The sequence below is a fragment of the Mytilus galloprovincialis genome, chromosome 4 (assembly GCF_965363235.1).
Source record: "Mytilus galloprovincialis chromosome 4, xbMytGall1.hap1.1, whole genome shotgun sequence".
NCBI lineage: Eukaryota > Metazoa > Mollusca > Bivalvia > Mytilida > Mytilidae > Mytilus > Mytilus galloprovincialis.
In genome coordinates this window covers 103,602,232-103,728,022 of record NC_134841.1, presented here as the reverse complement: position 1 = coordinate 103,728,022, position 125,791 = coordinate 103,602,232, and the positions used below count along the sequence as shown (strand labels likewise).

The 125,791-nt window shown below is 31.3% G+C and overlaps 8 protein-coding genes and 2 long non-coding RNA genes across 10 annotated transcripts; 6 read left to right on the top strand and 4 right to left on the bottom strand.

Moving 5' to 3' along the window:
• Window positions 1–919: 919 nt before the first annotated feature.
• LOC143070899 (uncharacterized) lies at window positions 920–2,648 on the top strand. The gene is made up of 3 exons (XR_012976759.1): window positions 920–1,120; window positions 1,920–2,078; window positions 2,542–2,648. It is a non-coding gene; the product is annotated as an uncharacterized LOC143070899 (long non-coding RNA).
• Window positions 2,649–11,599: 8,951 nt separating this feature from the next.
• LOC143070898 (uncharacterized) lies at window positions 11,600–13,578 on the top strand. Its single transcript, XM_076245004.1, has 4 exons — window positions 11,600–11,768; window positions 12,184–12,387; window positions 12,764–12,922; window positions 13,477–13,578. The coding sequence occupies exons 2-4, from the start codon at window positions 12,189–12,191 to the stop codon at window positions 13,482–13,484; spliced, it is 366 nt and encodes a 121-aa protein (XP_076101119.1). The 5' UTR covers window positions 11,600–11,768; window positions 12,184–12,188; the 3' UTR covers window positions 13,485–13,578.
• A 6,930-nt stretch (window positions 13,579–20,508) lies between these two features.
• Window positions 20,509–22,993, top strand: LOC143070897 (uncharacterized). The gene is made up of 4 exons (XM_076245003.1): window positions 20,509–20,676; window positions 21,245–21,448; window positions 22,264–22,422; window positions 22,902–22,993. The coding sequence occupies exons 2-4, from the start codon at window positions 21,250–21,252 to the stop codon at window positions 22,907–22,909; spliced, it is 366 nt and encodes a 121-aa protein (XP_076101118.1). The 5' UTR covers window positions 20,509–20,676; window positions 21,245–21,249; the 3' UTR covers window positions 22,910–22,993.
• Window positions 22,994–33,197: 10,204 nt separating this feature from the next.
• Window positions 33,198–36,779, bottom strand: LOC143073703 (uncharacterized). Its single transcript, XM_076249465.1, has 4 exons — window positions 36,624–36,779; window positions 35,833–36,036; window positions 34,053–34,211; window positions 33,198–33,300 (listed from the first exon to the last, which is right to left on the bottom strand). The coding sequence occupies exons 2-4, from the start codon at window positions 36,029–36,031 to the stop codon at window positions 33,293–33,295; spliced, it is 366 nt and encodes a 121-aa protein (XP_076105580.1). The 5' UTR covers window positions 36,032–36,036; window positions 36,624–36,779; the 3' UTR covers window positions 33,198–33,292.
• Window positions 36,780–44,913: 8,134 nt separating this feature from the next.
• LOC143073702 (uncharacterized) lies at window positions 44,914–48,727 on the bottom strand. Its single transcript, XM_076249464.1, has 4 exons — window positions 48,617–48,727; window positions 46,664–46,867; window positions 45,746–45,904; window positions 44,914–45,015 (listed from the first exon to the last, which is right to left on the bottom strand). Exons 2-4 carry the CDS (start codon window positions 46,860–46,862, stop codon window positions 45,008–45,010), a joined length of 366 nt encoding a protein of 121 aa, XP_076105579.1. The 5' UTR covers window positions 46,863–46,867; window positions 48,617–48,727; the 3' UTR covers window positions 44,914–45,007.
• Window positions 48,728–55,147: 6,420 nt separating this feature from the next.
• Window positions 55,148–58,960, bottom strand: LOC143070896 (uncharacterized). Its single transcript, XM_076245002.1, has 4 exons — window positions 58,850–58,960; window positions 56,897–57,100; window positions 55,979–56,137; window positions 55,148–55,249 (listed from the first exon to the last, which is right to left on the bottom strand). The coding sequence occupies exons 2-4, from the start codon at window positions 57,093–57,095 to the stop codon at window positions 55,242–55,244; spliced, it is 366 nt and encodes a 121-aa protein (XP_076101117.1). The 5' UTR covers window positions 57,096–57,100; window positions 58,850–58,960; the 3' UTR covers window positions 55,148–55,241.
• A 7,425-nt stretch (window positions 58,961–66,385) lies between these two features.
• Window positions 66,386–69,524, top strand: LOC143070895 (uncharacterized). The gene is made up of 4 exons (XM_076245000.1): window positions 66,386–66,426; window positions 67,375–67,575; window positions 67,840–67,968; window positions 69,418–69,524. The coding sequence occupies exons 2-4, from the start codon at window positions 67,383–67,385 to the stop codon at window positions 69,423–69,425; spliced, it is 330 nt and encodes a 109-aa protein (XP_076101115.1). The 5' UTR covers window positions 66,386–66,426; window positions 67,375–67,382; the 3' UTR covers window positions 69,426–69,524.
• Window positions 69,525–86,357: 16,833 nt separating this feature from the next.
• Window positions 86,358–94,880, top strand: LOC143070894 (alpha-N-acetylgalactosamine-specific lectin-like). Its single transcript, XM_076244999.1, has 5 exons — window positions 86,358–86,488; window positions 88,977–89,065; window positions 89,767–89,872; window positions 91,178–91,391; window positions 94,782–94,880. Exons 1-5 carry the CDS (start codon window positions 86,386–86,388, stop codon window positions 94,816–94,818), a joined length of 549 nt encoding a protein of 182 aa, XP_076101114.1. The 5' UTR covers window positions 86,358–86,385; the 3' UTR covers window positions 94,819–94,880.
• Window positions 94,881–95,321: 441 nt separating this feature from the next.
• LOC143070893 (uncharacterized) lies at window positions 95,322–96,484 on the bottom strand. The gene is made up of 2 exons (XM_076244998.1): window positions 95,953–96,484; window positions 95,322–95,445 (listed from the first exon to the last, which is right to left on the bottom strand). Exons 1-2 carry the CDS (start codon window positions 96,482–96,484, stop codon window positions 95,438–95,440), a joined length of 540 nt encoding a protein of 179 aa, XP_076101113.1. The 3' UTR covers window positions 95,322–95,437.
• Window positions 96,485–98,620: 2,136 nt separating this feature from the next.
• LOC143070891 (uncharacterized) lies at window positions 98,621–100,836 on the top strand. The gene is made up of 2 exons (XR_012976758.1): window positions 98,621–98,831; window positions 100,738–100,836. It is a non-coding gene; the product is annotated as an uncharacterized LOC143070891 (long non-coding RNA).
• The last annotated feature ends 24,955 nt before the right edge of the window (window positions 100,837–125,791 follow it).

Genomic DNA, 125,791 nt, shown 5'->3' with positions numbered 1-125,791 from the left:
ACTTTTTAATGCATAATGATTGATATGTAAATTATATATGATAAATGTCCCCATAAACTCATAATTACAGTCTTAAACATCAACGCAATGACATTGACATGTTGGTCAAAGTGTTAACCTTTACAACATTTAACTGTTTGTAAACATACGTAGTTTACTTGTGTGGTTTGGGTTTAAAAAATTCCCCATTTATCAGTGTTTCCTTTTAAAAAAAATAGTAGAAAAGTGAATTGCTATCTCAGTGTTCTCTATCATATCTCATTTGGCAAATAATTCCAAGAAAAGAAAAAAAAAAAAAAAACAGGTGAGTTATTTACCTTAGTTGTTTATATCAATTTTGAAAATGTTCATCATTTCCGATTTTTCAATCATATTATTATTTTTATATAGACAAAAAAATATCCTGGCTTACTATTTTTTTCTTAACTTTTTTTTTCTTTCTAACTTACTATCTTTTAAAATAAACAATATCATAACTTTGCAGATATTATTTAAAGTATTAAATGAATTATTAAAATCCTTCGAAAAAGCATTGTTTTGCTATATTGTTAATGTGATTACCTCAATTTTAGTTTGTTACCCTGATTTTTTTTCTCTTAAAAAAAACCTCGACTTTCATGTATCATTATAACTTGCGATCAATTTTAATCGTAAGATGGTTTGTAAAGAGTCGCATGAAGATAAAGGAAAATATAAATGTGAATACTAAATTGTATGTTCCTTTTCTAATAATCAATGAATTAGACAAACGTTTTTGTTGCATCATATCATTAAAAAAACAACTTTTTCATTTGTATTTGTATCTTTTTTCAAGTTTTCCATTTTCCCTGTTGTATTGTAAATACATATGTTGTAGTTTTAATCACAAATACATTTGATATAATAATTTTGATAAAATTTATTCTTTTTTTTTCAGAAACCATGAATACCTTAGCTTTTGTTGTCGTGCTTGCTGTGCTAGTTACTTTAGCCACTGCTAACAGTTATAATCAACGATCATGGGGCTCACAGGGATCAAGAGTTTTTGGAAGTAGATGGAATAGTAGACAGCTTAATAATGGATGGAATAGTGGTTGGAATGATGGACGTCTGTCAGGGGGATTAAATGGCGGATATCGAAGTAAGTTATATAAACTTGATAAATTGTTATAGATACAGATTCACATATATCCATTGTTATTCTTTATACACTGCCATTAGGGTTGCATATTAACAATATAATCTACGTTATTATTTTTCAAATGACGTATTTTCACCAACAAAAGCATTTATATGAGATTGTATTATATCAAGTATTTCTTTCAAAAAGTATTAATTTTTATAGAATATTAGGTTACCCAAATTGCACCTTTTGACAGATTTTTGCCTACGTGTATTGGGATTGAGTTAACAAAAATATCTATTCTGTGTTTATTTTAAAGATTCGTTTTAACAATAAACGTCTTTCATCTTGAACCATATTGAATCACAGAATACCCGATTTGAACCGACCACCAAACGATTAATGTTTCTATAGGACTACACAAATTGCATCCAAGCTTTAATTCTGCAGAACAGTAAACATCAAATAACTAATGTTTCGTTTTATTTACTTAACATTTTGCATGTTTAGAACAAATTTGACTTATTTACTATCATTGTGTTTTTAATCAATAGATGCATGCAACATATCTAAATTACTCATTTTTGAAAGTTGACTGTTTGTGGACGTCACGTTACTATCGTTGTTTCTTTATTCCAAATTTACTTTTATTTAAATGCAAAACAATTCTGATACATATTATTATAGGATGAGTTGCAATGATAGGTCTACATACTATATATTTACATGTATTCTTAAAGCATCAAGATATCGTGTCATCTGAACTATTAATTGTCCTAATGCTGAATAGATATAAAAATAGTAATAACTTCTTCAGGACACAAAAGAGCAGCTACATATGATCCATACAGAAGCAGTCATTTAGACAGTGGATTAGGACGTTTTGACAGATAGGGAATTAATTCAGGAAGGAGATCTAATTTAGGATGGAGATCTAATTCAGGGTGGAGATCTAATTCAGGATTGAGTCTTAGAGGTAGGTTTCCATTATACATCAGATTAAATATTACCAGTAGCTCTCGTATATCTCATAATGGGAATAATACAAAACTATTCACTAAATATGTTAATTAAGAATAGGATCTAACTCTTAGTATATCTGTACAGCATATTTAACATTCGAGCTTTCAAACTAACTGGTTTTTATTATTATGTGTTTGAGATATACATCTTTTTACTATAAAAATAATGAGGATCTTTGTAATTCAGATCAACGATAACAGTAGGTAAATATTTAGGTACAGCAATATTTATATTTTCAACAAAATGTATGTTTCAGAAAACATATAATTAACGTATTCGTTTATAGTTTATACCGAAAGAATGAAGATATGAAGTTACAAACTAGAAAACGAAGTAGTGGGTAAAATTTATAACATTTGTATATTACAAAACTTCCTTTTCTCCTGACATTTACTGGAATTTCTTTTATTTTACAGGATATTAAGAAAATAGAAGGACACAAGGAGTGTGTATCAACATAACGTGATATCAACCATCCGTAGAATTTATTTTTACTTTTTTAAATAAAAATTTATGTACTTATTATTCCTTTTTTTATTTCTCATAGTACCACAAATTCCTTTGTAACTAAATACACGAGGTTTGAGTTTGGAGTTAATCATTTAACTAAGTTATATATATATATTCCTCTGAACATGGCACGCATGGCCAGTCTAGAAACTTATGATAACAACACTTATTTCTAATTTAAATTGTTGTATGCAAATGACGAAATAAAAAGTTCAAACACATAAAAAGAATGTAAAACAATTATAATATTCCAAACATATATAGTACAGGCATTTCCTTATGTAGATAATTGGATTAAACTGGATATACAGCTTGCAAATGCATTAAAATACCATTATATTGACAAAGATGTGTGCACAAATCAAACAAATATTAAAGAAAAAAATCCAAAATTGGGGTTAAGCAGTCTATATAGCACATATCGAAATAGAAAACAAAACTTGACCATAGCAAAATAACACAAGGGTTGTAGAAATACCATACCACACCAAAAAGATATTTCCAGAAATAGACTAAACTGTAAAGGTTGAAAATATACAGACAAATAAAAGAAAGACTTTAGGAAGGTACCAAGATCTGTTGATAAATATTCCGTATCAACTTCACAAATAATACATGATGGTCTTGATGTATAGATTGCGTACTGATGCTGTTTGTCACCTTAACTAAACATCCAGCCAATGTGTTTGTATTATCTTTCATTTTTTGCTGGTGTGTTTTGTATATACGATTCTTTGTTTTTCTTTTGATTCTTATAACGTGACTTTGTACTTAAAAGGATCCCGTCAATATGATATTTGTCTATTATATGTCATTATGATATATTTATATTATGAATTAGAAAATACGTTGAACCACAAAGGTCAAAATTAATCTATCGCATAGTTTAAGAAACTATTTGTGGATTCTTACGCCAGACACGCGAATCAATGAATGTGTTTGCAGATAGATGTTTTTTTGTGTTCTGTTAAATTGTTCCTTTTAAAATTGCTACACGATGATGACTGCTGTGCCCATATTTTGACTATTTCATTTATTATGTCTGTTTAGTTCACGCATCATTGTAAATATAACGGAATTTGATGATACTGTCATCAAAGTGAGAGGTTTAGCGCTTTGAAACCAGGTTTTATCCACCATTTTCTACATTTGAAAATGACTGTACCAAGTCAGGAATATGAGTTCTTGTCCATTCGTTTTTGATGTGTTTTGTCATTTGATTTTGCCATGTGATTATGAACTTTCCGATTGGATTTTCCTCTGAGTTAAGAATTTTTGTTATTTTACTTTTTAACACGCAATTAAGAAGGTAAACAACGTCTGTGAAGTTGATATTGAACACTTATCAACAAGATTTTGTTTCTAAACAGACATCGAGTTTTGATAAGTACATGTAACGTGTTGCTCAGTCTTTAGTTTTTCTACCTTTTTATCTGAACACTGCTGTTTGTCGTTTTTGGTTTACCATGGCATTTTCGATTCGCTTTCTGAAAGTTTGACAATTTCTTCTCCCGTCTACAACTACATCATCTGCACAGAGTTAATACATTGACATAAATGTTTAAAAGGATTCTAAATTCGGGCTGATGCTTAAAGCGTTAAACAAACAAACATACTATTACTAAGTTTATGGTCATGTGACCCAGTAAGGAGTTATTACCCTTTATAGTCAATTTTTAACCATTTTCATTAATTTGGTAAATTTTTGTAAATTTGTTACAAAATAATTTCCTCTGTTACTAATGGGCAAAGTTCATTATAGATAGAGATAATTGTAAGTAGCAAGAACGTTCAGTAAAGTAAGAACTTCAAACACATCACCATCACCAAAACACAATTTTGCCATGAATTCATCTGTGTCCTTTGTTTAATATGCACTTAGACCAAGGTGATCGACACAGGCTCTTAAGAGCCTATAGTTTCAGTAGTAAAGGTGATCGACACAGGCTCTTAAGAGCCTATAGTTTCAGTAGTAAAGGTGATCGACACAGGCTCTTAAGAGCCTATAGTTTCAGTAGTAAAGGTGATTGACACAGGCTCTTAAGAGCCTATAGTTTCAGTAGTAAAGGTGATCGACACAGGCTCTTAAGAGCCTATAGTTTCAGTAGTAAAGGTGATCGACACAGGCTCTTAAGAGCCTATAGTTTCAGTAGTAAAGGCTTATTGTTTTCTATTCTGTAAACACCATCTTTTTTTTTATCAATTATTTCAAATAATGCTAAGAAAGTAAAAGAAAAAAGATTAAACACAATCGACTAGCAAATAATTTTACATAATGAATTTTGTAAACACAATATACACATAAATCTTTTGGCTACGTGTATATTGAACATACTTTTGAGTAGAATAGAACAATCGACGTTATATTGAAAATGTCGACTTTTCAATGACATATTTTCTTATCATCACAGACCAAAATAGTCGTTATGGGTGACTTGGAACCTATTTCTGCTATTATAAAATTTTTATAGTCGAACCAAAAAAAAAAAAAAATGAAAAAGAAAAGAATCATTCAATCTTTCCACCCCTTCCTTCCAAACCAAATAAGATTAAAAATAAAAACAAAAAAAAAAATGAATCAATCCGCGTTTATTGACTGAGTTGGTAAACCTAATAATTATCAGTAACTGTCCATTCGTTAGCTCTTTTAATAATTACGGTAAAAATGACCTCAGCATAGATACCAGTAATAATAAAGCGTAATTCGTCTACAAAAAAAGATAGTGTCTGCAATCGCCAGTTTATATTGTTAATTATTGAGCATTAATTGTGTCTCTGTTTTTATCGAAAGATTTATCTTGCGGTGCAGACAAATACGACGGTACATTGTCGAATTACGAACATGATTTTTTTTAATGTTTGTTCTGTTTATACCTCTATACAATTATACACTCTTTAAAAACTATAGAAGTGTCTAGTTTATAAACATGTCAATGTCTATATTTCTAATCATTTATCTTTTTTTGTAATTTAATTACTACTGATTATTAATTCTGTGAAACAAATAGATCTATTTATTTTATAATATACACGTTCAATGTCGGTACACCTCATAAAACCTTTGACTATATTTATATATAAAATGACATTTAATCAAGAACTTAATTAAATTAATCATGATTGTAAGAAAGATATTTGTGACATTTACATTTCATATGTGGTTGTTTTGTTATTGTATAGCGCGTACCTGAGTTGAAAGCCTTAATTACAAATAAATAAATTAACAATTATTTTCAATTTAATATGTTTCAATTTTTGGTAAACTCTATACAGTATTATGTATATAAAAATGTATATTTCTTTTTCTATTAGTACCAAATCGTATTGCTAATTTATAGTTTGATTTAAAGTACATCTTACACTTCGTACGTACTAGTTACGCCCATATCAACCAATCGATGAGTATAGTTTTTGTTTATAACGTAACATGTAGTGACATTGAATTCTTTACATGAATCCTTTAGTTCTTTGGGGATTTTTTTTCGGGAATCTTTTCTTATTGACCTATCATATTAGGGACCATACCGGATTGAAACAAACATAAAAAAAAAATTTTACAATTGTGTCCAAGTACCGTATAGCGGGTTAGTTTTGCGGGTGTAAAATTTCGCGATATTCATTAAATAAGGTATACGAGATATTTTGGCGGTTATTATTTTGGCGGATTCAAAACTAATCAAAATTCCTTTGAATGTACACTTTTAAATTGTCGGAATATATTATGGCGATTTTATTCTTTCCGCGAAAATAAGCGAACATTTACACCCTTATATACGGTATTTGTAACATTATTGTAATCTGATGTATTCCAATCAATTATTCCTCTCTCTCTCTCTCTCTCTCTCTCTCTCTCTCTCTCTCTCTCTCTCTCAGCAAAGTCTTTTTCATTATTTGCTACTTAAAAATTGAAATTTAGAATTCATTTAAAATGAATGACTGTGAACCAGATTCTACCATTTGAAATAACCTCAAAACTGTGGTGCACACTTTTAAAGTACAAGCTACGCGGTTATTCATTGCATTACATTGTTTATGTTTTTTCTCCATATACAGAAAAAATATGACAGTCACTCTAGAAACCTTGCATTATCTCAAATGTCAAGAAAATTCCTCAATATAAAACCTTTTGTGTAGGTTATTTTCAAATATTCAAAATACCAAACTGGGAGGAAAATTCAAAACAGAAAGTCCTTTAGCAAATGGAAAAATAAAAAGCTCGAACACATAAAACGAATCGAATTCAAACAGCTGTTGTATTCTTGACTTGGTACAGGCATTTTCTTATGTAAATGAGAAACCTGGATTTAAAGATAGTTAATCTTTTAATTCGCATTGCAATCGCATAAAATTATATTTTTCTTGATAAGAGCCTTTGAGAAAATAACAGATAAAAAAGGACCTGTATGGGCACTATACTCACAATAAAGCAACTGGAAAATGCCTTTAGCCTTTTGTTATCTCTATGTCAGGACAAACGGATTGAGCCAAATTCTATGGTAAGAATTGATGTAATTTATAATTAGCACTGATATTCATAACACAGTATAGTCAGTAAATACTTAAAATTAAAGTATTAGGTATTTATATGTTCATTAAGACAGTACAAATAAAGTTTAACAACTCTGCGATGTTCACCTAACCATTTTCTACATAAGAAAATGCCTGTACCAAGTCAGGAATATGACAGTTGTTATCCATTCGTTTGAAGTGTTTGAACTTTAGAATTTGCCATTTGATTTGGGACTTTCCTTTTTGAATTTTCCTCGGAGTTCAGTATTTTTGTGTTTTTACTTTTTATGCATAAGGATACTTAAGGTAAGATTGTCTTTAGTAAACAATCAAATTAAATGACATAAAGGAACTCAACTCGTTTTAACCAAAGTGTTTTCCACAAAACTTATACAAATAAGCGTTCTGTAATAATTTGCTGAGCAAATTTAAGTCATGTTCACAAAATGTAATGCAGAAAACCCCTTAACAAAGATAACACCCCAAATTACACAGAGTATAAGCTACATATAGAGCTGCCACAATTTTTATCAAAAAATATACTTACATATAACATTATTCAAATGGATTATTTACTACACGATGGTATAGATTATGAATTTAGCGACGCCCTCCTGTGATCGAAGTCTTGTTTGCTATGAAAAAATATTGCTTGTAAATAATGTGCAATTATTTTTGTATTTTACATTTATTTATAAGTTTTCCCCTTTCTTTTAGAACTCAATATATTAAAAATCTTTTATATACTTTTTCTACTGCATTATAATTTCGTTCTTCATAAAAGCAGAAGAAAAAATAAGATATAAGGGTTAATACAAGAAATGAATAATGATCATACTTTGACTTACTCTGTGACGTAAAGTAAGAAATGTCATCAGATTTTTATTTTGACGTCCCTTGATCTATTCTACTCAAAAGTCTGTTAAATATGTTAAATAGAGCCCACGGATATATATATATATATATATATATATATATATAGCTAATGCTTACAAAGTGCATTGCATTAAATAATTATGTCAACTTTGTGTATATAACATTTACTTACAGAAATAACAGATTCATTTTAAGGTATTACCATATTTATAAAGTTAAACAAAACAAAGTTAATTTCCAGCCAATGCATCCTATTATAGATACACAGATTTAGTTAGGAAGTGCAAATGTTATCGTAGAAATTTACAAACAAGATATCACATCCTATTTATAACAATGTAATTGTGTATAGAGCCCAAATTTGAATACGCTCTGTATATACATTATATAAATTTGTTTTAATACGCGATCTATTAAATACACTATCACAAAGTTTGAATATTATTGTCATCGGTTGAACACTCGATTTTGATAATAATGAATTAAAACATAACTCTGCAGCAATGAAGATTTATGGTCCTATATTATGTTGATAACTATATCGTTGTACAGTAGTTGGCTCTTTGTGAAGTATTTTCATTAAAAAACCGAATAAAATCTCAAAAAGGAAAGTTCCTAATCAATTTTCAAAAAACACATGTAAAAGGTAAACATTACAAAATTTTACAGTAATCAACAGTATGCTATAAAACTTGATCACTATAAAACAAACGAACAACTATGTCAACAAAGAACAACATAATGCCATATAATCACTCTATTAATATAGCACACAGTATAACGTAAAAATAAATAAAAAAAAAAAAAAAAAGCAGAAGACAAAAGATATTTCTAATGCAACATTGTTTAACATGTAACGTTCATTTTGATTGAATAACGTCACCACATTTCACGGCGTCAATTTACAAGTGAAATTAATTTTCGATCATCAAATCATATGATGCCGTTGGAGCTTACAACACAATACCTTTTTTTCCTTACAATAAACCATTAACACAATGGCTCGATGCATGGATACCTAGCCAAGCCAAAATAATGAATCAATCAGAAAAGGTTAATACTATACATAAAAAATAAAAGAACACTATAACACATTATTAAGATGATAAACAACATCAGTATCTATAATTCGTACGACCATCATGCATGTATTACTTGTGAAGTGGATACAGAATATCTATCAAAAGTGTCTTGGTGTCTTCCGATAAAATATTTTAGAAAAAAGATATGACTTTTTTTTAGATAACATTGATTCACCACATTTCTGCTAAAATATTTGTGATGTTTTATTAGGTCTAATTATATCAGTAGCAACTACATGCTCTTGACTACTGAATGAGCTAAGAAACACAATAAAGTCATCATAGATACCAGGGCTAAATTTTGTATATACGCCAGACGCGCGTTTCGTTTACAAAAGACTCATCAGTAACGCTCGAATCCAAAAAAGTTAAAAAGACCAAATAGAATACGAAGTTGAAGAGCACTGAGGACCAACATTTCTAAAAATCACATTAGGAGAGGATGTTTGGTTACTGTTGCTAAAGTGGGGGGAGTTGGGTTGATCCTGCTTAGGTGGGTGTAATTGATAATTTCCAAATTGAAATCGAAGTATAAGTCTTAAAATGAATCCGGGGAAGCCACGTCTGTTTACTATTAACAAAATATGCCATATGTTATCCCATAGTAATGCACGCCGTATCGCATGCTACCATTTTTATGTGAAAAACATGTTAAACAATTTATCGTAGCGAATTAAGTATGCGAACTAGCATTATTGATATAAATATGTAATCATGTGATATGATTGCCAATGAGACAACTGTCCATGATAAACCAAATAACGTATCCTATACAACTATAGCTCCCAATTTGGCCTTCAACAATGGGCAAATTCCATCCCAAGAAGGAAGCTATAATAAGATTCGTCAGCATGACAATTGAATCAATACAAATGAGAAAAATTAACTGCCTGCTTAATTTGGAAAACAGTAAACACAAACCAAATATGATATACAGCATTAAAATACAATAACTTAAGTACCGGCTTATATCTTGAGTTACTCACATATACTATATGGCTTAGCTCATTAAGTTTGAGAGGATGACCTGGTACCATGGTATTACAGCACAAAATAAGAAAAAACAATAAAATAAAATCTCTTTAAAAATGCTCGACTCATCAGATCGAAAGGAAGGAATCACAAAACAACTAACAAATGAACTGAAGACGCAAATAACAGATATAACAGAACTAAAATCTAGTCAAAGATAAATCAAAACACGTAGCAACTGATAAACATAATGTTTCCAAGACTTTGATAGCTAGTATAAATCTGAAAAAAATTCTACGTATTTACTCTAGTATTTACCGTATGGTGATTCGGAAAAACTGAAAAATGACTTTTTAGCTCCTGTATCAAGTCATCCATTCTTTTGATATGTTTGAGCTTTTGATTGTGTCATTTGATTAGGGACTTTCTGTTTTGAATTGTCCTCGGAGTTGGGTTTTTTTTTTGTTATTTTCTTTTTTCCGTAGATTAACAATCTAAGCGTTTCTGATTCGGTTTCATTAATGATCGATCCTACAGAATTAAAGTAACAACAAACAATGCTTCTTTTTAGACTTGTACCTCGAACTTGACATAAGCGGTCATCTGAATACAATTGACAAACGAGACGAGTTTAATTCTGAATTTATCAATTTCTCCCTTCGAAGTAGCAATAAACATGATAAACCAATTTCACCTGCATATGGGATATACATTTCCAAACGTATCCAAGAGCTCACAGCTTTTTGTTTTAACTCGATTGAGAATTTGATAATAGAAAACTTCCCAAATTTGAATATTTATCCAATGACGGCACTATGCCAGTAACGAGATCTATCATCGAATAGTTCCATAACTCTTCCTTAAAAAAATTGTTTGATATTTTTAGAATTCTCTAATTTTTAACTCAGAAGAGAAGATTATAAATGATGACTCTTCAAATTATTCTGTCTATTCTTCGATCTATCATCTAAATTTTTGTCCATATATATACAGATTAGACTTAAGTATTTCTTGTTGTTTGGTAAGGGTCATTAGCAAATTAAATACACACATATAAAGACACTTTTTAATTGCAAGGTATAATAAAAAAAAAACACAGGATTTTCCATTCTCGTTACAATTTTGGCAAATCATTCATAAAAATGCATATATTTTTTTCAAGCCTATCTCATTGTCAAATAGTGTTTCACGGGGCTAACAAAATGAGTGTTCAGTTAAGTTCAAATAAAAAACAAAACAAAGTACAGATATTAACGTATTCCCTCGATTTTTTTTCATAAATTATAAAAGTGTAAGACAGGGATATTTTTAGGCATAAAAGAATATATCTATATTTTTAATACGATTTCCAACTCTAAATGTTTAAACTGTTTATACTTTACTATTATTGTAAAACTGAATGAATAATGATAGATATGTAATTTGTATATGACAGATGTACTCATAAACTTAACACAAAAGACATAAGATCTACTACCCAATGACATTGACATCTTAGTCAAAGTGGTAACCTTTACAACATATAACTGTTTATAAACATACGTAGTTTACGTGTGTGGTTTGGGTTTTAAAAAATTCCCCATTTAGAAGTATTTCCTTATAAAAAATAGTATAAAAGCGGATTGCTATCTCAGTGTTCTCTATCACATCTGGTCTCAGTCGGAAAACACTTTCAAGAACAAAAAACCAAACAGGTGAGTTATTTACTTTATTTGTTTATATCAATTTTAAAAATTTTCATCATTTCAGCTTTTTTAATCATTATTACAAAATAGTCCTGGCTTACTAGTGTTTCAAATAGATAAATGTTATAACTTTGCAGATACATATTTAAAATTTTAAATGCATTATTGATGTTTTGTTAAAAGAGTCTCAGGAAGGTAAAGAAAGAAAATGTTAAATGTGTATATTAATTTGTATGCATTCTTTCGAATAATAAGACAAACGTGTTTTGCTGTAGCATATTATTAAGGAAAGCAACTTTTTTTCTCGTTTTTTGATTCTTTCAATGATTTCAATTGTCCCTGTTGTAGCATAAATACATATGTAGTAGCTTTAATCAAAATACCTTTGATATAATAATTTTGATACAATTTATCTTTTTTTCAGAAACCATGAATACCTTAGCTTTTGTTGTCATGCTTGCTCTGCTGGTTACTTTAGCCACTGCTAACAGTTATAATCAACGATCATGGGGTTCACGGGGATCCAGAGTTTTGGGAAGTAGATGGAATAGTAGACAGCTGAATAATGGATGGAATAGTGGTTGGAATGGTGGACATCTGTCAAGGGGATTAAATGGCGGATATCGAAGTAAGTTATATAAACCTAATAAATTGTTATAGATACAGATTCACATATATCCATTGTTATTCTTTATAAACTGTCATTAGAGTTTCATATTTAAATATAATCTACGTTCTTATTTTTCAAATGACGTATTATCACCTACAAAAGCATCATTATGAGATTGTATTATATTAAGTATTTCTTTCATTTTTATAGAATATTAGGCTACCCATATTGCACCTTTTTGCAATCTGCTACATATTATCATAGGATGAGATGATATGATAGGTCTACATACTATATATGTGCATACATTCTTAAAGCACCAACATATCGTATCATCTGAACTAATACTTGTACTAATGCTGAATAGATATAACAATATTAATAAATTCTTTAGGACACAAAAGAGCAGCTACATATGATCCATATAGAAGCAGTCATTTTGACAGTGGATTAGGACGTTTTGACAGATGGGGAATTAATTCAGGAAGGAGATCTAATTTAGGATTGAGATCTAATTTAGGATGGAGATCTAATTCAGGATTGAGTCTTAGAGGTAGGTTTCCATTATACCTCAAATTAAATATTATCAGCAGCTCTCGTATATCTCAGAATGGGAAATATACAAAACTATGCACTTAATATTTTAATCAAGAGAAGAATCTAGCTCTGAGTCTGTCTGTACGATAAGTCATTTGTATCATTTGAGCTGTCAAGCTCATTGAGATTTATTATTATGTTGTTTGAGATATAAATCTTATTTACTATAAAAATGATGAGAATCTATGTAATTCAGCTCAACGATAACAGTAGGTAAGTTTTTAGGTACAGCAATATTTATATTTGCGACAAATCAATACGTTTAGCCGTACGGTGACCTATAGTTGGTAATTTCAGTGTCATTTTGTGGAGAGTTGTCTCATTTGCGATAATACCACATCTATTTATATTTTATTGACGTATTCTATATATTATAGTTGATACCGAAATAATGAAGATATTAAGTAACAAAATAGAAAACGAAGTAGTGGGTAAAATTGATAACATTTTATGTATTACAAAAGTTTCTTTTCTTTACAAATTTACACAATAATTTATTCTATTTTACAGGATATTAAGAAAATAGGAAGACACAGGCAGTGTTCAACAACATAAAGTGACATCAACCATCCGTAGATTTTTTACTTTTTCAAATAAAATTAATGTACCTATTATGCACCTTTTTTTATTTTTCATAGTACCACATATTCATTTGTAACTAAATACACGAGTTTTGATTAACTAATTTAACTAAATTATATATATATTCTTCTGAACATGACACGCATGGCCAGTCTAAACCTAACTAATGAAAAAAAAAACACCAATTACTTGTTATCTAAATTGTTTTGTGCTTATGACGACATGGAAAGCTCAAACACATAAAACGAATGAAAAGACAGCTTTAAAACAGGGACGAAAGATACCAGCGCGACAGTCAAACTCGTAAATCGAAAAATTAACTGACGACGCCATTGCTAAAAATGAAAAAGACAAACAGACAAACAATAGAACACATGAAAAAACATATATCTAAAGAATAAGCAACACGAACCCCACCAAAAACTGGTAAAATTCCCGACATATATGGAACTATAGATTAAACCTGGTTGTAAAGAAAGCTAAACCTTTTTTTTGTATGACAGTTGCATTAAAATACCAATATATTTACAAAAGTATGTGAACTTAAACAAATATCAAAATTGTTTACATTAAATAAACATTTTCTGATGAGCTTAATAATTAATGCGTTTAGTGGACCTTTGTCATTGATTCTTTTTAACTGTTCCTCGAATTGGATGTGTGTTAAGTATCAGTCATGTTAAATATCAATACTTTCAACTTCTTATACCATCCTTTGATATTTATAAGAGGTTTGAAGGTAGACAACTCCTTCAAAAATCACTTTACATGAAATATAGTTGTCACCTAACCTGATATTATCACTTGCCCAAAATATACTTAAAGAAATCAATGATAATATAGTTTGGATGTAACACAGCTTCTTGGTGGCTGAAGGTTTTTCTCCCTATCAGCTTATAAACATAATTTTTCACGTGACCGTGACTTCATCAAAAGTCTTTTATATTATTTATTCCTTTAAGGTAGATCATAAGTATAGACTTTTGAGACAGAATTTTCTTACAATTTGCTAAAATGAAGATTTTACTATGCTTTTTTCAAAAATATAATAAAAAAGTATGGATCACCGTGCTATTTCTCAAGCTATGAGTCGTTGAAAATTGTCTAAATTTGGTTATATTATTCATTAAAAAACACATTTGTGTGCATAAAAAAAATAAATGAAATAGAATTTTAAAATAAATTGTGAGAAGATAGGTTTTATTATATGTTTTAAGAAAATAAAAAGAAAACATGGTGTCACCGAACTTGTTTTCTTGCTACAAGTGAATATAAAAAAACTTCCCTATTAGTCTAGTATATTTTTTTTACTGAAAGAGTTATCTTTATAACTGGCTCATTTGAAAAAAATGTTCCTAAAAACAAACAAAAATTGTATTTGTTTAAATATTTTGAATAATACAATAAATCACCAAGTTTTCTTTATATAAAAAACAGTCTAATCATTAAATTGCAAATCTGTCTCCAAAGCAGATTTGGGCAAATACCTAGACCGATTTGTTTCTGTGATTGTAAAATCCAAGATGGCGGTATACCATGAATCTACCTTAAAATAGAAGTTAGAATTAGTTTATTAGGAAGTACTGTGTAAAATTTTCTGCCTATTTGAATTAACCTAAAATATGTGTAGCACACTTTTGAATTACAAGCTACACTGTTATTCAGTGCATCACATTCGTTATGCTGTTTCTCCATATACAGAAAAATATGACAGCCATTCTGGAAACCTTGCATTAGCTCAAATGGTAAGAAAATCCCTCAATACATAATCTTTTGTCTTGGTGAATAACAAAAATACCAAACTGGAAGGAAAATTCAAAACAGAAAGTCCCTTAACAAATTGAAAAATCAATAGCTCAAACACATCAACAAGTGGAATTTAATCAAATATCATATTTTTAACTTGGAACAGGTATTTTCTTATGCAGACGGGAAACCTGGATTTAAAGATATTGTTTTACTATCGCATAAAATTACATTTTTGTTGATTAGAGCATTTTGAGAAAGTAACAGAAATAAAAAGAACTGTATGGGCATTATATTCACAAAAAAGCAACAAGAAAATACATTAGCCATCTGTTTATATCTATGTCAACACAAAACAAGAACGTGCCCTAACCTAATTGAATAAAATACGACTATAAGAACGGATTGGACAAAATTCCATGGTATTAATGTTGTAATTTATAGTTAAAACTTATGTTTATAACACTGTTTAGTCAAGAAATACTTAGAAAATGAAAAACATCAGTACTTTCACATGTATAAATAAAGACAATACAAATAAAGTTAAACAACTCGGCGATTTTCATCTGCGCCCGTATGCATAAGGATATTTAAGGTAAAATTTTCTTTAGTAAACAATACAATTAACGGAACTCAACTCGTTTTAACCAAAGTGTTTCTCATCAAACTTATACAAATAAGTGCTCTTGAATAAACTGCTAAGAGGTTTGAGTCATGTTAAAATAACGTAATGCAGAAAAACCCTTAACAAAGAAAACACCCCAAATAACACTTAAGTATAAGGTATATATAGAGCTAACATGATTTGTTTAGGGGCAAGCTGAAGGACGCCTCCGATTACGATAGTTTGTGCTGTACTGAAGACCCATTGGTAGCCTTCGACTGTTGTCTACTCTGTGGTCGGGTTGTTGTCTCTTTGAGATATTTCCCATTTCCATTCTCAATTTTACATAAATAAACTCATCATAGATACGCCAGACGCGCGTTTCATCTACAAAAGACTCATCAGTGACGCTCGAATCCAAAAAAATTAAAAAAGGCCAAATGAAGTACGAAGTTGAAGAGCATTGAGGACCAAAATTCCTAAAAGTTTAGCCAAATACAGCTAATGTTATCTATGCCTGAGGTAGAAAAGCCTTAGTATTTCAAAAATTAAAACTTTTATAAACAGTTAATTAATAAATATAACCATTTCAATGATAATTCATGTCAGCACAATAGTGCTGACTACTGGGCTGGTGATACCCTCGGGGAAATAAATCTCCACCAGCAGTGGCATAAACCATTGTTCAAATAGATTATTTACTACACGATGGCATTGAGTAGTAATTAAGTGACGCACTCCTGTGATCGAAGTCTTGTTTGTTATGAACCATTATTGCTTGTAGATAATGTCGAAATTGTTTTGTTATTCCCTTTCTTTTAGAACTCAATATAATGAAACCAATGTATTCATTTCTTTAATACTTGTTCTACTGCATCATAATTTCGTACGTTATAAAAGCAGAATTAGAGAAAAGATCTGAGGGTTCATACAAGAAATGAATAATGATCATAATGTGACTTACTCAGTGACGTAAGGTAAGAAAGATTTTCATTTTGACGTCACTTAATCTATTATAGTCAGAAGTGTGTTAAATATGCAAAATATAGCCCACGGATATATATATCTAATGTTTACGAAGTGTATTGTATAAAATAATCATGTCAACTTTTTGTATATGACATTTACTTACAGAAATGTTGGATTCATTTTAAGGCATCACCATATTCATAAAGTTCCAATAACAAAATTAATTTTTAGTTAAATCCTATTAACAATAAAAAGATTTGGTTAACGTTCAACTGTTTAAGTCATCGTAGAAATTAACATACGAGATTTTACATCCCAGTTATAACAATATTATTATGTATGGAGGCCAAATTTAAATACGCTCCATGTTTACATTTAATAAACGTTTTCTACTTCTAGATATCTACTGTATCACACAATTTGAATATTGTTGTCAACGGTTGAACAATCGAGTTTAATAAATTAAATCATAACTATGCAGCAATGAACATTTATGGTCCTATATTCTGTTGACAACAAGATATTTCCACAATATTTGGCTGGAAATGAAGTATTTACATTAAAAAAAGAATAGAAAAAAAATAACAAGATCCAAGGAAAATCTCAAAAAGGAAGGTGCCTAATCAGTTGGCAAATGTAATAGGTAAACATTTCAATATTTTATTACAGTAATCAACAGTGTGCTATAAAACGTAATCACTATAAAACAAACAAATAATAACTATGTCAACAAACAACAACACAATACCAAATAATAACTCTATAGGCATAGCATATACGCGACATGAAAGAAAAGAATACAAAAGATATTTCTAATGCAAAATTGTTTAATATGTAACGTTCATTTTAATTGGATAACGTCATCATTATTCATGGACTCAATTCACAATTGGTGCTATGAAAACGTATTAAAAAACGCATCAACGTATGACTGATTTTAGATGACTGATTTTATGAAGTTTTCAGACAGTTTCATGAGAATAGATATATTAAAATTGAGAATGGAATTAGGAATTTGTCAAAAAGACAACAACCCGACCAAAGAGCAAGGTGGCGTTCAATATCGTAGTGGCTACGTAGTGCTACGTCGATTTTGACTATTGAACGTGTACCTATAGTCTAGTTGCTACATAGATATTGATAGCCGCTACGTAGCCGCTACGTAGCCGCTACGATATTGAACTCAACCCAGATAACAGCGAAGATGCATGGCCAGTAAACTAAATTTATGATCATCATATCAATAATTAATGCCGTCGGAGCTTAAGGTAGTTTCATGGTATACCGCCTTCTTGGATTGAACAATCACGGTAAAAAATCGGTCTAGTTATTTGCCTAAATCTGCAAATTTGATGACAGATTTGCAATTTAATGGTTAGACTGTTTAATAATATAAAGAAAACTTGGCAATTTTTTGTTTAATCCAAAATATTTAAATATATTTTTTCTTGCTTTTAGAAACATATTTTTCAAACGAGCCATTTAAGGGAAGATAACTCTTTTAGTAAAAAAAAAATATACTGGACAGATAGGGATTTTTTTTCTTTTTACTTGTAGCAAGAAAACAAGTACGGTGACACCATTTTTTCTTTTTATTTTCTTAAAACATATTACAAAACCTATCTTTTCACAATTTATTGCAAAATTCTATCTCATAGATTTCTTTTTATGCACATAAATGTGTTTTTCCATGAACAATCTAACCAAATTTAGGCAATTTTCAACGACTCATAGCTTGAAAAATAGCACGGTGACCCCTCCTTTTTATTATATTTTTGAAAAGAGCATATTAAAATCTTCATTCTGGCTAAGTATAAGAAAATTCTGGCTCAAAAAATATTTACTTATGATCTACCTTAAAATACAATACTGTATTTTTCTAACCATAGACCATAAACACAATGGCTCGATGCATGGATAGCGAGCCAGGCCAACAGAAAATTACCAAAATGATGAATCAATCAGAAAAGGTTAATACTATACATAGACAAATAAAAAAAAAAAGAACACTATAAAATTGAGAATGGAAATGGGGAATGTGCTAAAGAGACAACAACCCGACCATAGAAAAAACAACAGCAGAAGGTCACCAACAGGTCTTCAATGTAGCGAGAAATTCCCGCACCCGGAGGCGTCCTTCAGCTGGCCCCTAAACAAATATATACTAGTTCAGTGATAATGAACGCCATACTAATTTCCAAATTGTACACAAGAAACTAAAATTAAAATAATACAAGACTAACAAAGGCCAGAGGCTCCTGACTTGGGACAGGCGCAAAAATGCGGCTATAGCATATTATTAAGATGATAAACACAATCAGTATCTATAATCTTTTCTTCAAAACCATCATGTACTATTTATTAAGTGGATAAATAATAACAGTGTATTGGTGCCTTCCGATGAACGTACTTAGAAAAAAAATATTTTTGAGGTTTTATTAGGTCTAGATAGCAGCTGCATGCTCTTGAATAGTGAGTTAAGAAACGTAAATCAGATTAGCAGAGGAAGTTGTGAAGGTACGGAAAGTTAGATGAGTGCTGCTAAGGTGGCGGTAAATGTTAATTTCTAAATTGAAATAGAGGTTTTAAAATAAATATGAGTCAGGGGAAGCCAGGTCTGTTGGTACTTTTATTTGTTTTGTTTGCTATTTAAAAACAATGCCGAATGGTATCATATAATAATGAACTTAACAGCGTATGCTACAATTTTTATGTTGAAAAACATGTTGAACAATTTACCGTTGCGAATTTTAAAAGTATGCAAACTACCATTTTTGATATAAAGATATAATTATGTGGTATTATTGCAAATGATACAACTTATAAGAAACTAAATAACGTAACTTATAATAAAGAAGATGTGGTATGATTGCCAATGAGACAACTGTCCACAAGAGACCAATATGACTCAGACATTAACAACTATAGGTCACCGTACGATCTTCAACAATGAGCAAAGCCCATACCGCATAGTCAGCTATTAAAGGTCCCGATATGACAATATAAAACAATTCAAACGAGAAAACGAACATGACCTTCAACAATGGGAAAATTCCATCCCGCGAAGGAAGCTTTCGTAAAATTTGTCAACATAACAATTGTATCAATATAAATGAGAAAAATTAATGGCATGCTTAATTTGCAAAACAATTAACACAACCTAAATATGATATATATTAACTAAAGTACCAGCTCATATCTTGATTTAGTCACATATAGAATGTGTGATAAAACATTTGATTTTCCAATCTCGTTAGAATTTAATTGAATTTATAAAAAAATGCCAAACTTAAAGCCATCTTATTGGCAAAAAGTGTTACAAGGCCTTAAAAAACGCATTTCTTCGATTCTTTTGTTCATGAATTATAAAAATGTGAGATAGTAAAAAAAAAAAAAAAAATAGGCATACAAGAACATATCTATATTTCAAAAATTGTTCTTTAATATTCTAATACGATTTCTAACTCTAACTGTTTGAACTGTTTATACTTTACTATAATTATAAAACTGAATGCATAATGATTGATATGTAATACGTATATGACAGATGTGCCCATAAACTTATCATTACAGACTTAACATCTAGCCAATGACATTGACATGTTGGTCATTATGGTAACCTTTACAACATCTAATTGTTTGTAAACCTACGTAGTTTACTTGTGTAGTTTGGATTTAAAAAAAATCCCAATTTAGAAGTATTTCCTTAAAATAAATAGTATAAAAGCGGAATGCTATCTCAGTGTTCATTATCATATCAGGTCTCAATCGACAAACACTTTCAAGGAAAAAAAAATAGAATAAAACAGGTAAGTAATTTGCTTTAGTTGTTTATATCAATTTTTGAAATTTTCATCATTTCAGCTTTTTAAATCATATCATCATTTTTATATAGACAACATAATCATCGCTTACTGGTGTTTCAAATAAATAAATGGCATAACTTTGCAGATACATATTTCAAATTTTAAATGCATTACAAAGGCATTGTTCTGTTGTATCGTTTTTTATAGTGTTTTCTCTCTCATAGTCTCATAACGATACAACGACTCTTTTCACACAAAAAAAAAAACCTAATAGTAAACATACTCGTAAGTCATACATGTATCATTATAACTTATGATCAATTTTAATCGTGAAGAGTCGCAAGAAGAGAGAAAATGATAAATGTGTAAACTAATTTGTATGTTCCTTTTCGAATAATTAGACAAACGTGTTTTGTTGTATCATATTAATAGAAAAACAACTTTTTCATTTGTATTTTGATTTTTAAAAGTTCACAATTTTCCCTGTTGTAGCGTAAATACATATGTTGTAGTTGTAATCAAAAACATCTGATATAATAATTTTGATACAATTTATTCTTTTTTTTTTCAGAAACCATGAATACCTTAGCGTCTGTTGTTATGCTTGCTGTACTGGTTACTTTAGCCACTGCTAACAGTTATACTCAACGATCATGGGGTGCACAGGGATCCAGAGTATTGGGAAGTAGATGGAATAGTAGACAGCTTAGTAATGGATGGAATAGTGGTTGGAATGGTGGACGTCTGTCAGGGGGATTAAATGGCGGATATCGAAGTAAGTTATATAAACTTTATAAATTGTTATAGATACAGATTAACATATATCCATTGTTATTCTTTATAAACTGCCATAATGGTTTCATATTTACAATATAATCTATGACGCATTTTCCCCAACAAAAGCATTATTATGAGATTGTATTATATTAAGTATTTCTTTCAAAAAAGTGTTCATTTTTATTGAACATTAGGTTACCCAAATTGCACCTTTTGGACAGATTTTTGCCTACGTTTATTTCTGATCTAGTTAAAAAAAGAATTCCATTGTGTGTTTTTGTTAAAGATATATTCTTTTTAACAATAAATGTCTACAAATTTAATTTTGAACTATATTGAATCATAGAAAACCCGATTTGACCCGTCCTCCAAACGATTAATATTTCTATGAATAGGACTACACAAATTGCACCCAAGCTTTAATTCTGCAGAACAGTGTAACAATCAAATAACTGATGTTTTGTTTTATTCACACTTATTTTTTTTTTTTTTGCATGTTTAGAACAAAATTTATAATAGTCCATATATACTATTATTGTGTTTTTTATTAATAAAACATATTTAACATATGTAACTCATTTCGAAAAGTTGACTTTTGTGGACGTCACGTTACTATCGTTGTTTCTTTATTCCAAATTTACTTTGATTGAAATGCAAAACAATTTTGGTACATATTATTATAGGATGAGGTGCAATGATTGGTCTACATACTATATATTTACATGTATTGTTAAATCACCAACATATCGTATCATATGAACTAATACTTGTACTAATGCTGGATATATATAACAATAGTAATAACTTCTTTAGGACACAAAAGAGCAGCTACATATGATCCATACAGAAGCAGTCATTTGGACAGTGGATTAGGACGTTTTGACAGATGGGGTATTAATTCAGGAAGGAGATCTAATTTAGGGTGGAGATCTAACTCAGGATGGAGATCTAACTCAGGATTGAGTCAGAGAGGTAGGTTTCCATTATACATCAGATTAAATATTATCAGCAGCTCCCGTATATCTCAGAATTGGGAAAAAAAATACAAAACTATTCACAAAATATTTTAATTAAGAATAGGATCTAACTCTGAGTATATCTGTATGATACGGCATATTTACCATTCGAGCTTTCATACTAATTGGTTTTTATTATTATGTTTTTGAGATATACATCTTATTTACTATAAAAAAAAAAATGATGAGGATCTATGTAATTCATATCAACGATAACAGTGGGTAAATTTTAAGGTACAGCAATGTTTATATTTTCAACAAAATGTGGATATTAAGCAAACATTTTATAAACGTATTCATTTGTAGTTTATACCAAAATAATGAAGATATAAAGTAACACAGTAGAAAACGAAGAAGTGCGTAAAATCTATAACATTTGTATATTACAAACGTTCCTTTTCTCTTTAAATTAACGAGAATTCTTTTATTTTACAGGATATTAAGGCACAAGGTGTGTGTAACAACATAACGTGATATCAACCATCCGTAGATTTTTTTACTTTTTCAAATAAAATGTATGTATTTATTATGCATCTTTTGTCATTTCTCATAGTACCACAAATTCCTTTGTAACTAAATACACGCGGTAAGAGTTTAGGGTTAATCATTTAACTAAGTTATATATATGTATATTCTTCTGAACATAGCACGCATGGCCAGTCTCAAAGAGGGACGAAAGATACCAAAGGGACTGTCAAACTGATAAATCTAAAACAAAATGACAACGCCATGACTAAAAATGAAAAAGACAAACAGTCTCAAACTTATGATAGAAACATTTATTTGTAATTTAAATTAAAAGTGCAAATGACGAAATCAAAAGCTCAAACACATAAAACGAATGGAAAAAAACTATAATATTCCCAACATGTGTCGCACAGGAATATCCTTATGTACAAAATTGGATTAAACGGGTTATACAGCTTGCAAATTCTTTGATTTGAATGAATTATGAATTAAAATACCATTATATTGACAAAAATGTGTGCACAAACCAAACAAACATTAAAGGTAAAATATTCCCATATTGAGTTTAAGCAATCTATGTAGCACATATCGAAATAGAAAGACAAGAAAACAAAACTTGACCATAGCACAATAACACAAGGGATATACTAATACCATACCACACCAATGTGATATTACAAAAAATGGACTGAACTGTAAAGGTTATAAATATACAAACAAATAAAATGCAAACTTTAACATGCAATTAAGAAGGTAACCCACGCTTGTCCCTAAACATTTACTACAAGACCATCGTGTATTATTTGTGAGGTTTATACTGAATAATTATTAACAAGATCTTGATTCTACTCATACACCGATTTTTGACAAGTGTCGTGTTGTTCAGTCTTAAGTTTTCTATTTTTTTTTGTTTTGACTCTGCTGTTTGTCGTTTTTCCTTTTTGTTTTCTATGACATTGTCAACTGCATCATCTGCACAGAGTTGATACAAGGACATAAATGTTTAGTATGATTCTTAATTCGGGCTGATGTTTAAAGCGTTTAACAAACAAAATATTAGTGCTTAATTGTAAAACGATTTCAACATTATATAAATATTCATTAATATGCAAAAACCTAATCTTAAAAAGTAGTATTTAGTAAAAAAACAAAAATATAATTTCATTATTTGACAACCCCAAATAACCAGTTGTAAAAGGTAAAAATGTCAATATTTGGTTACAGAAGTCAACATCTAATTACTGTAGTCAACATTTGGTTACACTAGTCAACATTTGGTTACAGTAGTCAATATTTGGTTACAGTAGTCAATATTTGGTTACAGTAGTCAACATTTGGTTACAATTTGGTTACAGTAGTCAATATTTGGTTACAATTTGGTTACAGTAGTCAAAATTAGGTTACAATAGTCAACATTTGGTTACAGTAGTTAACATTTGGTTACAGTAGTCAAAATTTGGTTACAGTAGTCAACATTTGGTTAAACTAGTCAATATTTGGTTACACTAGTAAACATTTTGTTACACTACTGAACTTGGTTACAGTAGTTCACATCTGGTTACACTAGTCAACATTTGGTTGCTGCAGTCAATTTTTGGTTACACTAGTCAACATTTGGTTACAGTAGTCAACATTTGGTTACAGCAGTCAATATTTGGTTACAGTAGTAAACATTTGGTTACAGTAGTAAACATTTGGTTACAGCAGTCAACATTTGGTTACAGTAGTCAACATTTGGTAACTATACATAACATTTGGTTGCACTAGTCAACATTTGGTTACAGTAGTCAACATTTGGTAACTATACATAACATTTGGTTGCACTAGTCAACATTTGGTTACAGTAGTTAATATTTGGTTACAGTAGTCAACATTTGGTTACAGTAGTCAACATTTGGTTACAGTAGTCAACATGTGGTTATAATAGTCAACATATGGTTACAGTAGTCAACATTTGGTTTATAGTCAAATGTTTACTTTTCTGCATTGGCTAGAGGTATAGGGGGAGGGTTGAGATTTCACAAACATGTTTAACTCCGCCGCATTTTTGCGCCTGTCCCAAGTCAGGAGCCTCTGGCCTTTGTTAGTCTTGTATTATTTTAAATTGTGTTTCTTGTGTACAATTTGGAGGTTAGTATGACGTTCATTATCACTGAACTAGTATATATTGTTTAAGCGGCCAGCTGAAGGACGCTTCCGGGTGCGGGAATTTTTCGTTGCATTGAAGGCCTGTTGGTGTCCTTCTTCTGTTGTCTGCTCTATGGTCGGGTTGTTGTCTCTTTGGCACAATCCCTATTTCCATTCTCAATTTTAACATTTGGTTACTATAGTCAACATTTGGTTACTATAGTCAACATTTGGTTACTATAGTCAAGATTTGGTTACTATAGTCAAAATTTGGTTACAGTAGTCAACGTTTGGTTACAGTAATTAACATTTGGTTACACATGTCAACATTTGGTTACTGCGGTCAATATTTGGTTACACTAGTCAACATTTGGTTACACTAGTCAACATTTAGTTACAATAGTCAACCTAAGGTTACAGTAGTCAACATTTGGTTACAGTAGTCAACATTTGGTTACAGTAGTCAACATTTCGTTACAATAGTCAAGATTTGGTTACACTGGTCAAAATTTGGTCACAGTAGTCAACCTTTGGTTACAGTTGTCAACATTTGATCACAGTAGTCAACATTTTGTTACACTAGTCAACATTTGGTTACAGTAGTCAACATTTGGTTACACTGGTCAAAATTTGGTCACAGTAGTCAACCTTTGGTTACAGTTGTCAACATTTGATTACAGTAGTCAACATTTTGTTACACTAGTCAACATTTGGTTACAGTAGTCAACATTTGGTTATAGTAGTCAACATTTGGTTACAGTAGTTAATATTTGGTTACAGTAGTCAACATTTGGTTAGAGAAGTCAACATTTGGTTACAGTAGTCAACATTTGGTTACACTAGTCAACATTAGATACAGTAGTCAACATATGGCTACAGTAGTCAACATTTGGTTATAGTAGTCAACATTTGGTTACAATAGTCAACATTTGGTTACAGTAGTCAACATTTGGTTACACTAGTCAACATTAGGTTACAGTAGTCAACATCAGGTTACAGTAGTCGACATTTGGTTACACTTGTCAACATTTGGTTACAGTTGGCAATATTTGGTTATTATAGTCAACATTTGGTTAAAATAGTCAACATTTGGTTACAGTAGTCTACATTTGGTTATAATAGTCAACATAAGGTTACAGCAGTCAACATTTGGTAATAGTAGTCATCATTTGATTACAGTAGTCAACATTTGGTTACAGTAGTCAACATTTGGTTACAGTAGTCAACATAAGGTTACAGTAGTCAACTGTATGTTGTGACGATGTTTTCTGTCAATTTCCTATATTACAACGGAGATAAAAATCTATTGAGAATGGAAATGGGGAATACATTGTATGTCATAGAGACAACAACCCGACCAAACAGCAGATAACTGTGGAGACCCGAGGCCAGTAAACTTAATTTGCTAGCATTAAATCCCCATTTGATGCCGTCGGAGCATACAATACTACACTGTTTTCTCCTAACAACAGACCAATAACACAATGGCTCGATGAATAAATACGGAGGCGAGCTAAAAGAAAATGACCAAAAAATAGACCAATATGTAAAGGTTAATACTATACATAGACAAATAATAAGAGAACACTACAACACGTTATTAAGATGATAAATAACGTCAGTACCTATAAACTTTACTTCAAGACCATCATGTAGTGTTTGTGAACTTGATACAGAATATTAATTAACAGGTTCTTGGTATCTTCCGATTAACTATTTCCAAAATAAGATGAGACTCTTTTTTTCTAAATAATCATGAAGCATGTTCAATAATTTATCGTATCGAATTGTGTTTGGGAACTAGGATTCTTGACATAGAAAATGAAGATGTGGAATGATTGCCAAAAAGACAACTTTACATATGAACCAAAATAACGTAAACTTAGCACTTATAGCTCCCAATATAGCCTTCTACAAGAACAAATTTCATCATGGGGAGGAAGCTATAATAAATTTGTCAACATGACAATTGGATCAATTGAAATGAAAACAATGCACAACCTTCTTAATGTTCAAAACAATAGACACAAACTAAATATACAATGACTTTAGTACAGGCTCCTATCTTGACTTCGTCACAAATTGGTTTAGTTTTAAAAGTTTGCTAGGGCCCAACCCTCCAATTACATCAAACTGTGGTCTAACGGCACACTATACGACCAAACAGTAAAATCTGTTGAAATATGCTCGATTTATCAGACCGATTAAAAGGTAACACATAACAACTAACAAAAGCCCTGAAGACACAAAGTATAGATATAAGAGAACTAAAATCTAATAAAATCTAAATCAAAACAAATGGCAACTAGTCAAAATATTGTCTCTAAGACTATAATATCTATTTGTATAAATCAAACATTTTCACTCATATTTACTCACGTAATAATCATATGTGGATTTGGAAAAGGTTTAAAGAACGTTTTAGCACCATGTACCAAGTCAGAAATATGACAGTTGTTATCCATTCGTTTGATATGTTTGATTTTGCAATTATAAGGAACTTTCTGTTTTGAATTGTCCTCTGAATTTGGCATTTTTTGTTTTCTTACTTTAAAAAACTTAAAAACCTAAGTCTTTTTCTGCAATTCATTTTCTCAAAACCTTTTCTAACCCTTTATACCACCGTTCCCGATGTCTTATTAAGAAATTGTCGGATAGAAAAAAATCTAAAAATGACTTCAATGTCCAAATGCATCCGCATATATTGCTCTGAGATACCATACATTATATAGAGAATAATACATGGCAAAATCCGTATCATATGTCGTATCATCCCGAGACACCAATATCAGCCCAAGGACCTTTAGGCCCGAGGGATGATATTGGTCGAGGGTGATACGGCATGTGATACGGATTTTGCCATGTTTTATACGCTTTATCATATATTTCAACAGGAGAGTTAAATTATATGAACTGTTCACTGGGTTACCTTCAGTTCTACTTTTGTCTTGTTTAAAAAGCCTTAAAAGAACTGCTCAATTACTTAATATCCAAAGCACCTGGGTTACCTTACAATTTGCGTGCTGTTGTTTTAAAAACATTTTGTTTATTATTGTATTTTTTCGTGTGTTTTGTATTTTTTTTTTAGTGTGCCAAAAAATATGAAAACTTGACGTTCTTGACGTCACATGTACATACCAAACAATGACGTCATTCAATAAATTGCGTCACGCCCGAATGACCGTACCTATTTTGAGGAAAAATATTTCTTAAGCAAAAAATAAAATAAAAAAAATAAATAAAAACTGACTGAAAAAAAAAAAAAAAAGTAGGGGTGTGATAAGGTGTAAAGGTGTGATAAAGGGTATGCGATAAAGGGTAAGGATGTAATAAAGGGTATGCGAGAAAGGGTGCGCATCAAAGTTGCGAGATATGGATTAAACAGCAGGCTATTTATCAAATATTCAAAACTACTGTATTTACTACTAAACATATGCTAAATTTGGTTAACAGTGAACGGAAAAGGTAAAACATGCTACACCGAAGAACAAAGGATCAATATGCTAAAGTTCTTATCGACAATACTTTTGTTGAATTCGAAGATTGATTTTTTTCAAAACATTGTCAGAATTCCTATCGAACTTCTGCCTCTTCTTTTAACATCTTCTTAGTTTTACATGAGCCAGGGTTCCTTCAAGCACTTTTAAAAACACAAGAATATCACAAAAGCCAGATTATTTGCTTTTTAACATTCAGATATATCTATGATGTTTGATACGTTTACTGTGTTTTAGCTGTTGATTTTAATAGTTGATTCGGAACTTTCCGTTTTTGAATAGTCATCAGAGTTCGGTAGTTTTTACTTTTTACTTTAATTAACTTTCCAATTTTTCTGATAAGGTTTCATTGATATATTCTCTTGAACTAGAAATCAAAGAAACAACAGACCCGGTTTCCAATGCCTTTATTTTAGATTTATACCTCGAATTTGACATAAGCGGTCAGCTCAGTATTAGAATATATGACAAACAAGACGATTTTCATTTTGAAATTATCAATTTTCCTAATCTTTAGAGAATAAACTTGATAAACCAACATTACCTGCATATGGGATATACATTTCGAAACTTATCCGGTATTCAAGAACTTGCAACTTTTCTTCTTTTTTTTGTTCTTTTGTTGAGAATTTGATGCAGTTGCAAGTTTTTTGGGGTACACCTAAACGATTTGTCTCCATTTGTCAAAACATATGATAAACTTAATATGGGATCTTCAAAAATTACAGACTTATTCCTCTGTTATTGTCTGAATTGACAATGTCCATCTTGACACCTCCAACATGTGAGCACTATATAATAATAAATCTTAAAGACTCTCAGTTTTGTATTCAAAATGAGTATGCAAAGGGGGAAAACTGTATTGTATAGAACAATGTATATTCAAAGTTTTCGGTTATATATTACCTGTATTACATTTTTACCTAAAAAATGGCGCTAATGAAGTTTTTTTTTCGGTGGAAATGAAATATAACCTTGTGGCGCTAATGAAAGATTGGATTATTAAAAGATAGCTCAAATGCAATCTTCCCATTATAATAGGTCAACCAGAAAAGTTACTCGAATAAAATTACCTAACAGACGTCGGGTTTTATTTTAAGATTTTAATGTCATTACATGATTGTAGCGATATAAAAAAAAACCTACTCAGCGATTGGTTGATTTTTCAGGGCGTCACTCGGACGTTCTAATTGTAAAATGTACAATAAATCAAACTATAAATTGGCAATAAAACTTTGTACATATGAACAAGTAATATACATTTTTATCTTCATATTCACGACCTTTTATTATTCAAACAGAAGTACAGACTAACAAAAGAAACAAGACGTGAATGGTAAACTAAATTAGACAATTAAACAATTTCTCCAAATAAAACTTTAAGTTTGATAACTTAATAATAACAACAACCAAAAAAAAAAAAGATTTTCAATGAATAAATAAATAAAAATTTAACCAAACTGTCATGTATTTGATAAACAATAAAAAAAAAGTATACAATTCAACAAAAATTGAATCATATACATTGTATATACAAAAAAAAAATTTTAAAAATAAATTGAAAAATATTGTTATTTCATTTATTTGTAATAAAGCCTATCAACTCATACACACTATACAAAAACCACAAAACTATGGGATATCCATTTTCTTAAATTGTTTTCTATCATATATTAACATGATGAATAATTAAATTATGTTTTTGATGAAATCTCAATTTTATATTACATAAATTTTAAGACGTGTACAGACAGATTGAAATCGTAAATTGTAAAATATAGAATAAATAAATCTATTGGATTACAAAATAATAATGAGTAATTATTAAATTACAAAATAAGTATGTACAAACGAGTGTTTTATAAACTAGACACTTCTATAAAAAGTGTATATTTGTGATATTAAACTTTCGATAAAAACAGAAACAAACTTTATGCTCAATATTAGACAATCAAAACTGATGATCGCAGACACTTCTTTTTTTTTCTAGACGGATTGCGTGCGATAGCAATTTTCATCCTGTTATCTATGCTTAGGTTATTTTTACCGTAAATATTAAAAGAGCTAACGGATAAACAGTTACTGACTATTATTCACCAATTCAGTCAATTAAAAGCGTATTGCTTCATTTTTTGTATGTTTTTATTTTGATTTTTTATTGGTTAGGAAGGGATTTAATGTTTCTTTTCTATTCCATATCATAGGATCGAGCATTATTTTTTAACTAATTGATAAAAAAAAAAAAGATTGCGTTTACAGAATAGAAAGTGATAGGCCTTTACAACTGAAAAAGGGGTAAAAGAATAGAGAATGATAAGTCCTAAACTGCAAAAATATAGATAAAAACCCTGAACAATTAAAGATTAAAGCAACGAAACAGATAATAAAATTGGGAATAGAAATGGGAATGTGTCAAAGAGACAACAACCCGAATAATTGTAAACAAACCCAATCAAAACTCAACACAAATTTATAATTTCGTCTCCTTAAACAAAATCATGCATCTGGGTCCATAGAAACAACTTCCACGAAAATGTTATTGCAAAGATCATTTAAATGCTATGTCTTTACAATTCACAATGGTATAACCTTGTTGTTTACCAAATATCAAGTTGATTTGACCACAAGGGGAAAGTAAATTATATTAAACCTGGTTGTGGCGGACGACGGGAGATCTTACTGAAAAAAATTGAACCGTTCTTTTGAAAATGATAACAAATAACATTGTGACATGTTCGACTATAATTCTTAATTATCTTTCTTTACAATGTTTGATTGAAATTTTCTGAGTTTCCTCTTATTCATTTTCAACATTTGACTACACTTTTGGTCTTTTTATGTGTTTTCAATTCAGCAATTCAATTGTTTTTTTTTTTAATCAATTTTTATTTAGGAATTGACCATCACTGAAGTTATATTAATTTTCGAGTTGCACATCTGTTGCAGTAAGATATTATACGACAATGTTATTACAAACACTCAAATAAGAAGGATAATGTATATTTTTAGGTGATTGCGACTCCTGTCTTATAAAAGTCTCATGTCCAATATTTAAATATAAGAGTGTCGTGTCGTGGTACTGAAAATTGTCCAAGCAGATTTAAGATTCAGTTTTATCATATTAATGAATATTTATAAAATGTTGAAATCATTTTACAGCTAAGTACTAATATTTTATTTGCTAAACGCTTAAAGCATCAGCCCGAATTTAAACTCATTTTAAGCATATCTGATTGTATTAACTCTGCGCAGATGATTAAGTTGTAGACGAGGGGAAGAATTATCCAACTAGTCGAAAGCGAACTGACAATGCCATGGGAAACAAAAAGGTAAACAGTACTAACGGAAAGAATTGTGCCTGATGTTCATATGATGCAATCATAATCTTTCAGTCAGTTTAATTGAAGTCTGGAGCTGGCATGTCAGTTAACTGCTAGTAGTCTTTTGTTATTTATGTATTATTGTCATTTTGTTTATTTTCTTTGGTTACATCTTCTGACATCAGACTCGGACTTCTCTTGGACTGAATTTTAATGTGCGTATTGTTATGCGTTTACTTTTCTACATTGGCTAGAGGTATAGGGGGAGGGTTGAGATCTCACAAACATGTTTAACCCCGCCGCATTTTTGCGCCTGTCCCAAATCAGGAGCCTCTGGCCTTTGTTAGTCTTGTATTATTTTAATTTTAGTTTCTTGTGTACAATTTGGAAATTAGTATGGCGTTCATTATCACTGAACTAGTATATATTTGTTTAGGGGCCAGCTGAAGGACGCCTCCGGGTGCGGGAATTTCTCGCTACATTGAAGACCTGTTGGTGACCTTCTGCTGTTGTTTTTTTCAATGGTCGGGTTGTTGTCTCTTTGGCACATTCCCCATTTCCATTCTCAATTTTAGTGTCCAACAAAAAAAAAAAAAACGGTAGAAAACTGAAAACAAAGCAATACGAAACTAATTAAAAATCGGTGTCTCTGTAGATACAATATCTTGTTGATAAGTATTGACAAATAATACAGGATGGTCTTGAAGTAAATTTTTAGGGATAGACGTTGTTTACCATCCTAATTGCGTGTTGAAGTCTTCCTTTTTTTGTCTGTATAATTTTAATCTTTACAGTTTAGTTTATTTTTGGTAATATCGTTTTGGTGTGGTATGGTATTTATACATCCCTTGTGTTATTGTGCTATGGTCAAGTTTTGTTTTATTGTCTTTCTATTTCGATATGTGCTATATAGATTGCTTAAACTCAATATGGGAATATTTTACCTTTAACATTTGTTTGGTTTGTGCACACATTTTTGTCAATATAATGATATTTTAATGCATAATTCATCCAAATGAAAGATTTAGCAAGTAACCAGTTTAATCCAATATTCTACATAAAGATATTCCTGAGCGACATATATTGGGAATATTATAGTTGTTTTCCATTTGTTTTATGTGTTTGAGCGTTTGATTATGTCATTTGCACTTCCAAACAAAAATTTAAATTACAAGTAAGTGTTTTTATCATAAGTTTTAGACTGGCCATGCATTCCATGTTCGATGAATATATATTACTTAGTTAAATGATAAACTCAAAACTCGTATATTTAGTTACACAGGAGTTTGTGGTACTATGAGAAATAAAAAAGATGCATACTAAGAACATACATTTTATTTGAAAAAGTAAAAAAAATCTACGGATGTTTGATATCACTTTATGTTGTTACACACTCCTTCTGCCTTCTTTTTTCTTAATATCCTGTAAAATAAAAGAAATACTTGTAACTTTGAAGAGAAAAGGAACTTTTGTAATATACAAATGTTATGTATTCTAAACACTACTTCGTTTTCTATTGTGCTATTTTACATCTTACTTATTTCGGTACAAACTATAAATGAAGACGTTAATGAAATGTTTTCTAAAAATATACATTTTGTTGAAAATATAAATATTTCAGTACCTGAAGATTTACCCACTTTTATCGTTGAGAATTATATATCCTCATCATTTTTATAGTAAATAAGATGCATATCTCAAAAACATAGTCATAAAACTCATTTAGTATGAAAGTGCGAATGGTAAATATGCCGTATTATACAGATATACCCAGAGTTAGATCATATTCTTAATTAAAAGATTAAGTGAATAGTTTTGTATTTTTCCCATTATAACTCCACCAAAAACTAGGAGTGAAATCACGTGTTCTGGAAGGGTAAGCATTTCCTGCACCGTATACGACACCCGTCGTGTTATTTCTTTGTTCGGTAAAGTTGGAAAGTTCTTATGACTGAGGAAGAATACCAGATATGATTTCTGACACACTTTTGTCATAATGGCCAATCAGCTCATGACGGCGACTGCAAAATTTCTTGAGTGATGACCTTAACTTGATTGATTCATAGATCCTACTCTTAATTAAAAGATTCAGCGAATAGTTTTGTATGTTTTCCGATTAAAAGATATACGAGAGCTGTTGATAATATTTAATCTGATATATAATAGAAACCTACCTCTCAGACTCAGTCCTGAGTTAGATCTCCATCCTGAATTAGATCTCCATCCTAAATTAGATCTCCTTCCTGAATTAATTCCCCATCTGTCAAAACGTCCTAATCCACTGTCCAAATGACTGCTTCTGTATGGATCATATGTAGCTGCTCTTTTGTGTCCTAAAGAAGTTAATATTATTGTTATATCTATCCAGCATTAGTACAAGTATTAGTTCATATGATACGATATGTTGGTGATTTAACAATACTATAGTATTAATGAATGGGTGTTTTTATAATGGCCCTGTTATATGTCCAAGGTCTGTAATAATGGTCGAGGAAGTCTGTAATGGCCCGAGGCAACGCCGAGGGCCATTACAGACATCCGAAGCCATTATTACTGACCGAGGCAAATAACAGGGCCATTATAAAAACACCCATTTCTTAATACATTTATTTACCAACTGAACAAAAGTGTATGTGTTGCTGCGATTACAGACATCCGAGGCCATTATTACTGACCGAGGACATATAACAGGGCCATTATAAAAACACCCATTTCTTATTTACATTCATTAACGAACTGAACAAAAGTGTATGTGTTGCTGTCAACTTGATGTACCCTCTTACTCTTTTAATGACAGTTTAGGTTGAAAAAAAATATTTGTACTTCACCATGATAAAGTTTTTAAATATACCAAATATCCAAGATATTAAGTTGAAAGAAGTTATGTGTTGAAAAACAGGATAAACAGTGAACGCTTTATATGGTTCTTTAATGTTGGTTGCTGGTTACTAAATAAAATAAAATACAATAAGGTATTATACTCTTTACAACTTAATTTTATTAACTTTATTAAAAAACCTAACTGGGCTTAATACAGACAAACTGGGCATTAATACAGGGCCATTACAGAAAAACAGGGCCATTACAGAAAAACAGGGCCATTACAGAAAAAAACAGGGCCATTACAGAAAAACAGGGCCATTACAGAAAATATGTAATTTTTAATAAACAGTCATTTTTGGCTATAATGTACTTAGTTGGTTAATAAATGTAAATATATAGTATGTAGACCAATCATTGCACCTCATCCTATAATAATATGTACCAAAATTGTTTTGCATTTCAATCAAAGTAAATTTGGAATAAAGAAACAACGATAGTAACGTGACGTCCACAAAAAGTCAACTTTTAAAAATGAGTTATTTAGATATGTTGCATTCATATATTGATTAAAAACACATTAATAGTAAATATGAACTATTGTCAAATTAGTTCTAAACATGCAAAACATTAGGTAAATAAATTATTAATAAAACAAAACATTAGTTATTTTATTTTTACGGTTCCGCAGAGTAAAAGTTTGGATGCAATTTGTGTAGTCCTATCTATAGAAACATTTATCGTTTGGAGTTCGGTTCAAATCGGGTTTTCTATGATTCAATTTGGTTCAAGATGAAATTTGTAGACATTTATTGTTAAAAGAATATATCTTTAAAATTAACACAAAATGGATATGTTTTTTAACTAGATCACAAATAAAAGTAGGCAACAATATGTCAAAAAGGTGCAATTTGGGTAGCTTAATGTTCTATAAAAATGAACACTTTTTGAAAGAAATACTTTATATTATACAATCTCATATTGATGCTTTTGTCGGTGAAAATACGTCATTTGAAAAATAAGAACGCATATTATATTGTAAATATGAAACCCTTATGGCAGGTTTAAAGAATAACAATGGATATATCTATGTGAATCTGTATCTATAACAATGTATAAATTTATATAACTTACTTCGATATCCACCATTTAATCCCCCTGACAGACGTCCACCATTCCAACCACTATTCCATCCATTATTAAGCTGTCTACTATTCCATCTACTTCCCAAAACTCTGGATCCCTGTGAACCCCATGATCGTTGATTATAACTGTTAGCAGTAGCTAAAGTAACCAGTACAGCAAGCACGACAACAAAAGCTAAGGTATTCATGGTTTCTGAAAAAAAAAGATAAATTGTATCAAAATTATTATATCAAATGTATTTTGATTAAAACTACAACATATGTATTTACGCTACAACAGGGAAAATTGAAATCCTTAAAAAAATCAAACTACGAATGAAAAGTGTCCATTGCTAATAATATGATACAGCAAAACGCGTTTGTCTGATTCATTAATTATTCGAAAATTTAAATTAAATTTAGTATACACATTTATCGTTTTCTCTCCTTTTTGTTCCTTTGACTCTTAAATCATTTAAATCACCGTAAGTTATATACTGATAAATGTATGACTTACATATATTTTTACGATTAATGTTTTTGTTTTTAAGTGAGCTGTTATATCGTTATAAGACTATGAGAGAGAGCGAAAAAAGAGAAAACACTATACAACAAAGTAATGCTTTTTCGAGGGATGATTTAAAATTTAAAATATGCATCTGGAAAGATATGATATTTATTTGTTTGAAACACTAATAATTCCAGGATTACTTTGTCTATAGAAAAATAATGATATAATTGAAAAGCTGGAATGATAAACATTTTCCAAATTGATATGAAAAAATAAAGTAAAAAACTCACCTGTGTTTTCTTTTCTTGAGAGTATTTGACGAGTGAGACAAGATGTGATAGAGAACACTGAGATAGCATTCCGCTTTTATACTATTTTTTATAAGGAAATACTTCTAAATAGGGAATTGTTTTTAAAAACCCAAACCACACAAGTAAACTACGTAGGTTTTAAACAGTTATATGTTGTAAAGGTTACCACTTTGATCAAGATGTCAATGTCATTGGCTGGATGTAAAGTCTCTAATGTTAAGTTAATGAGCACATCTGTCATATACAAATTACATATCAATCATTATGCATTTAGTTTTACTATAATGATAAGGTATAAACAGTTAGAACATTTAGAGTTCGAAATCGTAGAAAAATTTTAAAGGTCATTATTAAAAATATAGACATGTTACGTTATGCCTGTAACTATTTTCCTGGCTAATATTTCCATAATTTATTAACAAAAAAATCGAAAGAATACGTTCATATTTATACTTTGGATTTTGTAAAACTGTGACAAAACTTAACACACATTTGTCACGCCACTTGTACTATTTCTTGCTAATGCGAATGCTCTAAATTTGGCTATTTGAAACTGATATGCATTTTTGTGAAAAGAATTCAAAAATTCTAAAGAGGTTGGAAAATATTATTTTATATGATACCTGGTAATTTATGATTTTCTCTAAACGTGTGTCTTTAATTCGTTTACGAGTCAAAGCATCAACAGAATAATTGAAAGAGTCATCTTTAATGATCAAATCTTCTCCTCTGAGTTTAAAAAGCAGAGGACTCTAAAAATAGGATTTTTTTATTGAAAAAATCGGATCAATAGTATTTTAATATTTGGGAAGATTCCTGTCACTGAAACACAACCATGGCGTACACCAGAAGAAAGTAGAATCATAGTATCTTATTTTTTTTAACTTAAGTATGGTTTATAGTGCTTATAACTATCTAATAATTTTACTTCAGTTTTAGTGCTTTCTTTCATGTCTCATTATTAGGCTTTATGAGAACGTTGATTTTTTAAAAGAACTGTGTTCTATCAAGGTGTTTATATTACCTAATAAAAGTGAGAATGGAAATTGGAAATGTGTCAAAGGGACAACAACCCGACCATAGAGCAGACAACAGCCGAAGGCCACCAATGGGTCTTCAATGTAGCGAGAAACTCCCGCACCCGGATGCGTCCTTCAACTGGCCCCTTGTGTGGTTTTATGATGACCTATTCCTTGGGAACATGTTCAACTATTCAAACTAAAACTGTCTTTATTACAAAAAATCTTTTTTTTTTTTTTTTAATCTATGTTTTATTCTTTTTAATTATTTCAGTGATAATTATAATGGACGTCATACTCATCTCTCATTGACAGATTACACATATAAATTACTTTTGATAACTATTTACACCACTGGGTCGATGCCACTGCTGTTGGACGTTTCGTCCCCGAGGGTATCACCAGCCCAGTAGTCAACACTTCGGTGTTGACATGAATATCAATAATGTGGTCATTTTTATAAATTTCCTGTTTACAAAACATTGAATTTTTCGAAAAACTAAGGATTTTCTTATCCCAGGCATAGATTACCTTAGACGCATTTTGCACAACTTTTTGGAAATTTGGATCTTCAATGCTCGTCAATTTGTCCTTGTTGGCTTTATAAATAGTTTGATATGAGCGTCACTGGTGAGTCTTATGTAGACGAAACGCGCGTCTGGCGTACTAAAGTATAATCCTTTGTACTTTTGTAAATAACATACATACATAATATAATAAAAAAAAAACTAAAACAAAAGCAGACAATAAACACTGAGGGCTAGAAAATTTAGAGAATTTATTATCTACATGAGCTACAGGAACAGTTTTTTTTAGGAACACCATGTGGAAATAAACTGTTTGAACTGTTCCAAAGTTAAGACGCTCCGTGCATGGTTAGACAGGGAGTTCTACAACTTTGCTGTCTCAAAGCTTAATCTCATTCTTCCACCATCCTTACCAATTTTTGAAATAACCTCAAAATGTGGTGCACACTTTTAAATTAAAAGCTGATGGTTATTCAGTGTATCACATTTCTAATGTTTTTTCTTCACAGACAAAATATGACAGTCATTCTTAGGATCAATAACAAAGAATAAGTAGTCGTCTTTCCCGCAAAATAGTACAACAAACAAACAAACAAAGGACAAAATAAAATTAAACCGAAAACAAATACAGTCTGTCGATTGTTGTCTGGATAATTTTTATGCAAATAAAATATTAAAACGAATTCTTCATTTTATTTATGAAAATATACCGCATATCAATTAGTATGATTATTAAGGTTTGTCGAAGGTTTAATTTGTAACTAGCACTGGACTTCTTTTGTTTAAAATTCTCATTGACTTATTTTGATATAAGCGTCACCGATGGGTCTTATGTAGACAAAACGCACATCTGGTGTATTAAATTATAATCCTGTTACCTTTGATAACTATTTACTAGTGGCAAATTGATGCTATCGTTAGCTAGCGATATAAAAAATCTTCTAACTTTCTCTTCAGTCTCGTTTCTTCATTCACATAATTCATATTGATCTCTGCGCACGTAGCTTTGACCCATGAGGGTATTATGGTACTTGTTTTATTTGTAAAATTAGTTGGGATGCTCAATAGAAATAAGAAAAACACAAAAAAGTCAGTACACGCTTATACACTTCAAGGGACTTATCTGGTATCTAGTATTTTTTATCTGGGAGGGTGGGCTTGTCAAAATACAGGTCAAAATACAGGGGGGTCAGTTTGTGGAAAAGGGGGGTTCAAATTTTTTTATAAACTCAAAGTGGGGGATCAATATTTTTTGCACATGGAAATGAGTAGTTTAAATACTTCAAGAGACAAAATATCAAGAAGAACATTACAACAGTCAAATGGAAATATATTTTACCACCATACATACACAATGTATCTATAAGTAAGATATATCCCATAACTTTGGTGATGTAGTACGCTGTCATTTTGTGTCATTTTATCCCATTCAGAATTCATAGATGCTTCATGACCCGAATAATATCGCTGCATTCACTACATTAATAACAAGCATTAATGCCAATTTATGTAATAATCAGCCTAAATGTTTGAAGGAAATTATTATACGTATAAAAATTCATATCACACTGCATCATGAAAGAATATAATGTAGAGCAATACATTCTCCAATAAATGGTCAAATATTCTGTATACAAACAGTTGATTATTGATACAATAGATGATTCTGAGATGCCGAACACACTAATGTACCCTTTTGTATCATTTATATCAGATTCCTTTGGGCATCTATACCTAGCTCTCATTCCCTCAAAGTTTGTTTTTTAGGCTAATAAATCAAACTTTGGGGTTACTATCACACATTTATAAATGAAATGAAATATGACAAGAAATAAATCCCTCTTAGTAAATAATGTGCTTTTACTGTTTTAAAAAGTTATCTTTAATAGCCCAATAGACAAGGGAAATTAGAAAACAAATCAGAAAATTTAGACTCCCAAAGCACTGGCTTGCCCTACCCACATATATTCGTGAAAGAGTCCTACATGTATGTCAAGGCAATTTTTCCTCAAATATGGTTTTGGACTGAATCCACTGAGAATATTTCATGTTTACAATATTTCTGTGAAATAACATGATACAAGTGTTTTGCATGTTAAAATTTTGGCATGTTTATTAGACAATGTTAGAGGGGGGTCACATCTTTTAAATGTTTTTACAGGGGGGATCCCATAAAAATAGATAAATTTTATGGGGGGATCAAGAAAATTTTATTTGATTCCAAAATGACCAGCCCCCCTCCCAGGTAAATAATGATAAGTCCCATAAACTGTTACTTTTTGTGTTTGGTATATAAAAGCCGTACACTAACCCGTACAATGGCCAATTTATTCATGTGTAGTGTTTGTCTTAATGTTGAAAACAAATAGAATTTTTGCTTGTTTTAAATATTCTGTTTGAGGTAACTGAGTAGTAACTTATAGTAAGTTCAGCAATTTATTTCGATATGATGTTGTTATCGCCTGATATCATTAATCAAAGACAGAATAGTGGCTTCATAATTTCCCCTTATTATCATAGTATTGCGACACATACACAAACAATTATTTTTAACAAAAATCGCACATAGGTAAACAATTTTAAAAACTGTTCTAAATTCAAAATATTATTTTATTGTTTATGCTAACCGCAACAATTGTGTTATTGCCCCTGTGTTATTAATGTTATAAAGAATGACAAAATACTTGAATGGATATAACTTATTAATAGAATACACTAAATAAAGGTAATGTGGGAAAATACGTCATCGCAAACTTTCTTAATAGCTATGACAAAAGTGTGTGACGCTTGACACATTTTTGTTTTATGTAACCTTGTTTTGATTATAAATTCTTTTAAACATATAGATATATCTATTTCATAATATACACTTTTGATATGGCTGTTAACGTCACAAAAGATTTTTCTTTATCACATGAACAAGCTATTCCATCAATTACCTAATTGAATTATTGATACATGTTAGAAAGCCAGTTGTAAATTTTCATCTAAGAGACATTTATTTTTAAATTGTATTATAATAGCGTGTATATGTGTTGACGGGCTTTATTACACAATGATAAAATGACAATAAGTTCATTTTTAGTTCATTGTTTTTTATCAATATGACTCAATTTTTGTTGAATTTTATACTATTTTATTGTTTATTGAATTAGTGACAGTTTTGTTTATTTTTATTTTATTTATCCATTAACTTTGTTTCATTATTATTATTTTTTTCAAATTTTATATTTTATGATCGGTACGTATTTCGAAGTTTTTAAATTGTTATATTAAGTTGAGCATTATTGTTGTTTTTTTTTATATGTTATAAATAAACCCTTTAACTTTGTTTAATTGCTAATGAGAATATAAATATGTAAATCAAAATTTATATTACTTATGGCTTATTCATAGTTTGATTTATTAGACATTTTCTAATACTGGCGTCCTATTTACGCCCATGAAATATTAACCAATCGCTGAGTAGGTTTTTGTCATAACTTTATATACAAAAAGTCGTTACATAAACACTGACGACCTTAAGGTGGATCATCGGCATATATTTCTTCAGATATTTTGTTAAATACTTTGCCAAAATAAAGAATTGTCAAAGTCTTTTTCAAAGATATGATAAAAATTATGGGTCACCGTGCTATTTTTGACGCTACAAATCGTACAAAAGTACCCAAATTGGTATGTACTGATCATGAAAAAAGCACGTTTTTGTGAATACAATGAAATCTATGAGATAAACCTTTGTAATATACTTTAAGAAAATAAAGATAAAAAATATGGGGTTACCGAACTCATTTTCTTGCTACAAGTTAAAAATGAATATCAGTTATTTAATAAGATCTATTTTGTATATGATTATATTTTTGATGAACTCCAATACTGTGTAAATTTTTTCCTATGTCTTATTAGATCAATAAAAATTAAAAAATTAAAATAACATATTATACCCCTATCATTCTAGTATACAATTTTTACTTTAATAGTTATCTCCTCTTAAGGTAGATTCATGGTACAACGTCATCTTGGATTGTACTATCGCAGTACACAATCAGTCTATTTATAACCCCAAATCTGCAAATTTGTATACAGAGGTGCACTTTTATTGGTTAGACTGTTTATATGAAGAAAACTTGCTGATCTTATACCTGGTTGTGGCGGACGACTGGAGATCTTACTGACTGTAAACATAATATACCTTTGTATTGTAGTCTGGCATTATAAAATACTTTACCAATTTACAGACATATGTAACAACAACAAAAAACAAAAAAAACCATAAAACTTTGTAAGATTATAAATTTATCAACTATTTCACCTGTGTTTTTGTATTTTTGATCGTCGAATAAAAATAGAACGGTTCTTTTGAAAATGATACCAAATAACATGCAAAGATCACATGTTTGACTGTAATTCTGAATTATCTTTTTTTACAATGTTTGATTGAAATTTTCTGAGTTTCATTTTCCACATTTGATTATACTCTTAGTCCTTTTATGTATTATTAGAAACTCAACTGGTTTTTTATTGGATTTTTATATAGGAATTGACCATCAACGGAGATATATCGATTTTCGAGTTGCACATCTGTTGCAGTAAGGTAGTATCCGACAATGTCATTACAAACAATCAAATAAGAAGGATAACGTATATTTTTAGAAGATTGCGTCTCCTGTCTTATAAATGCATCATGTCCAATATTTATGTAAAAGTGTGTCGTGTCGTTGTACTAAAAATTGTCCAAGAAGATTTAAGATTAAGTTTTAGCATATTTATAAATATTTTAAAAATCATTTTACAATTAAGTACTAGTATTTTGTTTGTTTAACGCGTTAAAAATCAGCCGTAATTAAGAATCATTTAAGCATAAATATGATTGTAATAACTCTGCGCAGAAGATGTAGTTGTAGACGAGAGGAAGAATGATCAAACTAGTCGAAAGCGAATTGACAATGCCATGGAAAAACAAAAAGGAAAAACAAAAACGAAGTGTTCAAAACAAAAAGGTAGAAACTGAAGACTGAGCAACACGACACTCGGGGTCTGTGTAGAAACAAGATCTTGTTGATAACTATTCTGTATCAACTTCACAAATAATTCACCACGGTCTTGGAGTAAATGTTTAGAGACAGGCCTTGGTTGCCATCTTAACTGCGTGTTAAAGTCTTGCTTTTATTTGTCTGTATATTTTTAAATTTAAAATTAATCTTTAGATGATTGTTCACATCATGGTTGATCGTTATACGCCAAAGATTTAGTACTTTGTGCGCAGCCTTCATTCAAACGGATAACCGCATTTTAACGTCTTCTGATCTCTACCATAAGTCGACTTATTTGTTGCTAAGGTAGCAGTGAAGAGTATTGTTTATTTCATGACATGTTTGAATTGGGGTGTCCTTTCGTGCACTTTACGCTCAATAGTGTCCCATATATGCTCGATATGGTTCAAATTCGGGCTACGATCGGGCCAAGGAAGATAAACTGAATTCCATTAGAACAATGGATCTTCTTTAACGATGCTAATTTCCAATTTTAGCGAGCTCTGCACTATATTGGATTCGGGCAAATGTGTGTCTGTTCGTAGGCAAAGGTCCCCGAAATGGTCTTGTCGCACGATAACCAGTAGCGACGAGCCGATCTTGAACAGTTCGTGTTTAAAGGCTTCTGTATGGCCAACACTCTCTTTTTAGGATTGTATTGTTTGAAATGGGTCTCCTTCTGACTAACCTTCATTATGCTTGATATACCCTAGCAGATGTTATAGGAGGTCTTCTTGATCTCGGAAGGTCTTTGTATCTATGATGAGTTTATTTAACATCGTTTGTTGACTGATTTTAATTCCCAAACGACTTATAGTGGAATGGTGATGACCAACAGTACGTTCAATTGTCACAGCGACATACCTGCTTCTCTCATGCTGAATATCTGCCATCTTGCTGCAGTTATGAGATGTGGATGACCAATTACAAGGTGTCAATCACATAACTTTATAAACTTGGTTATTTAAAGTGTTGAAAACAATGAGGAAAACACATCTTTTTTTTATTGTTTACGAGTACAGTAGCTGCATGTGCAGATAAGAACTAATCGAATCGATATATTTTGAATAAACTCATATAATATTTAGATAATGTTCAACTAGTTCGATTTCAACAAATAACATAACAAAAAATAAAGAGTGTCTTTTTTTAATTTGAATTTCAATTTGGTGTTGCAATACTTTTTACCATGTGTATACATTCCTTGTGGTATTGTGCTATTGGCAAGTTTTGTTTTCTTGTCTTTCTATATCGATATGTGTTATATAGACTGCTTAATCCCAATTTTGGAATTTTTAACCTTTAATATTTGTTTGATTTGTGCACACATTTTTGTCAATATGATGGTATTTTAATGCATAATTCATTCAAATGAAAGAATTTGCAAGCTGTATAACCAGTTTAATCTAATTTTCTACATACGGAAATGCATATACCATATATGTCGGGAATATTATAGTTGTTTTCCATTCGTTTTATGTGTTTGGGCTTTCGATTACGTCATTTGCACTTTCACACAACAATTTAAATTACAAATTAGGGTTTTTATCATAAGTTTTAGACTTGCCATGCATGCCATGTTTAGAAGAATATATATATAACTTAGTTAAATGATTAACTAAAAACTCAAAACTCTTGTATTTAGTTACAAAGGAATTTGTGGAACTATGAGAAATAAAAAAGATGCATAATAAGTTCATACATTTTATTTAAAAAGTAAAAAAAATCTACGGATGGTTGATGTCATGTTATGTTGTTACACACTCCTTGTGCCTTCTATCTTCTTAATATCCTGTAAAATAAAAAAAAAAAAATACTTGTAAATTTTAAGAGAAAAGGAACAAATGTTGTAGATTTTAAGTACTACTCCGTTTTTTATGTTGTTACTTCATATCTTCCTTATTTTGGTATAAACTATAAATGAAGACGTAAATAAGATGTTTTCTAAAAATATACATTTTGTTGAAAATATAAACATTGCTGTACCTGAAAAATTACCTACTGTTATCGTTGATTTGAATTACATAGATCCTCATCATTTTTTTATCTCAAAAAACATAATAATAAAAACCAATTTGTTTAAAAGCTCGAATGGTAAATATACTGTATCATACAGATATACACAGAGTAAGAGAATAACAATCAAAGCAAGGAGTAAACAACCAAGGGACATTTACATCAATAGTTTTAAAAAAGGAATAAGAAACAACACGAACTCCACTAAAAACCGGGAGTGAAATCAGGTGCTCCGGAAGGGTGAGCATTTCCTGTACCGTATACCGCACCCGTCGTGTTATTTCTTAGTTCAGTTCGGTAATGTTGGAAGGTTATTATGACTGAGGAAGAATATCAGATATGATTTCTGACACACTTTTGTCATAATGGCCAAACAGCTCATGATGGCGACCGTAAAATTTCTTGAGTGATGACCTTAATTTGATTGATTCATAGATCTTACTCTTCATAAATAGACATACGAGAGCTGCTGATAATATTTAATCTTATGTATAATAGAAACCTACCTCTCAGACTCAGTCCTGAGTTAGATCCCCATCCTGAATTAGATCTCCATCCTAAATTAGATCTCCTTCCTGAATTAATTCCCCATCTGTCAAAACGTCCTAATCCACTGTCCAAATGACTGCTTCTGTATGGATCATATGTAGCTGCTCTTTTGTGTCCTAAAGAAGTTATTTCTATTGTTATATCTTTTCAGCATTAGTACTAATATTAGTTCAGATGATACGATATATTGGTGTTTAAGAATACATGTAAATATATAGTATGTAGACCTATCATTGCACCTCATCCTATAATAATTTGTTTCAGAATTGTTTGCATTTAAATCAAAGTAAATTTGGAATAAAGAAACGATAGTTTTGTGACGTCCACAAAAAGTCAACTTTCAAAAATGAGTAATTTAGATATGTTGCATGCATCTATTGATAAAAAACACAATAATAGTGAATATGAACTAATGTCAAATTTGTTCTAAACATGCAAAATGTGAAGTAAATAAAACAAAACATTAGTTTTTTTTATTTTTACTGTTCTGCAGAATAAAAGCTTGGATGCAATTTGTGTAGTCCTATTTATAGAGACATTTATCGTTTGGAGTCAAATCGGGTTTTCTATGATTCAATTTAGTTCAAGATGAAATGTGTAGACATTTATTGTTAAAAGAATATATCTTTAAAATAAATACAGAATTGGTGCAATTTGGGTAGCCTAATGTTCTATAAAAATGAACACTTTTTGAAAAAAATGCTCTATATAATACAGTCTCATATTAATTCTTTTGTCGGTGAAAATACGTCATTTGAAAAATAAGAACGTAGATTATATTGTAAATATGAAACACTTATGGCAGTTTATAAAGAATAACAATGGATATATGTGAATCTGTATCTATAACAATTTATAAAGTTTATATAACTTACTTCGATATCCGCCATTTAAACCTCCTGACAGACGTCCACTATTCCAACCACTATTCCATCCATTATTAAGCTGTCTACTATTCCATCTACTTCCCAAAACTCTTGAACCTTGTGAACCCCATGATCGTTGATGATAACTGTTAGCAGTGGCTAAAGTAACCAGCACAGCAAGCACGACAACAAAAGGTAAGGTATTCATGGTTTCTGAAAAAAAGATAAATTGTATCAAAATTAGTATATCAAATGTATTTTGATTAAAACTACAACATATGTATTTACGCTACAACAGGGAAAATTGAAATCATTAAAAAAATCAAAATACGAATGAAAAGTTTGCATTGCTAATAGCATAATATAACAAAACACGTTTGTCTGATTCATTTATTATTCGAAAAGGTAAATTAAATTTAATATACACACTTATCGTTTTCTCTTCTTTATGTTCCTTCGACTCTTTTAACAAAACTTTCGATTTAAATCATCGTAAGTTATATAACGATAAATGTATGACTTACACGTACTTTTACAATTAATGTTTTTTTTTTTTCAAATGAGCTGTTATATTGTTATAAGACTATGACAGAGAAAACACTATACAACAAAGCAATGTTTTTTCGAGGGATGTTTTTAAAATTTAAAATATGCATCTGGAAAGTTATGATATTTATTTGTTTGAAACACTAGCAATCCCAGAATTATTTTGTCTATAGAAAAATAATGATATAATTGAAAAGCTGGAATGATAAATAAAGGCAACAGTAGTATACCGCTGTTCAAAACTCATAAATCCATGGACAAAAAACAAAATCGGGATAACAAACTAAAACCGAGGGAAACGCATTAAATATAAGAGGAGAACAACGACATAACACTAAAATGTAACACATATAGACAAAATCCCACGAGAATAACAAATATAACATATATATATAACATCAAAACCAAATACATGAATTTGGGATAGACAAGTACCGTGACACGTCTTATCGCAATGTGAATTTACACTCAAAAATAAGAGAAAACAAACGACACAACGTTATAATGTAATACACACAGAAACGAACTATAATATAAAGTGTAAATTCACATTGCGATAAGACGTGTCACGGTACTTGTCTATCCCAAATTCATGTATTTGGTTTTGATGTTATATATATATGTTATATTTGTTTTTCTCGTGGGATTTTGTCTATATGTGTTACATTTTAGTGTTATGTCGTTGTTCTCCTCTTATATTTAATGCGTTTTCCTCGGTTTTAGTTTGTTATCCCGATTTTGTTTTTTGTCCATGGATTTATGAGTTTTGAACAGCGGTATACTACTGTTGCCTTTATATAACAATGACCATATTCCTGACTTGGTACAGGGCATTTTTAAAGGAAAAAATGATGGGTTGAACCTGGTTTTGTGGCATGCCAAACCTCGCACTTTTATGGCCATGTGAAATATAACATCAAAATGACAACACAGGACTACAATATAAATAAATTGGAGAACACAATTGACAAAGAATCACACGAACAACAGCCAACAAAAGGCAACAAGTTCAAAATTTTAATACGCCAGAAGTGTATTTTGTCCACACAAGACCTATGTGTGACGCACAGATACAAAAGTTTGAAAGCCGAAACGAGTACAAAGTTGAACAGCATCGAGGACCAAAAGATCAAAAAGGTTGTGCCAAAAATGGCAAGGGTTTTCTGTTAAGTTACCAGAAAATCCCTATAATTTAGAGTAATTTATACTTTTGCAAACAGTAAATTTAATAAAATGAATATTCAAAAGATGTACATGATAAAGCTGAAGTATTAACTAATTACAGGAAACAACTGAAATACATTTACATAACCAGACATTTGAAACACAAAAGTAGACACATCCGAATACGTTTAAACCTCTACGCCAAGTAAACATTTTCCAAATTGATATAAAAAAATAAAGTAAATAACTCACCTGTGTTTTCTTTTCTTGAGAGTATTTAACGAGTGAGACAAGATGTGATAGAGAACACTGAGATAGTATTCCGCTTTTATACTATTTTTTATAAGGAAATACTTCTAAATAGGGGAAATTTTAAAACCCAAACCACACAAGTAAACTACGTAGGTTTATAAACAGTTATATGTTGTAAAGGTTAGCACTTTGACCAAGATGTCAATGTCATTGGCTAGAAGATCTTGTGTCTTTTATGTTAAGTTTATGTGCACATCTGTCATATACAAATTACATATCAATCATTATGCATTTAATTTACTATAATTGTAAAGTATACACAGTTAAATTTTAAAGATCAGTATAAAAAATATTCCTGCTACTTTTTTCACTGTCTAATATTTCCATAATTTATCAACAAAAAATCGAAAGAATACGTTCATATTTATACTTAATACAGTCTGTCGATTGTTGTCTGGATAATTTTTATGCAAATAAAATATTAAAACGAATTCTTCATTTTATTTATGAAAATATACCGCATATCAATTAGTATGATTATTAAGGTTTGTCGAAGGTTTAATTTGTAACTAGCACTGGACTTCTTTTGTTTAAAATTCTCATTGACTTATTTTGATATAAGCGTCACCGATGGGTCTTATGTAGACAAAACGCACATCTGGTGTATTAAATTATAATCCTGTTACCTTTGATAACTATTTACTAGTGGCAAATTGATGCTATCGTTAGCTAGCGATATAAAAAATCTTCTAACTTTCTCTTCAGTCTCGTTTCTTCATTCACATAATTCATATTGATCTCTGCGCACGTAGCTTTGACCCATGAGGGTATTATGGTACTTGTTTTATTTGTAAAATTAGTTGGGATGCTCAATAGAAATAAGAAAAACACAAAAAAGTCAGTACACGCTTATACACTTCAAGGGACTTATCTGGTATCTAGTATTTTTTATCTGGGAGGGTGGGCTTGTCAAAATACAGGTCAAAATACAGGGGGGTCAGTTTGTGGAAAAGGGGGGTTCAAATTTTTTTATAAACTCAAAGTGGGGGATCAATATTTTTTGCACATGGAAATGAGTAGTTTAAATACTTCAAGAGACAAAATATCAAGAAGAACATTACAACAGTCAAATGGAAATATATTTTACCACCATACATACACAATGTATCTATAAGTAAGATATATCCCATAACTTTGGTGATGTAGTACGCTGTCATTTTGTGTCATTTTATCCCATTCAGAATTCATAGATGCTTCATGACCCGAATAATATCGCTGCATTCACTACATTAATAACAAGCATTAATGCCAATTTATGTAATAATCAGCCTAAATGTTTGAAGGAAATTATTATACGTATAAAAATTCATATCACACTGCATCATGAAAGAATATAATGTAGAGCAATACATTCTCCAATAAATGGTCAAATATTCTGTATACAAACAGTTGATTATTGATACAATAGATGATTCTGAGATGCCGAACACACTAATGTACCCTTTTGTATCATTTATATCAGATTCCTTTGGGCATCTATACCTAGCTCTCATTCCCTCAAAGTTTGTTTTTTAGGCTAATAAATCAAACTTTGGGGTTACTATCACACATTTATAAATGAAATGAAATATGACAAGAAATAAATCCCTCTTAGTAAATAATGTGCTTTTACTGTTTTAAAAAGTTATCTTTAATAGCCCAATAGACAAGGGAAATTAGAAAACAAATCAGAAAATTTAGACTCCCAAAGCACTGGCTTGCCCTACCCACATATATTCGTGAAAGAGTCCTACATGTATGTCAAGGCAATTTTTCCTCAAATATGGTTTTGGACTGAATCCACTGAGAATATTTCATGTTTACAATATTTCTGTGAAATAACATGATACAAGTGTTTTGCATGTTAAAATTTTGGCATGTTTATTAGACAATGTTAGAGGGGGGTCACATCTTTTAAATGTTTTTACAGGGGGGATCCCATAAAAATAGATAAATTTTATGGGGGGATCAAGAAAATTTTATTTGATTCCAAAATGACCAGCCCCCCTCCCAGGTAAATAATGATAAGTCCCATAAACTGTTACTTTTTGTGTTTGGTATATAAAAGCCGTACACTAACCCGTACAATGGCCAATTTATTCATGTGTAGTGTTTGTCTTAATGTTGAAAACAAATAGAATTTTTGCTTGTTTTAAATATTCTGTTTGAGGTAACTGAGTAGTAACTTATAGTAAGTTCAGCAATTTATTTCGATATGATGTTGTTATCGCCTGATATCATTAATCAAAGACAGAATAGTGGCTTCATAATTTCCCCTTATTATCATAGTATTGCGACACATACACAAACAATTATTTTTAACAAAAATCGCACATAGGTAAACAATTTTAAAAACTGTTCTAAATTCAAAATATTATTTTATTGTTTATGCTAACCGCAACAATTGTGTTATTGCCCCTGTGTTATTAATGTTATAAAGAATGACAAAATACTTGAATGGATATAACTTATTAATAGAATACACTAAATAAAGGTAATGTGGGAAAATACGTCATCGCAAACTTTCTTAATAGCTATGACAAAAGTGTGTGACGCTTGACACATTTTTGTTTTATGTAACCTTGTTTTGATTATAAATTCTTTTAAACATATAGATATATCTATTTCATAATATACACTTTTGATATGGCTGTTAACGTCACAAAAGATTTTTCTTTATCACATGAACAAGCTATTCCATCAATTACCTAATTGAATTATTGATACATGTTAGAAAGCCAGTTGTAAATTTTCATCTAAGAGACATTTATTTTTAAATTGTATTATAATAGCGTGTATATGTGTTGACGGGCTTTATTACACAATGATAAAATGACAATAAGTTCATTTTTAGTTCATTGTTTTTTATCAATATGACTCAATTTTTGTTGAATTTTATACTATTTTATTGTTTATTGAATTAGTGACAGTTTTGTTTATTTTTATTTTATTTATCCATTAACTTTGTTTCATTATTATTATTTTTTTCAAATTTTATATTTTATGATCGGTACGTATTTCGAAGTTTTTAAATTGTTATATTAAGTTGAGCATTATTGTTGTTTTTTTTTATATGTTATAAATAAACCCTTTAACTTTGTTTAATTGCTAATGAGAATATAAATATGTAAATCAAAATTTATATTACTTATGGCTTATTCATAGTTTGATTTATTAGACATTTTCTAATACTGGCGTCCTATTTACGCCCATGAAATATTAACCAATCGCTGAGTAGGTTTTTGTCATAACTTTATATACAAAAAGTCGTTACATAAACACTGACGACCTTAAGGTGGATCATCGGCATATATTTCTTCAGATATTTTGTTAAATACTTTGCCAAAATAAAGAATTGTCAAAGTCTTTTTCAAAGATATGATAAAAATTATGGGTCACCGTGCTATTTTTGACGCTACAAATCGTACAAAAGTACCCAAATTGGTATGTACTGATCATGAAAAAAGCACGTTTTTGTGAATACAATGAAATCTATGAGATAAACCTTTGTAATATACTTTAAGAAAATAAAGATAAAAAATATGGGGTTACCGAACTCATTTTCTTGCTACAAGTTAAAAATGAATATCAGTTATTTAATAAGATCTATTTTGTATATGATTATATTTTTGATGAACTCCAATACTGTGTAAATTTTTTCCTATGTCTTATTAGATCAATAAAAATTAAAAAATTAAAATAACATATTATACCCCTATCATTCTAGTATACAATTTTTACTTTAATAGTTATCTCCTCTTAAGGTAGATTCATGGTACAACGTCATCTTGGATTGTACTATCGCAGTACACAATCAGTCTATTTATAACCCCAAATCTGCAAATTTGTATACAGAGGTGCACTTTTATTGGTTAGACTGTTTATATGAAGAAAACTTGCTGATCTTATACCTGGTTGTGGCGGACGACTGGAGATCTTACTGACTGTAAACATAATATACCTTTGTATTGTAGTCTGGCATTATAAAATACTTTACCAATTTACAGACATATGTAACAACAACAAAAAACAAAAAAAACCATAAAACTTTGTAAGATTATAAATTTATCAACTATTTCACCTGTGTTTTTGTATTTTTGATCGTCGAATAAAAATAGAACGGTTCTTTTGAAAATGATACCAAATAACATGCAAAGATCACATGTTTGACTGTAATTCTGAATTATCTTTTTTTACAATGTTTGATTGAAATTTTCTGAGTTTCATTTTCCACATTTGATTATACTCTTAGTCCTTTTATGTATTATTAGAAACTCAACTGGTTTTTTATTGGATTTTTATATAGGAATTGACCATCAACGGAGATATATCGATTTTCGAGTTGCACATCTGTTGCAGTAAGGTAGTATCCGACAATGTCATTACAAACAATCAAATAAGAAGGATAACGTATATTTTTAGAAGATTGCGTCTCCTGTCTTATAAATGCATCATGTCCAATATTTATGTAAAAGTGTGTCGTGTCGTTGTACTAAAAATTGTCCAAGAAGATTTAAGATTAAGTTTTAGCATATTTATAAATATTTTAAAAATCATTTTACAATTAAGTACTAGTATTTTGTTTGTTTAACGCGTTAAAAATCAGCCGTAATTAAGAATCATTTAAGCATAAATATGATTGTAATAACTCTGCGCAGAAGATGTAGTTGTAGACGAGAGGAAGAATGATCAAACTAGTCGAAAGCGAATTGACAATGCCATGGAAAAACAAAAAGGAAAAACAAAAACGAAGTGTTCAAAACAAAAAGGTAGAAACTGAAGACTGAGCAACACGACACTCGGGGTCTGTGTAGAAACAAGATCTTGTTGATAACTATTCTGTATCAACTTCACAAATAATTCACCACGGTCTTGGAGTAAATGTTTAGAGACAGGCCTTGGTTGCCATCTTAACTGCGTGTTAAAGTCTTGCTTTTATTTGTCTGTATATTTTTAAATTTAAAATTAATCTTTAGATGATTGTTCACATCATGGTTGATCGTTATACGCCAAAGATTTAGTACTTTGTGCGCAGCCTTCATTCAAACGGATAACCGCATTTTAACGTCTTCTGATCTCTACCATAAGTCGACTTATTTGTTGCTAAGGTAGCAGTGAAGAGTATTGTTTATTTCATGACATGTTTGAATTGGGGTGTCCTTTCGTGCACTTTACGCTCAATAGTGTCCCATATATGCTCGATATGGTTCAAATTCGGGCTACGATCGGGCCAAGGAAGATAAACTGAATTCCATTAGAACAATGGATCTTCTTTAACGATGCTAATTTCCAATTTTAGCGAGCTCTGCACTATATTGGATTCGGGCAAATGTGTGTCTGTTCGTAGGCAAAGGTCCCCGAAATGGTCTTGTCGCACGATAACCAGTAGCGACGAGCCGATCTTGAACAGTTCGTGTTTAAAGGCTTCTGTATGGCCAACACTCTCTTTTTAGGATTGTATTGTTTGAAATGGGTCTCCTTCTGACTAACCTTCATTATGCTTGATATACCCTAGCAGATGTTATAGGAGGTCTTCTTGATCTCGGAAGGTCTTTGTATCTATGATGAGTTTATTTAACATCGTTTGTTGACTGATTTTAATTCCCAAACGACTTATAGTGGAATGGTGATGACCAACAGTACGTTCAATTGTCACAGCGACATACCTGCTTCTCTCATGCTGAATATCTGCCATCTTGCTGCAGTTATGAGATGTGGATGACCAATTACAAGGTGTCAATCACATAACTTTATAAACTTGGTTATTTAAAGTGTTGAAAACAATGAGGAAAACACATCTTTTTTTTATTGTTTACGAGTACAGTAGCTGCATGTGCAGATAAGAACTAATCGAATCGATATATTTTGAATAAACTCATATAATATTTAGATAATGTTCAACTAGTTCGATTTCAACAAATAACATAACAAAAAATAAAGAGTGTCTTTTTTTAATTTGAATTTCAATTTGGTGTTGCAATACTTTTTACCATGTGTATACATTCCTTGTGGTATTGTGCTATTGGCAAGTTTTGTTTTCTTGTCTTTCTATATCGATATGTGTTATATAGACTGCTTAATCCCAATTTTGGAATTTTTAACCTTTAATATTTGTTTGATTTGTGCACACATTTTTGTCAATATGATGGTATTTTAATGCATAATTCATTCAAATGAAAGAATTTGCAAGCTGTATAACCAGTTTAATCTAATTTTCTACATACGGAAATGCATATACCATATATGTCGGGAATATTATAGTTGTTTTCCATTCGTTTTATGTGTTTGGGCTTTCGATTACGTCATTTGCACTTTCACACAACAATTTAAATTACAAATTAGGGTTTTTATCATAAGTTTTAGACTTGCCATGCATGCCATGTTTAGAAGAATATATATATAACTTAGTTAAATGATTAACTAAAAACTCAAAACTCTTGTATTTAGTTACAAAGGAATTTGTGGAACTATGAGAAATAAAAAAGATGCATAATAAGTTCATACATTTTATTTAAAAAGTAAAAAAAATCTACGGATGGTTGATGTCATGTTATGTTGTTACACACTCCTTGTGCCTTCTATCTTCTTAATATCCTGTAAAATAAAAAAAAAAAATACTTGTAAATTTTAAGAGAAAAGGAACAAATGTTGTAGATTTTAAGTACTACTCCGTTTTTTATGTTGTTACTTCATATCTTCCTTATTTTGGTATAAACTATAAATGAAGACGTAAATAAGATGTTTTCTAAAAATATACATTTTGTTGAAAATATAAACATTGCTGTACCTGAAAAATTACCTACTGTTATCGTTGATTTGAATTACATAGATCCTCATCATTTTTTTATCTCAAAAAACATAATAATAAAAACCAATTTGTTTAAAAGCTCGAATGGTAAATATACTGTATCATACAGATATACACAGAGTAAGAGAATAACAATCAAAGCAAGGAGTAAACAACCAAGGGACATTTACATCAATAGTTTTAAAAAATGAATAAGAAACAACACGAACTCCACTAAAAACCGGGAGTGAAATCAGGTGCTCCGGAAGGGTGAGCATTTCCTGTACCGTATACCGCACCCGTCGTGTTATTTCTTAGTTCAGTTCGGTAATGTTGGAAGGTTATTATGACTGAGGAAGAATATCAGATATGATTTCTGACACACTTTTGTCATAATGGCCAAACAGCTCATGATGGCGACCGTAAAATTTCTTGAGTGATGACCTTAATTTGATTGATTCATAGATCTTACTCTTCATAAATAGACATACGAGAGCTGCTGATAATATTTAATCTTATGTATAATAGAAACCTACCTCTCAGACTCAGTCCTGAGTTAGATCCCCATCCTGAATTAGATCTCCATCCTAAATTAGATCTCCTTCCTGAATTAATTCCCCATCTGTCAAAACGTCCTAATCCACTGTCCAAATGACTGCTTCTGTATGGATCATATGTAGCTGCTCTTTTGTGTCCTAAAGAAGTTATTTCTATTGTTATATCTTTTCAGCATTAGTACTAATATTAGTTCAGATGATACGATATATTGGTGTTTAAGAATACATGTAAATATATAGTATGTAGACCTATCATTGCACCTCATCCTATAATAATTTGTTTCAGAATTGTTTGCATTTAAATCAAAGTAAATTTGGAATAAAGAAACGATAGTTTTGTGACGTCCACAAAAAGTCAACTTTCAAAAATGAGTAATTTAGATATGTTGCATGCATCTATTGATAAAAAACACAATAATAGTGAATATGAACTAATGTCAAATTTGTTCTAAACATGCAAAATGTGAAGTAAATAAAACAAAACATTAGTTTTTTTTATTTTTACTGTTCTGCAGAATAAAAGCTTGGATGCAATTTGTGTAGTCCTATTTATAGAGACATTTATCGTTTGGAGTCAAATCGGGTTTTCTATGATTCAATTTAGTTCAAGATGAAATGTGTAGACATTTATTGTTAAAAGAATATATCTTTAAAATAAATACAGAATTGGTGCAATTTGGGTAGCCTAATGTTCTATAAAAATGAACACTTTTTGAAAAAAATGCTCTATATAATACAGTCTCATATTAATTCTTTTGTCGGTGAAAATACGTCATTTGAAAAATAAGAACGTAGATTATATTGTAAATATGAAACACTTATGGCAGTTTATAAAGAATAACAATGGATATATGTGAATCTGTATCTATAACAATTTATAAAGTTTATATAACTTACTTCGATATCCGCCATTTAAACCTCCTGACAGACGTCCACTATTCCAACCACTATTCCATCCATTATTAAGCTGTCTACTATTCCATCTACTTCCCAAAACTCTTGAACCTTGTGAACCCCATGATCGTTGATGATAACTGTTAGCAGTGGCTAAAGTAACCAGCACAGCAAGCACGACAACAAAAGGTAAGGTATTCATGGTTTCTGAAAAAAAGATAAATTGTATCAAAATTAGTATATCAAATGTATTTTGATTAAAACTACAACATATGTATTTACGCTACAACAGGGAAAATTGAAATCATTAAAAAAATCAAAATACGAATGAAAAGTTTGCATTGCTAATAGCATAATATAACAAAACACGTTTGTCTGATTCATTTATTATTCGAAAAGGTAAATTAAATTTAATATACACACTTATCGTTTTCTCTTCTTTATGTTCCTTCGACTCTTTTAACAAAACTTTCGATTTAAATCATCGTAAGTTATATAACGATAAATGTATGACTTACACGTACTTTTACAATTAATGTTTTTTTTTTTTCAAATGAGCTGTTATATTGTTATAAGACTATGACAGAGAAAACACTATACAACAAAGCAATGTTTTTTCGAGGGATGTTTTTAAAATTTAAAATATGCATCTGGAAAGTTATGATATTTATTTGTTTGAAACACTAGCAATCCCAGAATTATTTTGTCTATAGAAAAATAATGATATAATTGAAAAGCTGGAATGATAAATAAAGGCAACAGTAGTATACCGCTGTTCAAAACTCATAAATCCATGGACAAAAAACAAAATCGGGATAACAAACTAAAACCGAGGGAAACGCATTAAATATAAGAGGAGAACAACGACATAACACTAAAATGTAACACATATAGACAAAATCCCACGAGAATAACAAATATAACATATATATATAACATCAAAACCAAATACATGAATTTGGGATAGACAAGTACCGTGACACGTCTTATCGCAATGTGAATTTACACTCAAAAATAAGAGAAAACAAACGACACAACGTTATAATGTAATACACACAGAAACGAACTATAATATAAAGTGTAAATTCACATTGCGATAAGACGTGTCACGGTACTTGTCTATCCCAAATTCATGTATTTGGTTTTGATGTTATATATATATGTTATATTTGTTTTTCTCGTGGGATTTTGTCTATATGTGTTACATTTTAGTGTTATGTCGTTGTTCTCCTCTTATATTTAATGCGTTTTCCTCGGTTTTAGTTTGTTATCCCGATTTTGTTTTTTGTCCATGGATTTATGAGTTTTGAACAGCGGTATACTACTGTTGCCTTTATATAACAATGACCATATTCCTGACTTGGTACAGGGCATTTTTAAAGGAAAAAATGATGGGTTGAACCTGGTTTTGTGGCATGCCAAACCTCGCACTTTTATGGCCATGTGAAATATAACATCAAAATGACAACACAGGACTACAATATAAATAAATTGGAGAACACAATTGACAAAGAATCACACGAACAACAGCCAACAAAAGGCAACAAGTTCAAAATTTTAATACGCCAGAAGTGTATTTTGTCCACACAAGACCTATGTGTGACGCACAGATACAAAAGTTTGAAAGCCGAAACGAGTACAAAGTTGAACAGCATCGAGGACCAAAAGATCAAAAAGGTTGTGCCAAAAATGGCAAGGGTTTTCTGTTAAGTTACCAGAAAATCCCTATAATTTAGAGTAATTTATACTTTTGCAAACAGTAAATTTAATAAAATGAATATTCAAAAGATGTACATGATAAAGCTGAAGTATTAACTAATTACAGGAAACAACTGAAATACATTTACATAACCAGACATTTGAAACACAAAAGTAGACACATCCGAATACGTTTAAACCTCTACGCCAAGTAAACATTTTCCAAATTGATATAAAAAAATAAAGTAAATAACTCACCTGTGTTTTCTTTTCTTGAGAGTATTTAACGAGTGAGACAAGATGTGATAGAGAACACTGAGATAGTATTCCGCTTTTATACTATTTTTTATAAGGAAATACTTCTAAATAGGGGAAATTTTAAAACCCAAACCACACAAGTAAACTACGTAGGTTTATAAACAGTTATATGTTGTAAAGGTTAGCACTTTGACCAAGATGTCAATGTCATTGGCTAGAAGATCTTGTGTCTTTTATGTTAAGTTTATGTGCACATCTGTCATATACAAATTACATATCAATCATTATGCATTTAATTTACTATAATTGTAAAGTATACACAGTTAAATTTTAAAGATCAGTATAAAAAATATTCCTGCTACTTTTTTCACTGTCTAATATTTCCATAATTTATCAACAAAAAATCGAAAGAATACGTTCATATTTATACTTTGGATTTTGTAAAACTGTACAAAAAATTGAACACACAATTTCTCACGCCACTTGTACTATTTCTTGCTCATGCGATTGCTCTAAATTTGGCTATTTGAAACTAATATGCATTTTTGCAGGTTGGAAAATGATATTTTTTATGATACCTGGTAATTTATGATTTTCTGTAAATGTGTGTCTTTAATTCGTTTACGAATCTAATCCAAAATGCAATAAATAGTCTAAAATGTATATACATGGTCAGAAAATTGAACAGTAATCAAAGCATCAACAGAATAACTGAAAGAGTCATCATTAACGATCAAATATTCTCCTCTGAGTTTAAAAAGCAGAGAACTCTAAAAATGGGAATTATTTTTTTTTTGAAGAAATCGGATCAATACCATTTCAAATTTGTGAAGATTCCTGTCACTGAAACACAACCATGGCGTAAATAAATGCAACAGTAGTATACCGCTGTTCAAAACTCATAAATCCATGGACAAAAAACAAAATCGGGGTAACAAACTAAAACCGAGGGAAACGCATTAAATATAAGAGGAGAACAACGACATAACACCGAAACGTAACACATACAGAAACGGACCAAGCATCAGACAAAACACCACGAGAATAACAAATATAACATGAAAACCAAATACATGAATTTGGGATAGACAAGTACCGTGCCACGTCTTATCTCAATTTCTCAAAAATAAGAGAAAACACAAACGACTCAACGTTAAAATGCAACACACACAGAAACGAACAATAATATAACAATGGCCATCTTCCTGACTTGGTACAGGACACTTTTAAAGGGGAATAAAAGTGGTGGGTTGAACCTGGTTTTGTGGCATGCCAAACCTCGCACTTTAATGGCAAAGTTAAATATAACATTGAAATGACAACATAATATTACAGGACTACAATACAATAAATTAATAGAACATATCAGACAAAGAAAAACATGACTAATAGATAACAAAAAGCATCAGGTTTAAAATTCAATACGCCAAAAACGCGCCTTGTCAACACAAGACTCACAAGTGACGCCCAGATATAAAAGATCGAAAGTGAAAAAAGTACAAAGTTGTACAACACTGAAGATCAAAAGTTGAAAAGGTTTCGCCAAATACGGCATTGTTATTATGCCCGGGATAAGAACATTCTTATTATATAGAACAATTCATGCTATTGCAAACAGTAAATTTTATCAAATGAATATGAAAGAGATATACATAAAGAAACTGAAGTATTAACTAATAACAGAAAACTAAACCCGAATACATAACGCCCAGATATAAAAGATCGAAAGTGAAAAAGGTACAAAGTTGTACAGCACTGAAGATAAAAAGTTGAAAAGGTATTGCCAAATACGGCATTGTTTTTATGCCCGGGATAAGAACATCCTTACAATGTATTATATAGAACAATTCATGCTATTGCAAACAGTAAATTTTAACAAATGAATATGAAAGAGATATACATAATGAAACTGAAGTATTAACTTATTACAGAAAACTAAACCCGAATACATAATGCTATTAAAGTTTAACACAGAATAGACACACCCGAATCAGTCCAGGCGTCAACGTAATTAAAAAAAAAATGTGACGTCACATACGATGGCGAAAAGGCACAAACGTTATGCCACATTTGAATTTATGAAATTTAGAAACAGCATGACGTCACATATGAAAAACTATCAAAGTGAGATAGAATTAGGATTGATTTAAGATTATATTAGAACTAAATACTGATATTCCATTTAAACAAAATGCATATTGCAATACTTATTAATAACAATTAACTGTAATATATATATGTCCAGTTTGTTATGAATCCAACTTCAAACGTAAATAATCGTACAAAATTTAATATAATTAATAAAGGCGGTGATTAATTTTTCTATCCGTAACACCTAAATATAATAAAAAGACGTCAACACATTTGACAAAATCCGATGAGAATTACAAATATAACATTAAACATGTAAACTAAATACATGAATTTGGGATCAACAAGTACAGAAACACGTCTTATAGTAATGCGAATTCACATTCAGCAAAACAGTCACAATCGGGAATAAGTCACGTTTGGTAATTAAAAGATTAGACGACATAATGACAAACCACAATCTACCATGTGATAAAAATGTCCTTAGCTAGTTTGGTTAAAGAGAAGCCAGAAGACAGTAAAATCACAGCAACTTTTTTTTTTTAACTTAAGTATAGTTTATAGGGTTTATAACTATCTAATAACTTTACTTCAGTTTTAGTGCTTTCTTTTATGTCTCTTTATTAGGCTTTATGAGCACGTTGAGTTTTTACAGAACTGTGTTCTATCAAGGTGTTTATATTACTTAATAAAATTGTGAATGGAAATTGGGAATGTGTCAAAGCGACAACAACCCGACTATAGAGCAGACAATAGCCGAAGTCCACAAATGGGTCTTCAATGTAGAGAGAATTCCCGCACCCGGTTGCGTCCTTCATCTGGCCCCTTGTATGGTTTTATGATGAATTATTCCTTGGGAATATGTTCAACTATTCAAACTAAAACTGTCTTTATTAAAAAAAAAAACTTTTTTAGAAAAAAAATTTGTTTTATTCTTTTTTATTTACTTCAGTGATAATGGACGTCATACTCATCTCCGAAATATATAAAAGAAACCAGAACCAAAATCCCCTTATGTACAAATAAACGCATAAACATGAGCTCTGTAGAGCTCTTATCCGACTTGTTAAAAAAACAAAGAACAAATTATAATATAAAAAAGAAGATGTGGTATGCTTCCCACTGAGACAACTCCCCACAAGAGACCAAATGACACAAAAATAAACAACTATAGGTCACGGTATGGCCTGCAACAATGAGCCAATATCGCATAGTCAGCTATAAAAAAAGTCATCGAAATGATTATGTAAAAAATGAGAAAAATAACGGCCTAACTTATATACGAAAAATGAACGAAAAACAAATAAGTAACACAAAAGCACATTTGCAAGATTAGACATATAGATTACTTTTGATAACTATTTACACCACGGGGTCGATGCCACTGCTGGTTGACGTTTCGTCCCCGAGGGTATCACAAGCCCAGTAGTCAACTCTTCGGTGTTGACATGAATATCAATAATGTGGTCACTTTTTATAAATTTCCTCTTTACAAAACTTTGAATTTTTCGAAAAACTAAGGATTTTCTTATTCCAGACATAGTTTACCTTAGCCGTATTTCGCACAAGTTTTTGGAATTTTGGATCCTCCATGCTCTTCAACTTTGTCCTTGTTTGGCTTAATAAATATTTTGATATGAGCGTCACTGATGAGTCTTATGTAGACGAAACGCGCGTCTGGCGTATTAAATTATAATCATGGTACTTTTGATAACTATATATAAATAACACACATGCATAATATAATAAAAAAAAAGAAAACAAAAAAAGAAATAACTAAAACAAAACCTAACAATAAACACTGAGGGCTAGAAAATTTAGAGAAGTTATTGTCTACATGAGCTACAGGAACAGTTGTTTTAGGAACACCATGCGAAAATAAACTGTTTGAACTGTTCCAAAGTTGAGACGCTCCGTGCATGGTTAGGCAGGGAGTTCAACAACTTTGCTGCCTCAAAGCTTAATCTCATTCTTTCACCATCCTTACCAATTTTTAAAGTAACCTCAAAATTTGGTGCACACTTTTAAATTAAAAGCTTACGGTTATTCAGTGTAGCACATTTCTAATGTTATTTCTTCATAGACAGAAAAAATATGACAGTCATTCTTAAGATCAATTACAACGAATAAGTTGTCGTCTTTTCCCGCAAAATAGTACATCAAACAAACAAACATAGGACAAAATACTTTTTATGCAAATGAAATATTAAAACGAGTTCATCATTTCATTTATAAAAAATACCGCACATCAACTATTATGATTACTAAGGTTCGTTGAAGGTTTAATTTGCAACTAGCACTGGACTTCTTTTGTTTAAAAAATCTAATTTACTAGTGGCAAATTGACACTATCGTTAGCCAGCGATATGAAAAATCTTTTAACTTTCTCTTCAGTCTCGTTTCTTCATTCACACAGTTCATATTCATCTCTGCGCACGTAGCATTGACTCGTGCTGTTATTATGATACTTGTTTTATTTGTAAAATTAGGATTGGGATTCTCACAAGCTTTATTTCAAAATAGAAATAAGAAAAACTCAAAATAGTCAGTACACGTTTATACATTTTAACTGTCCCTTTTTGTGTTTGGTATATAAAAGCCGTACATTAACCCGTGCAATGGGCAATTTATTCATGTGTTGTATTTTTCTTAATTTTGAAAACAAATAGAATGTTTTCTTGTTTTAAATATTCTTTTTGAGGTAACTATGTAGTAACTTATAGTAAGTTGGGCAATTTATTTCCACATGATGTTGTTATCGCATGATATCATTTAGCAAAGACAGAATAGTGGCTACATAATTCCCAATTATAATCATAGTATTGCGACCCAATACACAAACAATTATTCTTAACAAAAATCGCACATAGGTAAACAATTAAAACTGTCCTAATTTCAAGATATGATTTAATTGTTTGTGTTAACCATTTTAACCGCAACAATTGTTTTATTTCCCCAGTGATATTAATGTTATAAAGAATGGCAAAATACATGAATGGATATAACTTTCTATTAGTATACACTAAATGAAGGTATTGTGGGAAAATAAAAAAAATAAAAATTTCTTAATAGCTATGACAAAAAGTGTGACGTTTGACACATTTTTGTTTTATGTAACCTTGTATTGATTATTAATTCATTTAAACATATAGATATATCTATTTTATAATATACACTTTTGATATGGCTGTACACGTCACAAAATATTTGTCTTTATTACATGAACATGCTATTCCATCAATAACCTAATTCAATTATAGATACATGTTAGAAAGCCACTTGTACATGTTTATCTAATACACATTTTGTTTTAAAATTATTGTACTATAATAGCGTGTATATGTGTTGATGGGCTTTATTACACAATGATAACATGACAATAATTTCAATTTTAGTTCATTGTTTTTATTAATATGGCTCAATTTTATTTGATTTTTATACTATTTTATTGTTTATTGAATTAGTGACAGTTTTGTTTATTTCTATTTTACAAGATTGATCGTTTATATAAATATACAGTTCTAATTTCCATTGTGTAACGCAAGCGTACATTTTAGATAAATAATTATATAAATTGAATGAAAACTACGGTTCCTTATTTGTGCATTGTGACTAAAAATTCGTATGTATCATTACTTTCATTTGTTTACAACTCTGTCTTGTGTTGTTCTGGTCGTACCGTTGCAAGTATTAAATTTCATGACTGTATCACGTGTTTCCATCAGTTTACCATACAACTATCACATGGTTAGGTTTGAAATTAATGGTAAATCCTAGTTTTTAGTGCTTACCATTTTAATTTATTGACAAAACTGCACGACTCGATTCTCAATTGATAGTTGTAAGATAATCGTTGCAAAGAATCCTGTTAAACTTTTGTGAAAGACGGTTTTAATTTTGCAGTGTCGAGAGAGTTTATGTTCTATTTTGAAGGCAACTGTAGTGACCTGCAATACAAGTACCGTTTCATTTGAGTTTAGTTATATGTCTTGTGTTTCTCTCTCTGACCTTGGTTTTCTGTATTTGGCATGTGTAGTGCATCATGACATAAGACATTGTTACGTGTACCATGATGAACTTTCGTGCATGACTGCTGTGTATATTTTTGACATAGAACTATTGACCAGAATATGACTTTTTGACTTTAACATGTGATGCCACCCGGGTCAATCAGTGCACCACATTTTTTTTTTATGTTATTTCATTATAGAAAAACAAAAATATTACAGTCAGTCTTTGAATCAGCTACACAGGAATTCCACATTTCATTTTTTTTACGATAGCATTGCAACTTTCTCTTCCGTCTCGTTTTTCATTCACATAATGTTTAATTTTCTGATCTCAGCGCAAGGAACATTGATTATTTCGGTTATTAAAATAATTGTTTGAACTCTAGGAAAAATAAACAATAAGAGATTGGGTACTTGCATTTTTTCTCAATTTTTCTTAAACATTTAAATAAGAAAAATTCAAAATATTCAAGTACAGGGTACACACTTTAACTGTTACTTCCTAGTAATTTGTATAACTCGTACACTTAATTAGCTGTTCACCAAGCTAACTCACTGGTCTACACAAATGTAAGTTAAGCTGTTCACCAAGCTAACTCACTGGTCTACACAAATGTAAGTTAAGTCGTTCACTAAGCTAACTCACTGGTCTACACAAATGTAAGTTTAGTCGTTCACCAAGCTAACTCACTGGTCTACACAAATGTAAGTTTAGTCGTTCACCAAGCTAACTCACTGGTCTACACAAATGTAAGTTTAGTCGTTCACCAAGCTAACTCACTGGTCTACACAAATGTAAGTTTAGTAGTTCACTAAGCTAACTCACTGGTCTACTCAAATGTAAGTTTTGCCGTTCACTAAGCTAACTCACTGGTCTACACAAATGTAAGTTTAGTCGTTCACTAAGCTTACTCACTGGTCTACACAAATGTAAGTGTTGCTTGCTTTAAAGTGTTCTTTTTGATGAATCTACGAAATAATGTATTGTAAAAGCAAATAATTTCTACGGTTTTGTTATTGCCAATTTTCATTTAGCAAAGACAGAATAGTGGCTACATAATTCCCAATTATAATCATAGTAGCATTGCGACCTAATCCACAAACAATTATACAATTAGTCTGAAGACAAATCGCACATAGATAAACAAATAAAACTGTCCTTACTTCAAGATATGATTTCATTATTCATGTTAACTGCAACAATTGTTTTATTGCCCCAGTGACATGTATGTCATACACAATGACAAAATACATGAATGAAAATAAATTATTAATAGGATACACAAAAAATGTATTGTGGGGAAATACGTCATAGCAAACTTTCTTAATAGATGTGACAAAAAGTGTGACGTTTGACACATTTTCACATTTCTTTCATTTCCTCGTGAAAATTACTATATATATTGAAATAATTTCCCAAGATTAAATCAAATTTTCCTTACCAAGTCTCAACACAAACGTCAAGTCAAATTCAAGGTAAATTTCTATCCATCAGTTGAAATCTGTAGTCAGTATTCAAGTATTTTATATTTAAACAGGGCAACCAAGGTATTAAACATGTGTGAATGTCATTGTTGGTGTTAAATCTTAAAATCCATTTGCTCAAGTGCAGATATTCTTTGGTACATGAATATCAAAATTACCTTTCATTTTTTTATAGATGTATTACACATGAGTTGATTACTTACAATCCTTACTATTTTCAGCAGTAAAATATGTTTTGCTATAGAACCTGTTTATTTAAACAACAAAGTATAAAATTATGTATTCAGTGAATGTATTCAGTGATCAAATACTTCAAATACTGTTGTTTTGCATCATTTTAAACGAAGATTTCATTAATTCATGATTTCAGATAAATCACCCTCTGCATGATTCTTAGGTGGACTCTTCCATTACATTTCGCATCATATCAAAATAATTCAAATCATCATATATTTTACTGAAAGACTCATTTTAGCAGGTGCCCGTTACAAATAGATTATCCTAAACGTATGAAAACAGACATTCGGACATCCAACGCGGTCTTCTTTTAAACTGAGTTTTACTATACGAATGTGTTTCTTTATTCTACATCGGCTAGATGTATAATGCGAGAGTTGAGATCTCACAAAACATGTTTAACCCCGCCGCATTTTTGCGCCTGCCTCACATCAGGAGCCTCTGGCCTTTGTTAGTCTTAAATGGTGTTTATTTTTAATTTTATTTCATTTGTGTGTTTTAGAGTTTAGTGGGACCGTCCATTTTCATTGAACTAGTACACAATTTTTATTTAGAGGCCATCTGACGACCACCTCTGGGTGTGGAATTTTCTCGCTACGTAGAAGACCGACTGGTGAGCTTCAGCTGCCTTTTGGTCGGGTTGTTGTCTTATGACATATTTCCCATTCCATTCTCACTTTTAGTTTATACTTTCTTTTATAGATAGAAAAATGAATACCCAAGCATTGGTTGTCGCCCTTGTTGTTATGGTTACAGTGGCATCTGGATTCGATTACCGTAGCTATAATAATTACAATAACTACCCATCAACATACGGTAACGCATGGGACATACTTGGTTCAGTAGATGGACGTCTTGGAGGAAGATGGAACTCCGGACATAGACTTAGTCACAGGAGATACAGTAAGTGGCCTTCTGTCTTAGAGACTTCAAACACGTTACTATATCACATATTTACAAAATATAGAAAGCACAATAAAATAAGAACCTTTTTTTTCTAATTTTTTGTGTATATTTTTGTTACTTTTGATTCCTTTTTTTCCCCATTAAACTTGCATAGTATTCCTATTATATCTTTGTTATTTCATAACATATGAAGTAAGTTATAAGCTTAAAAACATATCATAATTTGACTTCTTTTTCACAATAAAACATTGACTATTCCAGGACGTGCAGCATTAGGATACAACACACATAACAGTTACCATAGTAACAGCTGGGGCAGGACAAACCAGAGATTAGGCAGATTGGGTGGATCATGGAGACGTCATAACTCTGGCTATAGTACATGGAATGGTAAGTTATATTCTTATACTAAGGGGTTTCGCTAGCTATAAAACGCTAGCTATAAAAGCAGTTTTTAATCCGCCATTTTCTACATTTATAAGGAAATACCTGCACTAATTCACGAATACGACAGTTTTTTGCCATTCTTTTGATGTGTTTGATCATTAGTTTCGCCATTTATTAAGGGACTTTTAATTATGAATTTTTCTTGGATTTCTATATTTTTGTTATTTTCACTGTTTTGTGCATAAAAGTAAGGAGTGTGGTATTATTGCCAATGACAACTTTACGCTATCGTTCGAATAACAAAGAAAAAAAAACAATAGGTCATCGTACTGCCGTCAACAATGATATTTACTTAATCATACAGCACAAATTGTAAGTGTTTCATCCCGTAGCAGTCAAATATATAATGAACTAGTTGGTCAAGTAAGTGTTTACAGTGTTTGGTTAAAAATATAGAAACAGAAAAGTAAGTTTAATAGCATACACTGAATTGATAATATGTTTCATTTCTTGATAATTTGCATAAATATATTTTCATTGGATTATAACATTTATTTTGTTGTAAATTGATGACAGTTAGATGCCATGTAAATTAACAATCAGGTTGATTAGTTCAAACGTGATGTACGCGAGTATTTTATTGGTTTGAATAACCAAAAAATTAAAAAGTATTTGTTTATCCTTACGTTAGGCTGTAAACATTTGGTTCTTGAATTTAGATAAAAATATGTAAAGTCATAGTAATACAAATATAAAGAAATCGTGGTTTTACAGTCTAGAAACACAAAGAAAACGTTAAAATGACACCATAACAAAAAGGTAAACAACAAACTCCATATTTTGACGGTTAAACAAAGGGCGATAACCACGTTTGACAACTAAATATGCAACTTCCGAAGTAAGGTTGTCGGCTCTCCGAACTTTCCCGAAGTCCTGCGTTTGATTGCCGAGTTTATGAGCTTCGGTCCTTGCTTGGAAGTTGATAAATATGTTCTCAAATTTAATATGCATTTACAATTTGTCGGGGGTCGACATTGATTGAAGGTTATAAATTTAAATATGATTTATAAAATGAATACTGCCACTTACCTCCTACAAGTGCATAAAATAAATATAGAATACATTTAAAGCGCATTTAAAATATATAATATTAAATACTTCCATTCGTTAGAGATGTGCTGCTTTAATCGCTTAATGTCATCTGAATTTTATGTTCATCGAATGAATAATGCTAAGAAAACGTATGGTAGACACTTTTACATTATCGAATTTTTTTTTTTGTTCTTCTGTTCAAATCTGATTACATAACTAAGGACTTACAAATACCACTGAAATTCAGCTGTTCAGAAAAACTAATTGATAAACTGACTTACATTTGTATATCATTCTAAGTATATAAATTACTTTTAAAAGGGGTTTTACTCATATTATAAGTTCTTTTTTTCTTTTCAGGCTACTAAAGATAAAGAGAAATAAAAGGACGAAAAATGATTGACAATTAAATCCAGAAGAGTGCAATTTTAGAGTTGGTTTACCTTATATGTGTTTTTTAATTATGTATTGTATGACTATTTGTATTAATTTTGTAAAACGAAATATGAATTAGAATAAAAATATAAAATAAATTTAACGTGACTTAATTTACCGCATAGAATAAATAAGTGGACTATATTGTACTGACTATTATAAATTGTCGGTATAAGGTTAGCTGCGGAACCGTAGCTCTTAGGTCCTTATGTTATTTTTTGACTATTTGCGGACCATAGGGTTATCTTTTTGACTATTTGCGGACCATGTTATTTTTTGACTATTTGCGGACCATTTTTGACTATTTGCGGAAAAATGACATGGTCCGCAAATAGTCAAAAAATAACATAAGGACCTAAGAGCTACGGTTCCGCAGCTAGTATAAGGTGTAAATATTATACTAATATTTCGGAGTCTTGTATTGGTCATATCGGTTTCTAGTCGTTATGTTGCTGTCGTTGACGTTTACAATTACTTTAATAAGAATACTGTCTGAACGGTTTCACAAAGAAAATGATAAAATCAGCACGTTTCATTTTATATGGATTGTCATTGGTTTCTTCGGAAGTAGAGCTCAACATTTATAATCTGAACATCCATGAAATATTTGCCACTGCACATGGAGCAAAAACAATCAATCAATCATGATCTGAAACATTCTCATATACTGCTTGTTGTTAGTAATATAGTATTCCACCTTCTTTGAAATGCTCTTTGGAATATGAAAAAAATATGTATGTGTTTCGTGCGTCTGTTGATTTTCTGTTTTAACTTCACAATGCTATCTATGGTCAAAACAAACAAAAATGAAAGCAAATGATGAATAAGACCTAACTTTAAATCGTGAAGAGCTATATGAGTAAAATTACCATAAAACCAATAAAAATGTATTGATATAAAAACAAATAAGTGGTTTTATTGCTCGCTATGCGCTATGCTCATTGTTGAAGGCCGTACGGTGATCTATAATTGTTTATTCCTTTGTCTCTCGATTAATGCTGTCGCATTGGCAATCATACCACATCTTTTATCTTTATATTACCAAATAAATCAGACAACAGAATGTAAAATTTCAACAAACACATCATACCACGAAGAAAATAAACGAACACAAACAGCAAATACCAGTGTATGTAATAAGAGTGACCGCGGAATAGAAATATAGTTCCATTTTGTCTTCTTAATTTCGACCGGCGCCATAGCAGGGCATCCGTTTTTCTACATAAACAAATGCCTGAACCAAGTCAGGAAAATTATAGTTGTATCCATTCGTTTGATGTGTTTGAGCTTTTGATTTTGCCATTTGATTAGGGAAGTTTCGTTTTGAATTTTCCTCGGAGTTCAGTATTTTTGTGATTTTACTTTTTGTTTGTGTAGGATGTATAACTAAACAGCCACATCCACTCAGAATGTGAACTTTAAATCCGAAGCCTGGTATAGAAAGTGTCTCGCTTTCTGTACGGTACGAAACCTTTCAGAACTCTTTGAAGGATCGGTAAGTACAAATGTACCCATCGCAGGGCTAAGTAACAGTCCCTTTCCAATTTACCAGAGGCATGATAAAAGCAAATAAAAATTACCTCGATATCCTGATAATAACATTAACGGAACCAATTTTTCTGCACCAGATACGCATTTCGAAAATACATGTCTCTTCAGTGATGATCGTGGCCAAAGCTTATATAAAAGATGAAAGGCTATAATCCAAAAGGTCCAAACCTCGAAACAAGTTTTGTATTAAATGGAACATGAAGTCGGAGTGGAAGATAAAAACACATACATTTTAGTGATGCAATTTATTACACATATTAAAAAAGTATAACACATAAAAGAGGTTAGTATGCTGCATTCAATAGGTCGTGAGTCTTTACATAAATGTTTTATCCATGGTATCCGCCTCCCCATCCTCCTCTTCTGAATCCACCTCCCCAACCTCCTCGTCTGAATCCACCTCCAAAACCTCCTCTAAATCCACCTCCCCATCCACCTCTTCCACCCCAAAATGCTACAAAGAAAAACAAAAACCTACAATGTATATCTGAACGTTTGACATAAACATGTTATTTCAATAAATTGCGGATGTTGAAAGATCACATAAGACGTGGTCCTTGATTACTTGCTTCTTTTGAATGTCTTAATTAATTTGATCTATACTTATCCACTTTTTATACATTGTGACTTTGATAATGTTTGTCTCATTGACACTCATACTTCGTCTTCTTATTTACATTATCAACAGTACAAGACCTTCCTAGTGTGGCTAGTTAAACGCGTTAAGTACATGTACTTTCATAGTCGGTAAACATAATTCTCGTAAGGTACACTATTGTCTACATCATTTGGTCTCTAATGGAGAGTTGCCACTTGTCTCGTTGGCAATCAAACCTTTTTTTCTTTTTTCTAGATTTTAAGATCATCAAGATTTATCTTTTTCAACAATTTATGAAAAAAAAGTGTGATAACTTGTTCCAAATACATCAAACTTTTATTTATTTTTCATGATATCTTCAATATCTTATTTGTAGTTAACTATGTTAATGCATATCCGGGTCATTCATTGTTTAACTTTATTTGAATTTGTAACTAATTGGTATGGTCATCCGAAAATATATCAGAAAAGAAAGTTTTTTCATATAGGCGATAAGTGAACGGATTACATGATAATACTTACCCGCCCTCTTATAACCTGTAAATAAAGATATAAAACAATATTAATAGCTGATAAAATAAATAAACTTAATGTTTGAGCACTCATAAACATTAATCCATTACATAAGACATATCATTGAGTCTAACGCATAATGAAAGTATGCTGACCAATAAATTATAATGATACTCTATTGCAGTGATTTATAGCATTTATTTATTAATAGAATATTATAATAACCATGATCGCATTTGCATCTTGCATGACAATCACACATTGCATAACAATTGAGAACATATGAATTTAGTATCAAGGCATTTAATAATTCAAAACATTTTGATTCACACGTCACAAGTCACTATCTCATTAAAAAAGAACTGCAATTAAAAAATATAACTTATACATTCAGAAGCAAAATTAAACTGAAAATGACGGAATTTATGTATACATTTCTTATCCCCACCATGGTTTTTCAACACTTGCGTTTTGCTGCCAAACATGCGAAGATTTATTGTCCTATCCATATAAAGCATTCACTTGAAGAAAGATCGATCGCGATATCGATTGATCTAAGCGTATTATTACACTCGAAGAAAGATCGATCGCGATTGATCTAAGCGTATTATTACACTCGAAGAAAGATCGATCGCCATTGAACTAAGCGTATTATTACACTGGAAGAGCGCCATTAATCTAAGCGTATTATTACGCTCGAAGAAAGACCAATTCAAATAGGATCGATCATTTCAGTCCCACCTCTTGAGTAAGTCCGATTGAAGATCGATCTTTCCCGTTTACATTAGAATAAAGCTTGATCTTTTAAGATCGATCTACGGAAATATCTATCTTTTACTAGTGCTAACTCGGACTAAGCCTAAAGATTGAAAATATTCCCTTTTGTTATTATTTGTTTTCATGTTAATTGAGTGTATGTTCCTTCTTTTATGTATGGTAAATGTCAATCACAGAAATCACAATGTCTCCTTCCGTAAACATGTTAACAACCATAGTTACTTTTATAACGTAACGGATTAAGGTGGTATGGGAGACTAAAATGAAAATGATAGAATTTGTTCATACTTTGCCAAAACGTAGTATCTATTGATATATGTTCAAAAATATTATAAAAATGATAGGTCACGGCGCATTTTCTCAAACTACAGGTCGTGACAAAATGGCACATTTTGTATGGTTTATACAGGAAAAAACACCATTTTGTGATTAGAAACTAAACAAAATGATAGAATTGTAAAATAAATAAGAAAAAGATAGCTTTCAGACAATGCTTTGAGAATATCAAAAGAAAAGATAGGGTCACCGTACGTTTTTTCCAGCTAAATTACAAAATAGGAAAATTCCATGTAGATTCCTTCAGAAAATGCACTGTTTTAGAGTTACCTCCCCTTAAAATGCCAATTTGAAAACATTGCAAAAACAGCCAAAAATGATCTACACTTGTATAAATATTAATATTTATAAGTAATATTCTTATAAATTGGTTCTTTTTAATGAAAATTTACATCAAATATCTCCATTCATTCATCAAATTTTGCTAACTTGATTGAAAATCTGGACCTTAGGTTCTCTGTTTTTTACAATCCAAGATGGCGAAAGACACCAATACCACCTTAAATGCATTATCTTTTATTTAATGACGAGTTTGCAATTCAATTCAATTTAATTCTTTATTAATTAAATGTTTTACAACATATAGGTACATGTATAATCAATATATAATAAATAGAGATTACACAAATATACGATGATGACAAAACAATTGGTAGAACTATATATATAAAAAAGATCTTAATGAATAAATATATTTATTCCATATTGCTAAAACTTTAGTAGGTTTTTCTATATGGATGGGATTTTGAATAAATAAGCATATTCACCTGCGGAAAAGGATATTCACCCCGCAAAACGTCGCGTGCTTTTACGTGTATAATTTTGGGGGAAAACATGTGAAGTACAATTGATTTTGGGTAAATATTTTCCATTACACACATTTCTCTCGGAATATGGAATAAAACAATTACTGTCTTTTGTTTCGGTAAATATGTGGTTTTATTGACTTTTGAAAAACTGACATTCACTTCGGCCAACGGCCTATATATGTTAGCGGCAATAAGTGAAATCAGGCATTAAGCTTAAATCCTAGGCAATAAGCTAACTCCTAGGCATTAAGTTATTGCATTAAATTTTCAGGCATTAAGCTTATTACCTGAAATCTTATGATGATTATTCATCCTATTGCCGAACATAATTTTAGGCAATAAGTGAAATCTGGAATTAATGCATATTTGGTGATTTATTCTTGATATAAAGGAGTTACTTAATTTATTTCTAATATAACATGTGTAAATATACATTCATTTGACAGATCTTCAAATTTAGTAAGTTTATTTAGTAATTTTAGCAGTTAAAAAACAGAATTTACACATACTTTTTTTCATGTTTTTGTGATATTACTTAATATTAAAGATTTAAAAAAGTGATTGTTATAATCCAATTAAAGGGAAACTTCGCAAAAAAATCAAAAATTGATATTATGTTCATTCTGTATAAAAATGCTCAAATTCATGAATATTAAAGTTTTATTCTGCTTGATAAGAGATCACCATCGATTTTAAATTTTGAGTATCAATTCTCTCCGGTCGGCCATTTTGTTACCTTCTCCGAATTGCTCCCAAGATATATCTAAGGACCAAAACTACAGTAACCCGATGTAGTCGTAATTGCGTGTTGATATCTTGTCAATCGTACGGTTGTTTTATCCAACTAGTTAACTATAACTAAGATGATACAGAAAAATTTCTTATCTTTTTTTTTTAATAACCATGATCTGTTATTTTTAACAATAATGATAGTATTGGAATTAGTTAAAAAGTAAAAGTTTCAAATCATAAATAAGTGTTCCGTGAAACTTGAATTGTTTTCTGAAATCTAATTAGTTCATAATTCTTTTATGTAATAAACTTTATTCAAATAAATTATTGAGAAATTAAGGTATTGCAGGGGGTGTGACACGTCCAGGTATTCAAGCGATTTCCTGTCGACCTTGCAAATTCATGCATCGTTTCACTTCTTAGGGTATTGGTCAGTGTACACGGCCGATAACTTATAACTTTCCATTTTGAACTATTAGGTGTATAATATGCATCTCTATCTTGCGTGTCCGAAAGTGATATTATATACTAGTCGTTACTAAACTCATACCAAGGATTTGTATAGTTAGTCTAACTATACAAATCCTTGCTCATACGCTTGTTTATGAATAAAATTTCTGATGTAAAGAAAATTATTTATAAAAATATAGATGATACCTAAAAATAAACAACAGATTTGATGAAATAAAAATCTATATACATATTTTTTGTCAATGGTGAAGGACAGATCGGACCATACCAGAAATTTTGATTTAAAAAAATGTACGCACTTGTTGACCATCGTATATACGCAAGGATAAAAAGTTACGGAACTATAGCGCAAATTCAAATATATACATGTATACAGTGTACATAAGAAAGAAACATACATTTTGTGTAAATTGTGGTAAAAGTTTTGTTAGTGGACTAGTCCACGTATGCCAACAGTATGTAATCATCAAATGTCGAAAGACTATTGTATACCAAAAGAAGAAGAAGAAGAGATTTAAATACAGGTCGATATATAACTTTCTTTGGCTCATCGAAGTTATGGACATTTATATATCAATTAGATTGTTCTCGAATAAAAGAAGAAATTCGTTATCATCACAATTGTTCCGACATGCATGTTATATGTACGCAACTGGACGTACACTAATAATCCCTAAGGGATGTGAATATTTTCCAGGAAAACTATAGAGTATCAAAGTTTCAAATCAATTTCGGGATTTATTTTCTTTCTTGATATTCAATGACAGCAATTTAAAGAACAAACTGCTTGTCCGCTTTATAGGTATTCTTGCCAGTTGAAACAGACTTATAATAACATTAAACAATAGGGAAAGATGACATTAAATTCGTTCTGTTTTTTTTTGTTTATACATTGTTGGTCAAATAGCTAAAGTATTATATATAATTGGGCCCGATATAGTTACGGTGTGAGACGAAGACTATTTTGTTAAGGACATTCCCGATTATGTAAAACAAAATGTTGTTGTTTTTCACACTTGAAAAGCATATATGTTCGTAAATTTCGATTCCATTCCAAAAAGATTCTTAAATTTTCTGTCAATTTTTTAAAAAAATTATCAAATATCTGAAGTATTCGTGCTTTGTGAGATTTGAAATATTTTGATGAAAACATTAATTCCTAAATAGGTAATTAAAGATAACTTTGGATGGACTAAATTATATAATTGCAATTGTTAATGATCTGTTTGAAATATTTAAGGCTGCCGATCCTAATCTAAAATAGTACAATTTTTGGTTCATACACTCGTAATTAGAAGGCCATTTTTATTATGAATTTATACTTCAATTAAAATAATAAAGTATTTTATCGTTACTGAATTAATCAAAAGTCATAATTCATTTAAAAGTGATCTTATCATGCTTATGCAAAATATAAAAATATACAACAGCTATCCAGTTATTGTGCGACCTTATTATTCCCGTTAATTAATTAACTTTTTTTTTACATTTCTGCAGGGACGTCTATATAAGTCCTTGATTTCTGTGTCTAAAACTTTGACTGACTCCCGTTTTCAATTCATACGAAATGTTGTTCACACCTTCAAGCCAGTAAACCGTGACGCCTAGATTTCACTGAATGAGGATCAAAGGATTAGAATTACATAATGCTATGCATTAATCCTTTAATTACCTTGAGTTAACCGACGCACTCAACATTCTTTAGGTGTCACAAAACAATACACATTTTATTTCCACCGTACAAGCAAGTAAAAATGTTTGCTGGAATGAAGCAAAAAGGTCAAAATACAAACGTGTATTTTTATTACACTATTGATCATGTCAATTTCATATGTTTGTTTAAAGTATTTGTAGAAAAAATCATAAAAATGTTCTCTTGTATGAATTAATTTTATTATTAAAATTCGATTTAAAATATCCACACGATCTAATTTTAAAAGTTGCATGGCTATCACTTATTTTTCGTTGGTTAATAGCTACACCAAAAGTCGTCGATGCGCTTTAAATGGCGTTATTAAATAGTTAACGAACAAGACTTAAATGAGATATTTTCACTCCCGGCATGCATCAAAGACTTAAACTACGTCACATAAGTCAGGAAGTTTCAAGAAATAAAATTAATAATTCCCAATTTTCTCCTTTATTAGATTTCATATCAAAATAAAACTTGGTGAATATGTTTTTTATGGTATTATGAACAAAATAAGATTAAAAGTGAAAATTCGCGAATTATCCCTTTAAAGAAGGGGGAAATTCTATAAAATAATTTTAATATTTATTTGAAAATTTTTTCACTTCACTATAGTCGAGCTGATTTAAACTGGTTAAAAGTACACAAAATTAAAATGTGATTTTTTTTGCTCACACCATTTTTCAAAAAAAAATTTTATAGATAAGTAAGTTTTCTTTATAACCAGTTTCACAACTTGTGATAACAAAATTATTTGAACTCAAATTTTTATCAAGTTTTCATATTTTTAGATTATTATTTTAATATAGATAACATATCTTATTAGTGATTTTATTTCCAGTCTCTTGTGGAGTGTTGTGACACTTCCATTTCAGCTCCCTCAAGGCATGATTTTACTGATTATATGTAAAATTTTAACTATTTGCAGTTAGTTTGTTCAATTCTAATATAAAAAGTAGTTATATTTTTTACTTATGTTTTGTTTCATAGAGTTTACAATGTACAAATTATTATAAATTAAAACTAATATTTATTTTCTAATAATTAGTCGGTTTTTAAATTAAAGTTGTTGGTTAAATTTGATACAATATTATTTTTTTTCATTTGCTATTTTTTACGTCAATACGCGGTTAGGACATCCTAGCTAAGATAATCATCAGATAGCTTCAATGTGCATGCTGAGACATGTCGTAAGTCGGTCCTAATTTTATCATAATTTCTGTCCTAGGAATATCTTATATAGGATCGATCTTAGGATTTTTTCATTTGCTATTTTCTTTTACGCCAAAACAAAGGACCGCGGTTAGAACATCCTAGCTAAGATAATCCTCAAAGGTAAAGCTCAGATAGCTTCGATGTGCATGCTGAGACATCTCATAAGTTGGTCCTTACTTTATCATAATTTCTGTCCTAAGAATATAATTTTACAGGACCAATCACAGGACAATTTAATTTCGATAAACCCAGTTTTCATAATGTTATTGTGTAACAAATATATTTTTATTTAAATGAATAAATGTCTTTTATTTACTCGCATTTATACTTTAGGCATTAAGCTTAAAGGGAAAATTCACGATTTTTTACTTATGGTTTAAATATGTTCATTATGACATAATATATATATTCACAAAGTTTTATCGCTATATGTGCAGTTATAAAGGAGAAATTCAATAATTAATGAAAAAATATCAACTACTTCCTGTAGGTCGTGACGTTTTCTCCTGATTTTTGCATGCCGGGATTTAAAATACAATCATTAAAAGTCTTGGTTTTTAATCATATTTTAACGTAATCGTAAGCGCGCCGATGACTTATGCTTTATCTAATAACCATCCGATAATAAGAAGATAAAACGCACAGACGTTCAATTGTACTCATTCGTGAGATAAATTATCTATGTTAAACGTATATATTCGAATTATTTTTGTAGACAACACAAAAAGTTATAAATTTATTTTTAATAAATGCATTTTCGGACTGATAAGGTGAACAAATTAAAGTACAATAATCTGTAAAGACAATGTGTTGGTGTACTATTATTGACCTTTTACTATCTCTGCTATGGCTAGGTTTATACGATGTGTGTATTCACGGTTCTGTGGCAATACTCGTAGATGGCTTGTTGAAAGGTAAATTGTTATTTGCACTTCGGTATTTAACCACGCCTCTAGGGCACACCTTGCCAGGTGTGACTGTCTATTCGGATCAGTGGTAGCATTTAATACACACATTAAAAATACATATTAAAGTTGGTGACAAATAAAAATTGGTCGCCGTGGAATTATTTAATTATATTTGGTGCTATTATTTATTTGAATTCAAATAAGTTAATTTACTAAGAAATACACAATTTTCGGTTAAAGACGGGAAACTTAATTCATATGTCAGAATGAAATGATATACAAGTCTTGTCCTTGATTTATGTCTCATAAAAAAGGGGGACTTAGAAATTAGAAATAGCTTTACTAAATCATTTTTATTTGTCTTTATTAGGCGAAAAAATGTACGAGAACACTTACATTTAGACTTTTGAAAGCCATGTATTAATTAATATATGAAACTATCTGAAGATAACTCTACCGAAGCGGAATATAATATGTACGAATAAAGAAAAAAATATTTTTGTAATGGAATCGAAAAATTACGAATAGATATTCTTTTCAAGTGTGATAAACGTCAACCAAATTTCATAATGGGGAACGTCCTTATTAAAATCTGAGACAACTATAATAATCGTCGTCTCCCAACGTATATATATACTTAAATAACTATTTGATCAACGATGTTTAAAATTAAAAGACAACGAATTTAATGTTATCTTTCCCTATTTTTGAATGTTATTATAAGTCTGTTCAACTTGCAAGAATACCCCTAAAGCGGACAAATATCCGACAAGCAGTTTATTCTTTAAATTGCTGTCATTGAATATCAAGAAAGAAAATAAATCCCGAAATTGATACTCAATAGTTTTCCTAGAAAATATTCACATTCCTTGGGGATTATTAGTGTACGTCCAGTTGCATATATTTTACATGAATGTTGGAACAATTGTGATGATGACGAATTTCGTCCTTTATTCGAGAACAATTTAATTGATATATAAATCTGTGAGTTTACTATGTTCTTAACTTCGATGAACCAAAGCAAGTTATAAATTGACCTGTATTTAAATCAAATTGTTTCTTTTTTTTCTTCTTCTTCTTTTTGGTATACAATAGTCTATCGAATTCGTTGATTACATACTGTTGGCATACATGGACTAGTCTATTTACAAAACTTTTACCACAATTTACACAAAATGTATGTTTCTTTCTTATGTTCAATGTATATATGTATACATATTTTAAATTGCGCTACTGACTATAGTTCCGTAACTTTCTACCAGGCGTATGTATACACGAATCGTCGACAAGTGCGCACATTTTTTTAGATCAATAATTCTGGTATGTTCCAATCTGTCCTAAACTATTGACAACGAGTATATATTACATTTTCCCAAATTAACCCTTGGAAAAATATGTAAATAGATTTGTATTTCTTCAATTATTTTTTTTGTATTATTTTTTTTTTTATAAATAATATTCTTTACACCACCAGAAATGTTATTTATAAACAAGCGTATGAGTTCAGTAATGACTAGTATATTATATCACTTTCGGACACGCAAGACAAAAATGTATATTATACATGCACCTGATAGTTCAAAATGGAAAGTTATAAGTAACGGTCGTGTACACTGATCAATACCTACAGAAGTGAAACGATGCATGAACTTGCAAGCCCGCCGGACAGGAAATCGATTGAATACCTGGACGTGTCACCTTACACCCCTTCCAATACCTTTGGGAGTAATACCTTTAGCCATGCTGGTGATCAGATAAGGGAAGATCCGAATTTATTTAAATAAAGTTTATTACTTGAAAGAATTATGAACGAATTAGATTTTCGAAAACAATTTCCACGGAACACTTATTTATCATTTTATGATTTGAACTTTGACTTTTTAACTAATTACAATATTATCAGTTTAAAAATAACAGACTATATGGTTATTTAAAAATATAAGACCATTTTCCGTATCAAGTTAGTCAGTCAGATAAAACAACCGTACGATTGACAAGATATCGACACGCAATTACGACTACATCGTTTACTGTACTTTTGTTCCTTTGTGGTTTATTGACATATCGGGATTTTTCATCGGAGAAGGTGACAAGATGGCGGAGAGTAGAGAACTGATACTCAAAATTTAAAATCGATGGTGATCTCTTATTTAGCGGAATAAAACTTTAATATCTATAAATTTGAGCATTTTTATACAGAATGGACATAATATCAATTTTTGATTTTTTTGCGAAGTTTCCCTTTAATGCCTGCACATATTTTTCAGGATTTAAGCTTAAATCCTAGGATTTAAGACTAATGCCTAACATCATTTAGGCAATAGACTTACTGCCTAGGCGTTAGCTTATTGCCTAGGATTTAAGCTTAATGCCTAATTTCACTTATTGCCGCTAACATATATATATATATATTTCTGTTTTAAACGGGGCGGAAAATAAACAAATATACTAAACGTTTTGATATATTTTATATTACTTACGTCCACTTTCCTCCATTGCACTAACACTGAAACTTGCCAGAGCAACCATCAGGATCACACACATAGCAAATAATTTCATTCTGGAAAGTTTATAATTATTCTGCAAAAAACATTCAAAAATAAATAAAATATATATCAATGTCCAAATTTGTTATTATTTCTATGTTTTCTGGTGTTGGTAGTAGTTGTGTAATTCATGATTTTCTATATTTTTCTTGCTGTTTCACCTTGTATTCTTCATAATATTTTCTGTTTAAGATATCAATAAAAAAAATTCACCGTCTGAACAATTATTTCTGTTTAAAAGACAATTCTAGCGGCTTCACGAAAAAGTTAGTTTATCAGTGAACAAATTGTGTATGATTTTATTCGTATATCACGTTTATTCCTTAAAATATTGGAGATCAATTTTACTCTAATATTTCTATTAATGTGAACAAAGAATTTTTACGCAGTCATGTTTTGAAATTAAAATGATAATTAATATGAGTTGCATTTTTTTACAATGATACGTGTTAATATAAAATGTTAATGTAAAATTTACAATGCATAGTCTACTTTATTTTTACAAGGGGATTTTTTTTCAAGAAACGCCCATTGCTATCTCTTAAATGTTATGTTAAATGTAAAAAAAAATAGTAAACAAATATTAAATCTCGCCTACAATAATTGCAAAACTCTCAGGTATATTTATGATATAAGCAAAACGGTTTATGTTTTTTTTTACTCTTTTCTGCTCTGAGAAAAACCACTTCAATATTTATTGTTGTTACACATTGCTACAATTTGATTAAAAAAATGCATTCCACAAAAAGTACCGCATATTGAATATGTAATATGTACATGTATTAAATTCAAAACACATATAAAATCGATTGAAAAAAGTCAATATTTTTTAAGTTACCTTAAATGTTAAAGTCTAAGATGTCCTTTCTCTGAACTATACAAGGAATTGCCAGAGATGTCTGATATATATACCAATATGACTAACGATGAATTACATATTAAGATTTATTTACCCCATTAAATACGACTTAGGTTATGTTTTTGTATTTACAGTAATTAATTAGCCATGTACATGCCACCCTTACTTTTTAAGACATATTTTTTTACACGTTTTATAGCGTCAATACATAGAATGCACATCAATTTCCGTAGTTTAGGTAAAGAACAATAGCTTGTAATTTGATGTAGTACATGTTTGTAAATTCTTCTCATTAATGTGTGGTCATTTTGTGGTCATTTATGTACAAAAAGGACATGTTTGTTTTTGCAAGTAGCCTTATTATCAATCATGTAATTTATGAAAACAATGCAAGTCACCCGAAGACGGCTGTACAAATTTAATTAATCATATCTTAAGTTTGTAAAGAAGCAACAATACATGACCCACTACCAAATTCCCCCCACCCCTTTTTCATGATTCGTGACTTATTACATAAACGAAAACAAACGCCATAAACAGTTACATTGGTCCATAACATCGTCCGTTTCAGAAATGATGATACTTACTTTTTCTGATTTATTCAACCAAAAGTTAAAAAAACCCGCGATACATGTCTATAAGTTTGGCGATTTGGTAGGGCTTCTTCAGCGCAGTTTAATTCTTTTTTTTCACTAGTGAGGCGGGTTTGTAGACTTTTGTTCAATGGGATTTAACTTCTTTTAATTTGTTGGACGAGTTAATAGCCATTAATGCAGTAAGATGTTATTCATTTTTTTTTATAAGTGGGACGAGTTGACAGACCTTAATTTGGCGGGATTTTACCATTTTTCATAATTGAGGCGATTTAGTAAACAAAATTGGGCGACTTTTTATAAAGTGGGGCGATTTGGCAGTGGGGCGAGTGTGATAAGAACATGATTAAATTGATAATAATTCTTCATAGACTGTGTGATCATGAAAGAAAATTAATCTAAAATCTACAAAGGAATGTAATTATGATTATTGAGTTATTTGTACTTAGTTCTATGTTGTGTTTTTGTGGACTGTTTCTGTCCTGCTGTCGCTTTTTTTTATTTTTTGCCATTGCGGTGTCAGTTGTCTTCGACATGTGAGATTTAATATTGTTTTTGGTATTTCCTGCATCTCTTTTGCAATTCAAACTGTCCGTTTCGGTGAACAAAAATGAACAAAAATGATCGTAGTGTAACCGTTTTCAGCTTGCATTAACTTCGTGAAAAACTACACTTTTCCAGACACAGGTATTACTTATATACAAACGACTTTGCTTGTGTATTTTCGCCCAGAACTTCATCTTTAATGATAAATACACGAAAGTGACCATAATTAATGATTATGTTTCTATTTTCAAAAAAGAAATTACCAAGAACACATATGGTCATAAGAAAAATTAGATTGGATATCGAAGAATGAAAATACAAATATTCTGAGTGATGTTCTCCTCTGTTTTCAGGCGTAACTATTCTGAAAGAAAATAAACACAGCACTTATTCAACATTAGACTTGCTACACATTCCCTTTCTTTTATTTCTTTCTTACTAATTTATATGTTTACTGATAAGTGCCAGCCTACTGATTGCCCTTGGAGAAACCTTCCTCCTGCAGATGTCAGTATAATGGTATTCTCCTAGTTACAGCAGTACAATGGTTGAAGGGGCAAAATTCATTCTTACTGTGCGACATGATAATTCAGGATTATGCACAGCCTTAAATTACACCAAATACCATGCACAGTTCAAGTGCACTCTTACCTTCCAAATACGAGAAAGGTTTTCAATTAATAACTTTGTAAAGTTTTATCGTTTCTAAATTGGAATCAAACAAACTTCAGTTTGTTAGTTTTCTCGTATGAATTGTTTTACATTGGGTGTGTTTGGATATACGCCTGAGGCGGCCTATGGTTACCCATAGGTACCTATGGTTTGATATTTTGTGTATAAAATATCAAACCATAGGTGGCTATGGGTAACCATAGGCCACCTCAGGCGTATATCCAAACACCCCCATTGTCATTTCCGGAACTTTTATTGCTGACTATGCGGTATGGGCTTTGTACTTTGTTGAAGGCCGTACGGTGACCTATACATAATAATTTATGTGTTATTTTAGTCTCTTGTAGAGAGTTGTCTCATTGGCAATCTTACCACATCTTCTTTTTTATGTTTAAGTTTTAAAAGTGTTACTTGGAGGGACGGAAGAAAGACTCCTTTGAACTGTTTTGACATGTCAATCCTTAATAAATCCCCATGCTATTGGCCCTTAGTAGAAATAGATAATTATTTGTTTTTGGTAATATCGGAAACAATATTGATATAATGTTTATAAAATTTAGATAATCAATATTTAATTTAGATTAGTTTTGTGCTCATAGGGATTTATTTCCATGATAATCTAAAAACATAAATGTGCTGCTATTGAGGTACAGTAACTGTTTCGTAATGGCAAACAACGCGGATTTTATCTTAAATATTTGTCTAAACTGGAAACATATCAAATCAGCTACAAATCAATATATTACGTTTACAAATATGCTGTTAGTCTTAAAATTTCTTTAAGAATTGGAAGAATAGAGGAAGGGCTTTTGTTATGGAAAATTTTACGCCTGCTAAACAATTAAAGATCTACTATTACAACTCATTATTCCAAAAAAAAAAAAAGTTTCCTATGATTACAATAAGCCTGATAATCAGTTTAGGTTATAATTGACCACATATGTAAATAGTGTATCGGTTGTATACAGACATAATAACGTCATCAACTCTATAACTAGTCCGGAATACTGTCTTTTAGTGAGTTCGAAACTCTCGCGTGGAAGGTGTGTTCGATTCTACTACTAGGATTGTCAGTTTTCATGCTTAAATCGGTGGTTATTTTCTAGAACTTGGATTTCCTCCACCAATATAAATCTAAATGCTATGATACATCCAATAGTGCTGAAAGTGGCGTTAAACACCATGTATCCTATCATCAAGTTGGCCTCTGCTTGTGGACTGTTGGTCCCCGAGGGTATCACCAGCCCAGTAGCCAGTACTTCGGTACTGGCATGAAAATACGGATTTTTTTGTGTTTTTAAAATTTGCTGTTAAAAATGTTAGAAATTATTATAAATTAAGGAATGTATCTCCCTCATGCAAAGCTCTGATTCCTTTCACGGATTTGGCTATACTTTTTGGACCTTTTGGATTATAGCTCTTCATCTTTTATATAAGCTTTGGATTTCAAATATTTCGGCCACGAGCATTACTGAAGAGACATGTATTGTCGAAATGCGCATCTGTTGCAGGAAAATTGGTACCGTTTATGTTATTGGCATATGTTAGACAAAAAGCAGACGCTTCACCTAAACAACATCAGGAATTTATGTTAAAGGGTCACGAGTTGTGCAGTCTTCGTGGTCTTACTAAACATAACCGATTTGATTGTTTAATAACTATTACATAAACTTCATATGATACCACAGTATTTAAAAAAAAATAGTTTTAATTTGACCAAATGTTGACATATTTGAGTTGACGTTAACTGGGTATTTTCGGAAGGGCATTATATTTCTAGGCTCCCTTTGATTTATACAATCAGATAACATATAATAATGCCTGGTTTTTTATTATGTATTCATGTTTAAAGTGAAATTCCTCCTAATAATACGCAAAGTATATTGCTAAAGCAGGCCTTTTTCAAATTGTTTGTCGTTGGGTTGCTGTCTCGTTGACAAATACCTTTGTTTGTTCATAAGAGAGACCACACCACTTTACTTTCAAATACTTCTAATGAGAAAATTAAGTTTAATCTTGAACATTGTTGAATGCAATATCTAGATTGTCTTACATTAGGGTCACCAGATTATAATTTATGATAAGAAATACTATATTACGGTCAGTCGTTTACATCTTAAAGACACGACCAATGAAAAATTCATGTGTTTTTCTCACTTTTGCATTTATCATCATTCAAGGTAAAAATATTTTAAGTTATGATGAACATAGTTTACCGCTACAACTGACATAGATATTTCTGATGTATGTCTTAAAATTCAGTGTACTCGGGTGAATTTCCACGATGAATTACAACATGTTACCATATGTAACATACAATTAACTATAGAACATAACATATACACTTAGGACAATAGTTCCACTGGGCCTTGAATTCAAACAAACTAGGTAAAATACAATATTGTATATATAGAGTCTCAAAAGCCTATCTAGGCTTGGTATTTGTCTTTTTTTTTTATAATTTTGCAATGTATATTACATTATCTGTATATAACTTTGTAGACAAGTATGTGAGACTGACACTTTAATAAAATAAATTATTATTATTATCATTTTATATAATTTACATCAATTTTCATATCATTCTATTGTACTATTCTAAGACTAATAATAGTGCAGTACAAGTGCATGATGGACACTCTTCTGTAATGATTTGATTTTTCCAATAACTTGGATTTATGCTAACCCAAATAATCCAGTCGTTATATTATAATTACGATCACTTCGCTCACTTCATTAACGCCTGAATGCATTCCCAATTAGAACGCGTCAATTGGAAATTTAAAAAACGAACTGCATCATAGATCAATATATCTTGACGTATGGCGCGAAATAGAGGAGGAGTTTAAAACTGTTTGTAAGGAAAAGTAGTGGATAGAGGGCGCTGAATTATTCGAGTTAGATTTATGCAGGCATTCATATTTTCCCGCAAAAAGTTCTTCAGATATTCTTCCTAATGCGTTAACATGTTTTCAGCTCACCTGGCCCAAAGGGCCAAGTGAGCTTTTCTCCTCACTTTGCGTCCGGCGTCCGTCGTCCGTCGTCGTTAACTTTTGCAAAAATCTTCTTCTCTGAAACTACTGGGCCAAATTGAACCAAACTTGACCACAATCATCATTGGATATATAGTTAAAAAAATGGGTCCGGTGATCCGGCAAACCAACCAAGATGGCTGCCATGGCTTAAAATAGAACATACAGGTAAAATGCAGTTTTTGGCTTATAACTCAAAAACCATACCATTTAAAGCAAATCTAACAGAGGTAAAATTATTTATCAGGTCAAGATCTATCTGCCCTGAAAGTTTCAGATGAAACGGACAACCCATTGTTGGGTTGCTGCCCCTGAATTGGTAATTTGAAGGAAATTTTGCTGTTTTTTGGTTATTATCTTGAATATTATTATAGATAGAGATAACTGTAAACAGCAATAATGTTCAACAAAGTAAGATTTACAAATAAGTCAACATGACTGAAATGGTCAGTTGACCCCTTTAGGAGTTATTTCCCTTTATAGTCAATTTTTAATAATTTTTCGTAAATCTTAGTAATCTTTTACAAAAATCTTCTCTGAAACTGCTGGGCCAAATTAAACCAAACTTGTCCATTATCATCATCATGGTATCTAGTTTACAAAATGTGTCCGGTGACCCGGCCAACCAATCAAGATGGCCACCATGGCTAAAAATAGAACATAGGGGTAGAATGCAGTTTTTGGCTTATAACTCAAAAACCAATGCATTTAGAGCATATCTGACATGAGATAAAAATGCTTATCAGGTCAAGATCTATCTGCCCTGAAATTTCAAGATGAATCGGACAAACCATTGTTTGGTTGCTGCCCCTGAATTGGTAATTTGAAGGAAATTTTGCTGTTTTTGGTTATTATCTTGAATACAATTATAAATAGAGATAAACTATAAACAGCAATAATGTAAGATTTACAAATAAGTCAAAATGACTGGAATGTCATTGACCAAGGTGAGCGACAAGGCTCTTTAGAGCCTCTAGTTTTTGTACGTGCGCATATTAACTTAGTTATATATATATTTCTAACGACAAAACATTTTCATATTATTAATTTGTATTCTAAAACAATAATTTTATGAGTATTCATTGAATGAATTTATAACAAGCTAAAAGGAATGTAATTTTGCACACGATAATGTCCGCGCATTTATAGATCGGTTACCAGTAAAAATCGAAAATGAAGATAATGGAAATCTCTGCGGCAACAAAACAGTCATCGATACGATATAAAAAATGAATGCATTTTTTAAAAAGACTCGAAAGATACCAGAGGGAAATTCAAACTCATAAATCGGAAATAAACTGACAACACCCATTTGGCAAGGTGAGCTAAAAAAAATACAAACAGACAAACACTAGTACACAACACACAACACAGAAAACTAAAGAATAAGTAACACGGAACAACATTTTACCTGTTTCTTAAATCTGTAATACCGGCATTGCTAACTCCGAAGCTCCGTGAACCAGTTCTCGTTTATATCCAATTCAGTTTATTTTAATTTTTTTCAGTACACCATAAGGTGTTGCTTAAAATGGGACGAATCTTTTTTCATTAGAACGTAAGACAAAAGAACTGTGACGTTTTAAAAAGAAAAACTTTGTTGTTGTCATGTTTTTTTTTTTTGTATTTATGATAGGTGAGCCACAATGCCAGCATGGCTGGAAACCATATGACACGTCATGTTACTTAGTTGTATCCACAAACAAAACTTGGTCAGATGCACAGGTACATACATAAATCATTTGTTCAAAATGTTTAATGTATCTAAAAATATATGCACTGCAATAATAGATTACTAGATAACCTCAATGTTCATTAAACTATGATTGTTTCAAATAGTGAGATCATATATTATTCATTTAACGTTGAGTTGATGAATTCAGGCATGAGTTTATATGCACTGAAAAAAATAATAAAGGTCAAGTTTATATAAAGAAAGTCAAATATTGATAATATAAACAGCATATTCATTAAGTACTTGAAAGGATTTGGGAATGTCAACGCAGAAAGAAAAGAAAAGAAAAGATAAGCGAGACTTGCTTTTCTTCTTGCTTTTGTTAGCCTTGATATTTCCCTTGTTTTTGTTAGCCTTGCTATTGAAACAGAAAAAAAATTGCTATCATAAGAAAAATTAAATGCCAATGACTATCATTGAGAACCAAACTAGTTTAACTATCTCAAATACTTATTAACTCAATTCTGTAAAAAAAAAAAAAAAAAAAACATGTATTGTTTACAAAAAAGGCTGAAAAAAAAGAAAAAAGGCTGAAGTTCTTAAATACATTACACGGAATTCTTCCTTACACGTAAATTTAGTATAGCCGGGCACATTTGTGTAAAACATTAAAAAAAAATGCTGAAAGAAAATATATTTGATAAAATGCCTATCAGTTTTTAATTTTTTTATTTCTATTTATTCTTGCAAGAGTTTTTGTCAAATCACCCACAACGCCTACTTGGCTGAACTTGAAATGATTGATGAGAATAAGTTTTTGCTGGATCTTCTTCTAACGATGCCATCAAGTAACAAACGTGAGTACAAAAATGTATCGATAGACGTTTAAATAGCCAAATATCATGAAAGAGTTGATCCGTACGTGAGATTCCATATCTTGCAGTAAACTTAGCCAATATCACCCGTTCTTTGTTATATTCTCAAGTGTTTGATCTTCAGAGGTTGTACAAATGTATTGACCCTATGTCTGTATAACGTTGCTGGGCTTCCAAAATGTTGTATATTACAAATATTTAAAAAAAAACAAAATCTCACAAACAGGGTTTGAAAATTTGGTCGAAATGCATGTTTCCAAAATGTCATATGTAAACTTGAACATTCTTGTGAATGGCAGTGAAATAAAAACTTAGAAATCCATGGATTACCCAAAAACTTTATTTATTTTCACAGAAATAAAAAAATTAACAAGTATTTTACATTTCAAGTTTACATACAACATTTTGGCAGCAAACTTTCCAAAAGTCTGAGATTGGTATTTTTGTAATATGTCTCATTTCAAACATTTTGATTGGTCTTAATGTATGCAAGTTTGGAAACTCAAAGTTTTCCTTCTGCCAAGACGATTTGTTGTAAAAACCACAAAAATAGTTATATACATCATTTTGGAAGTCCATAGGATATATGTATCTGTGCAATTGTAGTATAAACAAAAATTTTGAATGAATACAGAAAACGGTGCTATAATATAGCATTATATAGCCTATCATAAAAAAAGAAGTATATCAAACGAGCCTCGTTAAGGCAAATATAAAAAAAAAAGAAGATGTGGTATGGTATGATTGCCACTGAGACAACTCTCCACAAGACCAAATGACACAGAAATTACCAACTATAGGTCACCGTACGGCCTTCAACAAAGCCCATACCGCATAGTTAGCTATAACAGAATCCGAAATGACAATGTAAAACAATTCAAACGACACAAATAACGGCCTAATTTATGTACAAAAAAATGAACGAAAAAAACAAATATGTAATACATAAACAAACAACAACCACTGAATTACAGGCTCCTGACTTTGGAAAGGCACATACAGAGATTCAGTTTTACAAAGATTTGGCTAAACTAAGGTTGTTATCAATTTAACTTTCAAATACTCGGCTTCAAGTGTTCTCGATGGAGGTATATCAAGAAAAGCGCTGCAGACTTATGCAGTGCATAAAGCGTTGTTTTCATATTTTATCTAAGTGAAATATTTCAATCTTGATACAATTGTTTCATAAGCGTAATTTTCAACTTTAAAAATAGCACATTCAATTTTCTCTTGAAAAAAATCTTGTATGGCCAAATATAACAATACGAACAAGAAAAACATTTTCAGATAATTTTTGGCTTGGTGCAAATGATATCAATACAGAAGGAACGTTTATCTGGAGCACTAGTAACCATGAATTTGATATAACTGATTGGGGGCCACATGAACCAAATGGACACAAAGGAGAAAACTGTCTCGATACTCGTATATACGATGATGGTAAACTTCACTGGAATGACCATTCGTGTGACTTGCATTTTTACTTTGTATGCGAAAAGAGGTCAGCAATAGTTATATACTTATTAAAACATATAGTTTATGAAAACAAAACCCTAGCATATAGGGAAATAAGAATGGAAAACAATTCTTCTTTTCCTAATTGTTACAAAAACATACATATTGTTCTGTCTAATCCAGATCACACAAATTCACTCCAGGAGAACACAAATTCACTCCCAGATCAAAAATTCACTCTCGGATCACACATATTCACTCCAGGAGAAAACAAATTAACTCCCAGATCACACATACACTCCCGGATCACACATATTCACTCCCGGATCACACACATTCACTCCCAGATCACACATACACTCCCAGATCACACACATATTCACTCCCGGATCACACATATTCACCCCCAGATCACTCACATTGACTCTGGGTCACACACATTGACTCCCAGATCACACATATTCACGACCAGATCACACATACACTCCCAGATCACACATATTAACTCCCCGATCACATATATTCACTCCTGGATAAAAAAAAAAATCACTCCTGGATCACACGTACACTCCCTGATCACACATATTCTCTCCTTGATCACACATGCACTCCCGGATCACACACATATTCATTTCCGGATCACACTTAATCACTCTCGGATCACACAAATTCTCTCCATGATCACACTAAATCACATGAAAAGAACACAAATTCACCTCTGGATCACACATATTTACTCCTGGATCACACCTGGATCACACAAATTAACTCCCGTATCACACATAGTTGTTACATATTTGTTTGTTTTTGTTGTGATTAAGATGCGTCTGTTCATTTCTGTTAGTGCTATTCTCGTATGCATGTGGGTCGACTCTGTGCTTATAAATCCAGTTATTGTGCTATTGTAAAACTTGTTTGCTAATCGTCTTTTATTTTTTCGTTTGTGGTTTGTCTATTTGCCTTTTTATGTTTCTTTGTTACATATATGGTATGGCTCTGTACTTATACATCCCGTCGTTATGTTACTGTACTATTGCAAATTCATTCAATTTTGTGCTTCTTTTTTTTTTTTTTTTTTTTTTTTTTTTTTTTTTTTTTTAAATTGATACTTGTTTATTCCAAATATTTCCTGTTTACAATTTCCTAAGTTGCCCAGGATGCAAACTGTGGATTCCCGTTTACATTTAAGCCAACTGTCCGGGAAGCAGGAGGTTGAAAAATGTGCACTATATTATCCGAAAAAAATAGTATACATGTAATAATACTTATATTCTTTTATGTGACAATGAGTGAAAAAGGAATATCTTTATAGAATGTACTACTAGTGGTAAATAATATAACATTATAAAAACATAAACGAGTGCACCTATAAACCAGATTCACATAATATTTTAACATAATCGAGTGCATCTTTAAACCATGGATTACCGTAATCAATATAAATTAAAGAGATATAAAAAAAAACAGACAACATGACTGCTATCTCCTGCAAGGTATGTACTTATAGTATGAAATTAATTAATGTGTTTATTTTCTCTTTGTCTAATGTATTAATTGATAAGTAACAGGGTACAGATTTCAGATGTGTTACCATGTATGATTTCCAAAGATTTAAAATATATGTAGAGGACATTTTTATCCCATCATATTTAATTTTGTTTCTTATTTTCCACACGGACCATTTTGTCAAAATAAAAAATAGATTTACAAGTAAATTTTGGTTCGAGTGACCACTGCTATCTCCCAAAAGCATAAACTGTTTTAAATTATCATCATCTAATTGAATATTCCATAATGTAAAAATATCTTTGATTTTACTAATGATTAATTTTGTTGTATTGCAATCGAAAAATAAATGTTGCAGATTTTCAGTATTATTTACAGTTTGGCAAATATGACATTTTCCGTTTGACAATTGCATTTTTTTAAGTCTACTTTCCGTATATATGATATTGTGAATGCATTTCCATTGAAATTCTTTCATTTTATTTGTGATTTTAACTTTTTTCAAATTGCCCCATACTATTTTCCAATTAATTTCGTGGCCATAAAATTCTTGCCATTTAAGTTGACATTTTGGATATATATTCTTATTAATCATGTCTCGAATATATTTTAGTTTTAATTCTTTTGGTTTGATTGTTTTCCCAGATCTGTCTAATATAACCATTTCATTAGAAAGTTTCAATTCTATGTTTGGTTTCTTATTAATTTCATTATCAATTTCTAATATTTGTAAGAAGTCAATTGGTATTGCACTTTTAATTCTTGAAAATTCCGATATGCAGTTTCTTTTATCTACAAGTTTTTCAAATATAGAACAACAACTGTTAAATTTGTTGGTTTCTACATTCCATATGTCTTTGATATATTTCATGTTACTATTTAGAAAGGAAGAAAAAAACAATGGCTTATTTTGAAATGAAATTTTTGAATTACCAAATAGTCTCATATTAAGTACCTCGTTCTTAGTTTTGGGATTATCTCCAATTTTTAGAAAATTAGACCATGTAAAAATCAATTTTGTGCTTCTTTGATACATATTTGTTCTGTTTTTTTTTGTGATTTAAAAGATTATTAAACAATGTTGACTGCTGTATATTTGACATGTTTACCTATTATGTCTGTTTGTTTTGCTCACGCATGTTGAAAATTTAATGAAATTTGATGTGTCTGTCATAAAAGTGTGAGGATTAGCTAGCTTTAAAGTCAGGTTCAATCCACAGTTTTCTACATAAGAAAATGCCTGTACCAATTCAGGAATATGACAGTTGTTATCCATTCGTTTGATGTATTTGAGCTTTTGATTTCCGTTTTGAATTTTTCTCGGAGTTTAGTATTTTTGTGTTTTTTCTATTAACTCCAGGAGAGCACAAGTTCATTCTCAGATCACACGTATTCCCTCCCGGATCACACATACACTGCCGGATCACACACACACACACACACACACACACACACACACACACACAAACACACACACTCCCGAATCACACTTGAACACTCCTGGATCACACTGATTCACTCCCGGAGAACACATATTCACTCCCAGATTACACATATTCACTCCTAGGTTTTGGTGTGATTCAATTGCTCAATCTTTAGTTTTTTATTTATTGCTTTGTTGGCTTGTTTGCATGATTGTCGTTTTCATATTTTTTTTAGCCATGAAGTTTTCAGATTTTATTAGTTTTGAATTTTGCGTAGTTATCATCCACCACATTTTCTTCGGTGCGGATACATTAAAACGTCTAAGTACATGTGAATGCACTAAATCTATAAATAAAAATTATCTGTAGTTGACATTTCTATTGGTAGACAAAATCTGTTGTTTTTTCATATATAAATCTGTATTTACAAAAGCGTACTTGAGACTTGCAAGTACTTCTCGACACCTATTTTTTCTGGATTTGTAATTTATACACTTACATTGTAGTATTGGTGGATCTGGGGGATCGAGCATAATTGGTTAACTATCATGCCAGTTACGACGTATTGGAAACTTTTATGTGAATAAAAGCATGTTGCAGCGTTAGTTTATTTTATCTTCTACAAAAGAAACATCCGGATATATCTGAACCTGTCTGAGCCTGTTGTTCAACGGTTATCGTTTGAAGGTGTTGTTTATAGGTGTTTCTCATATCTTGTTTTTATAAAGAGAAGACCGTTGGTTTTCCTGTTTAAAGTGTTTTAAAATAGTAATTTGTGTGCCCTTGATATCTTGCTGTTCGGTGTGATCCAAGGCTCTGGGGTTTTACTTTGAATAATAACTGTTATTTTTTTTTTTTTACATTTCATTGACTTGGAAGGAGAGTTGTTTCATGGACACTCCAAAGTGTTATATGTATTTTAACAGAATTGGGCTGTTTGTGAAGATGAGCTGTTAATTAGGATAATCCGGTTTATGTATTAAACTATATACATGATTAAGAAGTTCAGTGTTTATTGCTGGTTCATGACTTCAGTTGGTGCAGTGACATTAAATGTATGATAGAAAAGGTCAACACCAAATCCCTACAAACAATTACATTTTATTTCAAAAATGTAAAAAAAGTTTATCATTGTTTATCCGTTTAGGTTGGTAATCTGCGTTTAATACCCTGCAAAACAAAATATAAATGTTAAAGCATACCATTGACTAATGGTTTGTAGTTTTCGTATTTATTCAAATTCATTATTCAGTTAAATTGATCTAAAACAATATAAAATTAGAAGAAGAAATATTTGTTTTTTTTTTTCTCGAGAAACAATGTTTGAAATTAGGTGTTATGAATCAGAGTACGTTTCCCTTTTTAGAAGAAATATATCATGTGGAATTCTTAAAAAAACTTGCACAATCTTTTTGCTGTAATTACACGAATGTATGTATGACACTGAAAACAATTTAATCAAGTATTTCCCCCGAATAAGGCATGTCATCAATTTTGCCATGTAAAACAATCTAGGCAGACGTTAGCGAATGATATTTAAAATTTTGTCCTGGTATCTATGATGAGTTTATTAACATGTATTCAAACAAATTAAGGAATGTAAACAATTCGTTGGTCAATAAATTCCAGTCAGAAAAATAATGATAAAACAATCATTTCAAGCAGATATTATCATACCTTTTCCCTTTCCATATGAATAGCTGTTCAAACCACCATATCCAACACCAATTCCACCTCCGATACCACCTAATCCACCTACGATTCCACCGAATCCACCACTGACACCACCGAATCCACCTCCGACACCACCATAACCGCCATATCCTACAGATACTGGTACTTTAACAACAACGGCTTTTCCATATCCTCCATATCCACCATATCCACCTCCGATTCCATATCCACCATATCCACCTCCGATTCCATATCCTCCGTATCCACCACCGATTCCATATCTTCCGTATCCACCTCCGATTCCGTATCCTCCGTATCCACCTCCGATTCCATATCCGCCGTATCCACCATATCCTCCTTTGCCGTATCCACCAACTCCAATACCCCACAATCCTCCTCCTAATCCTCCACCTAATCCCACTCCTAATCCGCCACCGTATCCTCCGTATCTACCTCCGTATCCGCCATATCCTCCTTTATAGGATGCGCTGACTGCGCCAAAGATAGCCAAGAGAATACCAACTGAGAATTGCATTCTGTAATAGTCAAGAACTATATAAGTTATGGATTATTTAATTGGAGCTTGTTTCAGTTTTTTAATATACTATTCTGTATTTAAGTTAAGTTTTGTCAATTTTCAAAATTTGATCGCGCATGTGGTGATCAGTAGCTCTTTAAAAAAAGCTATACGAGTAAAAATAATCGTAAACACTATTTTCTAAGTAGCAACATTCCAGCAGCACCTGCATACGGGGTATATATCTCCCAATTGATACGATATTCCCGTGCTTGCATTTCCTATCATGATTTTCTTGATAGAGTGTTGCTGCTCACAAAGAAGCTATTGAACCAAGAGTTCCAAAATGGTGAAGTTGAAATCATCCCTTCGTAAATTTTACGGACGCCATCACGAGTTGGTTGACCGTTATGGAATAACCGTTTCACAAATGATATCGGATATGTTCCTTACGTTGTAACTACAATCCCCTTCCCTTTCATGAATGTGACCTACCGAATTAGACTATTTACCGGATTTGTTATCATATAAGCAACACGACGGGTGCCGCATGTGGAGCAGGATCTGCTTACCCTTCCGGAGCACCTGAGATCACCCCTATTTTTTTTGGTGGGGTTCGCGTTGTTTATTCTTCAGTTTTCTATGTTGTGTCGTGTGTGCTGTTGTTTGTTTGTCTTTTTCATTTTTAGCCATGGCGTTGTCAGTTTGTTTTAGATTTATGAGTTTGGCTGTCCCTTTGGTATCTTTCGTCCCTCTTTTATAGTCACAACTTCAATCCTTATAAAGACCCTGAGTACTTGAATATATTAATTTTCTACGTAAAACATACAATCTTGTAGCTCACGTTGTGAATTTGAATTTGAACAGAAGATTAAAGATACGCGCCACTAGATTACACAAAAAGCAAGAATTCAGTCTGAAACGGTCATTTTGGTTTGATCAAGTCAAATGATTGAATTTACTGCAAGGGAAAAAATTTCAAAACTTTTTGCAGACTTTCGAATGCTTTAGACGCTTTTCTTATTGATAGTCATATAAGGCAATTCAGTCCGTTCAGGCATGTCAAGATGAACAAGATGGTGTGTTATAGCGAGCGATTAAGAGCTGTTAAAACAGTTTCAGACAAAATCAGACTCCGTTCTAGAATATTACAGCACTTTTAAAATATACATTTTTCTTCATATTTAATGGGATAACTGTCAATTTTGGTAAGTCTGAATAACCCTTTAATCTTGTTATATATACAACTACATTTTAAGTCCAATAAATGGTAAACGATTTTGTTGTTTTAATTATAGCTAGAAAGATAAAAAAAAAAAGTCCAAATGCTCACTTGAATGTCAGTCATCGCAAAGTACTAAGGAAATTGCTATATTTTCAAAAAAGAATTATACATAATTTTGAAATATTCCGTGTTTACTAAAAAAAAATTATTTCGATATCACTCAGAATCGTTCTCTTTATACTGCAACTCTTACTTCCCGTGCTTGAATTTCCTATCATGATTTTCTTGATAGAGGGTTGTTGCTCACAAGGTAGCCATTAAATCAAGTGTTCCAAAAGTCGACCGGATATGTTCCTTACGTCGTAACTACAACCCCCTTCCCTTTCATAGATGCAACCTACCGAATTAGACTATTTACCAGATTTGATATCTCATATGCAACACGACGGGTGCCACATGTGGAACAGGATCTGCTTACCCTTCCGGATCACCTGAGATCACCTCTAGTTTATTGTGGGGTTCGTGTTGTTTATTCGTTAGTTTTGTATGTTGTGTCATGTGTACTATTGTTTGTCTGTTTGTCCTTTTTATTTTTAGCCATGGCGTTGTCAGTTTATTTTAAATATTATTTAAATTTTTATTTTCTAAAAAGCAACTGCGCAAATAATACAGTTTCATGATATATTTAAATTGAATTTAAGATTGTACAATCTTTGACAATTAGAAAATTATTACAAAAAAGGTAACATATTTGTTTTTCAAATTGCAGGTTACCGTTTTTCCCTAATTGATAACGGATAAGACCTAGACAGTATATTGTGAACAGTCACGTAATTTTCAACTTTAGAAATAGCACATTCAATTTTCTCTTGAAAAAAATCTTGTATGGCCAAATATGATAATACGAACAAGAAAAACATTTTCAGATAATTTTTGGCTTGGTGCAAATGATATCAATACAGAAGGAACGTTTATCTGGAGCACAAGTAACCATGAATTTGATATAACTGATTGGGGGCCACATGAACCAAATGGACACAAAGGAGAAAACTGTCTCGATACTCGTTTATACGATGATGGCAAACTTCACTGGAATGACCATTCGTGTGCCTTGCTTTTTTACTTTGTATGCGAAAAGAGGTCAGCAATAAGTATATACTTATTAAAACATATAGTTTATGAAAACGAAACCCTAGCATATAGGGAAATAAGAATGGAAAACAATTCTTCTTTTCCTAATTGTTACAAAAACATACATATTGTTCTGTCTAATCCAGATCACACAAATTCACTCCAGGAGAACACAAATTCTCTCTCAGATCAAAAATTCACTCTCGGATCACACATATTCACTCCAGGAGAAAACAAATTAACTCCCAGATCACACATACACTCCCGGATCACACATATTCACTCCCGGATCACACACATTCACTCCCAGATCACACATACACTCCCAGATCACACACATATTCACTCCCGGATCACACATATTCACCCCCAGATCACTCACATTGACTCTGGGTCACACACATTGACTCCCAGATCACACATATTCACGACCAGATCACACATACACTCCCAGATCACACATATTAACTCCCCGATCACATATATTCACTCCTGGATAAAAAAAAAATCACTCCTGGATCACACGTACACTCCCTGATCACACATATTCTCTCCTTGATCACACATGCACTCCCGGATCACACACATATTCACTTCCGGATCACACTTAATCACTCTCGGATCACACAAATTCTCTCCATGATCACACTAAATCACATGAAAAGAACACAAATTCACCTCTGGATCACACATATTTACTCCTGGATCACACCTGGATCACACAAATTAACTCCCGTATCACACATAGTTGTTACATATTTGTTTGTTTTTGTTGTGATTAAGATGCGTCTGTTCATTTCTGTCAGTGCTATTCTCGTATGCATGTGGGTCGACTCTGTGCTTATAAATCCAGTTATTGTGCTATTGTAAAACTTGTTTGCTAATCGTCTTTTATTTTTTCGTTTGTGGTTTGTCTATTTGCCTTTTTATGTTTCTTTGTTACATATATGGTATGGCTCTGTACTTATACATCCCGTCGTTATGTTACTGTACTATTGCAAATTCATTCAATTTTGTGCTTCTTTGATACATATTTGTTCTGTTTTTTTTTTGTGATTTAAAAGATTATTAAACAATGTTGACTGCTGTATATTTGACATGTTTACCTATTATGTCTGTTTGTTTTGCTCACGCATGTTGAAAATATAATGAAATTTGATGTGTCTGTCATAAAAGTGTGACGATTAGCTAGCTTTAAAGTCAGGTTCAATCCACAGTTTTCTACATAAGAAAATGCCTGTACCAATTCAGGAATATGACAGTTGTTATCCATTCGTTTGATGTATTTGAGCTTTTGATTTCCGTTTTGAATTTTTCTCGGAGTTTAGTATTTTTGTGTTTTTTCTATTAACTCCAGGAGAACACAAGTTCATTCTCAGATCACACGTATTCCCTCCCGGATCACACATACACTCCCGGATCACACACACACACACACACACACACACACAAACACACACACTCCCGAATCACACTTGAACACTCCTGGATCACACTGATTCACTCCCGGAGAACACATATTCACTCCCAGATTACACATATTCACTCCTAGGTTTTGGTGTTATTCAATTGCTCAATCTTTAGTTTTTTATTTATTGCTTTGTTGGCTTGTTTGCATGATTGTCGTTTTCATATTTTTTTTAGCCATGAAGTTTTCAGATTTTATTAGTTTTGAATTTTGCGTAGTTATCATCCACCACATTTTCTTCGGTGCGGATACATTAAAACGTCTAAGTACATGTGAATGCACTAAATCTATAAATAAAAATTATCTGTAGTTGACATTTCTATTGGTAGACAAAATCTGTTGTTTTTTCATATATAAATCTGTATTTACAAAAGCGTACTTGAGACTTGCAAGTACTTCTCGACACCTATTTTTTCTGGATTTGTAATTTATACACTTACATTGTAGTATTGGTGGATCTGGGGGATCGAGCATAATTGGTTAACTATCATGCCAGTTACGACGTATTGGAAACTTTTATGTGAATAAAAGCATGTTGCAGCGTTAGTTTATTTTATCTTCTACAAAAGAAACATCCGGATATATCTGAACCTGTCTGAGCCTGTTGTTCAACGGTTATCGTTTGAAGGTGTTGTTTATAGGTGTTTCTCATATCTTGTTTTTATAAAGAGAAGACCGTTGGTTTTCCTGTTTAAAGTGTTTTAAAATAGTAATTTGTGTGCCCTTGATATCTTGCTGTTCGGTGTGAGCCAAGGCTCTGGGGTTTTACTTTGAATAATAACTGTTATTTTTTTTTTTACATTTCATTGACTTGGAAGGAGAGTTGTTTCATGGACACTCCAAAGTGTTATATGTATTTTAACAGAATTGGGCTGTTTGTGAAGATGAGCTGTTAATTAGGATAATCCGGTTTATGTATTAAACTATATACATGATTAAGAAGTTCAGTGTTTATTGCTGGTTCATGACTTCAGTTGGTGCAGTGACATTAAATGTATGATAGAAAAGGTCAACACCAAATCCCTACAAACAATTACATTTTATTTCAAAAATGTAAAAAAAGTTTATCATTGTTTATCCGTTTAGGTTGGTAATCTGCGTTTAATACCCTGCAAAACAAAATATAAATGTTAGAGCATACCATTGACTAATGGTTTGTAGTTTTCGTATTTATTCAAATTCATTATTCAGTTAAATTGATCTAAAACAATATAAAATTAGAAGAAGAAATATTTGTTTTTTTTTTCTCGAGAAACAATGTTTGAAATTAGGTGTTATGAATCAGAGTACGTTTCCCTTTTTAGAAGAAATATATCATGTGGAATTCTTAAAAAAACTTGCACAATCTTTTTGCTGTAATTACACGAATGTATGTATGACACTGAAAACAATTTAATCAAGTATTTCCCCCGAATAAGGCATGTCATCAATTTTGCCATGTAAAACAATCTAGGCAGACGTTAGCGAATGATATTTAAAATTTTGTCCTGGTATCTATGATGAGTTTATTAACATGTATTCAAACAAATTAAGGAATGTAAACAATTCGTTGGTCAATAAATTCCAGTCAGAAAAATAATGATAAAACAATCATTTCAAGCAGATATTATCATACCTTTTCCCTTTCCATATGAATAGCTGTTCAAACCACCATATCCAACACCAATTCCACCTCCGATACCACCTAATCCACCTACGATTCCACCGAATCCACCACTGACACCACCGAATCCACCTCCGACACCACCATAACCGCCATATCCTACAGATACTGGTACTTTAACAACAACGGCTTTTCCATATCCTCCATATCCACCATATCCACCTCCGATTCCATATCCACCATATCCACCTCCGATTCCATATCCTCCGTATCCACCACCGATTCCATATCTTCCGTATCCACCTCCGATTCCGTATCCTCCGTATCCACCTCCGATTCCATATCCGCCGTATCCACCATATCCTCCTTTGCCGTATCCACCAACTCCAATACCCCACAATCCTCCTCCTAATCCTCCACCTAATCCCACTCCTAATCCGCCACCGTATCCTCCGTATCTACCTCCGTATCCGCCATATCCTCCTTTATAGGATGCGCTGACTGCGCCAAAGATAGCCAAGAGAATACCAACTGAGAATTGCATTCTGTAATAGTCAAGAACTATATAAGTTATGGATTATTTAATTGGAGCTTGTTTCAGTTTTTTAATATACTATTCTGTATTTAAGTTAAGTTTTGTCAATTTTCAAAATTTGATCGCGCATGTGGTGATCAGTAGCTCTTTAAAAAAAGCTATACGAGTAAAAATAATCGTAAACACTATTTTCTAAGTAGCAACATTCCAGCAGCACCTGCATACGGGGTATATATCTCCCAATTGATACGATATTCCCGTGCTTGCATTTCCTATCATGATTTTCTTGATAGAGTGTTGCTGCTCACAAAGAAGCTATTGAACCAAGAGTTCCAAAATGGTGAAGTTGAAATCATCCCTTCGTAAATTTTACGGACGCCATCACGAGTTGGTTGACCGTTATGGAATAACCGTTTCACAAATGATATCGGATATGTTCCTTACGTTGTAACTACAATCCCCTTCCCTTTCATGAATGTGACCTACCGAATTAGACTATTTACCGGATTTGTTATCATATAAGCAACACGACGGGTGCCGCATGTGGAGCAGGATCTGCTTACCCTTCCGGAGCACCTGAGATCACCCCTATTTTTTTTGGCGGGGTTTGTGTTGTTTATTCTTCAGTTTTCTATGTTGTGTCGTGTGTGCTGTTGTTTGTTTGTCTTTTTCATTTTTAGCCATGGCGTTGTCAGTTTGTTTTAGATTTATGAGTTTGGCTGTCCCTTTGGTATCTTTCGTCCCTCTTTTATAGTCACAACTTCAATCCTTATAAAGACCCTGAGTACTTGAATATATTAATTTTCTACGTAAAACATACAATCTTGTAGCTCACGTTGTGAATTTGAATTTGAACAGAAGATTAAAGATACGCGCCACTAGATTACACAAAAAGCAAGAATTCAGTCTGAAACGGTCATTTTGGTTTGATCAAGTCAAATGATTGAATTTACTGCAAGGGAAAAATTTCAAAACTTTTTGCAGACTTTCGAATGCTTTAGACGCTTTTCTTATTGATAGTCATATAAGGCAATTCAGTCCGTTCAGGCATGTCAAGATGAACAAGATGGTGTGTTATAGCGAGCGATTAAGAGCTGTTAAAACAGTTTCAGACAAAATCAGACTCCGTTCTAGAATATTACAGCACTTTTAAAATATACATTTTTCTTCATATTTAATGGGATAACTGTCAATTTTGGTAAGTCTGAATAACCCTTTAATCTTGTTATATATACAACTACATTTTAAGTCCAATAAATGGTAAACGATTTTGTTGTTTTAATTATAGCTAGAAAGATAAAAAAAAAAGTCCAAATGCTCACTTGAATGTCAGTCATCGCAAAGTACTAAGGAAATTGCTATATTTTCAAAAAAGAATTATACATAATTTTGAAATATTCCGTGTTTACTAAAAAAAAATTATTTCGATATCACTCAGAATCGTTCTCTTTATACTGCAACTCTTACTTCCCGTGCTTGAATTTCCTATCATGATTTTCTTGATAGAGGGTTGTTGCTCACAAGGTAGCCATTAAATCAAGTGTTCCAAAAGTCGACCGGATATGTTCCTTACGTCGTAACTACAACCCCCTTCCCTTTCATAGATGCAACCTACCGAATTAGACTATTTACCAGATTTGATATCTCATATGCAACACGACGGGTGCCACATGTGGAACAGGATCTGCTTACCCTTCCGGATCACCTGAGATCACCTCTAGTTTATTGTGGGGTTCGTGTTGTTTATTCGTTAGTTTTGTATGTTGTGTCATGTGTACTATTGTTTGTCTGTTTGTCCTTTTTATTTTTAGCCATGGCGTTGTCAGTTTATTTTAAATATTATTTAAATTTTTATTTTCTAAAAAGCAACTGCGCAAATAATAAAGTTTCATGATATATTTAAATTGAATTTAAGATTGTACAATCTTTGACAATTAGAAAATTATTACAAAAAAGGTAACATATTTGTTTTTCAAATTGCAGGTTACCGTTTTTCCCTAATTGATAACGGATAAGACCTAGACAGTATATTGTGAACAGTCACGTGATTTTGTAAGATGAAACAATTCACCAGAAAATTACACAACGATTATAAACGAATATTACCAGCAACATAAAAAAACTTCACAAAATCAAAGGATAGCAGGGTAATATAAGTGGATATGTTTACAGTCGTAATTTTGAGTTTGAAAAAGGCTTTTTTGACGAAGCAAAACTATCCTGTTTGAATTCCAACAAATGGAAATTAATGTGTGTAACAGAGAATTGTAATATATTTGGCATTACATTGTCCTTCAAAGCAATACCGTTTGATATTGTAGAATTCTGATAGCTTTTAAATTCTGTATATGCAATAGTTTGGATTAGCTTGTTTCCAATTTAATACTATTTAACTTTGCTTTTGTCCAATATATTTTCCTGTGTACTGTTCAGGGGAAAGTTCAAACATATACTTAAGAGGTAAAATGAATTGTTTATTGTTTTCCAAAATCACACACAGCATCGATCCTTTACTTACAGAATCCCGTGTGTATATCGTGGATCAAGTTGGCGTGATATTGAGAAACAAAATATTTGAAATTCTCTATTGATTGTCCGTACGGTGACAACTAGGCGTCGTTTGTTTTATAAATTTTGATTGCTGTCTTATTGACATTAACAGCAACTCAGAATAATTTTAATGGCATTTATTTAAAAGACAGTTTATTTTAATTAGTACAATTACTGCCTTAATTTGTTATATCAAAGAAGGACCACCACGTGAAACACCTATGTTTTAATATTTTTTAATCATCTAAGTATTTAGATAATAGAACGGAATGATTTGCGTATAAAATGAAAAATAAATCTAAAAATCATTTCCAGTCGATTTGCCAGGACGCATGAAATGAAATTTAATAACGGAATATGCATGCACGTATTAGATAAAGTACAGCGTGAAATTCAGACATAATGTGACGGTTCAACAGATCACTTCTTAGTTACCAAGTGTAGTCTTTAATTCATGAAAGAATAATAGGGTTTATTGACTACTTATCATTTTTTATAGCATTAATATCAGATGAGAAATGTTTTAATGAAAAAGGGACATTTGTTCGACGTCACCGACGACAGCGTGTATAGACTCATTTATTCCTTTTGCATCGTCTAGCAATAAGATAGTATACTATGTAAATTATTGCAAATGCATCACCTGTATCGATCTTAACGTCTAGTATGACAAACACGAAATATTTCCTCTTTCAGAATCGACGAAAGGTTAATAATTTTTCATAGTTGGAAATGGAAGAATTGGTTTTCCACACTTATTCTAACAATTTCACAGACTTGACTTGTTAAGACACTTACTTGATATAGTGCGATGGTCCAGTGTTGTGCTGAATGTATGGTTTTTGAAGCCTTATATATTGCTTGTTTCATAATAAAATATGATGTATTATACATGTTACCACAAATTCATCAAAATAATTTATGCAATTTTATGCTGATAACTATTTTTAACGAACACTTGATCAAAATACGGTTTTTTAGTGTAATTTTTTTTTCATAATTCATAAATATATGAAAGTCAAACACTTTCATATTTTGCGCGTTATGAAAAATCTTTGTCAGCATTACTATTGAAAAAATGGTGCAACAAAATTATCGTATTTTTAACGAAAAATTCAAAATATGGAATTCTAATAGAATCAAAGTTTGTCGATCAATATAACGAGTGGTTAACAACTTATTCCTGACGGCTATTTTCCGAAGAAAAGGATGGATTGAACTTGGTTTTATAGCTAGCTGTATATCCTGCTGTTATATTTTAATATGTTTTAATCATCTAAAGTAACTTTTATAAATGTATACGTGAAGGCATTTATTGATAGTTCGGTTGTATTTTCAAAATTGTGTGGAAAACATTTACCCAGACAAAACAACAAGCAAAAAATGAGTCATATCATATAACCCTCAAATTTCCAATTATTTGTTAGAATCTACATTAAGTTATACTAGCTTCATAGATTTGGGACATCCTGTGTTTTTATTTGGATATTTTGTTACTAAGAACGTCCAAAAACTAGTAATGTCAGAAGAAACCTTTACAACTAAATCAGAAACACAACAGGAGAAAGTTTATTTTTGTCATTTGTACTCATTCATTTAATCAGAAATAATTGTATCAACATGATCAATGCAGCTTACCCTTTTTTTTACTATAAGAAAATTGAACAATCATACTACTAAAACTTTTTAGCTGGCATGACGTAAACACACCGACTCAAAGAATTCAACTTTATATGTAACAAACAAAGGACAATTAATGGTGTTGTTTAAAAATAACACCATTGCAGGTCCTTTCGTTTTCAATATAATAGATATTACCAATACTTTACAAGTGCCGGGTCGAATCCGATAACGATAACAATAATATATGTCATCTGTTTCCTAATATATACGTTCTATCTATGTCGTTATATTAGAGATTTAGCATTTTATCCCAGGCATAGATTACCATAGCCGTATTTGGCACAACTTTTTTGAATTTTGGATCCTCAATGTTCTTCAACTTTGTACTTGTTTGGCTTGATAAATATTTTGTATGAGCGTCACTGATGAGTCTTATGTAGACGAAACGCGCGTCTGGCGTACTAAATTATAATCCAGGTTCTTTGATAACTATTTACATAGGTCATAGTAAAACAATATTCGTCATGACACATTGAACAGGGAATGACACTACTAAATATTTCTATTGTCACATGTCATTTCTAGTTGTGGAAAGAATACATAGACGGGTACACACAAAGATTTCTAAAGCAGAGAACACTGGCCACCTTATAACCAGCATACCAATACGAATACTATTAATTCAGAATAAAAGTACCTATACTGTAATTAATATAAATAAAGGCATTAGTAGTATACCGCTGTTCAAATTATTGATCATGATACTTATCATTCTTTTTCAGTGAGTAACAAATTGTACACTAGCAAAATTTGCTAACGTGAACTGTACGGGAAAAATCACACCAGATTTACCTGAAACCCATTCAGAAATCAATTCACGTGACTTAAACATATATACTCATTGGAAGTGAAAATCTATTCCAATGTGTAACGAGAGGCGGAAGATACCAGAGGGATATTCAATCTTACATAATAAACTCACAACTCCCCTACCTCACCTATCCTCTTCATACCAGACGGCATTTAAGGCCCTATCTTGGGTTTACGTAATCACCTTCTATTTACTCTGCCTTGTGATTAGCCATACGAGAAATCTACTACCTGTAGGATAATAAACTCCCAATGCCGTGGATTAAAAAGATAAGACAAACAAACAAACCAGCAGTAGTACACAAAACACAACATAGAAAACTGAAGATTGAGCAGCACGAAGTCTATAACAAACTGGGGGTGATCTCGAGTCCCCCGGAATTGGAAGGCAGATCGTGTTCCATAATTATTACTTATGTAATAAAAACCTCGTAATAAGTCTGATTTAGTGAGGGATGATTCGAAAAGGGAACGGGAATTTATTTACGACATTTGGAACATAAACTCTATCAATAGTTTAGTAATTCATTCTCTATCAAACCACATCTTCCAATTTTGTATATCAACATGGCTATAACGTTTTAATGAGAAAAATAAAGGTGTTTGAAATTAGCTGTTGAAATGATGATCAAACGTGCCTTGACGAAAGGTAGTTTCGCATATTAAATTCGAGAAAACAAATGATTATACAACCATATAACGGAAGAATTGAGTGCCTGCATATATTGATCCTTAATTTATATAGCTAGATTTCATTTGTTTTTAACAAAATCTGTTTGAAATATATTATTTGTTTCAATTGAACAAGAGGTTTGCTTATATGTAAACACAATATGCTGGGAAACTACACATTATATGATACATTGTATTTTGACAGTCAAGAGTCTATTGTTCAGTGGTTGTCGTTTGTTGGTGTGGTTATTAGGTGTTTCTCGTGTTTTGTTTTATTTTTTATAGATTCTTTGGTTTCCTTGTATGAATTGTTTGACACTAGTCAGTGTTAACTCTATATATGGGTAAACCTCAGATTAGACCTTTGGTTTCCTTGTATGAATTGTTTGACACTAGTCAGTGTTAACTCTATACATGGGTAAACCTCAGAATAACTGACGACACTAGTCAGTGTTAACTCTATATATGGGTAAACCTCAAAATAACTGACCACACTAGTCAGTGTTAACTCTATACATGGGTAAACCTCAGAATAACTGACGACACTAGTCAGTGTTAACTCTATACACGGGTAAACCTCAGAATAACTGACGACACTAGTCAGTGTTAACTCTATACATGGGTAAACCTCAGAATAACTGACGACACTGGTCAGTGTTAACTCTATACATGGGTAAACCTCAGAATAACTGACCACACTAGTCAGTGTTAACTCTATACATGGGTAAACCTCAGAATAACTGACGACACTGGTCAGTGTTAAATCTATACATGGGTAAACCTCAGAATAACTGACCACACTAGTCAGTGTTAACTCTATACATGGGTAGACCTCAGAATAACTGACGACACTGGTCAGTGTTAAATCTATACATGGGTAAACCTCAGAATAACTGACGACACTAGTCAGTGTTAACTCTATACATGGGTAAACCTCAGATTAGACCTTTGGTTTCCTTGTATGAATTGTTTGACACTAGTCAGTGTTAACTCTATATATGGGTAAACCTCAGAATAACTGACCACACTAGTCAGTGTTAACTCTATACATGGGTAAACCTCAGAATAACTGACGACACTAGTCAGTGTTAACTCTATACACGGGTAAACCTCAGAATAACTGACGACACTAGTCAGTGTTAACTCTATACATGGGTAAACCTCAGAATAACTGACGACACTGGTCAGTGTTAACTCTATACATGGGTAAACCTCAAAATAACTGACGACACTAGTCAGTGTTAACTCTATATATGGGTAAACTTCAAAATAACTGACCACACTAGTCAGTGTTAACTCTATACATGGGTAAACTTCAAAATAACTGACCACACTAGTCAGTGTTAACTCTATACATGGGTAAACCTCAGAATAACTGACGAGCAATGACTTTACAATAGAATTCTCTGCAATGAAAAATAAATTAAAATCAGATCTGTATTGAATCGACTATTAGATTCATACGGAGGAACAAGCGAATCAGTCTTTGAATGAATGAAGTTCATAACTACTCCTTCGACAAAATATCAGCACATTGGAGTATAGATAAATAACCGTATACAGTGCAGGAAATGCTCACCTGCCGGAGCACCTGATTTCACTCCCAGTTTTTAGTGGAGTTCGTGTTGTTTCTTATTTGTTATTTATAACTGTTGATGTAAATGGCCTTTGGTTTTATGAGTCTTTGTTTACTCCTTGGTTTTGATTGTTATTGTCTTTACATAACCCATCTTGATAGAAAAGCAAACATTGCATCTGTGTGTTCTCAAAGTATTTATATATATTTGGTAATCTTAAAAAAAACAAATGTCCTAGCAATATGGTTCTGGTTATTTTAGCTCTCTCATTTTAAACTACATGATTCTTTTTTGTTGTATTCAAAATGAACTGAATAAGCTAATAGTGCATTTTTTTAAGGAGAATGACTCAATGTACCTTCAGCTAATGACATTCATGGTCATAATTCATCAAGGGTTAATGGAATGGTAATTATGATCTAGTATCGAAAATCAAATCTTATCTGATATCAGCAAAAAACAACACGTGTCTTAAATATATTCTCTGAATAAAATAAAGTTCAGAACTATTCTTCCTACAAAGTATCAGCTGTTTAGTGTTTAAGGTTTAGATAGATACCCATAACGCGACCAATCTCCATACAGAGCAGGTACTGCATATGTGTATTCTCAAAATATTTGCTCTCTCTTTGATATATTCTATTATCTGTTTTATATGCAACCTGATTGTGGTCATTTTTATTACTATGAATTTGAATGACAAGATTTATTTACTTTTTGTAAATTAATTGAATTATATAATAATGCATAATCAAATTTAATCGTTTAGGTACATTTATATTAAAATTAAGGCTGCAGCTGTTTACCTTCTAATTATGACATTTACGGTCATAATTCATCAAGGTTTAATGGTGTGGTAATGATGATCTAGTAACAGAAATCAAATCTTATCTCATCTCAGCAAAACAAAACACGTGTTTGGTATCTAGTAATCTTGTAAGGGGTTATTTTGTCTAATTGCCTGTAGCAATACACTGGTTAATTCATAATGACAATCAAAATACTGCGTCGATTAAATACAGCGGTTTACCTGATCCCAAAGTAAGACACACACAATTATTATTATATAAGATAACTGTACTAAATAAACTCATCATAGATACCAGGACTAAATTTTATATATACGCCAGAGGCGCGTTTAGTCTACAAAAGACTAATCAGTGACGCTCGAATCCAAAAAAGTTATAAAAGCCAAATAAAGTACCAAGTTGAAGAGCATTAAGATCCAAAATTCCTTAAAGTGTGGCCAAATACAGCTAAGGTAATCTAGTGCACAAAAGACTTCAAAGAAAGTTTATCTAAATTCTGTGATGATTTTCAAAATTTTATCAAAAATGTTGCCAATTTCATTCTCGGATATTAGTCAAGATGAGAAAGTGCCTGCAGTTTATTGTTTCAAACTTATATAAAAACACTATCATTTGCACTTTTGAAAGTCGTTAAACCAAGCATATTTGTGTTATTCATCAAATTATTGTGATAATAATGACTTATGGAATTACATCAAGTCAAATAATTATACACATAGGAGCTTCATAAGTAATCATTATGAGTCATAACGCTGATATAGTATTGCGTATAATGTCAGACCAGATAAATTTGAAATTCAATGCGATCCTCTTTTTTTTAGTTTTGATAAAACGTATAAGAGAGCCATGCACACAAAACGAAACAATCACGAACAACACATGACCCAGATAGATGGACATTGTACATGCATATACTTTGGTTGGGTGACATAGGATGTGAGTTATCAGCGGTTGTATTTGACGTTACATCCGCTAGATATCGGGTATCTTAGACAGAATAGTATGAGAAGCGTAGCTGCATGTTGTATCAAAGTGTCTTTATAGTATATATATTTATCTTAGTGATATAGCAAATTGACAGAGTATTATAGTCAAATGTCGTTATAATATAGGACATTTGCTTCATGATATATCTTTACCCGTAATGATATGGTTATTGTTATGATAAGGCAGCTGTGGCGTTCCATTTTACATCCGCTAGATATCGGGTAACATATTGTGAGCCGGACTCCTAACATACCGTATCCAGGGTTCAACCCAGTGTTCAATATCATCACTCTGGACGTTTAAACATTGTCTACATCAATAACAATTTCAGTATGTATTTGTATTTTTACCTTGTAAATTGTTAATGAAGGCAGTAATAACTGCATGTGATATAAATATAAAGATCGGTAATCAATCCTTCTATCTCACGAACCAGTGTTTTTAAGCATAATAAAGCATAAAATAATAATAAACAATAAGCTTAAAACGGATTTACAAATCTGATCAATAAAAAAACTGCAAGTAACAAAACCTCCAAAAAAGACACTAAATTACAGATCTTAGAGTAGTTGCAGTTTCCGAAAGCTAGTTCTAAGCCAACAACGACTCATACAGCAATCATTTATGATGTATCTTAGACTAAAATATCAATCAGTACACACCCAACACCCCAAGGAATTAAAGTAAAGAGAATAATATGATCTTGTACAATCAGAGTATAGGTATCGGCTGAGACTGGGCATGTTCATAAATGTGTAGCAATGCTTTATTTGATTAGTATTTACAGTTATTTACAGGTTCAGCCATACTTCCAAATTGATTACTATTTACAATTATTTACAGGTTCAGGCATACTTCCAAATTGATTAGTATTTACAATTATTTACAGGTTCAGCCATACTTCCAAATTGATTAGTATTTACAATTATTTACAGGTTCAGCCATACTTCCAAATTGATTACTATTTACAATTATTTACAGGTTCAGCCATACTTCCAAATTGATTACTATTTACAATTATTTACAGGTTCAGGCATACTTCCAAATTGATTACTATTTACAATTATTTACAGGTTCAGCCATACTTCCAAATTGATTACTATTTACAATTATTTACAGGTTCAGCCATACTTCCAAATTGATTACTATTTACAATTATTTACAGGTTCAGCCATACTTCCAAATTGATTACTATTTACAATTATTTACAGGTTCAGCCATACTTCCAAATTGATTACTATTTACAATTATTTACAGGTTCAGCCATACTTCCAAATTGATTACTATTTACAATTATTTACAGGTTCAGCCATACTTCCAAATTGATTAGTATTTACAATTATTTACAGGTTCAGCCATACTTTCAAATTGATTAGTATTTATAGTTCTTTACAGGTTCAGCCATACTTCCAAATTGACTATTGTATCTTTATAAGAATAAAGTAAAGGTTTCAGATTATTGGAGGTAACACAATCCTAGACTTAATAGTTTACCATAATATATCGATTCTGTTCAATGAGTCAAAAACATCACTACAGACACGGGAATAACGAACGAGTTGACATATATAAACACTGTAAGATCATGCCGAAGTAAACTCGAAACCTTTCTGTGTATAGTTAATGATAAGATATTGTATCAAAAACAGAAAAATACAAATAAAATACGAAATAAATATTGTTGTTTTTCGTAATTGATTTGTAGAGCTTATATTGTAGTTTAATTCCGAACACAAATATACACGCTCACAAAATTATGATACAAAAACTTAAAAATGATGTTAGGAAAATATACCATGAAACGAAAATGATAACAACGTAAGTTTGTAATCATCATTTTATATATGGATATATAAAGTCCTCGTAGTACATGTGGATTAATCAATAGATCAGGAATAAAAACCATTTGTTGCTATTTTAATATATTGAATTGGTCATATAATGTCGTATTGATTTCTTTGTGAAATAATCGGTTTGAAATAATAACCGATTATTTCATATGTGAAATAAGCGTGGTTATTACACTCCTCTGACGTCATATTCCAATTGGCGTTGACAAGACGTTGTTGGTGACGTTGCATCAAAGCAAATTGAATGCGTACATAATTATATAGTTTTATAAAAAGTCATTTATCAAATGTAACAAAACGAAATAAATATTCAAAGAATTGAAATATCGAAAAATAATCATCTCTTGACGAAGAACACTGATAATTTCCTCACACAATACGAGTATCCGTGAATTTATGTGTTATTCGGTCAATCGTTGAACATTCTTCAATATTGAAATTCTTACTAGATGAGTTATTCTATAAATATCACAAATGTTGACTAAAACAAACTGTATGCAGATACCAGTCTGATATTACAACTCCAGTTTCCGGTGCATATCAAAACCTGGTGGGGATATAAAATGGTCCATTTGTTATTATATTTTTTAATGAATTCAATTTCTTCTGTTAGATTTAAATTTTATAATAGTCGACTTTCATATTATGTTTGATGTAAGCTTTTATGCGTAACGTAAGTGACTAACGTCACCTGATACCCGACAAGTTTTTTCCGCGAAAATATAAACAAAGTTAAAAAGGGTGGTATAACGTTAATTGTGTTTGGGGAACATGCAACAGCGATGATCGATACAAGCACAATCCTCATATGTCAGGAGTTGAATTTTTCCCTATACCAAAGCCAAAAAAGAAGTTTCGAAGAAACTCTACAGTGGGTAAAAGCTTTGTGAGTTGGAAGGGGCAGCTGTCCATTTGATCTGTTGTAAATAATGTCTAATTTCTGTGAATTATTTTATCGATGCTTAAATTACCTGCCGTACCTTACAGATGGTGCATTGGACTACGCTACATGTTACCATCTAATGTTTTATGCGCAATATCCATAGAATTTCACCCAATATAGTATATCTATATTTTTCTAAATATATGTGATCAGTAAACTCTTGGTACATTTGCTCAATATTAGTATGTTTACAATTTTTCAGTGGATGCGGACCATACTTACTCTGCTAAAAAAGAGGGGATTTAAAGTATATACTACTAGCATATGTACGCAAACAGACATTAGTATGGAACACATGGATTCTCTGACAGATAATATGATGGACATTGGTATCATGAAGAGAAAGAATCTCATGAATGACGTTATGAAAGACAACAAATTCTTCAAATTCTATACAGGTACATGTAACTTCAATTTTTAAAGATTTACGAATACAAGGAAGTTTGATGGTATAATATACACGTCTATGAATGGATACTTATTACCTATAGACATTTACTTTGTATAACCATCAAATGAAAAACGACCACCAAAAGCTGAATTCATTTTGCCTAGGGGGTCAAATTGTCTAGTGTGCTGGACACAGTACATGTGGTATTGATTCGATATCTTAAAAGCTTGAGTCTGATTCCTCAAATTTGCAGAATTAACATTGTTGTATTAATATTTAGGGGAATGACAATGAAAAATAAGTATATACATTTTGTTTTCTTTATTCAAGGTGTAAAACTGGCAGTATTTATTTTCATCCTAAATTTTCTGAAAAAAAGGCTTCATCAGTAACTGTGCTTGTTAAAGATATGATATAAGCTGATATTATGTAATTAAAAGAAAACGGTTATACATGTAGTCTTACTTTTAGCAGTGTTTTTATTTTAGTTTTGAAGCATGCCAGGACAGCCTGGAAAATCTCATTTAGATGGACTATGTAAATTTTTCAATTAGCCAATAAATCGGTGGCGTTCTCAAACGGATGTATTAAAGCCAGTATTGGTATTGACAACGTATTCATACAGATACAGAAAGTCTACATTTTCATTTAATGTCACACTTGTTAGCCATTTGTTTTGATCAATATACATATCTATCGCTTTTCCTCAAGTGATTCTGTAATATAAATGTATGCGTGACAAAATTGATTTCTAATGATGTATCTACCCTCCTATGCATGTACAATAAGCTGCCTTCATATAACCAGCATTGTCCCTTATGATCCAGCTATCACATATTAAGATATGTTTTGTCTTTCTGAGTAGGTTTGATGGCAGCCAAAATATAGACAAACTGTTCAACTCAGTAATAACCATCGAAATACAAACGGTAATTTTCGGAAGATTTGTATGCCTTCAACTTTCGACGGTTTTAATTTGAAGTGTTATACAGCAGATAGTTAAAAACATCATACAATGACACATTTGGAATGTTAGAGAGGTCCTTGATTAAGCCTTGTAAGGAAGACATGTTGTTGATCCCGTATATCGATATTATTCAGTTCATTGACTTTCATTGCCGCGCAATCCATTGTTTTTGTATGTATGCTCTGTATCTTCCTCCTTTAGCAGGAGCACCATCATGGGTTATGGTGTAAAAAGGAAGACATTTAACACACTGTATCGGTACAGATTTAATCACATTAGTACATACATGACATGAACATAAAACATAAATCTTTGTAGCATTTATTCATTTTTTTATTTTTAAAGATCTGTTTTGCATGTAAGCATATGGAGCAGTCAATTTAAGACTGCAACCTGAAAGAACATAGATAATGAAGAATACATAAAACACATAGAATAACTAGAAGCTGGTTATCAATTTGTGACACGTTCAATTAATGAAATGTAAAGTAAACGCTTTATTACTTTTTTTATAGTATAGATCTAGCTATATATATAGTTAGACACCATGATGACAACTGTACAGCTTAATGTTCATATTAAATATTTATTTATAACAAAAGACAAAATTTGAGCTTTAAGTTACATTACGGATACTAGTATCCAGACTCAATCAACAAAGAAAAACGAAAACAAACGAATCGACAAAGAACAGTCTGTAAAGCACAATATAGAAACCGAAAAGCTAAGCAACAATAATCAGAAGTTATCTCAAGTGCTTTGGAAAGCTAATCAGATTCTGCTCTACATTTGTGGTTTTGACAATGAAACACATCTGTCGTTATTTGTTACAATCATGAAAGAATATTCAAGTCAAAGAATGTCGTATGAAAGATATATAGTGCAGCATCATGGTTACTGTTAATGTAAATACTGCCAGTTAGTTGGTGTCATTTTTTGGTGGATTGAAGTGTTTTTCCCCAGATTTTGAATAGCAACATATTTGGCGTAAACAAATAAACTGTATTTTAAAATCATTATAATTTCTTGAAAGTGTCACCGACAAAGAAGCCAGTACTGGCATGCATATGGATTGAAAGTTGTAGTTATAGCATTTTTGAACCGTAACAAGTTCAGTATTTATCATTATTGTATGATTTTGATTGTTTTTCTTCTTTTTTGTTAGTTTTTATCAGTTTTTCACAATGTTAACATTTTGTTTTTGACTTTTCACTTTATTTTGTCTGAATAAGCATCTGGTGCAGTAACATTAGTGTCGTTAATGATTCTTAATTTTTCATGTGTTGACGAACCGAAAATTTTGCGTACTAAAATATTATTCAGGTATATTTAATAAATATTATTCAGGTATGTTTGATGACAGCCAAACATATAAGCTTTTACGTTTGATCCATAATTATATAAAAGAAAAAACAAGATGACGTGGAATGATAACTCTTCACAAAAGACCAAACGATACAGTCATGAACAACAAAAGTTCAACGTATGGCCGTCAAACAGGAGCAATGCAAACTCGGCTATAAAAGGCCCCGCAATGACCAATGTAAAATAATTCAAACGAGAACAACTAATCAACGACCTAATTTATTTACCATATAATGAAATAAAACATGTGTAAAACAGAAACAAACAACAAACACTGAATCACATGTTACCGACCTGGGACAGGCACATACAGATTGTTGCGGGGTTAAACATTTTAGTGGACGCCCTACCTTCCCAAAAATTCATATTATCAATCTCTTTTAATTCCGGAAACAAATCAGATATTTTTTTCAGTTTTTTATACCTATTCTGATATTTGACTCGGGCTTCTTTTAAACTGATTGTTAATGAACGTATGTGTTTCTTTATTCTACATTGGCTAGAGGTTTAGGGGAACAGTTGGAATCTCACAAAACATGTTAAATCCGCTGCATCTTTGCCCATGTCCCAAGTCATGATTATCTGGCATTTGTTAGTCTTGTATGTTGATTTTAATTTTAGTTAATATATATATTTTGAAGTTATGTATGACGTTCATTTTCACAGAAGTATTACACATTCATATTTTTATTTAGGGGCCATCTGATGCCTAGCTCCGTATGCGGGATTTTCTCGCTGCGTTATCTCCTCTTTGGACAGGTTCTTGTCTCATTGACATATTCCCCATTTCCATTCACAATTTTATCTTTGAGATTACATTTATTTGTCTTATTCATTTACTCATTTATCGCTTATAATGTGAGGTGATTTATATTTCCCAGGGCCTTTCGTTTTGTCTTAAGATATCCATGTTTAGTTTGTATTCTTATTTTGTTAGTATTCATTAGTATTCTAGTCTTAGAAAAATGTGTTTGAATCGACCGCCAAACTATCCATGATTCCGTAATGAGGAGTAAGTGTACCCTAATTGCATCCATACTTTAATTCACGTCATTTAAAATAAAATTACAGATGTTTTATTTTAATTTTTTTTCAAATTTTAAGAGCAATTTGACCTTTGTACATATGCTCACTAATCATTTTATCTGAAACGGATGCTTGTTACATATTTTTTGTTCATTTTTTAAAATATGACTTTTTGTGAACGTCGCATGTCGGCGTTTTCGTACATTTGTCTTTCCAGTGAAAGCTTCATCTGTAGATACATATATATATTGTGAACTCTTATTGTATATTTGAATGCATCCACCTATTTTGTAAGACGTGCATAATGTCACATAATCTAAAAACAAATTGTTTAGTATCAAAGAAACATTTTAAGATTTTCTCATCTGTTTATGTTGCATAGGTGCAATTTTGGTACTCAGTGCAAGTTGGGTACCGTGACGTTATACATTTTAATTTGGATTGAAATGGCCCATTGGCACTCTTATCACACATTCTTATTTATATAAGTTTCGAAAGATATTTAATTAGATTGTACAAAGAACGTAAAAAATATGTGGTGTTTGTTATTGTTTGACCGTATTCTTTGTGTAAAGTTGACATGAGATAGATATTCGTTCCTGATAAACGGAATTTAAAAAAAGTACTTCGAACACACCATATTTTCCAAAGTCTTATTTGTATTTTCACAAAAAAAAACAGCTGTTTGTGAATATTGAAAAATCCTGTTTATGTATTATTTAAACTTTATACAGTTTTATGAAATTAAGTGTTTGTTGCTGGTTTATGACTAAATTATGTGTATATCAGAAATGGCTTGTTGTAAGTAAGATCATTAGTTTTATCAATTGAATTTTTTCTTATTTTTCATGTCGGGGCCTTTTAATAGCCGACAATAGGGTATGTGTTTTTTTATTGTTGAAGGTCGTACGGTTGTCTATATCTGTTTATATCCACTTCATTTGAACTTTGGTAGATAGTTGTCTCATTGACGATCAATCATACCACGTGTACTTATTTTCACCTATGAACTGTACCAAAGGAATTCCTTTAAGTTATTTTATTATTATTTAAAAGTACACCAATTACTTAATCGCTGTCGAGATACGAATATGATATTTTTACTATGTTTTTTAAATACATTTGATTGTGATTAATGCTGATAAAAATAGACCTTCAAATTAAAGTTTAGTTAATAACGGTAAATTATTTTTTTTCGTTTTATCACACCGCCTAAATATATGAAATCATTTTTCATAATACATTCATCATATATCCCATAAGTGTTTCTCGTCTTTTTATAAAAAAAAATGTTAGATTGCTAATTTTACACTTATTAAGTCTAGACATTATTGGTGACCTTAAATGATCGCTGTTTGGTGTGAGCCAAGGCTCGATGTTGAAGACGTACTTTGACCTATAATGGTTTCACGGTGGGTATGGTTGTCCTGCGAGAGAACGTTCTGTGCTGGTGATTCGGTCCTGACGGGTGTTGGTGATCAATGAAAAAATGTAAACAAAAACGAAAATGATGATTTTTGACGTTTTCCCTCATAAAAAATGGAAGAAAACTGTTGAGATTTTTCAATTTTGTTTCTTATGGGTTCATATGTAAACCATTAAAAAGTTGACCCTCTAAACTGTTTCAGTAAGCGTAACACAAAAGTGCTCATTTTCAGAAAATCTAGAACTGAAAAAATAAAACAAAAATGCCCATAGAGTCCGCTTTCCATACCGCAATCCACACGGCAAAACTATTTTGTGAAAAAAACATAGCAATTTATTAAAATTTAGCATTTTCTCAATTTATTCCTGTCCTGATACTGTGCTGGTGGGTCCTGTCATTGTGCTGGTGGGTCCTGATACGGTGCTGGTGATTTTGGATAAGAAGTTGGTCATATTTGTAACAAATGTTACAAAATCAATAAAATTGGGCAGATAATTGTTGTCAATAGGATCTATGACTCCTATTTTAGCTCTTGTGCATCCATTTGGCTGTTTAATATGTGTTTTCAAATGATCGTAACTTGTATTACATAATTACATAAAAGGGCAACATCTTTCTTCCAATATCAGATAACAATATATAGTATCTAAAATAAGAATAGTTTTATTAAGATATTAAATGCCCCTTACATTGATGCTTCAACAATGATCAAAGCCCATGCTGCATAGACATGTTTGTTAGCGCCCCGCATACCCCTCCCCACTTCCACCCAACCAACCCTCCTCATTTCCTCCTTCATTGTTACAGTGGTGTACCAACACAACAATTTATCACATAAAATAATAACACAAAGACACACATTATTGAACAACGAATGCTCGCAGGTACTGAAAGCTAGTTCAAAGCCGCATTTTCAACTAATAGATAAACCATGTTCTCATATACAAAAATTCCAATCGTGTCGATTAAAAAAGTCTCAAGACTTAAGTTCACATTTTAATGTTTGATGAAGCAAAACTTTAAAAGTGTGCAGTAAATCTTGTGCTCACAACAGTTATTGCCATAATTATGTATACATAAGACTTATAAAGGAATAAAGAAGGTACCAAGAAATATTTTACAGTTCAATTTAATGATCATGAATGGAAGGAAATGGTACGGCAGTTTTCATAGGACAAAAAGAAATTGATAGTATTTTTTGGCGAAAGACTTAAACGCTTCTTTGCATTATATAGTACAGCTCTTCTATAAAAGCATGCAAAAAAAACTTTGATTGACTTGCTTGCTATGTTTGCTTGGATGTTTTGAGGTAGGTGGAGTTTCAATCAGTCGGAAACCAGGTTGAAATAGAACAAAAGAATCGAAGCTCTTTGTTAGAGAAGGCGATAAATGTGTACTGTATTGTTTACTATAGTGACAAAATTTTAAAAGTTAATAGAAACTAACAAAATTACAATTTTCTTCTCAATTACGAGGTGTTTTATTTTAAAAACACCATTTGCATAAGTTTTCAATTCATTTAGTACATAGTTAAGCAGAACAATTAGATTTCAAGTCGATGACATGGGTATCTTTCAAGTTAGATGAATAAAATGCATAACCTCCGATTTAAAAAAAAAATTACCACGGACGGAAAACATATCAATCTATCAGTTCAAAATTTTTCGTGTCTGCCCTTCTATTATTTGACTCAAGAAAAAATTCCAAAAAAATGGGTAACAATTGTATCGAAAAGAGAAAATCGAGTGCGCCTTTTTATGTTAGGACGTGTTTGAGTTGAATATTTTGTCTTAATATCGTACAAAGTAAGATTATTTCATACATCGTCTCGCTTCAGATTCTATTATTTTTATATATCAAAGCTACAAATTGACTTTATAACACAAAAAAATAACAGCACTAAAAGATGAAATATATGGGTCAAGTGAAATACCTATCTAATGAGTCACAACAACAGAGAAGGTGTGTTCGAATAGCTATTTTTTTACTGAACGTACTTGACGACAGTCTTTCAAGTTGGATGATGAAAATGCATATCTTTGAAAAAATATAATTTTTTGTGTGTGAAAACTAGAGTTTATAGTCTCTATTCACTAAAAAAATCAAGTCTGCCCTTCCACGAAAATTTTAATTAGAATTTTTTTTAAATGTTTATGAATTTTCGAAAATTCCACCTGACAACCGATCAGACAACAGTTTTAAGTTGAATCAATGCAGACCAGATCATTAACTGATGCTCATCAGCTAGTTGATACATTTGTCTTTTAAAATACAACTGACATATAAGGATCGTAATGGTGCAATGTGGATAAATTTATCGATTTCCATGAGCAAAATTGCTAGCGGGTCATCCCTACAATGGCTTCCATTTCTACGATTGTGAAAATGAACTGGCGTAATGGGGAGATAATTCTGACGAAGTAGAATCCTGACTGCAATACATACTGGGATTTGATTGGACAAATACAAACTGACAGGAATTATAGTTAATGTTTATTGTCCAAACAAATTCTAGTATATAGTAAACAGACTACTTACCTGTCGTTTACAAACATCCAAACAATCATAGCAAGCAACTTGATCAATGGTTTGCTTTGCATATATTTAAAGAAGAGCTGTAAATTCTAAAAACAAAAATCTTGTTGTCGTAGATGGTTAAATCCTCAACAAAATCTCAATAACTTTGTTGGAACGAATAAAGGTTTTAAATCAAATTTTCATGGACGTTTTAGCTTTCACCCTGACGAGGCATGTTAGCTGTTCGTATGCTGTTGCACCTGACGCACGGAAACTTTCACATTTACATCTTCTTTTCTGAAATATTTTTCCCAGCTCATACTTGAGAGGATTGTTATCCTAGTAAAAGGTGTAACCAATGAATTGAACACAAGTTAAAAATTCCACAATACTATATAATTCATTTTATGTGTCAATTTGTTCGAAAAAAGTCGAAAAGAAGAGAGTTTTTTTTAATGTCATGATTATCTGTCGCTTTCTAGATCTATGCTTAGCATTTATTTCAGATGACATGGACTCCTCACCCTGGTGACCCTGCTGCCTTTCATAACTTTATCCGTATACATATACTAATAGATAAACAAAAGGCTGCAACTGGTATTTTTGTATTTAAAATGATTCGTTGTAACGAGAATATTTGTGGTGAATGCAAACTGTGAGGGTCAAAATCTTAAATTGCTTATAAATGTTGCTGGACCCAGTTTCGTTATCTGATCTGAATTTTCTGAAATGTGCAAGGTAGATAGACATTGGCCTTTTGATTTTTTTTACTCGGTAAGTTTTGTCCTAATTGCTTGAACTTTTGCAATATTAAAACCGATTTCAATGAGTGTGTAGACAAAGGGGATATCTTTGGTTATCTTGCTTGCTGAACAGAAAAGTCATTGTTAGGTTATGTAAACTACCCTACTTTAAGAGTAGACTAGTCCGACAAATGACACATCTTTCTGTCTGTAGGACCAGGTTACTTCGAAAGGAGGGTAGTATACCTTACCTAACAATGACTTCACGGTTTAGCTAACACGCAAGCTAACCAAAGATATTACCTTTGCCTACATACTCAATGGAATCGGCTGTAACTAAAAACTCGAATACATTTTAACAGACAGTGGTCATGTTTGTTGATGAATATTGTTTTTCCTAGATTCACTCTTGAAAAATCATTTGGTAACATTTGGTCAAGTAATTTCAGAAAAGATATTTTTGTAATTGCGGACGCCAAGACAATACATGAACCTCACACGACCCCTCGACACAGGTGAGCTTATATATGATCTTATAGCGATTCGGGTTGATAACCAGTTGAAATTAATTTGTAGATTTGTAAAGTTTTAAACTGTTATGACCTTAAAGTTAAATGTAGGTGTTTAATCTAAGAATTTCTTTTTTAAACTTATATACTTGTTTTATACTCAATTGGTAGTGTGAAGCTAGGAGATATTTTAATTTTTGAAATTGAAGGCACAATTAACAAAGCAAACGGTAGTTTCAAATACTTTTAAATAGATCTTTAAGGATAATGTACCCTTGTGTTGATCCCATGCTAAACATAACAAAAATCTCTGTACAAAGGTTATCTCGTCTTCATTCTCTGACATATTCTAGTCTGCCCTTTCATAAAATAGTGAATTTTTTTTTAGTGTTCTATCGAACTTTCGAAAAAATATACCGGATAACCGTTCAGACAAAAAAATTATGTTGAAAAAATCTTACAGATACAGCAAGTGATTCTTAATAGCTATAAGATACATTTTTCTTTTAAAATACAACTTTTAAATCTTACGAGAAACTATGACAAGCTTAAATCTTTCACTGTAATCTCGCTCTAACTTATCCCCCATCCCCCCCCCCCCCCCCCAAAAAAAAAATCCCAAAAAAACCCGCAATACTATTGTCATTCTTATAGTCAGCACTAAATTGTTCACAAACAAATGTGTTTTAAGCTGCTAAAGACATATGATTCAAACGCTCAGAAAGTCCTTTGTTCTATATTTTTGCTCTCCATTTTTATGCAAAACATTTTACATTTTTATTTTATGGGTTATTGTTGAAGGTCGTACGATGACGTATGGTTGTTAACACATACTTCCTTTGGTTTCTTATAAAAATTTGTCCATTGACAACAAACATACCACATCATCTACTTTATATAAGTATTGTATAATTTACAACGTATTTTGGTGATCTTGCAAAATGATCGTTATCCCGAAAATCGTAAACATATTTTCTTATCTTAAAAGGGTGCAAGAAGGGTTCCATTAACAGGCCAATAAATAAGATTACAGTTAATTAAAAAAAAAAAATATAGGGGTATTTTTTCTCTCATAATAACAGTAAACAGATTCACAACAATGTCAATTTCAAGAAAGCAGACAACAGTTAATTAGCCAATAACAGTACAGCATCAATGATCTTGAATATATGCCACTTTTAACTAAAATATAAAGGAATAGAACCAGGACATAGGAGCACAGAACCAGGACCGTTTTTCTTATCACCAGCACAGCGTCAGGACAATTCCGTTTAGCGAACTTGCACGACTTTTGCAATATAATATTGTTGTAATATACTTTGCATGGTACTTATGACGCATCAGAGAAAAATTAAGCAACAAAACAGTCGTTTTATTGCCGTTCTGATACAATGTAAACAAACCCATCAGCACAGAATCAGGACCCACCAGCACCTGACAGGACCAAATCACCAGCACAGAACGTTCTCGCGCAGGACAACCATACCCACCGTGGGTTTACTTTTACAAATTGTGTGACTTGGATCAAGATTTGTCTCGTTAGCACTCACACTACATCTTCTTTTATCTAACTATGATGAGTTTATTTACATGATATGGAAAACAACTAATTAAGGTCATGAATGTTTTGATATAAGAGTTTTTTCCTTATAACAATTCAATTAGATGCGTCGACCTCGTGTTTAAGTTTATGCAGTGACATTAGATTTATAATAGAAAAGGTCAACACAAATTCAATACAATAATTACATTTAATTTCAAAAATGTAAAACAAGTTCATCATTCTTCGTCCGTTTAGCTTGGTAATCTGTGTTTAATATCCTGCAAAACAAAAAATATATTTAATTGCATAGCATTGGCTTTATGCAGTTCATATAATGGTTTGAAGTTTCGTATTGATGTCAAAATCATTATTCAGTTAAATCAATCTGAGACAACAGAAAATTAGAAGAGGAAATAATTTTGTTCTCGAGAAAACAAAGTTTTGATATTATGTGCAATGAATCAAAATATTCTTTTAAATATAACAGCTCCTATTTTCAGTAGAAATGTCATCATGTGGAATTCTAACAAAGACTGCAATAATAACACGAATGTATATATGAAACTGACAACAATTTAAGCAAGTATTTCCCCTGAATAAGACATGTCATCAATATTGCAGTGTTCAACAATCTATGCAGAAGTTAGCAAATGATACGTCAATATTTAATCTGTATTCAAACCAATTAATGAATGTGAACCATCCGTTGATCAATAAAATCCAGTCAGAATTTTTTTTTTAAAGCAGACAATATCTTACCTTTTCCCTTTCCGTATGCATAACTGTTCAAACCACCATATCCACCACCAATTCCACCTCCGATACCACCTAATCCAACTCCGATTCCACCGAATCCACCACCGACACCACCGAATCCACCTCCGATACCACCATAACCGCCATATCCTACAGATACTGGTACTTTAACAACAACGGCTTTTCCATATCCTCCGTATCCACCACCAATTCCACCATATCCACCATATCCACCTCCG

Coding starts and splice junctions, on each gene's coding strand:
- LOC143070898 (XM_076245004.1), top strand. CDS start 12,189: ATGAATACCTTAGCTTTTGTTGTCATGCTTGCTCTGCTGGTTACTTTA. Junction 12,388..12,763: donor ATTAAATGGCGGATATCGAA/GTAAGTTATATA, acceptor TAAATTCTTTAG/GACACAAAAGAGCAGCTACA.
- LOC143070897 (XM_076245003.1), top strand. CDS start 21,250: ATGAATACCTTAGCGTCTGTTGTTATGCTTGCTGTACTGGTTACTTTA. Junction 21,449..22,263: donor ATTAAATGGCGGATATCGAA/GTAAGTTATATA, acceptor TAACTTCTTTAG/GACACAAAAGAGCAGCTACA.
- LOC143073703 (XM_076249465.1), bottom strand. CDS start 36,031: ATGAATACCTTAGCTTTTGTTGTCGTGCTTGCTGTACTGGTTACTTTA. Junction 34,212..35,832: donor ATTAAATGGTGGATATCGAA/GTAAGTTATATA, acceptor TAACTTCTTTAG/GACACAAAAGAGCAGCTACA.
- LOC143073702 (XM_076249464.1), bottom strand. CDS start 46,862: ATGAATACCTTACCTTTTGTTGTCGTGCTTGCTGTGCTGGTTACTTTA. Junction 45,905..46,663: donor TTTAAATGGCGGATATCGAA/GTAAGTTATATA, acceptor TAACTTCTTTAG/GACACAAAAGAGCAGCTACA.
- LOC143070896 (XM_076245002.1), bottom strand. CDS start 57,095: ATGAATACCTTACCTTTTGTTGTCGTGCTTGCTGTGCTGGTTACTTTA. Junction 56,138..56,896: donor TTTAAATGGCGGATATCGAA/GTAAGTTATATA, acceptor TAACTTCTTTAG/GACACAAAAGAGCAGCTACA.
- LOC143070895 (XM_076245000.1), top strand. CDS start 67,383: ATGAATACCCAAGCATTGGTTGTCGCCCTTGTTGTTATGGTTACAGTG. Junction 67,576..67,839: donor ACTTAGTCACAGGAGATACA/GTAAGTGGCCTT, acceptor TGACTATTCCAG/GACGTGCAGCATTAGGATAC.
- LOC143070894 (XM_076244999.1), top strand. CDS start 86,386: ATGATAAGAAATACTATATTACGGTCAGTCGTTTACATCTTAAAGACA. Junction 89,066..89,766: donor AAACTTGGTCAGATGCACAG/GTACATACATAA, acceptor TATTCTTGCAAG/AGTTTTTGTCAAATCACCCA. Junction 91,392..94,781: donor TACTTTGTATGCGAAAAGAG/GTCAGCAATAGT, acceptor CTTACATTGTAG/TATTGGTGGATCTGGGGGAT.
- LOC143070893 (XM_076244998.1), bottom strand. CDS start 96,484: ATGCAATTCTCAGTTGGTATTCTCTTGGCTATCTTTGGCGCAGTCAGC.